This window comes from Nyctibius grandis, chromosome 21 (genome assembly GCF_013368605.1).
Source record: "Nyctibius grandis isolate bNycGra1 chromosome 21, bNycGra1.pri, whole genome shotgun sequence".
NCBI classification, from domain to species: Eukaryota; Metazoa; Chordata; class Aves; order Nyctibiiformes; family Nyctibiidae; genus Nyctibius; species Nyctibius grandis.
In genome coordinates this window covers 2,382,667-2,515,591 of record NC_090678.1, presented here as the reverse complement: position 1 = coordinate 2,515,591, position 132,925 = coordinate 2,382,667, and the positions used below count along the sequence as shown (strand labels likewise).

Sequence of the window (132,925 nt, the reverse complement as noted above, 5' to 3'; positions counted from 1 at the left end):
GTACGCAGCTTCTGGAAACTCTGCCTCTCCAGCGCTCAGCAGTGCGTAGTACATGTCTTGCACACTTCAAAATAAGAAAATATGGGGGATTTAGAGCACAGGAAAGGTGGCCATACCCTCAGCCTTGCCAATCATCACCAGTCAAAGGGAAGAAAGTAACTAGCTTACTAAAAGCAATCAGTCATGCCTTTTGCCATTTCTATGTCTTAAGTCAATTAAGTGAGCTCCTCTGACACATTTTAAAGAGTCCTTTCCTACCAAAAGACGAGTTGATGGTGATCTTCAGACAGTAGTTGATGTGGAAGTCAAAAAGACCTGAATAATGACACCATTGTGGTTTTGCTGCATTTTTCTGGTTGATGTTCCCTCAAATACGCACGATGAGGAAGTCAGTGAAGGGGTTGTCTACTTCAAATAAGTGCTTTCTGAGCTGGCAGTCCTAGGCTTGCTTTCTAAACATAAACTTGCCCTTCTTTGTGACAGCACTTACAGGACAGCACTTTCCTCCCATGCTTTTCCTTACAAGATGAGACAGAAAACTAGGTTAAAAGTAATGGCCAGAGTTGCTCAGCTCCTGCAGTGCATCATAGCAGGAGACCAGTAGTATGATGGAGAAAATGAGGCTTCTGGCTTGCATTGCTTTGCACTGAGGAGTGGCTTGCTGGCCTCTAATTGTGGCTACAAGTTTACTACACATTCAGGAACCTTATTACAGAATGTGAATGCCATTTCTTTACCTCTCGCTTGTGGACGTGTACCCTTTGGTTTTCTGTGCTTTGAGGAGGTCCTAGTTGAGTCATTTAAGCCATTTTTTTTTTCCTTTATCTTTGCTTTTTTTATGGCCACATTTTTCAAAGAATTGAGTTCCTATTTAGATGCTAAGTATGTGCAAAGCCTCATCAAATCCCATCATAAAACTTGAAACAGGGTATTTGGAAAGAGCTTGACATCAAAGTGAAACTCAGTCTCGTCTTTTGGTGCTTCTAAAGAAGAACTGGCTGCTTTGAGATCTGTTATGTTGAGAGTGCTACTTATGGGCGAGCAGCAGCTGAGGCTCAAGCCCGTCAGCTTCTCCCCCTGACTCACTGTGAAGTCTACAAACCCAGGTGGGAAACATTTTTGGGGATGTTAATGATGCAGCAAATAATACAATACTTCAATTTATAAATATACTTCAGTAGATTTCAAAATCCTTCAATTTAAAATCCTTTAAAGCAAGACAGAAAAAATGTGGAGGGGGAGTTTGAGGTCATCTTAAATCTTCACAAAGAGCAAGAGGGATAGAATTAATAAAAATGAATGTGTTGCCATTAAAAACAACCAAAACCAGCCAGCTGCTTCCCTTAATCCCCTCCTTCCCACTTCCCCTTCCTGCAGGAAAGACGGTTGCACACAGCCAGAAGCAAAACTTTTAACTTTGTAGGAGCCAGGGGCATAATCTGAGTAAGGCGTGATGGGGTGTGGTTCAGACTAAAATCTTTTATAATGCTGAAGTGTGAGGGGGAGCAGTAGCCTGACAGTGAGAAGACTTACAGTGACAAGGACTGACTCCCATGTGTGCATAAGCTCAGCTGCTCTGCGTTTGTAAGCTTTAGGCTGATAAAATACTAACTTGAAAGTCAGATTCTCCATTGCAAAGGCTTTCTTCTCACTCGAGCTAAAGGATTTCTTCGTGGACCAAGACACAGAGGTGTCGCAGGCAGCCTGCAAGCCTGTGTGCAGGGCACAGTGCAGAGCTGTGCAGATACGCCAGGCTGGGCCCAGGCAGTGCAGCCCTAAGTGACCCCAAATTAATACCCTGTGTCCCTGGTTCTTCATGCACACTGTTGGTACAGGGCTTCTGGATCCAAACTGCCTGTTTACTGATTTACTGTGCTACCAGTTTAGGTGTCTCTGCGTTGACATGGGCATAATTTCATATTGCTGGTCTCCCGCTTTGGTGCCTTTTTTAGTAATTCAGGCCCATGGAAGGGAGGGGAAGCAGCACCTGACAGTTTCAAAAAGAGTGTGGCCAGCAGGACTAGGGCAGGGATCGTGCCCCTGGACTCGGCACTGGTGAGGCCTCACCTTGAATCCTGGGTGCAGTTTTGGGCCCCGCACTACAGGAAAGACACTGAGGTGCTGGAGGGCAACGAAGCTGGTGAAGGGTCTGGAGCACAAGTGTGATGAGGAGCGGCTGAGGGACCTGGGGGTGTTTAGCCTGGAGAAAAGGAGGCTGAGGGGAGACCTTATCGCTCTCTACAACTGCCTGAAAGGAGGGTGTAGCGAGGGAGGGTCAGTCTCTTCTCCCAGGTAACAAGTGACAGGACGAGAAGAAACAGCCTCAAGTTGTGCCAGGGGAGGTTTAGATTGGAGATCAGGGACAATTTCTTCACTGAAAGGGTTGTCAAGCATTGGCACAGGCTGCCCAGGGCAGTGGTGGAGTCCCCATCCCTGGGGGGATTTAAAAGCCGTGTAGATGTGGTGCTGAGGGACATGGGTTAGTGGTGGGCTTGGCAGTGCTGGGTTGACGGTTGGACTCGATGATCTTAAAGATCCTTCACAACCAAAACGATTCTGTGATTCTGTGACTGTGGTGAATGTTATGTGCAATGGCCAGAATTGCCATTCTGTCCGTAGCATTGAGGATTTCGGATGCTTTTTGAGCCCTGATAAACCCCTGGTGCGAGGCCCGAGGTTTGCTGCAGGGCCACGGACCAGAGCGCTGGTGCTCTGCCACCCACACTGGGAGGGTGTCATGGGCTGAGGCAGCTGCGTCAGGCCGAGACGGTCACACCGGTGACAGGCAGGACCCACACCGCAGCCCACACGTGCTGGGGACCGGCTGTGGAGCAGGGGCCTGGCCACCACGGGCACCTTCTCCCTCGTTCCCACAGCACCCATCGTGGTGCTGCTGCAGGCACCCGGGGAGCAAAGACACGCGGTATTGAACAACACACGTTTATCCCCACACGAATACCCACAGGTTGTCACTGCAGCAACGAAAGACGTAGATTTGAAGCGGGAAAAAAAGTTATTTTAATGCAAACTTCCACTTAGCCGCCTGTTAGAGAATTGATTTGTTTTGCTTTGTCACAGTCAGTACCGGGGTGCCCACCACGGCTTCACCTTAGCGGTGCCGTGACAAGGCCCCGCGCAGAGCCGGCACCCCCGGGGAGGGGCAGCGCCGCCGCCCGGCCCCCGCCACCGCCCCTCGCCTCACGGGAGCGCGGGCCGCGGCCGCCGGGCGGGCAGGTCTACCCTTAAGGCGGACAGGCCTCCCTGAAGGCTGCCCGCCGCTGCTCCAGGCTGCTCTCCCCGGCGCGGAGCCTGCGCGCCGCCCCGCCGTCGCCTCCTTAAGAGGCGGCGGTCAGAGGCCGGCGGGCGCCGCCCCCGCCGCGCCGTGAAAAGCGCCGTGTGCTCGCTATGGGGAGCGGCGCCGTGCGCCAGCCCGGAGCGATGGCCGAGCCCGCGGGACCCCCGGCGACCGTAAGCGCGGTGTCTCCTCCTCCCCCCTACGCGCTCCACAGCGGCTCCTCCGCGGGGTGGGAGGGCGAGGCTGGCAGGGCGGAGGGTGCGCGGCTGCTGGGGCGGGCGGAGGGCCGGGGCTCAGGCTGCGGGAGCGCCCGCAGAGGGCGGGCAGGAGCGGCGCCGGGGAGCCCCCTCACCCGCCCCTCGGTGCCAGCTCCGCGGCGGGGCCGGCAGCTGATCGGGCCCCCGTCTGCGAGGGGCGGCGGGGCCGGCGGAGCGGTGTCTTCCCGCGGGCGCTGCCCCGCTCCGCGCAGGGCGAGCCGTCCGCTCGCCTCCCTGTCAGACGCCCCATCGCTGCGCGGCGTCCGCCCTCCCCAAGCACATACACGCGCAAAACGAGCCTTTCACGGGGTAAAAGAAAGGCAGCGAGGGGAAAAAGGGCGTTTTGAACGCTCGCCGCGTGTGCGGGGAGAGGGACGAGGGCCAGCCCGTGGTGATGGTGCAGCAAACGGGAGTGCGAAGGTTACAGAAACTGCGTTACTGGTGGCCGGTCCCTCAGCCCCGGGGCGGTGGGTCCGGGCTTGCCCTGGTCCCGTGTCACCGGGACTGGTTTTGGCAACCGTTACTGCGAACTCTGCCATGGCAGTCACGTATCCCCGCATCGTACGCGTGATGAAGCAATCCATTTTGAAATTTATAGGGAAGTAAAACAATACATCTGTTAAGGAAAAAAAAATTTCACAAAATGTCTGCGCCAGCAGCTTTTCTTTTGGGTCTGATGTGAAAAAAGCGTGTGAGAGTTCTTGTTTGTGCCTTACAGCAGGTATCTGTTAGCACAAGTACGACCACAGACCATAACCCCTTGTTTTCACGGGGTTGTGTGTTCTAATTTGGGAACAAACTTGCACGGTTACTGGCAGAAGTTCATTTGTTGTCCTGGTTGACGTCTGGTCAGTCCTGCTGCATCATTTGGAGAAGTTGCTGCCTCAGCGGTAGGACCAGCTCCTGTGCTGGTGGTTGTGCTTCCTCCCCAGTAGCTCACTGGTGTGCACTGGTACAAAGCCACCCTCCCTCCAGCAGCTGCTGACAGGGGGTTTGGACTGCTGTGCTGGGCTGTCAGCTGGAGCTGCTGAGGCTCCAGCATCTGTTGGTTCTGTGACCCCTTCAGAGCTGGGCTGTCAGCACCTTGTGTCATACCTTTGGGGCAAATCCCTTCGGCCACCTGAACTGCGGAGTGTGAAGCTTCCAGTTTGGAGGGCTCCTTGCAGATGAAGGTGTGCAGAGTCAGAAACTAGACAGAGATCTGATCCCAAGTGAGGAGCGATGGTGTGGGTAGGACTTCTAATTTCAGTAGATATTGCTGGCAGGAAGATGGTCTTCTGCCCCTCGGTAGGCCCAGATACTGTGTGAAACAGTTGATTCATAGGATCAGCTCCTTTGTGGTTACCAAGAGTTGTTCTTGTTACTAAGACTTTCAGAGAGAAAATGTGAACCTAAACTGATGCGCCTGTTGTGTTTCCTTTCTGTTAGGGTTTGAAGGTCCAGAGTAAAGTGCTCCTCTGCCATTGCTGTCTCCCAAAATCTCTACCTTGTCCCTTTACAACCACCTTTCTGCACTCTTGTGTTCTGCTGTGGCAGGGACACATAGAATCATGGAATCGTTTTGGTTGGAAAGGACCTTTCAGACCATCAGGTCCAGCCATTAACCTAACAAAAGAGAAATGGAAATACTTATTTATGCTTGAATCACATAATTTCATCTCTTCCTGCATGGCCAGTTAGTCTGCACTGGAAAAATACCAGTTTGACTCTTGGCACCAAGTGCTGTTCATGACTTATTTTTCTTAGAAGAATTAGACAAAAATAAAAGAAAAAAAGAAAAAAAATCAACGCTGTTGCTTCACTAAGACTTGATTTCATCTTAACTTGGATGTATTTTATTGAACATAGTTATCATAAGGTGCCCTTCTTGAATTTTCATGATACTTTGAATAGATTTCTTTTGTCAGCTGGCCTAAATTAGCCAGAGTAGGAAATGTTTCAGCCAATCTGTTTTTGCCTGACTGTACTTCAGTTCACAGCTTTTAGTCATACAGAGGGGAAAAATAATGAGTATGGGGTAAGCCCTGACTCTTTCCTTCAGAGGTATTCCTGCAAAGCCACTGAGAAGGCTTCACTGACATTTTGGGTGACCTCTGCTGTCTTCCTTGGCATGTGTTCCTGACAATACCAAGGGACTGAACCAGTGCACATCACATCAGGAGTACTAGCAAATGGCTCTGTTTGAGTCTTATTTTAATTGACATGTAATATTCAGGTATGTGGCAACTTTGGTGACTTGTGTGTAGGTTGGAAGAGGACAGCATTGGCAGTAGAACTGAAGCGGTTCTAGAGACTTAGGAACTGTGAATTCAGATTGAATTAAGTTAATTGACCAGCTTGGGCTGGAAGATACTAGGGATAGACTTGTGTAGCAGCCAGAGAAGGACCCCAGAAGTTCAAGTGTATGAAAACTGACTACAAAAAAAGTACAAGAAAATACTTAGTTTTCCATGAAACTTTCTAGCACAACAGGTAGAAGCTGGGGATGGTGTGGCCCATGGTTAGTGTGTGGAGTTGGGAGATTAAGTTCAAATTTATTCTTTACCTGCTACAAAATACTGATGTGGATCACAGACTCCTCATCCTCCAGGGCAGTATCTGAAGGAGAGTGATCTTGGGGGAGCAAAACCAGATTTTTGACTAATTGTTCACTTGACATTGATGGGGAAGTCCATGTTTCAGTGATTGCTCTAAAAACAAGTCCTTGTCAAAAATATCCGTGACTTATAGTCTGGAGAAGGTTTAAGCAATAAAATGAAGTACTTTCCTACAGCTCTGGTTCAGCTGGTGTTTCAGCTCCCAGCTAAAGCCTGGGGGACCAGTCACGAGACACATTTTTAAACTGAGTTTACAACTGATCTGTTTTTGTTTCATTTGCCTCTTTCTAAACAGAAGCTCCGTGTAATCTGTGGAAGGATTTCTCTTTGATTTCACGGGCAGCGGCAGCAGAGTTGGCTATCATCTTTCTGAGAGGTGATGAACTCTCTCGTGTGTGTTTGCCATGCCTTAGTGATATAACTGCGTCTTTCTCACTAGTCTGAAAAACAAATCCCAGAACCTGTCTTAGTAATGGAAATGATCTCATCACCGCCCTAGGTTATAATAATGTGATGTAGTAACAAAATACTTTCAAAAGAACTCTCCTTTTTTTTTTTTTAAAAAAAAAAAAACACCACTCTGGTATTCAGACTTTCCTGAGGGCTTTCATGTAGTGTTTACCTCAGAGAAATGATACGAATTTCCTGACTGTACCAATTTCCAGTAGCTTGTGTGTCAACGTCTGGAGCAGCATTACTCAGCCCATGGTGCAGGGACGGGAGGTGGTCTCTAGGACCTGTGAAAGTGGTCCACAAAGCACCAAAGCTCCGAAGAAATTTATTTGTTTTAAAAAGAGATCGTGGGAAAGGTAAAAGTAACTAATGAACATTTAAACTTCAGCCTATTTTTTTTTTAAAATGGGAAAATATTGTGGCAGTACTGCAAGAGAGAACTGTTGGACTTCCCTTAGAAAGGTCAATTAGTTCTTCAGCTTGAAAGTATTGTATAGAATGAGATGATTTGTATAAAAAATAAGACCACAGTGTTGGTGAGGGGAAAAATATCAGACATGTATTGATAGATGATGGGGCCATCACTGTACAGATTTTACTCATTTCATAATGAAATCCATGGGCTGTTGCTGGTGGTAACTTTGATGCCTGTGTTGGTCCTGTATCAGTTGGCAGGTGGGCAAGGGGCATGAACACTGCAGTTTTTCTCTCAATACATTTTCCTTTTGCAGAAAGATGGTTGCTGAGATGACACTTTCCATCTCAGCTCATGCTTTTGCAGTGTGCTGGGGCTTCCAAGGCTGTCAGCATGTGTAGTGACGGAAGCTTTTGGGATCTGGACTGACGAATACAGATGTTGTAGAAGTCATGTATGAGTGAGTTGCCCAGACTCTCCAAGTAATCCCTGGAGGGAAAACAGGCACTTCCAGGATAAAATTAATGTCACCCTAAAGCAGATATGCAACAGGCCACATGAATTATGTGCTAGCAGTGGCTCTTTTTCTCCTCTAGCTAAAGACTTTTATATGGTGGGTGTTTGAAATGAAGTGAGGTGAATCCTGCCTCTGCGGTCTGTGTCTCTGAGCACAGTAGTCTCCTGTACAGACTGCACAGCTCTGTTTGCAAGTGCTCTTTTTAAGTTTTGAGATGCAATCTCCTTTCAAGAGGACACAGCCTCAAGCTTTGCCAGGAGAGGTTCAGGTTAGACATTAGGAAGCATTTCTTCTCAGCAAGGGTCATTAGCCATTGGAAGGGGCTGCCCAGGGAGGTGGTGGAGTCACCATCTCTGGAGGGGTTTAAGAAAAGCCTGGACATGGCACTTAGTGCCATGGTCTAGTTGCCATGGTGGTGTGAGGGCAATGGTTGGACTTGATGATCCCAGAGGGCTCTTCCAACCTGGTTGATTCTGTGATTCAGATGAGTGGTAGCGTTGGTAATTGGTGCATCCTAAGGCTGAGCGCAAAGAACATAGTGCTGCTTTTAGTCTGCTGATAACAAAATTACTTTGGCAGACACTTACAGGCTTCAGTACTAAATTAAATGTTGCTCATTGTTAATTTTCACAACCTTAGGATGCTGAAAGCATATTTTTGGAAGCATAAAGTAGGCTGCTTGCAAACAAGAATCCTTGTCTCTCCATCATTCCAGCTTCCATCCCAAAATATGCTTATTTAGGAAGGAAGCGGAAAATGTAGAGTCAAAAGCTTCCACATACACAAGTTCAGAACTATACATGATTTGACTCAGTCACATTTGTGTTTTCTGTGGTTATCTGATAGTAAAGCCATTGAACTGACTCATCTTTGATATTTATCTAATATTTTCCTTAAAATGATCTCAACATAAATCAGCACAACTTTTCTTTCTTTTCCTACTGGTATTATCAGACAGTTATAACAGTGCTTACGTCCTTAGCCAAGATCTGTAGGAATGTGCACTTTAATAAATTACCCTTTAATATTTACAGTGATTATAAAGATACATATTTATTTGCACACACACAGAGATTATAATAAGATTTGTACAAATGTGTATTTACTGTAATAAGTGGCAGTCCACAGCCCCCCAGGGACTGCATTTTGGAAGACATGCATGAGGAACAAGACTGGTGACTGGAATGCTGGGGTAGCTGGAGGTGATGGAGTAAGCAGCACGGTGAACGCATTTGTACGGGCTGTCTCATCCCATTATGAGCCATTGCATTGGCCAGACTATTTAATAGAAAGATCTGGCTTTGGGAAAGGTGTGTAGGAAAGTGTGTGTGTGGGGGGGTTTGGTTTGATATTTTTTTTTGCCCTCTGGGCCCCGCACTTCAAGAAAGATGTTGAGGTGTTGGAGCGAGTCCAGAGGAGGGCGACCAAGCTGGTGAAGGGTCTGGAGGGTCTGACCTCCGAGGAACGGCTGAGGGAGCTGAGCGTGTTTAGCCTGGAGAAGAGGAGGCTCAGAGGTGACCTTATTGCAGTCTACAACTACCTGAAGGGAGGTTGTAGTGAAGTGGGAGTCGGCCTCTTCTCCCGGGCAGCCAGCGATAGGACAAGAGGACACAGCCTCAAGCTTCTCCAGGGGAGGTTCAGGTTGGACATTAGGAAGCATTTCTTCTCAGCAAGGGTCATTAGGCATTGGAAGGGGCTGCCCAGGGAGGTGGTGGGGTCACCATCTCTGGAGGGGTTTAAGAAAAGCCTGGACATGGCACTTAGTGCCGTGGTCTAGTTGCCATGGTGGTGTCAGGGCAATGGTTGGACTCGATGATCCCAGAGGGCTCTTCCAACCTGATTGATTCTGTGCCCCCACCCTGTTACCATGTCTGTGTCTCCAGGATACAAGCTGTAAAAGGGGCTTAACTGCTACAGCTGTATCTCTCGTGTCTGACTTACTGCATTGTCAATTGGACACTGAAAATAAATGCTTCCCAGTAGAGGATTTGTTTTGGCCAGTTCCAAAGCCTGTTAACGGCAGTGGGAAGACAAACACCGCTCGTGGGCAGTTGTACCGAACACAGATGCTCTCGCTGTGGCCTGAACCATTACTTTGCATGTCCTGTCAGACAAATTGTGCCTTTGTACTCAGCATGCAAAAGTGTGACTCTATGCAAAATCAGCAGCTGCTGCCTAACGTCACAGTCCTGGTAGGAAAAAAAAGAAAACAAACAAACAAACAAAACACAGAAGTACAAATAATTTTGGGGAGAAGGGGACTGTGTAGACCCTTGGGGTGTAACTAATTAGAAATTTTCTGGTTGTTACTCTTGTGTACCATCTTTTACAAATAAGCTGTAATGCAGAATTGTAAAAGATAATGAACTTTTGAGGCACTTTTAGAAGTTTCATAGTATAGATATCTGCTTAAAGGAACATCTGGAATAACATTGATAGCTTGACCCAGGCAATTTCGATAAAATATGAAATGAACCATTTTTATAGTGCTGTTTTGTTTGAATCCTTTTTCCTCCTAATCCAAAGAGAATTGCTAATGAGTTTCAAACCGTAGCCCTAAGTGGCAACGCCCCTTTATCTTTTGATAAAGGCACGAATCTGCGAAGTTTTCACAGCTGTGGTGTTTTGGGACTGTTGTCTTACATGGAAAAATACTTTTTCTTTATGTAAGCAAACCCCTGCAACTGGGAATTGGGGACAGCACTAGTGAAAAACCTCAAGACAAACAAGAATAGCAGCTTGTACAACATCTAACAGGAGGATGGTAGGAAGCAAGTCCTGACTTTTCTTATATCCAGTTTATGGGTTTGTGTGTGTTCAGTGATGATACTTGCATACTCTTAAGGTTCCTGTAGGAAGTTGGTGTGATGTCTGTGCTGACAATAATGAAACCTAGTTTTTTTCTAATTGCAAAATCTGCCCACATCTTGCATTTCTCTGGCATTTTCCACTTTGAATAGCACATGCTCGCACAGACCTTCCTGGTAAGTGGCTGATTACATTTAACTATGACATACTTCCAAGTATAATTTGGATTTTTATACTGAAAATCCTTTTTCCAAGAATCCCAAATCTATTAATTTTATGAGCTCTTTAACTCTCCTGTGGCTTAGTGAATATAGGTTTAATTTTTATGAGGGTGGTTTTGGTACAGAGAAATTAAATAGCTTCCTCCTAGTCATTCAGTCAAATCTGAATCAAAATTACATATAAAAACCTCAAACCATAGTCTCACCTGAGACAGTTTCCCCTCCCAAATCCACAGTGCTGTGAAAAAATGGCCATTATAATTATAATGAATTTTATTAGGTATTGTTGTCTGAAAAAAAAATTAAGGTGTGGGTTTTGGTGGTTTGCTTTTTGTTTTTTGCTTATCTTTTATGTGCTGGAACTGAAATAATGCAAGCGTGAAAAAGATGTTTGATATGGCTAAAGCAGAAGGAAAACGGGGCTTGTTGCTTGTAAAACTTTTTTCACCAGTGAATGCAAAGTAAGGGGGATCATATGAACTGAGCCTGGCTTCTCCCTCCAGTCCCTTCTTCTCTTTAAAATTAGTGGTTTACATAGGTCTGTCTGTGTAAATGTTTCTGAAAGAAGCTCAGAAAAAATGAAGGTGCTGAGCTGAGCAGAGCAGGACAGTGCAGGCTAACACGGTGCTGTGTGCAGGGGGAGAGCAGTGTCCAACCTGCTTTCTGCGTGGTTCAGATGAAGAATTTGATCCTGAATTTTTTTGTGTGCTAGAGCAGAATATATGGTTCGTTGTGGAGCAGTCCTGCTTCTTGGTATCACTTGCTGTGCATAAATGAAGGGCCAATAAACCCTGGCATTGGGGATGAGGGAGACCAAAATTCCCATGCTTGCTCTGAAATGAATGGTGTGGGAGGGGGAGCATTAGTCTCCTCCAACCCAGCATGACCTGGCCACGTACAGACTGGCTATTTTGAATTCACTTCAGTTGTGAATATAGATGTGATAAACTCTCCCCAAAAGAGTTTTATTGAAACTGATGTAGTTAGGTGGTGGAGTCACCATCTCTGGAGGTGTTTAAGAGAAGACTGGACATGGCACTTAGTGCCACGGTCTAGTTGACATGGTGGTGTCAGGGCAATGGTTGGACTCGATGATCCCAGAGGGCTCTTCCAACCTGATTGATTCTGTGATTCTGTAGTTCTCTGATGACAGCTTTTTGCTTTGGCAAATTGTCATTTTCTGAATAAAAACTCTTGTTGAAAAAGTGCTTGGACATCTCTGCTGGGTATTCCTCTGTCCTGCAATATGTGGCAGTCATTTCCCTTTCAGCACAGAGTGGGCACATCAGCCGGCGTTTTAATACGCTGAGAGAGAGAGTTTGAGTTGGCAAGGGAGGTAGTTAGCCCTAGGTGTCTTAAGAAATAGTTAAATTAAAAGCTTAGACAGTTTGGTAAGAGAGTAGTCATAGTTCATCGAAGTTTTGCTGAACTTTCCCTGGCTGACCAATCCTCGATGCTTCAGAGAAGAACATGAAAGTCCCCCTTATGTCCCTAATTTTGCAAACCTGTTTTAACAAGGCAATATGCAAATCTGAGGGTTCTTCCTGACTTTGATTGCTGTCTGTTTACTTCTTGAGTAATCATTTGTGGCTCCTGAGTGAATTACATTGTTTGTATCCCATTCCTGAGGGCCACATTTAAGGTCTGGGTAGCCTTCAATGACTCCTTTTTTGTTAGTTTTGTGGGTTTTCTTTGTTTTGTGTAACTGTTGGTGTAGCTGCACCCTTGGTACTGGTAGAATCAGATTAGTAATGTCTGATAGGGAGCTGGGGTTGTTTAGCCTGGAGAAGAGGAGGCTCAGAGGTGACCTTAGTGCAGTCTACAACTACCTGAAGGGAGGTTGTAGTGGAGTGGGACTCGGCCTCTTCTCCCAGGCAACTAGTGATAGGACAAGAGGACACAGCCTCAAGCTTCGCCAGGGGAGGTTCAGGTTGGACATTAGGAAGCATTTCTTCTCAGCAAGGGTCATTAGCCATTGGAAGGGGCTGCCCAGGGAGGTGGTGGAGTCACCATCTCTGGAGGTGTTTAAGAAAAGACTGGACATGGCACTTAGTGCCATGGTCTAGTTGCCATGGTGGTGTCAGGGCAACGGTTGGACTCGATGATCCCAGAGGGCTCTTTCAACCTGGTTGATTCTGTGATTCTTGCTTATGACAAATAGAAAATTTTCCAGTAATTATATTAAAGCAAAATGTTATTTTCAGTTTTAACCCATCTCCAAAGCCTTAGTTGGTAACGTGCTCCCCAGGCTTTGTGGGGAAGCCGGGTGTTAGGCACAAGATGAAGAACACTGGTCTTGGTGAACTTTCTATTGCAAAAGTGTCCAACCACAGACTTCTCCAGAAAGTGGATAGGGCAGCTGGGCTATCTTGCTAGGTCTAGTAATTATTAAATCAGTTGGTTATAAAATTATTTATCTATGAAAAATTCAAAGAAATCTTTTATGTTGTAAGTTCACCACTTAGTCTTTCCCCTCAAGAATATAACATCTGCAGTAGGGATGTCTATACTTGCCTTTGTGTCTCTGTGTTTGTGTGTAAAACATACATTTATATGACTTAGTCGAACTCCAGCTTAGCAATAGCTATAAAATATTTCCGTATAAATTTTACTCACATCGTTTAAGAGGCTGAAAAATCTCAGCGTCAGGAGCTTGTTCATGACTGCTTTTACTAGAAAGCCCTGACAAATTTCCTTGAGTCACTCCAACTACTTTGTCATGCTTGTAATGTTATGACCGTATAGACCAAAGGAAGCGCAGCACAATTGTCCCCTTTATTGCAGACAGTGCCCAGAGCTCATACTTTGAGTAAATAGTCCAAAACCAGAACATGAAAGTTGTAACGTTGAGTCACGTTGTACAGACACTATGAGTGTAAGATGATGAAACACACCTTTTGTGTGCAGCCCTTTCTCCATCCCTGCAGTGCTGGTGTGATAGTAGCCTGTGTGTGCTGGCTGGCGTTACACTTTGAACTGAAATGCCAGGATATTCAGAAAAAAAGAGCAGTTAGGGTGACTTTCTCTGGCTACTAATTGAGTTGAAAAAGAATTAAAAATATATTTAAAGGAAATGTTTGCCTAACTTTCAGCTAAATTTATTTTATTGTTGACATGTGTTACCTGACCAGAAGCCAGCCGTTAATTTCACCAGCATTTTTAGCTATTATTGTGGTTGTTCTTTTGTGTGTAACCACTGCATAACTGTAATGCAGAAGGATCGTCATCTGCAACTGAAGCCTGAGAGCATCGGGCAGATTTGCGTGCTTGTCTCTTCCCTAAAAAGTGAAACAGAAATACTTAAATAAAAATATATTCTAGCATTTTCCCTGAAGTTTTGTATTTTAAACCATCCCTATTTTACAGCAGGGAAACAAAAGAAGGCGTGAAGGCGTGGATAAGTTAAAGATATGTAAGAAATGAACTCATTATTTTAATAAAATCTTTAAAAGGCGTTGGCCCAGAAGTATTTAGAAGTTGGATGATGTCCCTGTTGTCACAGAGGGAGAGTGAAGGATTTGGATTGAGATCTTTGGAGTCTAAATCTAGTGCCCTAAACCATTCAGCAACGGTTCTTTCTGCAGTACCAGTGAGGCTTCTTGAAGGGGGTTCCTGGAGGTTGTGGCAGGCAGCAGCTCTTGACCAGCACAGTAGAGGAAGTGGAAAGTTTTATCAAAGATCCAGGTAAGAATGAAATGCAGGGGAGTTTTTTTTTCTTCCCTTCACCTAAGTTTTAAAGGAATATATTGAACAAACAACTCTGTCCAGGTGTTTGAGGTGTGTGTATTTTAATTTTAGAAGTTAAGTGTTTTCATTTTTGGCGGCACTTTTAAAGCTGCCACTGGTGTTGAGTTTGTCCATTTTGGAGAGCCTGGCTTGACATCCCGAACATGCTGGGTACTTGGGGCACCCAGAATCACAGAATCAGCCAGGTTGGAAGAGCCCTCTGGGATCATCGAGTCCAACCGTTGCCCTGACACCACCCTGTCAACTAGACCATGGCTCTAAGTGCCATGTCCAGTCTTTTCTTAAACCCCTCCAGAGATGGTGACTCCACCACCTCCCTGGGCAGCCCCTTCCAATGCCTAATGACCCTTGCTGAGAAGAAATGCTTCCTAATGTCCAACCTGACCCTCCCCTGGCGAAGCTTGAGGCTGTGTCCTCTTGTCCTATCACTAGTTGCCTGGGAGAAGAGGCCGACTCCCACTCCATTACACCCTCCCTTCAGGTAGTTGTAGACTGCACTAAGGTCACCTCTGAGCCTCCTCTTCTCCAGGCTAAACACCCCCAGCTCCCTCAGCTGTTCCTCGTAGGTCAGACCCTCCAGACCCTTCCCCAGCTTGGTCGCCCTCCTCTGGACTCGCTCCAACACCTCAACATCTTTCTTGAAGTGCGGGGCCCACAACTGGACACAGGATTCAAGGTGCGGCCTCACCGGTGCCGAGTACAGAGGGAAAACCCGTTATCTTGGAAGTTGAAGTGCGGATTTTTGTTCTCTGCTGCCTTAAGTTGGACTTCTAAAAGTGAGAACACCCTTAAACAAATAACTATCATACATAAAAAGTTTACTTGTGGAATAATTAAATTCTGAAATCCTAATGTAGTTTAGGCTGGGCATTTTTTAATCTCCTTTTTTCTTAATTGCACTGTGCATGTGACAAATAGCCTGCGTAGACAATGTTCTTGAAATGATTTAAATAATAGGTGGACTTGACTAGTGTACTGTAATTGTTTTTATGGGGAATGTATCCTAATAATTTTTCTTTTTCATGAAACTTCCATCAGATTTTTCACATTCTTCTTTGGTTTTTAGCCTTCTTGCTGGAAAAACAAGCTAGCTGGTTCCTATATAAGCTACAGGGAGCCTGAGCTACACAGTGGGGATTACTGATCACGTGCTTGAGGTTTTTTTGATGAATTTTGAGACTGCCATCTAAGCTAGCTGTCTTGTGGCTTGGATTTCTGTAGAAAAAGACAGTGATCTTTGCCTTTTTAAAGAATATTCTTCAAATCCCTCAGCTGAGCTTTTTTTTACAGTCAAGGCTGTCTTTTATTTCTAGTGTTTTTTCAATTGAAGTAAAATAGAAGACATTGGAGAAAAGTTATGTGAAGGTTTCAACTCAAGGAACTCTTTCATTCTCAATAAATTAACTTCTTACTTTGAATTTACTCAGTTTCGCTTTCTAATATTTCTGTAAGTTGGACATACAGTAAAATCACGTTTGACATGGCTTGTTCTCGTAACCTCTCACAGACTGTTGCAGTGAGTGTTTCTTTTTAACTCTCCTTTGCGTGAGCATTATAATCATAAGATAAACCATCCTGCCCTGAATCAGTTGCCTCTTCCTTCAGGCCTGTAGTTGGCGTTCGTGGTGAAAATACAGCACTTGGCTGGGTAGGAAACGTACTGGGAACTTCCATGACCAACGTGAAACAGGTGCAGGTATTCAGGCAGGAATGCTTCCAGCCTCTTGAATGTTCCTGTTGATAAGGTCATTCCTTGCAGAATGTGAGATATGGATTTTTCTCTTTTCCTGTTGGACTAAATCCAGCTTAATTAAGTTTATTACGGGAGCACATCTGATTTCCCCAGCTGGGTCTGTTTAGCTTGGAGAAGAGAAGACTGAGAGGGGATCTTATCAACACTTACAAATACCTTAGGGGTGGGTGTCAAGAGAAGGGGACCAGACTCTTCTCAGTGGTGCCCAGTGACAGGACAAGGGGCAACAAACACAAGCTCAAACATGGGAAGTTCCATCTGAAAATGAGGAAAAACTTCTTTGCTGTGAGGGTGCCAGAGCCCTGGCACAGGCTGCCCAGGGAGGGTGGGGAGTCTCCTTCTCTGGAGATATTCAAACCCACCTGGACGCGACCCTGTGCGATGTGCTCTGGGTGACCCTGCTTGGGCAGGGGGTTGGACTAGATGATCTCCAGAGGTCCCTTCCAACCCTTAACCAGTCTGTGATTCCCCTGGCTCACCAAGCCTTGCCTCCTGTTACAGGAGGTTGCTGTAACAAGGAGCTCTGCAGGAGGTGCTGGGCAGCTCTATATAGAGACCCGGCCTGATTATTTTGGCCTCTAAAGTAGCCTCCAGCACTACATAAGGTGTAAATTCACCTTGCTCAAGATTTCTGCGGTGTTTCCAGAGTTTCAGCCCTGCTAACGTATTTTGTAGCACTCTCCTTCCATTGAAAGGAAGTCTTAATTACTCTGTGTCACCTGTAGTTTCAGTAATTACTTACAGACTGACAGGTCATCTTTGAGAAGGAGATTCACAATCTTTTCATCTGTTCTGTCCTCTTCAGCAGGAAGTCAAATGTGGTTTCCCAATCTTAAAATCTCCTGTCTAGCTATTAATGCCGTGTCAACTTCCTTGCCCAACTTCACCCCAGAGCACCCGCCGAAAATGCGTCGCAAAGGTCGAGCTTTTTGCTTTTCCTGCTCAGAATCCTTCATCGCACCCTTGCTCTCCCAGCAAGGCACGGGCAGAACAGTCATTGCGTGTCAGCGAAGCGTATGAAAATGGGGTGATGGGTGCTCTACACAGAGCGAGAGGTAAACCTTGGGTTTTGCGTGGGAAGACCTAAATTAAGAAATAACATGACGGTGATTTTCCAGGATGCTAGGCAAAATCATGTAGAAACAGGTTATTTATTTCTCTTATACAATCACAGGATCAATCTGTAACCAGATGAAATTCTGTGATCTGATTTGATAAAAATGGATGGTGACATTCATACCTAAAGCCTGAGTCAATACTTAGCTTATTCTGTACCCTTACTCTTATCATATTAGATTGAGCATTAATGACTGTACTGGTGAGTCGCACTTATTCACCTATTTTTTTAATTGTCCTTGTCTTTGATTTTTAAGAAGAATTGGCCAGCTTGATATAAACAATCTCCCTTCTATGATTTTTCTTACAGTCTTGAGGACGTATTCTGGTGGTGATATTTACACTGCGTTGTGCTTTACTCATTTTCAGAGCTTTTCCGCTGGGTGAGACTAACTGTGGAGTAAGCTCATACTCAGCATGAAATGGGAAAATCTCATTATTCTTCTTGTCCTTTGTCCTCGACATATCCTGTGAAACTGAATTATCTGTAGGAATTTACTGGATCAACACTGAGAATGAAAATGTTCCAGTAACAGCAGTGTGCCCAGGTGGCCAAGAAGGCCAATGGCATCCTGACCTCTATCAGGAATAGTGTAGCCAGCTGGTCTGGGGCAGGGATCATCCCTCTGTACTCGGCACTGGTGAGGCCGCCCCTTGAATCCTGTGTCCAGTTCTGGGCCCCGCACTTCAAGAAAGATGTTGAGGTGTTGGAGCGAGTCCAGAGGAGGGCGACCAAGCTGGTGAAGGGTCTGGAGGGTCTGACCTCCAAGGAATGGCTGAGGGAGCTGGGGTTGTTTAGCCTGCAGAAGAGGAGGCTCAGAGGTGACCTTAGTGCAGTCTACAACTACTTGAAGGGAGGTTGTAGTGGAGTGGGAGCTGGCCTCTTCTCCCAGGCAACTAGCGATAGGACAAGAGGGCACAGCCTCAAGCTTCGCCAGGGGAGGTTCAGGTTGGACATTAGGAAGCATTTCTTCTCAGCAAGGGTCATTAGGCATTGGAAGGGGCTGCCCAGGGAGGTGGTGGAGTCACCATCTCTGGAGGGGTTTAAGAAAAGCCTGGACATGGCACTTAGTGCCCTGGTCTAGTTGCCATGGTGGTGTCAGGGCAATGGTTGGACTCGATGATCCCAGAGGTCTCTTCCAACCTGATTGATTCTGTGATTCTGTGGTTGATTCTGTGAATAATCTCTTGTCCGTGTGTGTCTAATTTCTTTTTGTGGAATTGCTCTTGGTCTTCAGAGACAAGAGTCCATTACCATTTCAGTCTGTCTCCTCACGTGAAAATGAGCCAAGATCGCGGAAGAGTCCTGGTTTAAACAGCTATCCACTAATAGCTCGTTACTGTTGATGTCTGATACTGTGCCTAATAATTAAATGCTCTTGGGCTGACAGCAGGTGAGTTTGCTTTTGGGTGAGATTTAGGAGCTGAGCAGAAAGCTGTCTGTATTCCATGACCAAGCTAAGCTGTGGCCTGCTCAAGAGGCTATGCTCGCTATGATATTTTGTAAACTTAGACATGTGTCAATAAAACATCAAGAAATATATTGCTAATCAGTCTGGCCAGCTTAGTTAATTTTGGTAATACTGGAAGGATTGACAGAGTTTATGCTGGTGTTGCAGAGGCGCTTTGCTGGTTGTTTGGGAAGGAATGCTACCAGCCCTGGGAACAGCACAGTTCACAGACGACCTGATACCACCAGATACCAGCGAAACAAAACAATATGTGTTAATAATAATAAAGTGTCCTTGAAGATCTGCTTAGAGGCCCTACTTCCCCTGCAGTCTGTCAAGGCTTGGCCTGCCACCAGCTTCAACTCGAGTTCAGTTGTATGCGCTTGTGATAGTCCTTAATTAGTTGATGATTCTTCCATTAGGCTTTGTGGGATGGACAGTGGCAGTGTTAAGTGAGATAATTTTGGGATCACAGCTCTATTTACTGCAGGTGTTTGAAGTAAATATTCTTCAAGACTTTCTTTGTGGCTCTTGATGAGTGTAACAGGTGGCTCTGTTAGTGCTCTATTTTGGCTCCTCTGCCACACGAAGATTTTAGATATAGAAATATATTAGTGTGCTTAACCCTAACTCCATTGATAGTGTAGTGCAAGCTTGCAGGGGGCGTGGTGTAGTTATATTAAGGTCAAGTAACTCTGATTTGAATTAAATCCACTGTAAAGGACATAAGTATTCAGGTCACTTAAACATAGATATCTGCTACCACTTCAGGTGTCTGCTGGCTTCTGGCACAGCATGGATACCAGGCCACCTGCCAGCCCCAGGGTGCCTCAGGTACACTCACAAGTCTGAAATGGCACTGGATGCCTGTCTTTGGATACCTGCCTCTGTTTATCACATCCTGAAAGACTGATGAAGATGGCAAACCAGGAGTTCCAATTTGGAGTAATACCATCATGACTAGGGCTAGGGTCTGTCAGGCTGTTGGTTGGAGCTGTATGGAAAACCAGGATATTAGGCTTTGCCCCTGTCAGGGTCTATTTGTTCCCTGGCCCTTTTCTCCCTATTCAGAGACTCTGCCTGTGTGTCTGTAGCTCGCAGTTTGTGCAGGTGTGTTTGTGATACAGTTAATTATGTGATTGCGCATCTGGCTGTCTGCATGATCCTTGCCTTATTCAACATGGAGGATGGATGGTGCTTGGAGATACATTATGGCTCTGGAGTCGAAGAGACTGTTGTTTGCAGGATCACAAATGTGTTTCCTGCAGATGTTGAAATAAATGAGGCAGGGGGTGTAGGAAAAAGAGAGGATGATCTGATGTCTAAGCCAGTCAACCAGTTGAGTGAAGATCTGGAGAACTGGACCTCGGCCTCTAGGATGCTAGACAAATAACTCAAACCAGGCTTCTTGTCCTAGGTGTAACCCATTCTCTTATTTCCGTGGGTAGAGCAGTATCCTCAGCTTGGTTTCGTGTATCTTCTCAAAATGAGTGTGGTAACTTGTTGGTAGTTGACTGTGCAGTTAGGGGAAACGGTGTGTTTTCTGTTTTATGACTTAGAAATTTTGTCTTCGTTGCAGTGATTGGGTAGTTCACTGTTCCCTCTTGAATGCCTATGAAGTTTGCAACAGTTCCTCAAACTCCTACGGCAGGGCTTGTTTTACCAAGGTTCTCCATTGTCATGCTTGAAGTAGGACCCAAGGTAAAATAAACTGGAATAAAACAAACCAGCTATACAATGTGTCTATAAACACAATGCTGCTTCCCTCCCATCTGCCTTATTACTCCACTGCTGAATGCCAGGGGAGGTTCAGGTTGGACATCAGGAAGAATTTCTGTTCAGCAAGGGTTATTAGACATTGGAAGGGGCTGCCCAGGGAGGTGGTGGAGTCACCATCTCTGGAGGTGTTTAAGAAAAACCTGGACATGGCACTTAGTGCCCTGGTCTAGTTGCCATGGTGGTGTCAGGGCAATGGTTGGACTCGATGATCCCAGAGGTCTCTTCCAACCTCATTGATTCTGTGATTCTGTGAATTTGGCTGATAGAATTTTAATTAAAACGAGCCTTTGCAATTATTATTGCAATAGGGGAAATAATGGTGTGTTTGTGTGTTAGAGATCTTCCTTTAAGTCTGAAAAGCTACTTGCTTTCTATAACGATGGCTTGTTCCTGTTGCCCTGGCATTGAGCTGCCTTGAATGAAAACTATGAACTGGATGTGTGTTAAAGTCTTTCTTATTCAGACTTCCTTAGGTAAAAACAAATTAATAAACCAGGGTAATTTCTAGCTTCAAGCTATTGCTAGGGCTGACAGAATTAAAGAAGGGATATTGTAAGTTCTAGTGATCATAACAAACCAAAATCTTTATGGAAATACCTGCACATAATTGCTCAAGAGCAAGGGGCTGGGGTGTGACATAAATCATCATTCTTTAGGGCTTATTCTGCCATTTCAGAATTGAGGATTAGGAATCATTTCCTTGAGACCAAGCCCCACATGGTCCTTTTTTCTTTTCACTCTGAAGCTTCTGCTGATGGTTCAGGTCTAACCAGGCTCCAGCAGAATCTGAGTACTGATCCTGTCCAGCAGTTCCCTTGTTTTAGAGATGCAGGAAGGAATAAACCTCTGTTAGTATATTTTACTTTGATGGTTGGGAACAGTTTGGGAGTTTAAGGCCACTGGTGGCACCTGATTTCGGTAGAAATCTTCACAAAGTGTTCAGAAACCAGTGGCCTATGAAGAACCTGTTTAAATCCTGCCACGTTGTTTGTGGTTTGCCCATCAAAGCCTCTTGTGAATCTCCAGACAACTGGGCTGTTTACAATTCCCTTCCCAGGTTTCCAGAGGGCACTATTGTGGCTCGTTAATAGTTAAATGAGCAGCTGCCAGATGAACTCTCCTGTGCTGTTGCTGTGGATTAGATGCTGGAATTTGTTTTGTGTTATTTTCTTAGGCACAGTTAGGTGTGGCTCCAGGAATTTGCTGGTTTGGGAAAAAGCTTTCAAAGCGAAGGTGGTGTGAAAAGCTGCCTTAAAATGGCTAAACAGACCCTTACTACGAAGGGTTGCACTTGTCTGGTGCAAGCTGCTGGCTGTTGTGCTTGTGCTCTCCCAACTGGCTTTTCAGGTCTAAAATTCATGTCCTTTGGTGTGAGTGACCTATGAAGAACAGCTGAGGGAGCTGGGGGTGTTTAGCCTGGAGAAGAGGAGGCTCAGAGGTGACCTTATTGCAGTCTACAACTACCTGAAGGGAGGTTGTAGTGAAGTGGGAGTCGACCTCTTCTCCCAGGCAATCAGCGACAGGACAAGAGGACACAGCCTCAAGCTTTGCCAGGGGAGGTTCAGGTTGGACATTAGTAAGCATTTCTTCTCAGAAGGGGTCATTAGGCATTGGAAGGGGCTGCCCAGGGAGGTGGTGGAGTCACCATCTCTGGAGGGGTTTAAGAAAAGCCTGGACATGGCACTTAGTGCCATGGTCTAGTTGCCATGGTGGTGTCAGGGCAATGGTTGGACTCGATGATCCCAGAGGGTTCTTCCAGCCTGGTTGATTCTGTGATTCTGTGAGTGCAGGACATATTCTTGTACCTCGCCTTGTACAGAGAGGAGGATACAAAGAGGAAAGTCATCTCTGTCCTGACCATGTGAGCATCTTAATATAGAAGCAAAACATGGGAACCAGGAATTTGTCACTGCAGTAAAAAGGCTGTTAACAAACACTGATTTTTAACCTAGGATTGTAATACATGGAAGCATATACATTTGAATGTATGTAATGGATAAATATAATTGCTCTATTCTCTTGTTTATCTGTAGAGCTGCTAGAAGCACTTGGATGACTGGAATTCAAGATACGTGGTTTGTGCTCTTCCCCTGAGGTAGAAGAAATAAGCACAAGAAATTTCTCCAGGCAAGTAAATGTCTATACCTCCATACCTTATATGAAATTAAGTTCTTGGTAAACAAATGAATGGTGGGAGCCTTCCTAAAGTAGAGGAACTAATTTGCTCTGTTACAAAATAGAGTTTAAAAGGAACATAAGAATTTTAATTATATTTTTTTTCTTTATTTAATAGTGAAAGGATCTGTCATACTGAACTCTGCTTTGAAAAACTGGGAAGCCTCTTCTGTGTAGAAGTGAAATAGACATTTGACAGTTGTCTTGAATAAAAATTAAGGCAAAAATGTCCGTCATAGATCCTTATCAACACATTGTGGTGAGTAGCTCTGAATCTTCTATGTATACTGTCTTGTATAGAATCGTAGAATCATTTTGGTTGGAAAGGAGCTTTAATACTGTCCCGTATAATGTATCCTGTTAGAAATGACTCTAAGCACACAGCATTCAAGTTATCATTAATTCCTTAAAGAAATGGTAAGTGTGGTTAGAGCAGATTTCTTAAGAACTTTATTTGAATGAAATTTGAAAGATTCAAGTTAGCTTTTTGAAAGCCTGTCATGGCTTTGAGTGTAGTTGCTCATGTGTAAGTAAAAGTGGAATACAGGCTCCTAGTAGCCTCATGGGTACAATGTTGTAAGGTATTCTAAAGGACTTGCTTGCTCAAAGTGTTTCATCAAAGTGCCTGTAGTTGACTATTTCAGACAAGTTTTTCCACACACTTATTGTCAAACTGAACTGTAGTCTACAAAAGTAACATCCCATGTCTAACTTTCTCCCTTACAGTACAGGGGTTTTTGTACAGCTTCAGTTACTGAAAAACTCTTCCCTTTTCATCACTATGGTTAGAGGGATAAGTTGGCAATTTTGGATATGTCTTAAACTGGTGTGTATCAGTGATGTTGATTCAAAGAGAATCTTCAAAATACAGCCTGCAAACTCTAAATATCAGTGAAGTGATCTGTGCCACTAACAACATGCTGCTGCCAAAAGCTCCTGCTCCCTCCTTCCCACTTTATTCCGGTGTTCCTGCTGCATCCATCCAGAGTCACCATCTCTGGAGGTGTTTAAGAAAAGAGTGGACATGGCACTTAATGCCATGGTCTAGTTGACATGGTGGTGTCAGGGCAATGGTTGGACTTGATCCCAGAGGGCTCTTCCAACCTGGTTGATTCTGTGATTCTGTGATCCCTTGTACCAGCTATCAAGTACATGTGATTGGAGTGAGTTAACTGACCTTGCTGAGTTGGCAGAGAACAGTTCAATGCAGAAGGTTAGTTCTCTGCTGTCAGAGCTGGCCCAAGGGATGGGTATAACCATGTGAACACAACCTGTATAAGTAGAGAAGTAGGGGAAAGGGAAGGAGGAGAAAGGAAATGGGAGCAGAACTGCCCCAGTGGAGTGGTTGGACTAGATGATCTCCAGAGGTCCCTTCCAACCCTAACCATTCTGTGATTCTGTGTGAGTGGCTCAGCAGCTTGTTGAACGCTGGCTTTCAGCTGTAGTATTCACACATATCTCTGCTTCAGTGACTTTCCACAGTAAACACTGAAATTGCAATTCCTGCTCAAACTGAAATCTTGAACCAAGCTGGGTGTGTTCATATCAAGCACTTTTCATAACAGTCCCAGAATCTCACGGCAGGAAAAGTGATACGTACTCAAAGATAGTTACTATACACGTGTCATAATGTTGAACTTTTACGTTACTAAAAATACAGCATGTACTTCCTTGAAGTGATCTCTTATCAATTATGTGGTTTCTACCCCACGCAGTCACATCCTTTACACGAGTTTGCAGCCAGACGATGTCAAACTTGTGTTTTACTCACTCCGTAGTTCTGTGAACGCTGCTGTAAAGACAAGTTTCAGGTTGATGTCTGTACTTAAGAGTGTTAAAACAATACACTAACTTCCTCCTTTCTGCGTCAGTGCCCTCTCCTGGATGGAATGCTTGATCTGATCTGTACCTTATGGCAGAGGTCTCTGCAGCACTTGGTATTTCATTGAGTCATTCACATAAAAGATCTTTTTTTATACCAATATATACACACCATAATGAACAAAATGCAGCTTTAGAAGTATGTGTAGTTACAGTCCTCTGACCTGCTGCTGTAGGAATGTTGGTGATGCAGGAAGGAACACTGTTAATGCAGGAGCTGATCCTATAATTGCTTGGAAAGTGAGTGGAAATTTTTGAGGTTTCTTAATTCAAAAATTGAAATTGCATGGAAAGTTTTGCTGCAATTTAGAACAGCCAAGGGCAACAGGCTCATATCAATGCAAAAATCTTGAATTTTTGATGACATTAGCCATTAAAAGACTCAATTCTGCATTTTCCAAAAGGCCTTCTGTTAACTATTATGTGTTTTCCAATCTCTTTAATTTCTTTTTTTTTTCTCATTTTATGAAAGACTCGGAGGAACAAAATAAGGCATTCACCAAGTTACTGCAGGTACAGACAGAACTGACAGTACCAAAAATGCTTTTAAATTCAGGGAATAAGAATTAAGATGTGTAATACATCATCAGTTACATTGATACGGGGGATAAATTTTGTAACAAAGGGAAAAATCGCTTCAAGGTGAAGTTTGTGTGTGTGTATGTGCAAATGTTTGTCTTAATTTGTAATACCCTGTGAAAGAAGATCATTCATTTTATGAAAATCTGTTACTTAGGCTGGACAAATGAAAATGTTTGCCTGTTTTCTTAACCATCAGCTGAAGTGTTCTTAACGTTAAGGAAGTAAAAGTAATAAATACTTATTACACAATCTGTCTCTGCCAGAGTTTCCTGATCGGTATTTTGTGTTCAAATATATCTCCTAATTGAGTTCCATTTTTGTGACTCAGCATTCTGGGATATGAAAAATATTACATTCAGGGCATGCAAATCCCTCGCTTTCTCAGTAAGTGTGGAAAGTTTGTAGGTAAAACCCAATTGTGTTACCGGAGATCTTAGCGTGTTGTTCTGTTTCCCAGTCCCGTAGTGGCAAGGTAATGTTATGTACATACAAAGGCATATGTAGAACAGAGGGAATCAGATAATTAGGGAAATTTTACTGTGAGGAAAAAAAAACCCACACTTAAACGTGGGAGGGGAGCAAAGGAGGCAGGAGGAGGAGTTAGAAGAGGTGGAGAGCTGTGGTGTGTGAACAGGAGATGTTGAACCATGGCTGTGCAGGACACTTGGAAAACCTTGTGGTTGTATCTACAAGGGGTGGATGGAACCAGTAGAGAGTAAATGCTGGCCACAGGAGTCCCCATCATTCAGAAAACCCATGTTCAGAGAGGGCATGCTGAAAAGTGGTTTTGTTTTTTCTCCTTCTCTAAATTTGTGGAGAAAGGGTAAGTGAAGTGCAGCACATATGTAAAACCAGGTCACTTTGGGTGATAGGATTTAGATTTCTGAGTTAAGTGTGAGCTTTTTAACCTGGCTTAGATTTTTTTAAAGGTATGCACATGTTGCTCCACTCAGTGTTGCAATGTTTAAGTGATTTATATATCATCGTCTGTTTTTCAGAAGTAATTGAGGAGCCGGCAATGTACAGATTTTTATCAAGACCTAAGGTGAACATAAATCACTTTAGAAAATGCAGCTTAGTCATCTAAACTAGCAAGGGCTGGATTTATAAAGGTATTTAGAGTCACATTGCTTGTGGTAGTTTCTGGGTGCCTCTAACTTCTGTAGAACTCAGTCTTGCTGAAAACTAACAAAAAAAAAATGCTTCTGAAAGTTGTGCTAGCTGTTAATATGGACATTTAGACCTCTTAATACCCTTAGAAACTGGATGCTAAGTGGAAAATTGCCTTAATTTCCGATTGCACTTAAGTTGCATGAAAAACGTTTATTTTGGGATAAGAAGAGATCTAGACTTTTGAGCTTCCTGTGTGTATCTGTGTATTTTTTTAATACCAAGAGGGAGATCGTTTATTTTAGTACCATTCTGTTGCAAACCTCTCCCAAGCATGTGATTATGGCCAAATATTAATAACTCTATAATTACAAGCCTCAGTGTGTTATTTTGGGTGAGGCGTGGGGAAAGAAGATAATGTTTTTCTGTTTTGCCAGACCTCTGTGTACTTGCATTCGTTTCAGAGGATACCTGATCTTAAACCAGACTTAAGTTTCTTGGCAGAAGAACAGCTGGAATGACAGGGTTTTACTGCTGAAGTCAATCAAAAGCAGTTCACAGAATCACAGAATCAATCAGGTTGGAAGAGCCCTCTGGGATCATCTAGTCCAGCCATTGCCCTGACACCACCCTGTCAACTAGACCATGGCACTAAGTGCCATGTCCAGTCTTTTCTTAAACCCCTCCAGAGATGGTGACTCCACCACCTCCCTGGGCAGCCCCTTCCAATGACTAATGACCCTTTCTGAGAAGAAATGCTTCCTAATGTCCAACCTGAACCTCCCCTGGTGAAGCTTGAGGCTGTGTCCTCTTGTCCTATCACTAGTTGCCTGGGAGAAGAGGCCAATTCTCACAATTGTATTAGCAAAACAATTATCGACTTGTAATAGAAAGTAATGATGATCTCTACACTGCTGTAATAAGAATACACTAGTAAGTGATGGTTTGACCTTCTTTTGATGGTAGGCGTTTTATTTAGGCATATGAGTTTCATGGATAGGACTAGGAGATGTCAGAAAATGACTTTACAGAAGTGCTTTTTTGTCAGTGAGCATCTTGTAGTATCCCCATTTTGCAGCCAGGATTCTGGGGCACCAGAATCACAGAATGGTTAAGGGTTGGAAGGGACCTCTCAAGATCATCCAGCCCAACCCCTGCCAAAGCAGGGTCACCCAGAGCACGTTGCACAGGGTCACATCCAGGCAGGTTTGAACATCTCCAGAGAAGGAGACTCCCCACCCTCCCTGGGCAGCCTGTGCCAGGGCTCTGGCACCCTCAAAGTAAAGAAGTTTTTCCTCATATTCAGATGGAACTTCCCATGTTTCAGCTTGTGCCCATTGCTCCTTGTCCTCTCACTTAGACGCCACTGAGAAGAGTCTGGTCCCCTCCTCTTGGAGGAATTGCACACGAGTTCCAGATAGCAGCTGAGAACTAAATCCAGCACACCCATGTCCCATACTTGTAACTTAATTATAACGCCATCTCCCTCTCTGTTGCTAAACGTTCAGTGATGTCTGATTTGTGGCCTCTAGCGAGGACAGGCTCTTTCTTAACAGCTAAGAATAAAGCAAAGGGTGGTGTGTTTGTACATCGGGCTGTTTCTCTTAATTATATGGTTGTATATGACAAAGGAACTACATCAGTCTGTGTGAACAAACCCTGGGGCCAGTGCCACGTTGTGAAACCAACACACACACCATCTGACATGTGCGTGAAGGTGGCACACGCTGGTAAAACAGTTTCGAGCGCTTTCAAGAAGCAAACTGAAAACGAGACAGTGAGAGTAGTTTTCTGCAGATTCACAGCTTGTAAAAATTCTTGAAGCAAGGTAAATGGCAGAGCTGGGGTAACTGTACGTAGCTGTGCTCACAGTAGTACCAGCTGTTCCCAGATACCTGCTAAAATCCCCATTTTACCCTGCTGTGATGGAAAACTCCGGACTTTTTTTGCCATGTGGCAGAGGCAGAAGTTTGTTCAGAGAGAAGTCCCATCCTCCTTCCCATTCATCCATCCACTCGTGGAAGCTGCGATGCAAAAGGTGATGGAGGTCACGAAATCATTGGTATGTCTTCATGTCAGCACCAGGCAGGCTGTTAAATAGGTGTTGCTTCTTAACAACTTTGAATTCCCACGTCGAGACCCTTTCTGTTGGGTTTGATGCTTTTGAGGTGAGTTAACAGTCCCGGTTGGGAGAATAGATTAGAGTCTGGATTCCATTTTTACTGCGGTCGGTGAACCACTTGCTGGGCAATGACTATTTCAATATACCACTTGTAAGGTAACAGTCCACACTGTCACAGTTTTCCCCATGCCTGCGTACTTGTTCTTTGAACCAGACAACTCCTACAGCTTACAGGGGCAAAATTACAGAGCTGAAATTTACTGCTGGGCAGACTGGCATGAAATGAGCCTCCAGCGGTCGTCACAACGTGTGGGTGATTACAGCCTTGATAAAGACGCAGCAATTCAGTGTCTGGGTCAGCCAGTGTCTGCAGTGAAGTCACACCCTCAGTATCACTGTGGGCATTTTCTCCTAGAGATTTTGCCATGGTGATGGGGCTGTGCCTTTGCAGACCTCTAGACTACAGACTTGTGGAGGAGTTTGTTGGTATCATTCATGTTGTTTTTTAATGTGTCCTGACTCAACTGTTACTTAAGCATTCACAAGGCAATTTTGCTGCCTTTAGAAGATTGGTTTTGGCTTTTTTTTTTTTTGAGAAAATTGTATATCCCAGAATCACAAGATGGTTAAGGGTTGGAAGGGACCTCTGGAGATCATCTAGTCCAACCCTTGCCAAAGCAGGGTCACCCAGAGCACATTGCACAGGGTTGCATCCAGGTGGGTTTGAATATCTCCAGAGAAGGAGACTCCCCACCCTCCCTGGGCAGCCTGTGCCAGGGCTCTGGCACCCTCAAAGTAAAGAAGTTCCTCCTCATATTCAGATGGAACTTCCCATGTTTCAGTTTGTGCCCGTTGCCCCTTGTCCTGTCCCTGGGCACCACTGAGAAGAGTCTGGTCCCCTCTTCTTGACACCCACCCCTGAGGTATTTGTAAGTGTTGATAAGATCCCCAGGATCTGTTGATAAGATATAGCCTATAAGAAACTGTCTTTTTTTTATTTACTTGTATTAGAGGGATCCAATTTGGTTCTAGTCTCTGGGTGTAAGCATGTTGTAGATGTGAAATAATGAGGCTTGGCTGAAGCAACCAGTTCCAAAATAGTTATGAGAACCACCTGAAGGCCCTTATAAAGTCTAGCAGTAGTAGCTTAAATGGAGGCATGTGCCACTGTTGAAAACTAAGCCACGTATGGCTGGAAGGGTTTTGTTGACTTCTCTGTTTGCTCCTTTAAAAAGGGGTTTAAAAAAAAAAAAAGGGAAGTATCCAGATGAAAATATGCCAAGAAAGTACCAGGCACAGCCTGAATAAGCGTGTCCTATGTCCCGTATTGTCTATAATTTTAAATAAACATCAATGAATTTCCTGATTCTGACACTTCCCTTTTCCTTCTGATTGGACTATGTTGTAAGACCTTTAATATTTGGTTAGTTGTTTTGGTCCTAATGGCTGATAGGCAGTGCTTATTTTAATGTGTTTCACAAAGTTAATGAGTGGTTGGGAAAAGAGAGAAAATATCACTGTTTTGGTTTTAGAAATGGAAACCTGAAGTGAGGGTGTATCCCTGGGTATGGTAGGTGAGTGCCTGAGGTCCCATAGGAGGTTGCTCTTGATACAGCAGCTTGGGCCGTAAGAGCCAGGCAGCTTGGTGATTCTCATCAGTAGGTTGGTCAAGCTTATGGCTATGTAAAGTAAAAATAGATGTGAGTTACTGACCTCTTTCCATTTAAAGCTGTTACTTTTGTTTCTTAATTTTATGCCTCTTCCTACTTCCCTGTTTAGTTCAGGACAGACCTGCTGTTAGAAAGGCAGCTCCTGCTGCGTGCTTGGGCTTTGTAGGAGACAGGAAGCTCCAGAAACCGCATGAAGTTTGCTTGTGAATGTTTTAACAGCTTGTTTCCACCTTCCCTCCATTGTCTTAGGGACACTTGCACTTTGAATATTGATGTGTACTGAAAAGGTGTATTCCACGCATTACTCACCATATCCCTTGTGTGTGCAGTATGCACATATCTATTCAAAAACATACTTTGAAATAATTGCACCCATTCTTTTTACTGGGGGAAGGTAATTACAAAGACAGTACACTGTAAAATAGCCCCCTTTTTATTTTTTTTTCTTACCCTATCAAGTTGTCCCTGCCTGACTAAATGCCTTAAAGCAGGTTCTGTAGAGAGGAGGAGTGTTATTCATTGAGATTAGTAGGTGTGGCTGCAGGAAAATCAAGCAACTCTTGTATAAGGTCTGACATTTCAGTAAAGCTCCAGGGTGCAGTTCAGCTTTGAGATGCTCTATCCAGTATGAGTTTCACTTACATTTTGACTGGGTGATTTCTCTCTCTCTCTTTTTTTGGACAAAATGAAACCTATTTTGATAGGTGGTTTTTGGTTCTGGAGCTTAATGACCTCTAACTCTCTGACTTCCAGGTGGAACACCAGTATTCACACATATTCACTGTGACAGTAAGGAAAGCCACAAACGTCACAAAAGGAGCGATCGGTGACATGCGTGAGTATTTCTTTTTCTATTTTACCTCTTTCTTCTAGGAGACTGTTGCCGTAGGCAGGGGGAGATGACACATCAGGCTTGTCATGCGTTAAATGATTGTTAGTGGGTTGGTGTTGGGTTTTTTTTTTTGCCTTGCTTGTTAAAGCTGGGGCAATGTACCCATTTCATTGCTCACTTGCTCTACCTCAGAAAGGAGATTTGCTGCTCCTGCTTCCCATTGATCCAAAAAAGCTGAGTGAGTTGTAAACAATTTGCCTACAAGCAAGCAACACCTACACTTAGCTTCTTGGCTTAGTGCTGTTCCGAGTATAGTGAAACTGGCAATTGCTGTATCTTCAAAAGGCTGTGGTTTGGTGGTGGGAACACTTCAAAAGAAGGAAGCCCAGAGCTCTGCTGAATCAATGAAGTAATAACAACAAAAAAAAAAAAAAAAAAAAGAAAGAAAAAAAAAATCCAAACCAGATAAGCAGATCTCATGGTGGAGAGCTATATAAGCCACCAGCACTTCTTCCCCTTTCTGTTAGGCTTCTGAACCTCTGGACTTAGTAGCTGAACAGGAAACCACTAGGAAGAATGACCCATGAAAGCTCTTGTCCGCTCTGAAGGGGGGAAGAGAGAGAGAATAATATATTGGCTGAATCTGTAAAAAGAATATTCCTGTTTCCTTGATTATGACTTTTGCTGTCAGGTCACCTCTCCTTTTCCCTGGTGCTTCAGGCAGAGCGTTGCATAGCCCGAGGCTGCATGCTGGGGCTGGGGGGTGAGTGTGGTGCCCCGCTCCTGCTCTCTCATCAGGCTCGTTTGACATGCAGTTGTTTCTCTCCCAGCATGTTCCTGGAAACTGCTTTTGGGTCAAAGTAAAGCAGCTGCTATGACACACAGCTTTGCTTTAGCAGGTTAATAAGTTTTTTTTTTTATAATTAGTGTCTATTGTTGATATTAAACTTGGGGGGTAGGTGGGAGGGGAACATTCAAAAGCCCCAGGTCTGAGGGGAGGAACCCTGGCAGAAGGGGAGAAGAAGGAACTGGGAATATATTTAGCATTACTGTGGGGTGAAGGAAAGGAGCACACAGAGAAGATGCAGTGGGCTGTTATCCTGGTGGCCTCTGAGAGGGTCTCTATATAAGAAGACCTTGGGAATAGTGCTGCAAAGAGTAGACCAAAGGGCCCACAGCTTTGCATGTGTGAGAGGATGGGTTAAATGGAAGGACACAGAGGTCTCTGACATGAGACTGTGGGGAACATGGGAAGGGAAGAAATGGGGTTGAAATGGTTACCCCATGATATGATACTAAAGGGAGTATGGAAAGAGTGAAGAAAGCCAGAAGACCCTGGTGTGCTTCCCCGCCCCCACCTCAGGACAGGTATGGTCCTGTAGTATAAATACCAAATATCCATCAATAGAATTGAGTTTTTCCCCAGACAAAACGCTTATCTTACCGAATCATCAAAACCAAAAAGCTACTCAGGAAGAAGTTTTTATTTTGATAAAACCTGACAGAACTATGCTCAAGGGCCTCTGAAACTGGCTTGGTTTCCTGTCGGAGGCAGCTACGAGTGCTCCGTAGCCTGAGGCACCTGCAGTCTGGGGTATCTCTGCCTGAGCTTCCAAGTTCCTGGGGCTTGTTCTTTGAGTCCCGGCAAATCCCCTGAAGTGGAAGAAAAACAGGTGGTTGCTTCTGTTTCATTTCTGGGAAAATGAAAACGTTCTTATTTCCCATGTGTATACAAACCTAGTGTGCTGGAGGCTGGAAGCTATTTGATCAAATCAGTAATCATGTTAAATAGTTAAGAAAGATCATAGAATGGTTTGGGTTGGAAGGGACCTTAAAGATCATCTGGTTCCAAACCCCTGCCACAGGCAGGGCCACCTTCCACTAGACCAGGTTGCTCCAAGCCCCATCCAACCTGACCTTGAACACTGCCACGGAGGGGGCAGCCACAGCATCTCAGGGCAACATGGGCCAGTGTCTCACTGGATGTGTGAAGCTGTGAGCGGCGGAGGGCCTTCCCTGCACTTCAAGAAAGATGTTGAGGTGTTGGAGCGAGTCCTGAGGAGGGCAACCAAGCTGGTGAAGGGTCTGGAGGGTCTGACCTACAAGGAACAGCTGAGGGAGCTGGGGTTGTTTAGCCTGGAGAAAAGGAGGCTCAGTGGTGACCTTATTGCAGTCTACAACTACCTGAAGGGAGGTTGTAGTGAAGTGGGAGTCGGCCTCTTCTCCCAGGCAACTAGTGATAGGACAAGAGGACACAGCCTCAAGCTTCGCCAGGGGAGGTTCAGGTTGGACATTAGGAAGAATTTCTTCTCAGCAAGGGTCATTAGGCATTGGAAGGGGCTGCCCAGGGAGGTGGTGGAGTCACCATCTCTGGAGGTGTTTAAGAAAAGCCTGGACATGGCCCTTAGTGCCATGGTCTAGTTGCCATGGTGGTGTCAGGGCAACGGTTGGACTCGATGATCCCAGAGGTCTCTTCCAACCTGGTTGATTCTGTGATTCTGTTCCAGCCTATATATATATATATTTTTTTTTTCCATTTGATTTGCCAAAACTGTAACTTGTTGAAGGCATTTCTGAACCTTTACATTGAGTTTCTGATCTCAAGGATGGGATTCACTACCAGGGAGGATGGCTGTGATACATAATATGAGATGCCTTGGTTGGGGTGGCTACCTGAGTGTTGCTCTCCCATGACGGCTACTACCAAGCTGTTTACTTGTCTGGTGGGTTTCTCCTAATTTATTCTGTTGTTGTTGCTCCACTTTGTGTAGACACTGACCGCTCTGCAGGCAAGAGAGGTAATTTTACATTGTGGTGGTGATGGAGATCCTGGGAACAAGAGAGATCTTGTGTAATGTTTTGCTTTTCTTTTTTCCATATCAGTCTTTCCAAGACTTGCTGGAATCACTGTGAAAGATCTTGAGTCAATCTAAGTTTATTCAAAATATGGCAGTGCTTATAATTTTGCCGTTTGTGTGATATTTTTCATCTTAAGGATTTGAGGTTTACCTCTGCTCAAGGAGTCTTAGATGAGAGGTCTAGTGTGCCTGGTGCTGCAGCTCTGTGGGTGGGCATGGAGAGCCTGGCTTCTCTGGCATAGTTATCCACACCTCTGTCTCCGCAAGCCTAGGCTGTGGAGCTATGCAGTATTTTAAGCAAATTTTTCAAGATTTCTTGAGCTCTTCATTAATGGAGAGCATGAATGGTTGTGTCAGCCTTAAAATTAGTTCATAGATGCCCACCACACTGTAACTCCCACAGGCAACGTGTTTCCGTGAGTGAACAGTTCACGCACAGAGCACTGCTGATTCAAGACATATTTTTAGCGTCCTGGCAGATCTGGGTGGCTGGAACAACAGAGGAAGCTGGAGCTAGGATAGCTTCCAGTCCTCTATATTTATTTTATTTGGCTGAGATTTCCCATTGTCTCTGTAAGCTTTAAAATTTTTGTAGAGTGATCTGACAAAGACAAGCAATCAAATCTGAATCTGGGTCACACCGGGATCCGAGTAGCTGAGCTGCAGTAGCTGCTTTTGTTTCTCACTGGTAAAGCACATCAAAATAAACCGAAAATGGCAATAAATGCATCATAGAAATTTTCCATGCAAATACTTTTCGTGTATGGAGGCAGTTAGTCTGCTTAACAGGAGTTTGTCATTCTGGGAGTATGTGTGGGGGGATGATAAATGAGAATTACTGTAAGAATATATATTTCTTCTCAGCAAGGGTCATTAGCCATTGGAAGGGTCTGCCCAGGGAGGTGGTGGGGTCACCATCCCTGGAGGTGTTTAAGAAAAGACTGGACATGGCACTTAGTGCCATGGTCTAGTTGCCATGGTGGTGTCAGGGCAATGGTTGGACTCGATGATCCCAGAGGGCTCTTCCAACCTGATTGATTCTGTGATTCTGTAATACGTGACCCAGGATGTTTGGGGGGGGGGGGGAAAGAAAAAGTTTTGAGAGCAGACTCCCTCTTTCCCAGGAGTTCATTCAAGTCCCTTCTTATTTCAGGTTATCTGCCCATTTACTGTTGCCTTTGTATAGGAGCACTTCCTTTACTGATTTTACTTGGTTTAGTTTTATGGTGTCCCTTTCAAGGTGTCTCTCACACTCTAGGTGCTGTCCTGTTAACATCCAATCAGTGCAGCTCTATCTTCACAAAAGGTTTAAATTCTGTTTTAATGACTGCTGTTCTAATAGCTGTACTTGATTCTTCTGGCTAAGTCTTTTTACAGCCTTGGAGGATTTATGAGATGAGCAACTGCAGGAGATGTGTGGTGAGGTGACCTTGGCTGGCTGCCAGGTGCCCACCAAGCTGCACTATTGCTCCTTCTCCATCAACAGAATGGGGGAAGAAAATATGATAAAAAGCTCATGGGTCAAGATGAGGACAGGGAGATCACTTACGTATTACCATCAGAGGCAAAACAGACTCAGTTTAAGGAAATCACTTTAATTATTGCCAATTAATTGTAACAGAGGAGGATAGTTAGAAATAAAACTAAAAACATCTCCCCCCCTACGCCTCCCTTCTTCCCAGGCTCATCTTCACTCCTGACTTCTGCATCCCCCCATGCAAGGCAGGGGGATGGGGATTTGGGGTTGCAGTCAGTTCATAACATGTGGTCTCTACTGCTCCTTCTTCCTCACACTTCTCCCCAGCTCCAGCATGTAGTCCCTCTCACAGCAAGAAGTCCTTCATGACCTCCTCCAATGTGGGTCCTTCCCATGGGCTCTAGTCCTTCAAGAACTGTACCAGCATGGGTCCTTTCCATGGGGTACAGTCCTTCAGGAACAGACTGCTCCAGCATGGATCCCCCATGGGCCACAATTCCTGCCAGAAAATCTGCTACAGCATGGGCTCCTCTCCATGGGCCACAGCTCCTGACAGGAGTCCGCTCCTGTGTGGGCTTTACATGGGCTGTGGCTTCCTTCAGGGCACATCTGCCTGCTCTAGTGTGGGATCCTCCGCAGGCTTCAGTGTGGATCCCTGCTCCACCGTGGTCCTCCATGGGCTGTGGGGGGACAACCTGTGTAACTATGGGGGAATATCTGCTCTGGCACCTGGAGCACCTCCATCCCCTCCTCTTTCAGTGACTTGATATCTGCATAGTTGCTTCTCACATTTTCTTCCTCTCTTGCAGCTGCTGTGACATGTTTTTTGCCCGTTCTTAGATATTTTATGACAGAGGTACCACCAGTGCTGCTGATGGGCTCAGCCTTGGCTAGCAGCTGGTCCATCTTGGAGCCAGCTAAAACTGGCTCTGTCTGATATGGGGGGAAGCTTCTGGTATCTTCTCAGTCCCCCTACCCAACTTGCTGCCCAAAACCTGCCACATAAACCCAATATAAGATGGAATATCTCAAAAATCTATGTGTTTTTGGTGAGGATTTAATTATCTTGATTGCTCAGCTTTCTGCTGGTTGCAGGGGTCAATAGACCTTGTAAAATCACTGACTGGAGCTTTTGGAAAAGACCTTGCCTCCAGTCCAATGAGTCCTTAATGGTGGATGTTTAGTTTTGAATCTATTCCAGTTACCATACCATACTCTAGAGCATTTCCTTACTTCCATGACAGTACAAGAACTTGTAGGAAAGGACCAGAATCCCAAACTGCAGCATTCTGGAAGAGAAATGCTTGCCAACTGTGGTTCTTCTTTCTGGAGGATCTGTCCCCTTCTCGATTTTTCAGGGAGCTTGGTGGAAAACTAGGCCGAAGGAATAATTGTAAAATTTGTCTTACATCTTTAAAGATCTATTTTGCTTTAAGTATATTGGCTTTCAAAACAATTGGTAACATCTACAGAGGAAACCAGTTGTATGACTCTACTCTTAATGATCACTAATCTTGCTTAATCCTGGTTTGGATTTGCAGCTTTTACTTGCTTCATCTACTTTTGATGTTACGATAATAAACAGTGTAATTCCAGACATCTTAAGGAAAAGGTCTTTTCTTAAAAACGTTTAAAATTTGGATAACTTGTGGCACTAGTTCTCAGCTTCTATCCCAGTTTCTGTCCCTCCAGTTGGAATTGAGGATGCATCTCCACTGTAGTTAGGCCTCTCAGATAAACAAAGTATTGGGAGCAGTCCAGTCAACAGAGCTCAACCCTGGTTGCAAAACTTGCTGACATGGAGGTGGAAAGCAGCTTCTGTAAGTGCCTGTAGGCACGGTTCGCCCATGCTGCTGCAACCAGCGATAGACATCCTGCAAGCCAAGGAGATGTTCTTCTGCTGGGGCAGTGTCGCTGATGTGCTTCCTGGTTGCCTCCTGCTTCTCCAAAGGAAAGCAGGAGCTGTGGCATTACATGGGATGAGTGTGCACCTTTCCCTGCCTGCAGCACCAGCCTGGCCCTGCCTGTAGGATCTGCTGCAGCGGTGTGGAGGGCGAGAGGAGGTGATGTCCAGTGCAGTTTCAGTCACCATTTCTCTCTTCAGAGGCCTTTACCCTGGGGTTGTGCTTGCTATGAGCCATGGCTCTTGGTGTTGAAGCTGGCTTGTTTAAAGCCAGTCACAGGAGTCTGGTGCAGTTCAGGCATACGTGTGTGTGGTTTTAACCTGAGCTAACTGAAAGGGAAGGGATTGGAGTTGTGCCTGTTGGTATTAGAGCAGGGACACAACAGTTTGTTACAGCAGCTCATTGCTCTTCTCCTGGGCAACTAGTGATAGGACAAGAGGACACAGCCTCAAGCTTTGCCAGGGGAGGTTCAGGTTGGACATTAGGAAGCATTTCTTCTCAGCAAGGGTCATTAGGCATTGGAAGGGGCTGCCCAGGGAGGTGGTGGAGTCACCATCTCTGGAGGTGTTTAAGAAAAGCCTGGACATGGCACTTAGTGCCATGGTCTAGTTGACATGGTGGTGTCAGGGCAATGGTTGGACTCGATGATCCCAGAGGGCTCTTCCAACCTGGTTTATTCTGTGATTCAGGTCTGTTCTCTGTACCACAACTGGCCGTTCTGACACTCTGACTTAGCTACAGTATACTTGATTTAACTGTTGAAGTGTCATCAGATAATGCTCTTCCTGCAAGGCCCTGAAGCAGGACCTGATTTTTGCAAGGGAGCTCCAAGAGGAAAACAAGCCAAACTCCTTCCCTTTGCCAGCCTAACAGCTTGGAAAAAGTAGGTCAGAGTTGGCCAATCTTCCAGGTCCTACAAGCTGCACATGCAGATCTTCTCGTGGCCAGGAGCCATAAGATGTACTATACTCCTATCAGAGCAAAGCAGAGGAGTGCTGGAAGTATCTCGCAGGGAGGAAATAGAAATATTCCCATTTGGACCCATGCTGCTCCAGTCTGTGCTAGCGGGGCCTGGATGGGCAACTGAGTCCCAGGATGACCAAGCTCTGCAGGCTTTAGCAACCCCTTTTGATTTGACTCTTTGTGACAGCCCTTGTACCGGCCCTGCTGTTGGTCATGTCCTATAGGGGTCTGGGCTCCATCACCAACTATAGCAGCTGACTCTGGCTCTAGAGCCACAGGCTGATACTGAAATATATCTCCTTAAAAGCTGTGTATCTTCAAAAATGAACAATACTAGTAACAACTGCTCCTGAAGTGTCTAGTGCAGATCTCAGTCTAACATTGAGGTAACTGTTTCAAGGTTAGCCAGAAGCAGCGCTGGGAGGTGAGAGTCCTGTTGGAAACAGGCTCATGTGTTCCACAGTGAAACCGGTCCAGAAAATGCTGCTCTTTCCAGTTGCAAAAATCTCTTCAGTGAGAACCAAATTCTGTCTCTGAATACTTGCCATGTAGTTATTGAGGCAGGGACTGTTTCTGTAAAACGTTGGTTGAAACTGGTTGTCATCCTAGAGGAAGGCTCTCCTGTTACTCTGTAATGATATCAAAGCAGTCGTGCTGGCTTAGACCAAGGATCCATCTTGCGTGATATTCTGGGTGGAGGACCTCCTTGTCTCCCTGCCCTTGCCACGCTGTGACAAACTGCAGCTCCAGGAGAAGGCAGCTTGATGGTGACTGGGAACACAGTTCCCATGTTTGTTTCATGTGCTGTCATGTCTCCAGGCAGAACTTTGTGGTGGGGCTCTCCTCCTGGGAGTTGTGGACACCACTGTTTCTCCAGTTTGAGCCTTTCACTCCCTCCATCTAGGAGGGGTCTCCCTCCTTTCATTCCATTTGTACTCTCTAATAATTTGATTTCTTCCTGCTTGCTTTTCTTTTCCCTCTCATCCCCCTTCCCAGGGAGGGCTTTGAAGTTGTGTTAGGCTTGGGCTAATGCCTGCTCCTAAGGGAGAATCAGGAAGAACATCAGTCATAGTCAGATACAAAGTGAAAATATGAGCAGGGTGAGGATGTGATGCTTTCCTCTGATCCTCTCCAAGCACTCAGCTGTCTTCAGCAAGGGAATCCCCGAGCTGGATGTGCTTCTGATGTAATTAGCCCTCACTGAGTTTCTCTTGCATGAGCTTCACTGGTTTTCCTTGAATCCATGTAAGTCTTCTCATCCACAGCTCCTTTGATAAGGAGTTCTGCAGGTTGCTGTCTACTGCGTGAGGAAGACTTTTAATTTGGTTTGAAAATGGTTTTTTAAAAGTGGGATTTGAAGCATCCTCTGGTTACTGTCTTGCATTTTGCAGGATGCTAACTGTCCCACATGTCAGAAAAGTTCTTATAAATGAACACATGTATTTATTTATGTGTTTCTGACTGAACGTGTTCTGAAAGGGAGGAAAAAAAAAAATCACCAGCCTTCCTCATCTTCATCACTACAGAAAGGAACGCTTTTGTAAAGCCTGTCACTAAAAATGTGCTCTGTCAAAGCATCTGGCCATGAGTGTTGCAGGACAGTTGAAATACAGGGAGTGCCTGCATAGTGCTAGGTCGTGCTGGGCTTGGTGGGATGGCTTAACTCACATGCACAATCATCCCTTTCCCTTTGTGGACCTGTTAACAGCAGTGGTCTGACTAAGTGCTTCGCAATCCATGCTTCAGTCCTGGCAGTGAAATGCCTGTAATAACCCGACTGAGCGGTGGGGTTGGGGCAGAAAAAATTCACAGGTGTCACTTTTGAGTTTCCTGTAACCGCTTGCAGTAGCAATGATGATGGTTTTACTAAGATGTGATGTTTACATGGCCAACCTGAACCTATACTTAGCTACGGTTTTGCCCAGCTGGGAGAGCTCCAGGTTTTTAAAATGTTCCTGACAGTTGTCTGAATTAAAAAGTCAAGGGAAGAACCTCTTCTCACTTCAGGCCTGGAGGCTGCACTTCAGCAATATAGTAAATCGAGCTCTAGGGCTGCTGGTAGAGGACCAAAACCTCTAAAGCCTCATGCTACCAAGCGCAGATCCAGTGTAAACTTGTTCTGTGGATTCAGAAAACGTTGCCAGTTTAAATTTGTATTAGCAGACTTCATGCCAGACGAGGAATAATCTATACTCCATCAACTAACATAAATCTGGAAGAAAAGCCATAGTGTGGGTTTTGAGTCATTGACCAGGAATGTGATGATGTGCCTAAACCTACTCGAGACCAAATTATCCCTGCCCAGATCTGGCATTGCCGTGGACCCACAGTCATAGCTGAACCAGGCAACCACGCCGCCTGTTCCTTCTCTCCTGCTTGTGTCTTTGTTGGCAGGGCGAAATATTTCACAAGCTCTTAAGAACTAGGCATTTAAATTAATTAAAAAAACCCCAAACAAACCCCTTAGATTCTGGCACACTACTGGAAAAACAGATTTTTCTCTGGGCTAATGTTTTTGCCAGTTGTCACTGCTGTCTGTCTGCAAAGGGATCTGTACAGATAACCTAGAGAACTGAATATTTTTTGTGGTCTTAGCACTTCTACAAGTTTGGTTTTGAACCCTATGAAGGGTTCAGCTGACTTTTTGGGTTTTCTTTTTTTTTCATTTCAAGTCTGGATCAGTGAAACTGCTAGTGGTGTCCCACCCCAGTAAACTGGGTTGTAGTGCAGTGCCAGTGCTGGGAGTTCAGTTCTTTCCTTCACTTAAGTAACACTGGAGATGAAAAGCACCGTAATAAAAGGCACTAATAATCTCTAATAAACGTCTTACCCAATCACAGAATTTCTCATAGCATAGCTGCTACTTTGGGAGCTGCCTTACTTCACTTGTAGTCACCTTCCCATCATGAAATCTTGCCCTGCATCATCCCATTTGCAAAATCCCTCTTGGAGATGAAGACCAAAAGCTCTGGCGTTCCCTGAAGTAGCTTAAACACAGGCAGCACATAGCCTGTCACCTCCTCCTTGGGACCCCCTCTTGGCAGTCTCTGTGTGTACTTCTGGATATTTTAGGCTCCCTGTGGCCTTCTGGCATGTCTCCATATCAGCCTAGCATCTGAGTTACTGCTAAACTATGAACCTGGCTGTTTGCAGACTCTCAGAAGTATCTGCTCCATACGAATGTGTGGCCTGAAGTCATAGCGGACGTGGCTACAGTCCTCTTTGGGAGTGGAAATTCGGAGCTGAAAAGACAGATCAAAAGTTCAGCCTTGTTGCAGGTAGCTGCTGCAGGGTTCTGTGGTATGGAATGGAGGGCTTGGCTGTGCGGTGCGGTAGTTCTTAACTCAAAGTTACCCAAGAGGGTGACGAGATAGTTTTGCATGCGGCAGCCTGACACAGCCAGTTCTGCCCCTGGCACTCCCGGGCTCCACCTCTTCGGGCAGGAGAAGAACCTCTTGGTTTCCAAAATCACACCGCCAGCCTCCGCAGCAAGGACTCTTGGTGCTTGTTTGCTGCCTGTGAGCTGGCAGGGAGGGGGCACCCGGCTGGTGTGTTACCCTGAGCACCAGCATCCTCATCGCGCCGTTTCCCACCCCCTCCATCCCCTCACACAGTGGGTACCATTGCTGGCTGCTGCACGGTGGACCTGGCGGCTCTGCTTTTCTTCCATTCCTCCGTGCCACTCTGATACCGGATTAATTAATTATCGGTGCCTGTGTTCTCCTGAACACAGCAGACGTCTTTATTTAGGCCCTTGTGTTAGTCTGTCCTTTCACTAGTCTGCAGCAGAGCAAGGGTAAGCCCAATCTAATAATTCATATATCGATTAATAAGTTGTTTGGGAAATATTAGTTATTTGTGAATTACTAATACTTGATAATTACTGATAAGTACAGTTTTTAAGAATCCCCTTTTTTTAAAACTGGAAAATCACATCAAACTGGGAACAAACATTATTAATGTTATTTTAAAATTCATTACATTTTTACCTAACTCTGGCAGAGAGATCAAATCATATTTCTACGCCACTGTGAAGCATGGGGTTGGAACTAGATGATCTTTAAGGTCCCTTCCAACCCAAATCATTCTACGATTCTATGTTGTCCAATGAGCCCCATAAAGTTCACTATTTGAATAAAAATTCACTCATTATTTTTAAACACACATCAAAACTATGTTTCTGGCCTAGGAAGAATTTTCAGGTAGCTCATGCCATGCTGGTTTACTGTGATCGACACAGAATCACAGAATCAATCAGGTTGGAAGAGCCCTCTGGGATCATCGAGTCCAACCGCTGCCCCTGCACCACCTTGTCAACTAGACCATGGCACTAAGTGCCATGTCCAGTCTTGTCTTAAACCCCTCCAGAGATGGTGACTCCACCACCTCCCTGGGCAGCCCATTCCAATGTCTAATAACCCTTTCTGTAAAGAAATGCTTCCTAATGTCCAACCTGAACCTCCCCTGGCGAAGCTTGAGGCTGTGCCCTCTTGTCCTATCGCTAGTTGCCTGGGAGAAGAGGCCAACTCCCACTTCACTACAACCTCCCTTCAGGTAGTTGTAGACTGCAGTAAGGACACAAGTTAACATTCAACCCATTGAAAATGCATTTGTGCCCCCCCTGCTTTGGGGTTTCTCTAGGGAAACGGTAGGTTTGATAACGTCCATAAAATTCAGTGGAGCTCTGCAGCCAGACAGCAGCGAGCTGGGTTTGCACTTCGTGGTGGAGGATGTTAGTTAACCAGAAGGCAAAAAACTCCAGTGAACCAAGGTAACATAGTTCTTTAAGGAAGTTCTGCCACGTACTTGCTGGAAATTTCCTGTAATTGCATAAACACAGTATCTGGAGATCATGGGTCCAAAAATTCTGAATCCAGATTTACTTTCCTTGGTATTTTATATTTGAACAGGCTTTGTATAGTTTCTGTTTGTCTATTCTGCTATTGAAATAATTAAAATTGGAATGACTGAAATATAAATTATATGTCTGAAATATTAATTATATTAATATGGGGGCCTGATGACAGTCATCTGACCAAATTAGTAACATAAGATCAAATGGTTTCCAGTCATTGTAGAAAATTTTACAGGTTTCTTTAGTAGACAGATTGCTTAAAGCATTACTCATTTTTAATGCGAAAATGATTGATCCTAATTAATGTCCATTGTGTGTTTCACTTCATGATTCATAATGTAGTTTAGAGATAGAATTCTATAGCAATTACTTAACCAGGACATAAATCAAACGAGGAAAAGCCACTGAATCCTCACTTCCTACCTCTCGGCCATTTCTTAAGCCAGCGTGTTTAAAAATAACAGTTTAGATGCTGACTCTGCTTTTGTTACTGGATGTCTGTCTTCAGCTCCTGGAGATTTGGCAGATGCTGTAAATCTTACAAAAGGATTATTATGAAATTTTGTTAATTGCCTTTATAATTGATCTAGCTATAAGCTGCTAGTTGCAGGACCCTCTGTTAGTTCCGTTGAAATCAGTGCTGCTGAAACTCTATTTTTCAGTGTAAAGGTGAGGTTTCAAATAAACTTGTACTTAATTGTCAGTTCATATTCTTTTTTTTCCTGAGAAATACGAATGGAGTCTGGTCCCTCTAGGCCAGAGCGTTATCTGTGCTGGGAGAAGTACGACGTTGTAGTTGCATGAAGATGTTGAGGCACTTACTGTAAATCACAGAATCACAGAATCGATCAGGTTGGAAGAGCCCTCTGGGATCATCGATTCCAACCATTGCCCTGACACCACCCTGTCAACTAGACCATGGCACTAAGTGCCATGTCCAGTCTTTTCTTAAACCCCTCCAGGGATGGTGACTCCACCACCTCCCTGGGCAGCCCCTTCCAATGCCTAATGACCCTTGCTGAGAAGAAATGCTTCCTAATGTCCAACCTGAACCTCCCCTGGTGAAGCTTGAGGCTGTGTTCTCTTGTCCTATCGCTAGTTGCCTGGGAGAAGAGGCTGAGGAAGAGAGGAACATGGAATCATCCCATACGGTCACTGTCTTACAGTAGTGCATGTGGTCATCTGCAAACCTGCCAAGTTTTCCATTTACAAACCTTCCAGACTTCACCTACGTTAAGATGCACTGCAGATTGCTAGCCCACAAATTACGGAGGAGTCACGTGGGAATCCTTGCGCAAAGGATAGCCTGGAGCCTAGCTGAGCTGTATAGAAACTCCGCTTTCTTCAGAAGCATCCTGAGGAAGAAGTACAAATTCTTACGTGTTCCTTCTCTTGAAAGCCCTGTGGTTTCAGACACAGTATTTCAAATAGGCTTCTAAAAGAAAAGAGCAATTCCCCAACAGCGTTGTCTCTGCATAGATGAACTTGATCCTCTTGTAGTGATTACACTTGCAAAGCAGCAGCTTTTGACCCATAGACCATTTCGTAAAGATGCTTCTCTTTAAAATCAAAATATAAAGCACAGCAGTAATCAAGCTGCTTTTCACTTACATTTTCAGATTAGCTTCTTGAAAAACATACCTGGCAAATAAACTAGCAAAAAAACGGACAGGAATAAATACATCCGTGTAAAAGGATACACCTATTTATCTACGTGCTTATGGTACTTCAGTGCTTTGAAATACATTAAGTGAATACTTTTCACTTAACAGATTGCTGCTAGTTAGTTTTTGGTCCCCGCAACCAATAATAAAGAGCAAGGTTTTGATTAATATAATATAGCTTATAGCAATATCTTATCAGAGCACGCAGTCTTCCAGTATTTTCCTTCTTCATCTGAAGAAGGAAGTTATAAAAGAATAGCTTTTCATTTTCTTAATTGAAAATAGCATAAAATAAACTTTCAAACATGAAAGGGCGGATGATTAACTCTTTGCCTCAGGTTAAAAAAGATAATAAAGGCAGGGAGTGAGGGGGTGGCTCGGCAATACCGAGTTACAAAGACTGTTTTTTTAAGTTGAGTTGTTCCGTGCCTTGGGTTTAGTTTCTGTTTCAACACTTATTTGGAGATGATAGGAAGTTAGTAATGGCATCTGTGTGCCAGCTGTGCAGTGGCATGCGGTTTCCATGTGCTTCAGGGTTTTGAATACAGATAGGAAGCCATTTACTGCTTGTGTTTAAAAGACAAAATCAGAGTTTTGTAACCTATGGTTAGAGCTGATCACATAAAAAATTGAATGGAAAGGGAAGCCTTGATGTTTTGCCCAGAACACTGTTCAACACCAGTATTTTGGTTAAAAACCAAGCTTTTGTAGGCAAATTCAGTCTCTTGGCAGAGCCAAGTCTGTAGTGTTTATTGCCAAAGTAGTGCTCGATGTCCAGACTTACCAGATGAGATCTTGTAGCTGCTGATTTTGGTAAATATTTTGCTGTTTAGTTTCAAGGGGCCTATGAGGAATGGCTGAGGGAGCTGGGGTTGTTTAGCCTGGAGAAGAGGAGGCTCAGAGGTGACCTTAGTGCAGTCTACAACTACCTGAAGGGAGGTTGTAGTGAAGTGGGAGTCGGCCTCTTCTCCCAGGCAACTAGCGATAGGACAAGAGAACACAGCCTCAAGCTTGGCCAGGGGAGGTTCAGGTTGGCCATTAGGAAGCATTTCTTCTCAGCAAGGGTCATTAGGCATTGGAAGGGGCTGCCCAGGGAGGTGGTGGAGTCACCATCTCTGGAGGGGTTTAAGAAAAGCCTGGACATGGCCCTTAGTGCCATGGTCTAGTTGCCATGGTGGTGTCAGGGCAATGGTTGGACTCGATGATCCCAGAGGGCTCTTCCAACCTGGTTGATTCTGTGATTCCCTTCGTTCTGGCACAACTTTGTGTAGTAATTCAAGGGAGCTAATATATTCAGTAAAAGTTCGCAATTAGTTACATCTGCCAGTGAGAAAACAGATTTAAAAAGCACTTGAGGGTTGATCCCCCTGTTCCCTGACTTTAAATAAGAGACGAGATCAGACATAAATTCTTAGGAGCTAATAAAGTTGCTATATAAAGGCTTTCCACACTGATGCCCAACTTTAAATAACTGCTCATTAATTATACAGGTAGCAGTGTGACCTGCCAAATCGTAGCAGTTAGCTAAGCCCCACAGATAGGGAGCACAGCGTAAAACTCCTGAGAAGTTCTGGGAAGTGTTGTAGCAGTCCAGGGAAATTCTCACACAGTGAAATCGCTGAATCACAAAGTCTATTTACATACAAAATTTTAATTGAGGGAGATCGAGTCTAGGAGAAGGATTGTTTACTGTCCCTAAAATCACAGAATCAACCAGGTTGGAAGAGACCTCTGGGATCATCGAGTCCAACCATTGCCCTGACACCACCATGGCAACTAGACCATGGCACTAAGTGCCATGTCCAGTCTTTTCTTAAACCCCTCCAGGGATGGTGACTCCACCACCTCCCTGGGAAGCACCTTCGAATGTCTGATGACCCTTTCTGAGAAGAAATTCTTCCTAATGTCCAACCTGACCCTCCCCTGGCGAAGCTTGAGGCTATGTCCTCTTGTCCTATCGCTAGTTGCCCGGGAGAAGAGGCCGACTCCCACTTCACTACAACCTCCCTTCAGGTAGTTGTAGAAAGTTTCCCTAGCTAGAGGAATACGCATGACCCTTGCGTGTTATTGTGCGTCTCCATAGGTACGTGAAGTACTTTGTGGGTACGTGCAGTATCTTTATGTTTGGTGATGGCATCAGGAGGCACGTTAGGTCTGGCTGATGTTCCCCACTAGAACTGCTGGGAGGCCAAACGTTTTGAATTTTGGTTCCGTTCTGCCCTGGTGCACATACAGAACCTCCTGAGTGGTTGCAAAAAGCCTTTTTTTAGTTGTTTTGTTGTGTTTTTTTTTCCAAAAGATTATTGCTTCCAAACCTTTTTGGTTTGCTCTTTTCTTCCTTCTCGCAGCTGAAATGACCGTGTGGTTCTGGGCATCAGCAGTCTTACTGATAACATTTTAATGAAATCCAAGAGACTCTAAAATCATTTGGCTTTATTGAAAAAAGTATCTTTAGACTTAAAGTGTGTACAAGGAAGAATGTTCGGACCTGTTTTACGTAGTAATGGGTTTTAATCTCTTTCAAAAAGAGACCTTTAAGAAAAGGGTTCTTGTTTATGGTGGGTATTGTATTTGCTTGAAATGTTTCACTGAGGCAGAGGACACACTTTGAAGAGAGGATGCTGGAAAGATGTGTGGATTTTACCACAGCAGAGCAGGTGGCTTTTCATGATCACCAAAACCACAGAAATAACTTCCTGTGCTCTCCTGTGAAGCATCTGAGCAATGTTTTAGAGAAATCTGTGAAGGACTGCATCAGCCTTGGCCCCATTTGACAGAAAAAAGATCCCATTGGACAGGAAAAACCTCATTGGACTGAAAAAAATTACATGCTTTAACTAGTTGGAGAGGTAGGATTTTTAGGGCTGCTGACAATGCATTCTTTGCTCTCAGGAATGGCAATTATTAGACACATCAGATGAATTTTATCAACGTGTATTTTTCTCCCACCTATAATTCTGATTAGCTACAGCTGGCATATGTTTATGTATTTTCAGTTAGTGTTCTGCACAGTTATTATTCAAATATACTGTGTAAATAAGGTCTCTTGATTCCGTGGTGACCTCCACAAGGCTCTGGTGACTGCAGTGGCTTCAGATCTGAACAGCTCTCCTTACGCTGCGTTTAGCAGTGTGTTAGTGGCTTGATTGGTCTCCTTTATGGTTGCCAAACCAGCAAGGGTGAAAGGGGATCCAAAACTATGTACCAAGCTGCTTGTTTTCATTATTAACTGAAGTCTGTTTTCATGTAATACTTATTCTGTGACACAAGCCAAAGTAATGAAAGGCTAGAAAGAGAGGAAGGGATAAGAGCTTTTAAAAATAATTACCACTGCCTGGTAGAAGGAGACATATTTCCAATAAACTTGAATCAGTCCCGGTGCCATTCTGTTTGTTCAAGGCTTTTCTCCTCCTCTCTTAAAAGCAGCATGTCTGTTTCTTTCTGGGAGATTATTAATATCATTGTATCATTCTTGTCCATATATTCATGTAATTTATGTAGTTGAATATTTTTCAGTGTTAGACCATGAAGTGATCTGTGGTTTCACGTAATTGTATTGATTATTACAACCCAAACTTGAGTTTTATCTAACTTGAACATCGACTTTGCTCTGTAGTTGACACTCCGGATCCCTATGTGGAGCTCTTCATCCCATCTGCCCCTGACTGCAGGAAGAGAACGAAACATTTCAATAATGATGTGAATCCTGTGTGGAACGAGACCTTCGAGTTCATTTTGGACCCCAACCAAGAGAATGTTCTTGAGGTAAATCACGTGGCTGAGCTGCATCTGTGAAAATGGAAGTTGTACAATGTCTGGAAGATGAAAATAACGGTAGCTTGTACGTGTGTGGCATCTGTTGTCTCAAGGTTTCAACTTTTTTTTAAACATTAAAGGCTGGGTTTTGCCTTTAGGAGTGGTGCTAAGCAAGAGGGGTTGTATAAATCGTATTACTCAAGGAGTAGCCTTGAGAGTCATTGTGAGATATGCCTCAGGAGCAGTCACAGAGATGACTCTGAGGGCTAATAGCTTACTGTTCTTCACATCAGCCATAAATTGTTTTCTCCCTGCTTCCTACACTGATTCAACTATTATGGAGTATGAACAGATGAGGGTAAAGTCAAGTCTCTGCCCATTCCCTGCTTCTCCTTGAGGAGACAGAAAGCAGAAGCATGGTTCTGCTTTCTCCCCTATGCCTGGAGCCAAGGGCTGGGTAGCCCACCCAGTGATGTTTTGGGTACTCTTGTTCCATGTGCAGGCTTGTCGACGAAGCCACCGTTAAGTCTCAGTATGTTAAGCCTTTCTGGGTTGTGTACAAAAGGTGAGTGTTAAGTGTAACTATTTTATGAGTGGGGTTTAAGGTTATCTATAGTCCTTTGTTAGCTTGGTTTTTCATGGGGGATGGCCCCAACACGTTAGGTCCTCTGACCCAAGCTTACGGATTTTCAGTCTAAGTTGGCCAGCTGGGACAGAGGTAAAGCCTGTGAAGCTTTTCATTGAGCTAGTAACCGTAATCTCTTGGGACTAAACTGTTCAAGATCTGAAAATTGAATTGTCCTTCTTACAAGGCTCCCTGTGTTCCTGGGGAGAGGGGTAGATTCTACAGTTTGGGGAGGAAGAATCCCATGATGAGCTCAGTGGAGCATGAAGAACTACCGTATGCATCCTGCACAAGAGACAACAATACTAGGAAATTCACAATACCTTCACAGCTTTGCAGAAAGCAGATTACCCAAAATAGCTTCCACCAGCTGGTCAGGTGCAGCAGTCACCTGAGGTGATTCTTACTAAATGTTTTGGTTGTAGACATGCAAAATGGCCACATGAAACTTGAGAAAAGTTTGGAATCTCTGACTTAGTTCTTAATTTCTAATAAGAAGTCAGGCAAATAGATATCCTAGACAAACTGGCTGCCCAGTGTGCCCAGGTGGCCAAGAAGGCCAATGGCATCCTGGCCTCTATTAAAAATAGTGTAGCCAGCCGGTCTAGGGAAGTGATCGTCCCTCTGTACTGGGCACTGGTGAGGCAGCACCTTGAATCCTGTGTCCAGTTGTGGGCCCCGCACTTCAAGAAAGATGTTGAGGTGTTGGAGCGAGTGCAGAGGAGGGCGACCAAGCTGGTGAAGGGTCTGGAGGGTCTGACCTACAAGGAACGGCTGAGGGAGCTGGGGTTGTTTAGCCTGGAGAAGAGGAGGCTCAGAGGTGACCTTATGGCAGTCTACAACTACCTGAAGGGGGGTTGTATTTGAGTGGGAGTCTGCCTCTTCTCCCAGGCAACTAGCGATAGGACAAGAGGACACAGCCTCAAGCTTTGCCAGGGGAGGTTCAGGTTGGACATTAGGAAGCATTTCTTCTCAGCAAGGGTCATTAGCCATTGGAAGGGGCTGCCCAGGGAGGTGGTGGTGTCACCATCTCTGGAGGTGTTTAAGAAAAGACTGGCCATGGCTCTTAGTGCCATGGTGTAGTTGCCATGGTGGTGTGAGGGCAATGGTTGGACTCGATGATCCCAGAGGGCTCTTCCAACCTGGCTGATTCTGTGATATCAGGGCTTAGAAACAGGAATAGTGATTCTGGCTTCTTTGTGAGAAAGCATTTGTGGAAATAGGAAGAAGAAAAGAAGAACTTGGGTTCATCAACCTGCCTTTGTTGTGGTGTGGGAAATAAAAATTGTGTCAGTTTCACCTGATGAAGCCTTTGTGGGTTCTAACAGAAGTCCTGGGACAGAGAGTTTTACCTGTCTCTTTGCAGATCCTGTGCTTTTTTGGAAGATCTGCGGGAGCTACAGCTGGCTAAATAGTTGGTGCAATCTGTAGTAGCTCTCATGATCTTCAAATGATGAGCAGAATGGTAAACTGAGGAATAGGAAGTAATAGTTAAGGTATTGGTTTTACTGGTATTGTATAAAGACTGGGTCAGATTCTGCTTGTAGTTACACTTAGGCAGCTTCCCTAGTAATGTGTTAATTTATTGAGTACAAAATTTTATTCAAGGATTTTTAAAGGATGAATTATTAAAGTCACAAACAGCAGCGGCCAGTGGCTTACCTGCTGCCTTCTTGGGAACAGTACCACCTCTTGTACTCCATATCTTTATGCATTCTGATGTGAAGAGGTTGAAATGCTGGCAAAGCATTAATTTCTTACTGTTAAGTGATCTCAGATATTTTTGACCATGTGGAGGCCTGGGTCACAGAATCACAGAATCAACCAGGTTGGAAGAGACCTCAGGGATCATCGAGTCCAACCGTTGCCCTCACACCACCCTGTCAACTAGACCATGGCACTAAGTGCCATGTCCAGTCTTGTCTTAAACACCTCCAGAGATGGTGACTCCACCACCTCCCTGGGCAGCCCATTCTGATGTCTAATGACCCTTTCTGAAAAGAAATTCTTCCTAATGTCCAACCTGAACCTCCCCTGGTGAAGCTTGAGGCTGTGTCCTCTAGTCCTATCGCTAGCTGCCCGGGAGAAGAGGCCGACTCCCACCCCGCTACAACCTCCCTTCAGGTAGTTGTAGACTGCACTAAGGTCACCTCTGAGCCTCCTCTTCTCCAGGCTAAACAACCCCAGCTCCCTCAGCCGTTCCTTGTAGGTCAGACCCTCCAGACCCTTCACCAGCTTGGTCGCCCTCCTCTGCACTCACTCCAACACCTCAACATCTTTCTTGAAGTGCAGGGTCCAGAACTGGACACAAAGTCCAACCAATTGCTATTGGTTTTAAAAGACAGCCCTCAGAGATTACAGCAGTGGGCCTAAAGTTCTGCAAGGAAACAGAAGTACGTAGATGCCATTAAAATAATGAGTTCTGTCCTAAAATAAGAGGTCATCATTTCAAAGCAGTGCTTGTGGCACAGGATGAAGAAGATTCTTTATAGCTGAGAAGAGACTGGAGCCAGATGTAGCAACTAGTTGATCAATGATTGTATCTTGATTCCATTTGTTTTATGCAAAAGACACGGTCCAAGCCACAAACATACAATATTTTAGAAGATACAGTTACACAAAGTGGAAAAAAATTGTAAGCCAAATGGGTTTGGAGAACTCATTTAATAGAAACCATGTAAATGGTAATTTGAAATTCTTTCTGAACGTCCTACCTGAGAACCTGAAAGGCTGCCACCAAGAAAAGACTGCTAGGGGTAGACCCACATGGATTAGAGTTGAACAGTGTTCTGCGGTATCCACATGCATCTTTGGATAGTATCACATTTTGAAAAGGTGTATGCTCTGACAGGGCGAATATGAGAAGACACTTGAAGATCTGGCTGGATACAGAGAAAAGCTTTGTGTCCTTTGGAATGCTGCACATTTTGCCAAATCATTGCTATAAAAATTTTGGTCTGTAGATACAAGGCTAGGACGTATGGATTCTGTCTTCACTGAAATGTTTTTTTGGCATATATTAGTTTCTCCATAGACAAGTTTTCCTAACTGGAAGTTTGAAGTAGTTGTATATGTATATTTTGAAGTTATTATGTCTGCTTAGAAAGATGGTGAGAGTTACTGACAAAGGTGCTCAGATGAAAAACGCTTCGTAAATGATCCTGCTGTAGTCATGCAATTGAATGCCTTGAAGGTGCCACCTACACTATACGTGAGCTTAGACTGGTTTAAAGAACATGTCTGTTGGCATTGGGCGTTGACTGGGTTGGGTTAGGCCTATTCCTTTTCCATATAATTGTTTTTTACTTTAGGCATAGGCTGTATGGAATCAAAAAGGGATTTATCGAAGTAGAATTGAATACCCGTGTATCTTTTCTAGGTTACTTTGATGGATGCCAACTACGTTATGGATGAGACTCTTGGCACATCCACATTTCCTATATCTTCTCTGAAACTGGGAGAGAAGAAGGAGGTCCAGTTAACTTTCAATGATGTAAGTTGGAACATTCATAGCTTTGCCTGTGTTGGTGCGGCTTTGAACATGATGGAAAGCTCTTAAAAGAGCACCTGAACTGAGAGGCCTAAACTGTTGTGCAGACCAGGATGTACCCCATTTCAGTCCTTTATCAGGTGTCTGAATTTTATCTGTGCCACATTCTGGTTAGATAAAGCTTCTTCACAAACCAATAGAGGACGGTGCTTATAAAGGCCAAGTGATGCGTCCTAAGGACTCTCGCTGAGTCTGATGTTACTCAGAGTATTCCCTCAGTCGCTTTGTTGGAGCAGAAGAAAAACATTTGGCCTGCTCTTGATACTCATCAGAAGTACGTGTTCCTAGATCAGAGGAAATCCAAGACCATTTCAGTCTACCTCAGTACTATGTATGTATGTGTTTTCTTAATGTAGAGCTAAGTTTTGAATTCAAGAAGGGATCAGAATATATCATGGAGGGGGTAAGGGTGGCAGCCTTTCAGTCAGGAAAGAGCTGAATATGCGGGGGCACACGAGGGGGTATCTCAGGTGAGGATTGTTCTCTTCATACCCTGTTCTGAAGCTCGTTTTCTAAGCGTTCACTGTAGTCCATAGTTAAACACAGAGTGCTGGCCTAAGGGCACTGTATTTATCTTCTTACAGCCCTGCTGAGAGGAGAATTAAGCAGTGTCACTGAATGCCTTAGTGTCCCTTCTGGGAGAATCCTCTTTAAAGGTCTAGTTTCAAACTTTCTCTTGCTAAACCAGTTTCTGCACCACTTGGTTCAATTTAGTTTAATGGTCTTCGTCAGCACGCGAGGTCACGCAGGTTTTGCCGGTCAGTATATTACCTCTACTGATGCCTGTGGCTTCCAGAAAGCTACCAGAAATTCTTTTATTATTATATGTTTCACTTTCAATAAATGGCTTGTTGTAACACAGCCCTGGTTAACATGCAATAAGGCGTTAATGTGAACGCTCTTAAAAAAAGGCAAGTCCCAATCGGATTATTCTCTTTAAGCACTTACACAAAACAGATGGAGCCAGTTTAACAGGTCAGTCTGCCTTCACGGTAATTCCTGGAAATTGTTGTTAAATCTGTGTGTAATTGAGCTTGTTCTGCACATATTAAAATATCGTCGTTTATTACAGAGTAACATATCCCAGGCCATTCTGAACGTAATTCAGTACTTGTGGTTATATCCATCACATCTGCTTATTTTTATATATATATATATTACATGCATATACTGTGTGTATAAATGCTGTCTGCATTTCTGTTTTGGACTGTGGTTTATTATATGATCAGAGGTCTTGATTTGTGACTGCTCTGCTGTTTTCCATGTGAGATAACTTTAAAAGTGTGGTTACAGCAAATAACTGGTTAAGGCCTGTTGGAAATCGGAGAGTTTCATATGTAAGATTTAGCATTTAATTAGACGTAGCCTCAGGGCAGTTGGAATTTTGATACCTTCTTTTTTTTTCCTTTTTTTTTTTTAAGGTTACTGCATTTTTTGAAGTTTCTGCATATTTTATTTCACTAAGTGCTTCAGTAACGTGGGTATACAGGGTGTGGGCTGACTGCAGATGCCTAGTTCTATCAGGCACGAGGTGCCGTAGTGAGAAAGAACTGATGAATAAATTTTGAAAACACAGTTTACAAAGCTCATGCCGATAACATAAGGCCTTGCCACGTTACAGATGTGCTTTAACTTCTCATTAGCACTCAGCAAAACTTGGTAGCGTACACAGGGGAAAATAATCAGTGAGAAAAGCCAAATACACGCTGAAAGGTATAAGCAAGTGGTAAGAGAACATGAAGGCAGGTAGACAATTTGTATGCACAACGTCTATTCCTGAAATTTCTCTGTCAGTCTTATAAATACCTGCCATGCTATTTCCCTGTTGGAACGTTTCACTTCAAAGGTTGATCTAATACCATGTGCATACATTTTTTCAACCGTTGGATCACTGCATGGTTTCTGAAGTGCTTTCTAAATTAGTAATACCAGGTGCTGGAATAATGTAATTACCACCCTGTCTTTGAAGTATTTCCGTAAATGACTCTTCACACTGTTTCTTCATGTTCTCCCTTTGTTGTTTCTTCGCCTTTCCTTTCTCCCACCACCCTGGTGATACACCACCTCATTTACAATTCCCGTTGCAGAGAGCAGGAGCGTAGTACCAGGTTCTACCTGGCCTGTCGGCAGGTACACAGGGTGTGGGAGGCCAGAGGCAGCTTTGCACCTCCATGTCTTTAAATACTCTGTGTAAGCATCAAGCAAACTTTCAGTCTGAGGTGTTCTAGCTCCATTCCTGGTGATGGCATACCACAAACGAGGAGGATAATCTGTTTGTAGGTAGAGGCAGAGTGAAATAAGACCCTCTGTGTGAGCCTGTTACACATCTACAAGGCTGTACTGGTATGTCGGTAGCCATTGCATGTGAGAGAGCTTGGGGAGATCACAGAATCAACCAGGTTGGAAGAAACCTCTGGGATCATCAAGTCCAACCGTTGCCCTGACACCACCATGTCAACTAGACCATGGCACTAAGTGCCATGTCCAGTCTTTTCTTAAACCCCTCCAGAGATGGTGACTCCACCACCTCCCTGGGCAGCCCCTTCCAATGGCTAATGACCCTTTCTGAAAAGAAATGCTTCCTAATGTCCAACCTGAACCTCCCCTGGCGAAGCTTGAGGCTGTGTCCTCTTGTCCTATCACTAGTTGCCTGGGAGAAGAGGCCAACTCCCACTTCACTACAACCTCCCTTCAGGTAGTTGTAGACTGCCATAAGGTCACCTCTGAGCCTCCTCTTCTCCAGGCTAAACACCCCCAGCTCCCTCAGCTGTTCCTCATAGGTCAGACCCTCGAGATCCTTCACCAGCTTGGTCGCCCTCCTCTGGACTCGCTCCAACACCTCAACATCTTTCTTGAAGTGTGATGAAGATGCCTGTTCTTTCTGTCTTATTTCTAGCAACCTCATACTCTTTAATTTTCCCTAACAAATGCAAGTGGTGCTTTAACCATCATTTTTTAACCTTTTGCTTGCAGGGAACCCCTTTAAGTGCTCTGTGAAAGGGGTAGAAGAGACAAACCCATAGCCTATGAGTCAGGTAGTTCTGTGTAGTCTGCAAGTGAAATCATTAATTATGTAGTGACATCTATTAATTTATTTGCATCTTTTAGAAACTTATAAGCAGTCACTCATCTTGATTGATAATTTAAGTGTATTTAACTAGGGGAAGACCCTTGGTGGCTCACGTGGAACACAGAACAGTCATTCCCTTACAAGTCTTTATTTCAGACACAAGTTGAGTATGAAGTTTACCCGATGAACTGGGAAGCGAGTGGCAGATAGACTGTGGCTGGCAGTAGAAGCAAAGGATCATAAGTGTGTGAAGACAACGAGATCCCTTCAAGCCAAAGATGAATGGCCCTGTCAGAAAGTGATTGTCAGTGGGAGAAAGCCAAGACGATGGGAGCTGATGAATGAAAGCCAGGACCTAGCAGCACCTAGCAGCATTTTCTACTGTATTCAGTGCTGGTGGTGTATTTTGGAATCACATGGTGTGCTTTTAAAAAAAATGTTCCATAGAAAAGAAACCCGTTCGTCTATTTCAGAAATGTCCTCCTTATTAAAAAAAGTGATTTAAAGAAAAATTCTGACAGTAATAGTTAATGTTCCAGGTGTGTTTGTGGTTTTTTTCCATCTGTAAATGTTGTAACTATATTTAACCATTTCTTGTTTAGGTCACAGAAATGGCTTTGGAATTGTCTCTTGAAGTATGGTGAGTATCTCATATTTAAAAAGAAAAAGGTGGAAAATGTATTAGCAGCAAAGGTATTTTTTTATTTTACTCTTTTCATTAGAATTTTCTTAAAAACATGTCAGGTAGAGTGCAAAAATTTAATGTTTTAACATAGAAATACCAAGTACTGCAAAGTCAGGAGATTAAAAATTGAGGGTTGTTTTCACATTGTAGTTCTATCAGACTTAAACACCATTACTTGTGCTACTAGGTGTGCCCTTTCCAAATGTCTGCAGGAACAAGGCCATCATATATGAGTTTCTCACCCTGGTGTACGTTAAGTGCTTTCCTTTTCAAGGGCTTTTTCTCTAATAAACTCATAGATACCAGGTTCAGCTCTTACCCTCATTATTTTACCTTCTGTGGTAACTCTGCTTCTCACGTTAACTTTCAGCGTATATGGATACTCATTACAAACTGCCCCTGAAATGTATTTGCATGTTAATACCGTGCAGTATCACAGAATCACAGAATCAATCAGGTTGGAAGAGCCCTCTGGGATCATCGAGTCCAACCATTGCCCTGACACCACCATGTCAACTAGACCACAGCACTAAGTGCCGTGTCCAGTCTTTTTTTAAACACATCCAGTACTGAAGTCAAAGGCAAAGATCTCAGTAGGGCCAGGGTTTTACCATGTGTAAAGCTAAGTGGTTGCCTACCTTTTTTTTTTTTGCTTTTTTTTTTTCCCTTCTCTCTAGGTTCTTTCTGCCCCTTTCTTAGCCTATCTAGGTGAAAGATCAAAAATCACCTTGAGGCATAATCAGAAAAATATCTTTTAAGTCTAAAAAGGAATTACTGAGAAGAAGGCATTTAAAGAGTCTTTTTTTTGTCTGTGACTATAAATAGCAGTGCTGAGCACTGTAACTGTAAATGTAAAACTCCTTCACAATGACAAGCATCCCCCAGGGATAATTTGTGCTCATCGTTTTGTGCTAGTAGCGACTCATGTGTGGGTGGTCCTCTAGACCACCTCTAAACCTTCCAGGGCTCGTACATTACAAGTATTACATATCTCTGACGTTAGATGAACAGAAGATGCTTGGCTGTGTCTTGCTGCTCTTAGGCAGTAGGCGTTGAGATATGTTAAACAAAAGGATCTGATCGAGTTCTGCTTTGTTCTTCTCGGATGGCAGCACAGATTTTAGATTCTGCGTGGACCTCTTGTTCACGGTATCGTGTATACCTTCATGGAACATTGCTTCTAGGCAGTCTTTTTCTCCCTTTTTCTTAGTCCCGTTATTTTATTACATAACAGGATTTTAAACAATCTGAAGAATTATTATCTGTGCCTAAAAAGATCCATTTCACAATTGTATGTTCTTCACGAAGGACTCTTAAAAATGCTGCCTTGTAGCTAACGTGTCAAAGTATCCACAAACATTTTTAGCTCATCTTTGTAAATACGAGAATTCAGTGAGGCAGATACCAGGAGAAATTTGTGCACTGCTTCTCGCTGCTGTCTGCTAGAGGCAGTGCTGCTGGGAGGGATTGCAGTTCAAACCCTTGCAAGGGCATACAGGTGCAGTGAGTTAACTAGTGCAAATGAGGTGACAGTTCACAGAATTACAGAATCAATCAGGTTGGAAGAGCCCTCTGGGATCATCGAGTCCAACCATTGCCCTGACACCACCATGGCAACTAGACCAGGGCACTAAGTGCCATGTCCAGTCTTTTCTTAAACCCCTCCAGAGATGGTGACTCCACCACCTCCCTGGGCAGCCCATTCCAATGTCTAATGACCCTTTCTGAGAAGAAATGCTTCCTAATGTCCAACCTGACCCTCCCCTGGCGAAGCTTGAGGCTGTGTCCTCTTGTCCTATTGCTGGTTGCCTGGGAGAAGAGGCCGACTCCCACTTCACTACGACCTCCCTCTGGGTAGTTCAAATTGTTTATCCTGCCTTGATACCTGAAATGAAAAGTGGGAGCTGAAGTTGTAGCTTTTATTTAAGTACAGTATTGAGGTCTTTATGCAGCCCTATATACATTTTTGATCTCACAATATGGGGAAAAAAAACCTGTCCTGGTGGACAGCAGGATGGCCATGAGCTGGCAAGGTGCCCTTGTGGCCAGGAGGGCCGATGGCATCCTGGGGTGTATTGGAAGGGGGGTGGTTGGCAGGGCAGGGGAGGTTCTCCTCCCCCTCTACTCTGCCCTGGTGAGGCCGCATCTGGAGTATTGTGTCCAGTTCTGCGCCCCTCAGTTCAAGAAGGACAGGGAACTGCTAGAGAGAGTCCAGCACAGAGCCACGAAGGTGATTAAGGGGGTGGAACATCTCCCTTGTGAGGAGAGGCTGAGGGAGCTGGGTCTCTTTAGCTTGGAGAAGAGGAGACTGAGGGGTGACCTCATTAATGTTTATAAATATGTAAAGGGCAAGTGTCATGAGGATGGAGCCAGGCTCTTCTCAGTGACATCCCTTGACAGGACAAGGGGCAATGGGTGCAAGCTGGAACACAGGAGGTTCCACATAAATACGAGGAAAAACTTCTTTACGGTGAGGGTGACCGAACACTGTCACAGGCTGCCCAGAGAGGTTGTGGAGTCTCCTTCTCTGGAAACATTCGGGACCCGCCTGGACATGTTCCCGTGTGATATGATCCAGGTAATCCTGCTCCGGCAGGGGATTGGACTGGATGATCTTTTGAGGTCCCTTCCAATCCTTGACATTCTGTGATTCTGTGAAAAAGCTAGCGAAAAAGGCTTTTTCCTCTGGCCAGCCAGTACAATTTATGCGGAGATCCATACAGTTTTTGATTGTGAGACTGAATGGATACAGAGTCAAAATTATCCTCTCCTCTCTCAACATGAACCTCTAACTTAAGAAGAGTATGTGTTAGTAGAAATGTATGAAAATTTTTCGTTGAGTTCTTTGTTCAGTGGATAAGCAGAGAATTCAAATTTCTAGACTCTAAATTTGTAATTGTATGTGAGTGGTGAACTCACTTGCTATATTTTTATTTATTTTTTTTTTAAGACCACCTAATGCACCACTAGGAGCTGCATATTTTGTGTTTGGTTTTCACTAGTATGTGAATCAATGAGGTTTCTATATCAAATGCATGTCTTAAAGACACAGCGTGCCTTTGTTCTTTGTGTCCGTAACTCCATGAAATCAGCTGATGCAATTGTGTTGCATGACTAATAATAATTTTATTCTATTTCATCTTCTGTGAGTTAATGAGGAATTTACTCTTACTTCCATTCATTTCCTGAGGTGATATTTTTAATTCTGTTTTGAATTATGCCTTTCTGTTTCGCAAAATAGCTCTTCAACCGATCTCCGGTTCAGCATGGCTCTGTGTGATGAGGAGAAGAAATTTCGGCAACAGAGAAAAGATAATATCATGCACAGTATGAAATCATTTCTAGGAGAGGAGAACAGCAAGAACCTGACCACTTCTCGTGATGTAAGTTTGGAGAGTTCACATCAAGACTGGTATCACCTTTGGAGTCCTGCGTTTGTCTCTCAAAGGAATGAATGAGACATATGAGGTAGAAGGGTTCAACGTAAAGACAGATGGCAGAAGCAAAAAAATGTCTTTTTTCTCTACATGCATACAATATTTAGAATGAAGAATAATTTTTCTTGTCCTCGAAATGTATAGATTAAAGTTTAACGAGACCAAATCCTGTGCCAAAACGAAGCTTTGCTTACATAAGATACGGTCATTACATGCAAAAGGACAAGACTGTGTAAGTGCCATCGTAGGACAGAAATCCCAGCTTTCCCTTTGCACTGGCACCTTGAACAAGCTGGTGTAACTTTTATCTGGTTCTTTGTTTTAATCCTTAGCAGGCTGTGCCTAGGTTAAAATTGGGTGAAGGAGAGAAATCCATGCTTTTCATTTTGCTCTGATTCTGAATTCCATGCTTTGTTAAGGTGTTCGTTCTGAGCTGAGATCGTCATCTGAAAAGTGCCCAAAGGGCATGTGAAATATCTGCTGCACAAGAAGTGTGCGGTGGCTCTGGGCACGTGCCCAGCCGCAGAACCTGCCCTTGCATGCTGGATATCCAGCCTGTGCTCTTAAAACGGCCTTGGCTCTATGGCCTTCGTGTCTGAAGGATTAGGCAGGAAATGAGCTGTTTTAATGTTAAGAGTCAGCTTAGAAATTAGTTTCATTCCTTCCTTCCTGTCATCTTTTCCTTAAGCCCATTTTATAGGATTAGGATTATGAAGTTTATTTCTTAGAGAATATGAGAAACTGCAGCGTTCATTGACTGGCTGGTGCTCTGTACCAAGCCAACAGAAAGATCTAGATGGACTGGTGGTGGTTTGGGTCGCATCAAAGTGAGGAAGGGTGCTGAACCCTACTGATCTTTTCAGTGATTTCGTAAAACACTGCATTATTTTGAGTTACTTAAGGATACACTTGGTACAGATCCACTTGTTTTGTAGTAGCTTTTCCATCATCCTCTTTCCTTGCTTGTTCCCTGTCCTGTTCTGCTCCCAGAATTGTGACAGGAAGACGGTGTGTATGTGGGGGGGTGTCAAGCAATGAACAGAGTCAATGAATTAATCTGTGTTGATTAATTCATTGATATTGATTCCTTTTGTGGGTTTTTAGTATAAGCAGAATGTGACTGTCTTTTGCAGAAGCTGGAACGAACACTGAAGAATTCCTTTTAAATTTCTACGAAGTTTTGAGCAGGTGGTAAATGTGTTATTGTATATTTTTGAACTCTGTCTTGCATAGTAAAATGTGCTTGTGTGAGCTTTCTGAGGAAGATGAAAGGATTTGACGAGTATCGTGCGTACTTTATTTGTAGAGATATATATTGTGCATATTATGACAGAACATTTTCAAGGTTTTTCAGTTTTCAGTTCAGTTATTTTAACCTTAACACATGCAAATCTTATCAGAATAGATAACTGTGGAGGTGACATTGGTCTGATCTTCTACAGCAGAACAATATCTTTCTCAGAAAGGATGCAGATATTTTGCCAAGATCCAGTTAGGACTGGAGTGATACTCAGTGCCTCAATTATCAGTTCTGTGCAGGTGGTATGTGTGCATGAATTATTGTGAATGCTAGGTAAGATTTCCTATTCTTTTTGTCATCATCTTCCCTTGGTATCCCTCACTTTCTCAAATACTGAAAGTTTATGAGTTAAATTGCATCTTCCAAGACCAGACAGTAATCTCTAATTGGAGGCTTATCAACCCTAGGAAGGACTGAGGTAATGTGATCCTCCCGTTTTTCATACGCCAAGTGTCTCGTTTTAAGCTGACTTGTCAGAATTTTTAGCTGCTTCTAGCGATGAAAAACCCCTTTTTGTTCAAATTAAAATACAGTTTTGTCCTTACAGCCTGTCATTTTTACTTTTATTGCTACAGATGGGAGATAGCAGGAGGATTTATAGGATGTTTGTAGTCTTAACATGGCATCAGAAGTCAGGAGACATAATGAGTATTCTTAGCTGCCTGTGAGTCATTGTTTAATCTTAAACAAGTCACTTACTTACTTAAAGTTCACCTAAGTTTCTTCATCTGTGAATAGCAACACGTGTGCCTTGCAGGGATGCTATAAGACTTTAATACCTGTGAAATAATTACACATCCCTGGATGGGGAAATGAGGACTTCCAAATTTCCTTATTTAATCTTGAGACGTGTTCTGAAAACACAGAGGATGAGATTTCTCGTACCTGTGTTATTGCTCAGTTTATTTTTATAATTTTTATTGCTTTAAACATTTTACTAAAAATACTATAATCAGTTAAAGAAAGCAGGTAGTTCTCTAAAACTATATTTACGGAACAATTTTTTAATAATCATCTATGTACCCTGAGGCAATTTTTTTTCGACCACAGGTATTCTTGTCCAGATTTTGTGCACTGTGTTTCCAGGGCATTTGGATAAAAACATCTGCACCACTCATTCCCAAAACAAGATTTAATATGTTTTAACCTTTTTTGCCAGATTACTGGAAAATATGATGGAGATGCCTTTTTCAGAGCTTGCTTTTCTTAAAGCATCTCTTGTTTCCCAAATACTGTTCCTTTTCATGCCCAGTTTGGTGATGAAGCAGTCGGCACTTGTTGAGATGAGGTCCCCGTTGATTGAAGTGGAACTGTATGGTGCTGAGCTTGTCCACACAGTGCAGTGCCCCATGGATCCTAGAAACAGTACGGATGTACTGTACGATGAAACACTTCATCAGCGTGTTGAAATCCTGTTCAGTGGAGGTTGTTTGGATGATATCTAACCTGGTTTGTTCAAAACTACCTTGGGTCCCTCATCACAGAATCACAGAATCAATCAGGTTGGAAGAGACCTCTGGGATCATCAAGTCCAACCATTGCCCTGACACCACCATGTCAACTAGACCATGGCACTAAGTGCCATGTCCAGTCTTTTCTTAAACACATCCAGAGATGGTGACTCCACCACCTCCCTGGGCAGCCCCTTCCAATGTCTAATGACCCTTTCTGAGAAGAAATGCTTCCTAATGTCCAACCTGAACCTCCCCTGGTGAAGCTTGAGGCTGTGTCCTCTTGTCCTATCGCTAGTTGCCTGGGAGAAGAGGCCGACTCCCACTCCACTACAACCTCCCTTCATGTAGTTGTAGACTGCACTAAGGTCACCTCTGAGCCTCCTCTTCTCCAGGCTAAACACCCCCCAGCTCCCTCAGCCGTTCCTCGTAGGTCAGACCCTCCAGACCCTTCACCAGCTTGGTTGTCCTCCTCTGGACTCGCTCCAACACCTCAGTACCCTCCACTTCATCATCTTCTTGCAACTTGTCATTTCTTTGCCATCATTGTGCCGTGCAGACCAACCATCGGAAAAAGAAAGCCACACTGGCATAGCCTTTTGCTTGTTCAGAAGTGGGCACAACCATATAGAATTGAGCGTGGCAGTGTGGCCAGGGATTAGAACAGTGGGCTTTTGTCTCCAAGACTTTTGAATTCAATTCACATTTTTGCCGTTGACTCACCACATCACTTTCTTTTGAGTCACTCACCTTTGTGGTCTAAGTTTGACACACTGCTTGAATGGATTTAGTACCTCTGCCCCGGTTTTACTGATTATGTACAAAGGACTTTGGGGTTCAGAGTGCCTCAAAGAGTGTGTCAGCCCCAGCCTGTGCACATGGAGAAACATGCACACCTTCGTATCCTGTCTTTTCTCCATTCTTTCTCAATCATGAGATGGCTTCTTGGTTCTTTTCCCTTTGTGCTCTGTCTGAAGCTACTTCCCCCCTGCCTCTACCCTATTTATCCTAGAGAGCAACTTGTAAGATGCGTGAATGTAATTCCAGATTTTACCATTTCTTGCCCTTAAACGTGTTGGAAACTGAATTGCAGCTAAAAGGCTGCTTTAACAAACCTAGCTGCTTGGAAATGTGCTCTACGTTCCTCTGCAGAGCAGAAAAGGACCCTTAACCTTCATCGCCTGACTTGTGCCTACAAGTCAACTTGTATTCAGTTCGCTGAAATAAATGTATGTAAATGTGCAGTAGATGCTTCTCTTCAGTCATTTTTTCATAATTTGAAAGCTTTATTTACTGTGGGAAGCTTAAGGTGCTGCCGCCTACTCTAGAGCTCTTTAGTTGAATTTTATTTCTGGAAATAAAGTAGTAATTGCAACTCTTCATACTTTGCTTTGGTATCAAGTGGAAATTAAGAGATACTATACATCCACCTACTTCTCCGTGTACCCACTCTCCTTCAGTATAGGAATCTATGATTCCCAGAACGCCTGTGGATCAAGTATACAGGAAGCGTTTGCCATCAGGATGCTAGTGACTCTTCTCGACCTTCAGGTTGGACATTAGGAAGAATTTCTTTTCAGAAAGGGTCATTAGACATTGGAATGTGCTGCCCAGGGAGGTGGTGGAGTCACCATCTCTGGAGGTGTTTAAGAAAAGCCTGGACATGGCACTTAGTGCCATGATCTAGTTGCCATGGTGGTGTCAGGGCAACGGTTGGACTTGATGATTCCAGAGGTCTCTTCCAGCCTGGCTGATTCTGTGATTCTGTGATTCTTTGTTGATCCTCCTTACAGATTTCTCTGCATCCTGAAGAAAACTCAGATTTTCCCTTGTGCTCATGCCACTGCACTGATGATTAGATTTGTTGAATAGTGGTGCTTTGGAAGTGTTCTCACATACTTTTTCCAGGCTTGCACCTGCAAACCACCGTCTTCATCCTGTTGGGATTTGTCTGTGTAGGTTAATTAGGTAGTGTTTGTAAAAAGCTTTCAAAGCCCTAACGTACATGATTAAATTTGTGATTAGTAATATGGCTCTTCTGTTCAAAGCAACTGCTCCGTTATTGGGGTGTTGGCTTAACAAAACAGGCACGTCCTAAATCTTTACCTTTGTTTTGTCATTTTTTGATAGATAGCTATCTCTGGAGGTGCATGATGAATGCTGATGCCAGTAAATAGCTGTGGTTTCTATTACTAAAGCTTAACACTTATGAAGATAATCAAATAATCTTACTGTATCGAGAATAAGCAGTTTTTGTGGAATGGAAGCCTCAAGAAATGTCTCAACATACTTCGTCATTGTGCATGATCATTTCCATGTGACTGTGCGTTTTCAGTCCGCAGGGGAGTTTCACAGGTTGGAATGTGGAATCTGCAGAAAGAAACTGAACTCAGTAGTCACATGGTTCCTTTTCTTATAACTAATCCCGTCTATTGGCACCTTAAATTGCGTTTCAGTGAAATTTTTGTCTGATTACCAGTTTGATCAGATAGGGACTTTCTGCACAACTGTCTAATTCTTTTTATGCTTAGTAACAACCAAGAGGTTGTTACCTTGTCACCATGGAACAGTGGAAAATTCTTCTAGGTTTCGGAAACTGAGAACCAGGTGGGACCTTTACTGAACCACTCGATGGTGTTAATTTTTAGACTCACAGAATCATAGAATATCTCAAGTTGGTAAGGACCCATAAGGATCATCAAGTCCAACTCCCTGCTTCTTGCAGGACTACCTAAAACTAAACCATATGACTAAGAGCATCGTCCAGATGCTCCTTGAACTCTGACAGGCTTGGTGCCGTGACCACTTCGGTAGGGAGCCTGTTCTGGTGACTGACCACCCTCTCAGTGAAGAACCTTTTCCTGTTATCCAACCTGAACTGCCCCTGATGCAGCTTCATTCCATTTGCTCATGTCCTGTTGTTGGTCACCAGAGAGAGGAGATCAGCACCTCCCCCTCCACGGCCCCCTTTGAGGAAGTTGTAGACTGCAATGAGGTCATCCCTCAGCCTTCTCTTCTGCAAGCTGAACAAGCCAAGTGACCTCAGACGCTCCTCGTAAATCTTCTCTTGAGGCCTTTCACCATCTTGGTTGCCCTCCTCTGGACACACTCTAATAGTTCAATGCCCTTCTTATATTCAGGTGCCCAAAACTGCACACAGTACTCGAAGTGGGGCCACACCACTGCAGTGTAGAGTGGGACAATCAAGGCCTGTCAAGGGAGGTGCTTGATGCACCCCAGGACATAGTTGGCCCTTTTGGCTGCCAGGGCGCACTGTTGACTCATATTCAACTTTCTGTCAACCCATCCCCCTAGATCTCTTTCTATGGGGCTGCTCTCCAGCCTCTTGTCCCCCAATTTGTACATATAACCAGGATTACCCCACCCCAGGTGGAGAATCTGGCACTTGCTCTTGTTAAATTTGATACGGTTGGTGATTGCCCAGCTCTCTAGTCTACCCAGATCTCTCTGTAAGGCCTCTCTACCCTTAAGGGAGTCCACAGCTCCTCCTGTCATTGCCGTTTAGTATCATTGGCAAACTTAATGTACATTCGATTCCTGTGTCCAGATAATTCATAAAAATATTAAAGAACACTGGCCCTAAAACTGAGCCCTGGGGAACCCCACTGGTGACTGGCCACCAGCCTGATGTAACCCCATTTACTGTAACTCTTTGAGCCTGACCCATCAGCCAATTGCTCACCCAACGTAGTATGGACTTGTCTAGCTGTGTGCTGGATGTTTTGTCCAGAAAGATACTGTGAGAGACAGTATCAAAAGCTTTGCTAAAATCAAAAAAAACCACATCCACTGACTTCCCATGGTCAACTAGATGGGTGACCTTGTCATAAAAGGAAATATTGGTTAAGCAGGACTTTCCCGTTGTGAACCTGTGCTGGCTATGACCAATGAGTGCATTGTCTCTCAAGTGTTTTTCAGTAACTCCCAGAATAACCTTCTCCATAATTTTGCCAGGCACTGAAATGAGACTGACAGGCCTGTAATTACCAGGGTCTTCCTTCTTACCCTTCTTGAAAACTGGGACAACATTTGCCAACTTCCAGTTGACTGGGACTTCTCCAGACTTCCAGGACAGTTGAAAAATAATGGAAAGAGGTCCTGCAGTAACATCGGCCAGCTCTTTCATTGCCCTGGGATGAATCCCATCGGACCCCATAGACAGCTCATCCAGCTGGAGCAGCAAGTCTCGAACAAGTTCAGTGTCGGCTGAGAGTTAGTCATCCCCCCAGTAATGATCTTCCAACGCAGGGCTCTGGCAGTCCCAGGGCCCATCATCTGTGTTACACAAAGACAGAGGCAAAGAAGCATTAAACATCTCTGCTTTATCTACATCCCTATTTGTGAGGTGACCGACCTGATGAAGTAACGGACCAATGTTATCTCTGATCCTCCTTTTGCTGTTAACATATTTTAAAAAGCCTTTTTTATTGTCCTTCACAGTGGTGGCCAGCTTGAACTCTAACAGAGCTTTGGCCACACAAATTTTCTCCCTACAGTGGCGAACAGCATCTCTCTAGCCCTCCCATGTTGCCTGTCCTTGCTTCCAGTGTCTGTACGCCTTCCTTTTCCACCTGAGTTCTAGAAGAAGACCCCTGGTCAGCCAAGGCGGCCTTCTGTCCCACTTGCTTGACTTCCCACACTTTGGAATTGCCTCTCCTGTGCTCTTAAGAGATAGCTCATAAAAAGTGACCAGCATTCATGGACCTCAGTACCTTCAAAAGCAGATTCTCAGGGGACCTTACTAACTAGCTCCTTCGGCAGCCCAAAGTCTGCTCTCCCCACATCCAGGGTCATGGTTTTGCTGGCAGTTTTTCTCCTGTAGCTATTTGATTTTATTTTGTCTTCTTTCTAGATCCTTGGAGATACTATGCAATGGAAGGGAACAGCTTTGAAGTCAGGGCTGAGAAGGCTGGGAAGTAAGAAGGAAAGAAGTATAAAATAAACCCCCTGTAGATGGGTTTTCAGTATGGTGTCACTTGTAACTTGGTAGCTGAGTAGGTGTACAGATACGCATAAATTCTCCTTACCTCTCCTGTAGTTTTTGCAAGGTAGTTGTAAAGTTGAAGCTGTCTTCATGCTGTGTAGTAGTATCAGATGTTTTTATTATAAAATGTTTTTAAACTCCTAGCCAAAATATTATTTGTCTCTGTTCTGTTTCTGCTTAGTAACTTTTACAGCTTTTGGCTCCGTCACAAAGAGATCATTTGGATTGAAGCTGGTGTTTGGATTGCTTTAAAAATATCTGTGGTTTTGTAACTCAATAGTTTATTTAATAACTAAATTTAATATCTTCTCTATTTCGGATTATGGATAAGAAGGACAAACATTCTAAAATTCTGAGTATATTTTTATTTAGAAATCTCGCTACAAGTGGCGACTTCTTCAAACAGATTCTAATTCTTCAGAAAGCAGGCAATTAGAGGTCTAAGTAACAGGGCATCGTGGGGGCAGCAGCTTGCTAATGCTGAGACCTGACATGGTTTATTCACTTAATTTGTAGACTTATTGGCTGTATTTTAAGGTCTGAAGCAGTGCCACAAATCTGTGCGAGTGAATGGAACTTGAAATTCTGTACGTTATTTCAGCAGACAGGGAGTTAAGGAGGGTCATAATGATAGTATTTGACTTTCACTACATATATATATAGTGAATTCCAGAGTCCTGACTCTGATGCTCACTTCCTAACCTTGGTCTGATCCTGAACTCGGTCGCTTTGTGAGAACTGCAACCCGAGCAGCTCCTGGTGGCTCCATTTGCCCCTGGTTCTTTCCTGTTTGTGAGCAGCAGGTGAGGTACAGCATTAGTCAGCCCCTCCAGTATTTGCATTAGGAAATTGTCACCAAGGCCATAGAATCACAGAATCAACCAGGTTGGAAGAGACCTCTGGGATCATCGAGTCCAACCATTGCCCTGACACCACCATGGCAACTAGACCATGGCACTAAGTGCCATGTCCAGTCTTTTCTTAAACACATCCAGAGATGGTGACTCCACCACCTCCCTGGGCAGCCCCTTCCAATGGCTAATGACCCTTGCTGAGAAGAAATGCTTCCTAATGTCCAACCTGACCCTCGCCTGGCGAAGCTTGAGGCTGTGTCCTCTTGTCTTGTCGCTAGTTGCCTGGGAGAAGAGGTCGACTCCCACTTCACTCCAACCTCCCTTTGGGTAGTTGTAGACTGCACTAAGGTCACCTCTGAGCCTCCTCTTCTCCAGGCTAAACACCCCCAGCTCCCTCAGTCGTTCCTCGTAGGTCAGACCCTCCAGACCCTTCACCAGTTTGGTTGCCCTCCTCTGGACTCGCTCCAACACCTCAACATCTTTCTTGAAGTGCGGGGCCCACAACTGGACACAGTATTCAAGGTGCGGCCTCAACAAACCTCTACATACCTCCTGGATGCCTTGCACAATGCTGACCTTTCAGCAGGGGATTAAAATCCCCTGTGAGGACCACAGGCAGATCAGGAGACGTTTCTGGTTTTTAGAGAAGGCCTTACCCACTTCATCCCATTGGTCAGCAGTCTGAATTTGACTGCCACAACATTCCTAGCGTTACTTTCTTCCTGATCATGGCCCAGAAACTCCCAAAATATGTCTCTGGTTGCATCCTGGTGTTCTGTGCAATCAAGGAGCTGCTTTCTTGTAGAGCCCAGCCCCCTTGCACCCTTTTTCCCTGCCTGTCCTCCCAGCCTCCACCCATCCATAGCAGTGTGCCAGGCATGTGTGCTGTCCCACCAAGTCTGTGGCATTCTCATTGTGTCATAGACCCGTGACTGCACTTGAACTTCCAATTTTTCTGTTTGTTGTCCGATCTCTGTGCGTCAATATAGAGACATTTGAGGTAAGCCTCTGAACACTCTTCCTTCTGAGCAGGAATGTGCAGGTCTCACTACTAGCGTTCTCCCACAAATTCCTCCTGCATTTGCAACATTTGCACCCTTTGCTCACTTAGATCTCCGACAATGAAGTTAGTCTGAAGTCTTCCTCATTAAATTAGCAAGTCTATTCATGAAGGTGTTCCTCACTCTGCTGGTCAGGTGGATTCATTTTTTTCCCATGGACCATCTTCATCAGCAAGCAAGGCTTCGTGGTCAAGAAGCCAAGAGTCTCAGTAGTGACACCACCTGAGCCTCATAGTATCTGCTTCAGCCGTTCCCCTTCCAGACTGGAAAGATCAAGTCCACAGGCCACAGCCGCTGGTGCCTGTGCCCCTCATTCCTGCACCAAGAGGGGGCAAAGCATCTGTCATCTGCTCAGTGTCTCCTCTGCTTGTATCACCATTGCTGACATGGATGAGCAGTGAGTAGCAGCATCTGGAAGGCCAGGTGAGACTCAGACATTTCATAGAATCATAGAATCACAGACTGGTTTGGGTTGGAAGGGACCTTAAAGATCATCTAGTTCCAACCCCCCTGCCATGGGCAGGGACACCTTCCACTAGACCAGGTTGCTCCAAGCCCCATCCAGTCTGGCCTTGAACACTGCCAGGGAGGGGGCAGCCACAGCTTCTCTGGGCAACCTGGGCCACGGTCTCACCACCCTCACAGCAAAGAATTTCTTCCTGATATCTCATCTAAATCTCCCCTCTTTCAGTTTGAAACTGTCCATAGAAGAGGGAGTCATCAGCTACCGTCAGTTGTCCCTTTCTTATCCAGTAACCTGTGATGTGGTCCATAATCCTCCCTAACAGCATTTCTTCCTTCTCTGTCACCAGGGCTCTGAACCGAGGTGAAGAGCTGCAGGTGGAAGGGGAGACTTCTCTCACTGCCAGAAGTAGCAAGGTTGCAGCTCCCCCTCTCCTGGGAAGTCATGCTTCCTTCCTGCCCTTGTGTTGCCTCAGTCATACCTTCCTTCTTGCCTGCACGGGAGCTAGGTCCATTTAGCTTCCCTTTATATCCCTGCATGCCAGGTGCTTTGTTACATGTCTTCTGTTTGCACCTCCTAGTTGCTAATAGTCCTTAGGCACAAGACAAATAGGAAGCTGGAAGGAAGTCTGCCCCTGCCCCTCTGTGAGTTTTCCACCTTGGCAGAACCTCTCCTGCTGCTGACTGGTTCCTGGCTTCCCTTGCTTGTGATCAGCAGTGCTCTCCTCCCATGCTGCAGTCCAAAAGTACTTCTGCCATCCAGCTCTTTGTGAAGCAGAAGGGACTGAGTAAGTGACATATAGATATTACACATCACTCTTAGGCCCAGAGAACCTAAGGGGGCCAGATAACTTCATGGGTGGGATTATAGTACTGTTCTGTTCTACATACACTGTTTAAAAGTCATATCACAAAATGTTTTACTAAAGTTTTTTGCTGTCTCTTACGCACGTACCGCTAAGAGACTGCAGAATACCTTCTTTTTGGCTTGTTAGAACTTTTGTGCACACGTTTGGAAAAGCACAGGTTTCTTCTCTGCCGTGAGGATCTCTGGATGGTGACCTATTAATTGCACAAGGCTGGTATGTTTGGCCAGTGATTGATGAATAACGTTTATTTACTACTTTTAAGTCTTTATTGGAATTGATGTGGTGATGTGCTGTTCTTCTCATCTATGCAGGTCCCAGTGATAGCGATATTGGGTTCAGGAGGTGGATTTCGTGCCATGGTAGGGTTTGCTGGAGTCATGAAAGCACTTTATGAATCGGGAATTTTAGACTGTGCGACTTACATTGCTGGTCTCTCAGGATCCACGTGGTAAGGGTTTTTTCTTTTGTTTTTCTTTGGTTTTTCTTCAGGAAGTTCAAGAATTAATTTTCATGAGAGTTGACTTATTTCTGAGGTTATAATTCACAGCAAATTTTGCACATACACTATCAGTACGGAAGAGACGTACGGAGACAGTTGTCTTGCAGCGTAGCAGGTCAGTGGAGCAGTCAGCTGGTGGAGGTGTTTCAGAGTGCCTCGAAGGGTGAGGACAGCTCAGTCGCCAGGTGGTCTTCCCAGGAGCTTTGATAGCAGGAATGGATGAAAAGAGGTGCTACCCATATGCACCCGCGTTTCTGTATCAACAGCCAATACTATATGTACTAGGACTGTGTATCTTGAGTCTTTCATCTTGATAACCAAAAAATTAAGAATTCAAGACATTGGTATAAATCCAAAATATTGTTTGTGGTGTTTTATTTTCCTGATGAAATTGGAAAAAAAAAAAATCCTTGTGATTTGAAGATTTGGGCTCATTCAGCCCAAAATGGATTGTATACTTTTGGGGCGCTTTTCAGAGATTCTTAAAATCACTGAAAGATCTCTTTTGCTCCACTTTAGACTCTGTTGTCCCCTTCTTAGTGGATTTACTGAGGGTGTCTAGGACCTGTTCATGGATTCTTAGCGTAAGGAGATTTGAGCAGATGTATTTCAGCTTGTAGGAAAGAATACCAACTGACTGCCATGCTGCAGGGCATCCTGCTATGGATTGCCTTGTATCACTCCTGTTGTCACTGTTCAATTTAGAAATTCCATTGTTTTTTAAAACAGTTAGTCAGATGTGAGAAAAGGTCTTCAAAGATGTCTCAGTTAGAATGCCCTAATGAGGTAGTTATGATGTCCTTGTGTCTGACTCAATGAATACTTGAGCTCATTAACAGGAACAACATCAACAGGAGAAAACCAAGAGTGAGGTCACCGTGTGAAAGGCACTGTCTGGGTGTCACGAGCTCGGGGTTTGTAGGCAGCAGAATGCTTTGAACCCCAGTATTGTGTCTGCCTCAACCACTCTTCTGAATGAGAGCGTTTCTCTTCTCCCTGCCCAGTGCTATGAAGCTGCAGCCTTTTGTCTTCTTGGCTTTTATAAAAGTTGTCTCAAATTACACTTATTACAAATGTTGAAACTCTTTGTTTTGACATTTCTCAAATGAAGTGATGTAACATAGTTAAAAGCTGTGTAATTTTCATCAGCCAAAGACATCTGACAACTTCAATCTAAGTTTCTTAACTGTTTAGACTCCTTAACACTACATTTTTTTCATTAAGTGAAAAATTGCAGGATTTTTAAAACTTGGTTTTAACGTGAATGGATCAGGTTGCAGTGGAGGATCTTAAGAAAATTTCAGACTTTTCAAGGGAGTATCCCAAATGTCACAAAATACGATTGTATCATAACCAGTTTTTTTTTAATGTACCAGTTTGCATAGTGGAGCTGCATCTGAATCCAGTTGAGGGACACCTAGTACAAGAAAGGTGTTGATAAACTGAATTAATTCCATCAGAGTACCACGGGGGCAATTAGTGGACTGGAGCACATGAGAAAGTGAGGCAACAAGGTTTAGCCTTGAGGAGCAGGCAAAGGTAGCGGTGGGGGGAGATAGAATCATAGAATCATTTTGATCATTTGGAGAAAACAGACTCTTTTTGGAGATGCACAGAGAAAGAACAAGGGGTAATGGCCATAAGTTAAAATTGTATTAGCTGTTAGGAAAAGTATTTTGCAGTGAGAGTGGTCAAGCACTGGAATGTGTTGCCCCATCCTTAGTTGACTGGGCTGGGTGAGGTGTCATCCTCTCTCTGTCTGACTCAGTGAATACTTCATGTGAAAGTAGAACTTGACTGAACAAAGCCCTGAGCAACCTGATCTGACTTTTAAGTTGGCTCTGCATTGAGCAGGAGGTGGGAATAGAGACCTCAAGGTTCCTTCCAGTCTAAATTACAATATTCCATGAATGTCTCATTTCTTCAAGAGTAAGGGCAAAAGGCTTTTGTTGGAATACCTAAATATAAATGAGCAGGAAATCTGCCTCAGATGAGTTTTATCCCCTGGTTTAAGGAAGCACATGAATTTTGGTTCTACACATTCTGAGGAAACACTCTAACCCCAAAGTTGTTAACTCTTTTGAAATAGATACTGATCTATTCTATTCCTTGTGTGTTTTTTTTCCATTATTTTTTGCTTGTGTGAAGCTTGCTCCCCCTCTCCCAGCCTAGACAGAAAGCTTTCAGAATGCCAGGAGGTTTTGAAATGCCAGAAGTATCGATGAACTAGAGCGAGTTTCTCGTTCAGATTGAACTATAAAAGGCTGTCACCACTGGAACCTGGGTTTTCTGTCACTAGTGGCTGGGGAGGCAGATTTATCGCTGTCTGTTGAGAGACCTGGATGTACTTCTGTCAGATTTGCAAAAAGTGGAAGATATCGTTTGGCTGAATGAATTGCAGCTGAATAGTGCAGCGCAGCATGAAAAGTTTTCACTGTGTTTCTAGGGAATGGTGTGCAGTCCACGTTCTGAAAAGACGTCAGTCAGCTGGCCATGAGGTCCTTTTTTGGGGAAACCCAGGCGTGAATACATAGTTGATCTAATGTAAACCTATAAAATCGGTATTAAAATAGCAAGATTATCTGAACTGATTCAGTCAGAAACATATGTTGGAAACAGTTGTATTTAAACAAATTTGCTTTTGCTGTCTTGGTGATGTCACCTGTTCAGGTTTCCCTTGCTTGATGAATAAATAAATTGACACTCTGGCACTCCCTTTCTTTCCTTTTTTTCTGTGCAGTCTGTTACTTGGGAATAATGTTCTGTTCTTTTTTTTTTTCCTGAAGGGTGGAGAATTCCTTTCCTGGAGGGAGAGGCAGGTTTTCACTTGTTCACTCAGATGCATGCCTAACCTTGGAGCGATGCATTTACCTCCCTGATTGTTTCGGTCATCTTGCTTCAACCTTGTCCTGAATTCTTCATCCTGCATTTTCCTTTCTTTGCTCACATGGAAGCTCGCTGCTGTGTTTGTTCCACCCACGAGCTGACGTGCATGCTAAGCTTTAGAGACTGCGCAAGGACTCATGAATCAAGTTCTTACATCACGCGTGTGCCAGGGTTCTTCATGCTGTCAAGTAAATTGCTGGGCAGTGATCTCAGGGCCAAGCTTACACAGTGTGTATCTCACTGCTGGGCAGAATTATGCCTGCAGTAGGGTATGTATACCTGAGCCAGCTACTTGAATAAATAATAGCGAAATGAGCATCTAGTAGTTAGGACAGCCTATCTTGGGTCTTCACCCGTAGTGTTACTTAAGCCAACCAAGTGTGAACCACAGTTGTCTAAACTTTGAATAAACAAAACTTCAGTTTCTAGAGTTACTCAGTGACAAAACCAAGATTTGCCCAATAGGCCTCTTCTGAATCCTCAGACTCCATTAAATCTCTGCACAGGTTGTAAGTATTGTGCTTCATCTTATTATGAACACATCTAGATCTTGGAAAGCATGCCATATACTAATATATGTTAGGGATTTTGGAATAGTAATAATGGAGTGGGGAGTGACAGAGAGGTACATGTTAGAGTGAAAGAACTACGACCTACGAGGAACGGCTGAGGGAGCTGGGGTTGTTTAGCCTGGAGAAGAGGAGGCTCAGAGGTGACCTTAGTGCAGTCTACAACTACCTGAAGGGAGGTTGTAGCAGAGTGGGAGTCGGCCTCTTCTCCCGGGCAACCAGCGATAGGACAAGAGGACACAGCCTCAAGCTTTGCCAGGGGAGGGTCAGGCTGGACATCAGGAAGCATTTCTTTTCAGCAAGGGTCATTAGCCATTGGAAGGGGCTGCCCAGGGAGGTGGTGGAGTCACCATCTCTGGAGGGGTTTAAGAAAAGACTGGACATGGCACTTAGTGCCATGGTCTAGTTGCCATGGTGGTGTGAGGGCAACGGTTGGACTCAATGACCGCAGAGGTCTCTTCCAACCTGATTGATTCTGTGATTCTGTAACTGTATGTGTGTACTTACAGGACCTCCAGTCTGCCCAATTTAGGTGCGCTGTGACAACTTGAGAAGCTGTTTTTTCAGCTTATGGTGGTTCTGTCCGTTGTCCCTTAAACAGATAAATGAGGAACGCTTTAATCTTTTACATCATACACATTATGGAAATGTATGTTGAGTGCTCGATTGTATGCTTGCATTTAGAACAAATTGTTTAGCTTCCTATGCCTTGAGAAAAAAGATATGACAATTTACGTTGTACATGGTGAGTAAATTAATCTGATTTAATTAGTAATTGTATCAAATTATTTCTGAGCTTATCATGCGTTTCAGGCAGCTGCCATTGAACCAGGCTTTGATACTTAGAGAGCCCATTTTCCATTGCAGGTACATGTCGACTTTATATTCGCACCCGGATTTTCCAGAAAAAGGACCAAAGGAGATTAATGAAGAATTGATGAACTCTGTGAGTCACAACCCACTTCTGCTGCTCACTCCTCAGAAAGTCAAACGCTACATTGAAGCACTGTGGAACAAGAAGAGCTCAGGCCAGCCTGTTACCTTCACAGATATCTTTGGAATGCTAATAGGCGAAACCCTTATCCACGATGTGAGTTCATTGTTTTATCATTATTAGAGTTGTGAAACTCTTGTGTAATAACCACTGTTACTATTTTTTTTAAATGATCTTAGTAACATTTAACAAAGCATGTTTGGCAATAGGAATATTTAAAGTTATAGCTGAACAGATACTGGATAAGAAACTTATAAAATGCTTTCCTTGCTCTAGGACATGTTCTGAGTGAATTACAGAATGGTGTAACCTCTTTATGCATGTTTTGCTATAAGAAAAGCAGCATTTGCTTAACAAAATACTGATTTCAGGGTGAAAGATCCGCATCTCTCCTTGTTATTAGTTGTTTTTCTGAAAAAAAAAGACAATAAGAGGGCTTCGTAGTGTTGTATTTTATTATTGACAAATCCTAATTGACTGAATCAGGCACAGACTTCAAATGAGTCAGGTGAGCAGAATTCGGATTTGATCTTATCGAAAGACTGAAATGTGTTAATAGATTCGCAGGCTTGTTTCATACACCTGTATCTTTCATCAGTATACGCTGACATTAGGTTTTAAATATTCAAATACTGAAAAACAGGCAACACAGCTTTTAGTGACTGTGATATATAGGGTGGGTTTCTGACGATGAAGGGACGTTAATGATCCTGTGAGGCTGGTCAGAAGTCCCTGTTTCCTGAGGAGTTGCACAAATGCACAGATGCTCAGCTTAAATCTGACACAATCAGCGAAAAATGGAAATAAGGCCCTTGGTTATTCCGAGATAACACATCTTCGTCCTGTTATGTCACAATGACTTTCAGTCTGTTTTGGTTGCAGACTCCAGAATATTTTCTGGGGGAGGTGCAGATCCTTGGTTAGCAAATGTGAGCCTCTTAATAGTCCATGTGCTTTTCTGAGTTATCTTTGCTGACTTTTCAGAAACAGCCCAGATTGAAAAACATTACGTGATCGTTAACGGCGGTTCTGCCGAAGAGTTTTTTCCTTGTTTTCGTCTGTTAGAGCAGCAGAGGGAAAGAACTTGCTTTGTCTCTGTTTTCTTTTTGGCCGTATTATTTTGGATTCTATAACACATGCTTATTTCATCTTCCTTCTCCCGCTCCTTCCTTCCTGAATTGTGCAGTTAAAAAACATTCAAGCAGATTAATTCCTTTTACAAATTCTTCTGTTCTGTTTTTCTTGGAAGTAACTGAATTTGTCCGTTATCCTTCTCTTTGAGGATTTCAGAGAAATGAGTAGTGTCCCAAATATCAATCAAAAATAGGATCCGTTTGGATATAATATCTTTCTTTTATGCAGAGGATGGACACCACTTTGAGCAACATGAAAGAGAAAATCAATAATGCACAGTGTGCTCTCCCCCTCTTTACATGTCTCCACGTCAAACCAGATGTCTCAGAGCTTATGTTCGCAGGTATGTTTTCAATCCGTGTATTGAGTCACTTGTGAAAAGAAGAGAGAAGTGCATGGCTGAAAAAAAGCCTATTTTTTAATACTTCTGAGAATAATTGTAACCTGCAACGTGGTACACTGAAATTATTAGTCTTATGGCAAGGATTAGGAAGGAATTTGCCGTGATAGGAAACATTCTTTGGGGCTTACCAAAATTTGCATTGTTATGAACTGAGTACAGGGAGATTTTAATTTATAAAAAGAATAGGAAATTGCCATGTTGAAGGATATACCAAACAGGCACATCATAAGGACAGATCCGATGGGTTTTAAAAGGTAATCAGGAAATGGACACATTTGTGTTCAGTGGCTTCTGGGAATCTGATAGTAGAGTCTGAGAACAAGAAGTTACTCAGGGGTAAGTGTTCACATACTTAGGTAGGTGGATACTTATTTGATTGGTGCAACAGGGCGGTGGAGAACAGGCATTAAATGGACCTATTCCTCATGGCATACCGTGGGACTGAGCCTTTTCTTGGCTTTTGAGGCGCATCTTTTCCTGCCCATGGAAAGACAAACAAACTGTATTTTAGCTCAATGGCCTTTTATTTCTTTATCATTCTTGGGTTTGGAGACTTATTCTTAGACCATTTTGTAACCATTAATTTTTTTTTTTCCTGAAAATAAGTCTAACACAGTAACACCCTCTTCAGGTTTCTGTGAAATGTTAAGTGGTGGCCAAGTTTTGTTCTCTATATTTACAAAAAAATTATTTCCTACCAATTGAAAGAAGTATTGCTTATCCATGAAGTAGCTAAGTACATTGCAGGAGTCAAGAGGAAAAAAAAAGCCGGTGTTTCTCCAACAGCAGAAAGCTGCTTAACATTAGTATATCAAACAGGTAAAGGGAAATGTCTTCATTCATACAGGATTATTCCTCTTTCTAAGACTGAAATTAGAATTGAACAAACAAATTAGATATTCTACCTCTTTTTTACTTCTTGCACAGTGTAAAGTACTGTTGGTAACACAAAAGGGGCTTTTGCTTTTATTTATTTATTCGGTAGGTTTTAATCCCATCTAGTAGCCTCAGTTGAGAGTGGGTCCCATTGTGCTAGATGTTGTACAAGGGAAAGGTTATATATATCTATATAGTTATATATAAGACTGAGAAGGGAAACACCAAGTGGCTTGCCCAAGTTTTGTAAGTCAGGCATTGTATCCACATTTCCTAAAAATATTACTTGGATAGTTGCCGTCAAATTTTTGTTCGTAATTGAAGATGAGGATATAAATTAGGTTAAATTTTTCATGAGAGAATGTCTGCTTTCCTCCTTAGGAAACTGAAACCTTTTTGTTTGAAAATGAAAGTATTTTTGGTTTTTGATGACCTTCTGTTTTCTGATAAATTTCATTTGGATTACTTATTTACCATTTTAAAACCAAAATTATCTTTAGCTAATAATGGCCGCCTCTAAGCAGGACCAGAAGCTGATCTCATTTCTCTAGACTTACCAATTGGTCTAAAAAAGGTATCGCCTCTGCCAGTGGGTCTTGTTTTTACTTTTTTGAGACTATCTTCTATATCATTATATAGGATGCTAGATCTTGATCGTTTCTGTTGTAAGCTTTTTTCCTCCTTTTAGAACTGAACAGTTGTTCGTGATGTTAAACATCCAGTTAGTTTTGAACAAAGTATTGTATTTACACTTTCTTATTTACTAGCTTTATAGATGTAGGTGAGATCTTTCATGTTGTTTCAAGTTGAAATGCATTAATTAGATCAGATAACATTCCTTCCGGGAGCGATGGTGCAAGATTTCATGCAGCTGCTGGTAGCTTTCATGCCCCGGGCTCTGCATGTTTTCCCTACCACTAGCATTTCTGACCCAGGTGGTGCTGGCAGTACCCAAAACTGCAGTAATCATTTTAACTGAACATAATTACAGTGATTTAGTTAAAGATAGTTTTGTGGGGCTTTATTTTTTTTTTTATTAAGATAGCTTCTTTAATGATAAGAAATTACTTGAAGATACTGATATCCAGTGTTAAAGAGGGGAGTGGAATTCAATGTTTGGCTTTGGTATTGCGTGGTTCCATCCCCTAACAGCTCGTTCACCAGCTTTCTCTTGCTGCAGTGCCAGACCAGTCAAAATTTGGATTTTGGGGTTTTTTGCTCTTCAAAGTCATTATAGTAAACTTATGTCTATGAGAGTGTGCATTGCTCCATACCAGTAAGCGCTACAGAATTCATGTGGGAAGCAGGGGTGCCTTGAGGTATGGATTCATAGCACTTGGATCCTAAGCTCCAGGTTTCAGAGGGATCCTTCAGTCGGTGCTTGGTGAGCCCCATTCATCACGTGTACTGAATCACAGAATCAGCCAGGTTGGAAGAGACCTCAGGGATCATCGAGTCCAACCATTGCCCTGACACCACCCTGTCAACTAGATCATGGCACTAAGTGCCATGTCCAGTCTTTTCTTAAACCCCTCCAGAGATGGTGACTCCACCACCTCCCTGGGCAGCCCATTCCAATGTCTAATAATCCTTTCTGAAAAGAAATTCTTCCTAATGTCCAACCTGAACCTCCCCTGGCGAAGCTTGAGGCTGTGTCCTCTTGTCCTATCGCTGGTTGCCTGGGAGAAGAGGCTGACTCCCACTTCACTACAACCTCCCTTCAGGTAGTTGTAGACTGGGTATGTGGCCTTGATCTGCCCGCAGGCAGCAAGGCTGGACTGCAAAGTGAGTCTGGTCTCAGCGTGTGAGTGCTCTCCATGTAGATATGTGCCCAATCCGGAATCTGCCAAACGCTGAGTGTTGGCAAAATATTAATTCTCTGTCTTCCCTCCTGAGAACAGGCAAAATCTGTTGCATCTTCACCTGTTATGAAGAGTTAGAGTTATGATCTGACTTACATCAGGGCCACATCCAAAATGCAGTGAACATGCTGAGAGGTTTGACTTTAGTACATTTTGGATTAAGGCATAGCCAAGGAACTAGCTGGGTTTACTGGGATGTGAACACTAAGTATTTCTCTTGGTAAAGAGTTCTTGTCTCTTGGGACGTTCAAGTCCTACTCATTTAAACAGCCACTGTCTCAAGGAGCTTCTGGAATGGCAAAAGCTAATGCTGAAGCCCTTTAATCTGAAGGCAGAAATCTTATTTCCCTAAGCAGGATATGTGATTTGAGAAATTATCTTCTTCAGTGCAAATACAAAAATGAAAGTGCATTGTCACAGGTGAAATTATTTCGAATTCTAAATTTAGTTTTGATGTCAGCATGGTTCTGAAATACATATCTGCCAATTCCTGTTTATATATCTAGAGGGAAATACCATTAAATTCCTGGATTGGGTCTTCAAAGGAATTTCCCTCTGTTCCAATAAATGCGAAGATTTGTGGGTGGTTTATTTGGAAAATAGGATGTTTTATTTGCCTTAGCATAGATAAGCGTTGCCCCATGAAACAAAGCGCTCAGCAGTCGTGATTAAATCTTTCCTTTTCAGGATGAGTGGTTAACCTTATGCGTAACATTTCAACAGAAACACTGAATATCTTGAGGAGTGGATGTCACACTGTGACTTGTGGGGGTTTTTCAAGGCTGTTTCTTTTGCCTTTCTATTTCAGAATTCTTTCTGATTTGTTTACAGAAGCAGTCAAATCGATCACTACTAAAAATATGGAAGATAAAATAGATGAATAGGTGAAATACTAAAAATGCAGGGTGTTTTTTGTTCGTTATTACTTCCTTTTGGAAATTAATTTTGTGATGTAAGCAACTCCACTGGTATCAAAGAAAATATTTCAAAATCAGCTAAAATCCATTTTCAAGAAAGGCATATATCATAGAATGTAAATCACTTCTGAAATTTTCTGTTAAGATCAGAGAGTGCATTTGAACATTTTATTCCATATTTTTATTGAGCTCTCTATTCAATGAAATGGCAGGTACTTTTAAAAGTATGTTTTGCATTGTTTCATATTAATAAGTCTCTCAGCTGCCTCTCAGCTTAGCCTTTTCCAGTTGGATTTCACTAGAAACTTTAGGTTTTGGTGGAGTCCAAATGCCTCTCCTAGAATCTTTCACAACTTTTTGTGATATTAAATAATTTTCCTGCTGCCTTTGTCACCGCCCTCCACATTTTTGGTAGGATCACAGTGAAAGAAAAGAAACTTGGAACTTAGATCCACGTTGCATTTAACGTGACAGGGAATCATATTCAAGCATGAGATGAAAACCAGATGTAATTTGTTTTTTTTTTTTCTTTCGTGATCGCTACTTTCATACTTCTGTTTTTACAGCCTCATATTTTTTCACCAAAGTTTGTTGTGATAAGAGAGAATGAGAATTCCTTCTTTGCTGTGGCATTAGACTGTCCTTCATTTGAAATCAAAATATTGACTCCTGCACAACCTAAGAGATATTCCTGTTGGTTATTTAGCTTCCCATTGAACTAAAATGTCTTTACTTGGACAGGAGTTTTATTCGTTTATGTATATTCATCCTCTGCTTCTGTTCAGGTTGAGATTGCTAACTACACTCAATTTGTTTCCTTATTTTGCAGACTGGGTGGAATTCAGTCCATATGAGATTGGTATGGCAAAGTATGGCACTTTTATGTCTCCTGATTTGTTTGGAAGCAAATTTTTTATGGGGACGGTGGTGAAGAAGTATAATGAAAATCCCTTGCATTTCTTGATGGGTGAGTATGTGACAGAAAGAGACTTTAAAATAAAACTCATTTCAGTAGTTCATGGACAAGGGCTTTTAAATGCAATCACACAAAATGTGAGATGAGAAGTAGACTTCTCAGTTTGTTGGGAGACATCCATTTGAAAGATTTCATAGGCATGGATTGGCATTCCCTGTTTTTATTGTTTCTGCTATGTATATCTGAGCTTATGACTTAGCATGTTGCAAAATCAGAGGCGTGATCAGAGAGCAAGCATCTGCTTAAATAGTGAAATATATGTTTTTTCTCTTCCACCAGCCTCCATTCATTATTTACTTCTTCCCTTTCAGGTGTCTGGGGCAGTGCATTTTCTATATTATTTAACAGAGTGCTTGGCGTCTCCAATTCTCAAAATAAAGGTCCCACCATGGAAGAAGAATTAGGTAATATTAGTAAATAATTCTTCTACTATGTGAAACAATTACTAGCAAGATTCAGTGCACTCTCACTCTGTGAAAGGATGGCGCTCTGCTGGTAGTCACTTTAAGAATGTGGAGTTCAAGTAACTTTAATTGTTGACACTGGTAGATGGTGATGAGGTCAGAGAAAGAGGGTTAGTGATTGTCTTTCACTTTTGTTTCTGATTGGTATCAGAGGTACTGAAAGTCACATGCGTATATCCAGCTATTTTCATGAAGTGAAAAGAATCCAGCTCCCTGTTATGCTGGTTTTTGGAGACTGGAAGCTGACAAATACTTGATAGTTACTTGTGTAGTATGTACAATCACACTAAGCTGTATTGTTCAGGGGACCGGTAAAGTAAAACCAAATTTTATCATCTCTGAATTGTTAGATTGTTCCATCCTAACCACAAGTCACCCGTTGGTATCTGATCCTTTGCTTACTAATTTAGTGATTTCGGTTTCATTCCTAATGCACAAGTGGCAAAATGACTTTAAGGAAAGAGTTGTAGCTTGGTTGGGATAGACTTTACTGTGTTTTATTTGAGAATGCAGTTGATAATGAAAGGTTTTTTACACATTTTCCTATTCAGAAGACAGCATTATGGGGAAGTATATAACCAATCAATAAATTGTACTAGACAGTCAGATTTTACTGAAGAGCATGGAGAGAAAATGCAGATTGAGTTGATTTAAAAAAAAAAACAACAAAAAAACCCCCAAGGCCCTTAGCTGTCTCTGTCTCCTAATAGATGGTGTTCAGCTGTTTGATAATGTACTTATTTGTAGATGAAAATAAGACCTGTGCCTCCAGGTTCGTATTTCTGATACACCTCATGAGTGTTAATACCTACTAATGGAGGATCTCTGTCACTAAATTTGATAGTGGAAAAGTCTGTGTTAGTGCTTTTTAAGATATTGAGAGACAGAATGTTATCTCTCATCCATGGCTCATTTCACATATAATTTAAAAAATATGGTTTGAAGTGGGATCAGATGTGAAAATACTGATGTGACTTGAACCACAATCTACTACCAGAGCTGTAGATGTCCCAAGGAAACCTTGGTACCACCAAAGGGAATGGCAAAATGCTAGTGGACATCAGAAGAGCCAGTCTGCACACAGCATGTATAAATCACGCCTAGAAGCAGTAAATAATAAATTTTGCAAAGAGATTGCTTTAATGAGATGATTTGATGTCCAAAAATTGCATTTGTTGTTTTTTTTAGCTTCCTCTTCTGGTCGCTAATTTTTATTTTGATCTGTCTCCTATGTCATCACTCAAGAATTTGTACATGTTTGTCTTTGGTGCATGTTTGTCCACTGACGGTATTTGAGTAGTGGTTGAGGACCCACTGAGTATTAAAAAAAGTCTTTGAGGAAAAATACGTGATGACTAAGCTCTTCTGTTTCTGTGGGGATTTTTACAGTGTTCTATGTAAGTCTAAGAGGGCATAAACCTCTTCAGAAAAAAGGCAACAGTGTGGTCATCTGTTTCCAGTATTCATTACCAAGAGTAGTAAAGCCGTGGTTTTTTACACTTGATATTACAGTGACTCTCTCTTCAGTCTTTTCTTTCAGCCAGGTGTGCTTATAGGAATTAGATTTAGACTGAAGCAAAAGTGCAAAGTCTAATTGCCATTGTTTTGATGCTGCCTTTGGTAGAAATTACAGCATTTGTTGGAAATTACAGCCCAAAGCAGGGATATGCCACCAGAGACCATCATCTACATTATCCTTCTGTGAGAAAAAGTAGATGTTATTTTATTTTCATTTTTTACTGGAAAAAGCAATTAGTTGATAATATGTTACAGAATCACAGAATAGAATGTTGGGGATTGGAAGGGACCTCGAAAGATCATCTAGTCCAATCCCCCCGCCAAAGCAGAGTCGCCCAGAGCACCTTGCACAGGGTCGTGTCCAGGCGGGTTTTGAATGTCTCCAGAGAAGGAGACTCCACAACCTCTCTGGGCAGCCTGTGCCAGTGTTCAGTCACCCTCACCGTAAAGAAGTTTTTCCTCATATTTATGTGGAACCTCCTGTGTTCCAGCTTGCATCCATTGCCCCTTGTCCTGTCAATGGATGTCACTGAGAAGAGCCTGGCTCCATCCTCATGACACTTGCCCTTTACATATTTATAAACATTAATGAGGTCAGCCCTCAGTCTCCTCTTCTCCAAGCTAAAGAGACCCAGCTCCCTCAGCCTCACCTCATAAGGGAGATGTTCCACCCCCTTAATCATCTTCGTGGCTCTGCGCTGGACTCTCTCTAGCAGTTCCCTGTCCTTCTTGAACTGAGGGGCCCAGAACTGGACACAATACTCCAGATGCGGCCTCACCAGGGCAGAGTAAAGGGGGAGGAGAACCTCTCTTGACCTACTAACCATACTCCTTCAACTTCATTAGGAAACAACCCGCATTCAGTTTATTTTAACTGGCTTCAAATTTCATTTAGAGGTTGTTCCGAGCATACAGTATAGTAGGGAATAAAGGGGTTTAGTTTTCAAAAGTCTTCTCTTGGATACAGTTGCATCGCTGGACTTCAGTCTCTGTCTCCAGTCTCTCCAAGATGAGGCTGCTCATAAAACATTGCAAATCTACTGTATTTCAAGAAGGACTTCCCTCCATAATTAGCAAAAATAATGTGGTCAGCCTATAATACATTCACCTCCACTACAAACCTTACCTGAGGAGTGGCATGTGTTGCTTTTTCAGTACTCATTTTGACTTTGAAATAATTCCTTGAGATAGTAATGAACAGCTAACAATGACTTTGTGGTTGTTTTGGAAACAAAGCTGTTAACCCTAACAAAATGTAGATTTTTGCCAGGGAAGTTCACTCATTTCTGTTTTTATTTCTCTCACTTAATGTTACGAGATGAAACCATTGTCTTTTCTACCTCTGTAAAGGCATTGGCCTTTATTTTTCACACATACTCCAGTAGAGCTTTCATAACCATCTTGGCTTTTGTTTTTCCCCCACTATTTTTAAGGGTACCCATTCATATATGTATGAATGAGGTTAAGCATTCCTCTTTTTTTTGTTAATTAGCAGGTAGTTAACAGAATTTAATGTTGTCTTCCTAATTCACTAGAAGTTATTGAGAGGACAGAAGCTATACATGTAAATTTTAATCAATGTAAATGAAATGTGTCAGGTATGTGGTGCAGAGGTGAGTGGTAGGTGCTGCTTTAGGATTATATTTTGTTTTCTCAGCCCTTTGGCTACTCTGCTTAGTGCAGGAGCTTTGCAAAAATTGCCAGCTAAAGCCAATATATTCTGATATGATTCTGAACATAGAGATGTCCACAGCAGATCGAATCTCTTCAGCTGTATTTTCTTTTGTGAAGACTGTGGTAGTTTTAGGACTCAAATCGTTTTGAAATTCGTAGCTGTTCTGACAATTAAACCCTAGCAGTTTGAAGTAATTTGATATTTCTTTCAACAGAAAATATTAGGCTAAAGCACCTTGTAAGCAATGACAGTTCGGACAGTGAAGATGAATCACAGCATCCAAAAGGTAAGGAAATCCTCACGTTTCATTTCATAGTTTACTTTTTTCATCAGCTTTCGTGTAACGTGATCAAGTTTGTGGATGTTAGTAATTAGCCATGGCTGGTTTTCCTGTCTTACCAATAGTCTCTTACAACTGAGAGCTTTGCTCTCATTTATACCAATGGTAAAACTTAATTACCTAGCCCAAGGATCTTAGAAGGAGCCAGTGGCTCAGCGAAATAGAGAAATGTTGAACAAGAGACCCCAGGAGGGCCTTTGGCTTGACTTCATGCCTCCTGCTCAAGCTGATGATCAAATGATTCTGTCACACATCTTCAGTCTTGGTGTCAGCCCAACAGGGCTTCACAGAGCTCTGCAATTTCACAAACACCCAAAAGTTAGGCTTGCTGAGCCAGTGATCTCCCAAAGTCTGTTGCCAGCAAGCTACTGAGCTCAGAGGCATGTTCGAATTGTTACCAGCCCAGCAAACTAACATTATCGATTGTTTTCAAGGGTTCCTTGATCAAATATTTACTTGAGAATGGTTTAGTTTGTGTTCCCAGCTTTACAGATGACATTTGATACTGGAAGTTCCTACTGCTTGGCACAGGGTTCTAAACAATGCCCAAATCGAGTTTCCCAGAAGAGGCTCTACCCCAAGGGCAGTGGGAAGAAAAGATCCTATTGAAAATTATCTTTAGGCACCTAAAGCACCCGGGGATTTCTGTGATTTTAGTCAGGGTTTCTGTCTCGTCCTGGTAATGCTTTCTGTATTTGATGATTCTTTTAGGGACAACAGTGAGCTGAAGAAATAAATTATGTTTTTAACAACTAAAGCAAAGATGGGAATGCAGCTCTTTGTAATTTTAGGATCTACAGGAAGAAGAGGAAATCTTGTGTGATGAGACAGTGCATTATGTCATTAGCTCAGTTAAATGATTACTTCTTCAATTCCCCTTCTGTGTAAAATAATAGGGAGAGGGTGATGCCACATCTTATGTTTATTTGCGGATTTCCTGTTTAAGCACTACAGCCAGCACGGAACACTACATTTCTCTCATAGTTTGTAGCCATAGTGGGCAACCTACAAATCTGTGATCTGTAAAAACCTGATAATCCCTCCCACTTCTATAGAATATTATTGTGCAGATGTTGGACCTCTAAACTTCATGGTGTTTGATGCTTGTTTTTTCTCTACTTATATAAAAATCAGCTCCTTTAAAGCCTGGGTTATAGGGGCACATTTCAGTGCTGAATTTAAAGTATCAAGCCTCAGCCTGAATTATCTCTTTATACAAACACCCCAAAAAAATCAAGTTTTGACAGTTTGTGAATGCAAGGTAACGCCAATCCAAGTAATTTGTACTGCAGCGTCTAGCAAAGTCTAGATGTTTCATTGTACTCTTTAGTTAATTAAATCTAGATATTGATTGTTGCCTACAGTTTGTTGAAAGGATATTTTCAGATATTTTACAATTCCCATGCTATAGCATTCTCTTCTAGGCAGACTGACTTTGCCTTCTAGAGGAAAACTGGGTTTCTAGCAATCAGCAAAGGATGGAGCAGGGTGTCTACGCATCCAGATGAATTTAGGTCTACATAGAGTATGGATCGTGGCGACTCAAGTCTGACCTCTGAGCACAGGAGAGTTTGCATTTTGTGTGCTAGCACAGATAAAGCCATATCCTTGTTGCCATCCAGACTAATTAAGTCTGGCTTAGGTCATCTAACACATTCCCAGTCTGTTTTCCTGATGGACACATCCACACTACTGTACTGCAGATGAAAAGTTTCACTGGCCTGTGAAGTTAAGAGGATGGTTTCTCTCCATTCCTCTGAAATTCTTGTGGCAAAGCTCCTTCATTCAGTCCATGACGCCTTGAAAGAGGGCTATGACCCAGTTCCTTTTGTTTTAATAGGTCCTTTATTTTAGTAGATCCAGAAATCTTTGTTTTAATATGTTAAATGTCTCACCATTGGTTATTTTCATTTTCCTCTACAGGCACTGAAAATGCTGAGGTGAATCAAGAATATCAGAACAGCAGCCAAGAAAGCTGGGTGCAGCGAATGCTGATGGCTTTGGTGGGTGATAGTGCCCTTTTCAACACCAGGGAGGGGCGCGCTGGAAAAGTGCACAACTTCATGCTGGGATTGAACCTCAACACCTGTTACCCACTCTCTCCTCTGGCAGACCTTCTTACTCAGGAGTCCGTGGAGGAAGATGAACTCGATGCAGCTGTTGCTGGTTAGTTCGCAGAAAGCCTGTGGTGCTGCTTATTCATTAGTAAAACCAGAAATAGTGAGTTCTCAGTGTGGTGACATCGAGCTATGAGGCTTTCAACAGCACGTACCTGAAGGCAGGAGAACATTTCTGTAGTGGTAGTTGTGAGTATTGATCAGCAGCAGAGGTTATGAGGTGACTGGGTGTCACAGAGAGCACCACGCAGTGACTTCTGTCTGCTGCCACCTCCCGTGTCCCCTGGCAGAGTGTGAACAGTCCCCTCCTTTTGGAGGGGAAGAGGCTCTTTGTTTTGAAGGAATTGCTGGCAGAGGTGACCAAGCTGCTTTGGTGTATGGTGCCCTTCATTAAGGCCACTTTCTCACTCTCTTGGACTTCTCCAAATGGTATTCTGTAGTGTTCCTTTTCTCTTACTGGTGCTAAACCTTCTGGTGGAAATAAAACTTTTCCTTGTCCTCCTACAGGGCTTCCCTTTTCCAAAAATTTTGTAGCTTTTCTGCTGTCTTTGTCTTCCTCTGAAAAACCTGTGGGGGCAACACACTTCTTTACTTGTAGATTCTTACTCTGCTAACACCATGTAATTCCTGGTGTGAGTGATCTGTTGGGTGCATTCACATTTCACGTGTGACAGATGTGTAGATAACATCCACCCTTCATGTTGGCAAAAGCAGGAAGCAGGAATGCAGGTAGAAGATTAGAATTTCAGAAAAATGATAATTTGCAAAAGAAGTTCAATGTCTTCCCCCACTCCATGAAGTACATGGTGTCTGGGACAGTAGCTGCAAAGAATCAGGAATCGCGTTTGATTAATATTTTGAAGATGTGCTATAGACTGTTCATTACAATCTTCTCAATGAGAGCTGATGAATTTCTTCTGGCACTGGTGCTTTTATTTTTTCTCCCTCAGTAGGCAACAGAGCACTGAGTTAAGGATATGAGTTTCCCCCCTATAGAAAAGTTAGGTCACAGTGAAGATGCATACTTGATGTGTTGGGGTGCTGATTGACAGCCAGCTAAACATGAGCCAGCAGTGTGCCCAGGTGGCCAAGAAGGCCAATGGCATCCTGGCCTCTATTAGGAATAGTGTAGCCAGCCGGTCTAGGGAAGTGATCGTCCCTCTGTACTCGGCACTGGTGAGGCCACACCTTGAATCCTGTGTCCAGTTCTGGGCCCCGCACTTCAAGAAAGATGTTGAGGTGTTGGAGTGAGTCCGGAGGAGGGCGACCAAGCTGGTGAAGGTTCTGGAGGGTCTGACCTACGAGTGAACAGCTGAGGGAGCTGGGGTTGTTTAGCCTGGAGAAGAGGAGGCTCAGAGGTGACCTTAGTGCAGTCTACAACTACCTGAAGGGAGGTTGTAGTGAAGTGGGAGTCGGCCTCTTCTCCCAGGCAACTAGCGATAGGACAAGAGGACACAGCCTCAAGCTTTGCCAGGGGAGGTTCAGGTTGGACATTAGGAAGCATTTCTTCTCAGCAAGGGTCATTAGGCATTGGAAGGAGCTGCCCAGGGAGGTGGTGGAGTCCCCATCTCTGGAGGGGTTTAAGAAAAGCCTGCACATGGCACTTAGTGCCATGGTCTAGTTGCCATGGTGGTGTGAGGGCAATGGTTGGACTCGATGATCCCAGAGGTCTCTTCCAACCTGATTGATTCTGTGATTCTGTGATTTGATGGAGCCTCCACATCAGTTTCTGTCATACAAACTGTAATGCTTCTGGGTTATTACGGATTATTACTGACATCCATCAAGCCGAGGAACTACAAATCTCTGAAAGTGGCGTTCCTCCCGTGTTCTCGTGTAGCGGCTCAGCACTGCCAACCATCCCTCGTAATAGCAGTAGTCACTTCAGCCCTTATTTTCTAACTAGAGGAAAGAGATTGTCCTAGCTGGTCATTATGCAATAGTAAATACCAGATGTCGTTTAAAAGCTTAAGTAGCAGACGCTCTCTAATGTGTATTTGTTAATGTAACAAATCCCGTTGAGTGGTTGTATAGTAATTTCCATCTGTACTCCACTTTCTAAATATTTTTATCATCTCAGAGGTGTTTACAGCTGGGTAATCTTAATATTTATAGTAGTTGTAAAAGAGGCAGGAAAGCGGGTAGTAAATTTAGCGTTGGAAAAAATGACAGTTGATGAGAATTTTGCATAATTAAGACGTGGATAATCTTCAGAATCAACTATCAGCTTCCTGGGTTTTAATTTCAATTGAAATAAAATGCTGGTTTGACAGAATGAGCCTGCACCTCTGAGACAATTACTTTTGAGTGCCTGAAATTTCTCTGGGTAAAATGTCTGGCAAAAGTTTGACATGACTACAATTTTTTTTAGTGTTAGCTGAAGCCCACACTCATAAACCTGAACTAACAGCTCAAATCTAACAGCTGTGAGTAGTTGCAATATTACAGTCAAGAATAGTTAAAAAACTCTTGAAATTTCAGTAGTTAATATAAAATTTAATCATTCAGTAGCGTGTTAAGTATATCCACATTTTAATGCGGTGAATTTTGCTAATGTATGTAAGAGCCTAGGAGCCCAGAGGAGTAAATAGAGAGGAAACTTTGGTGTAGATTTAAAATATTGTATATTACCAAGGCCCTGGGTGCATTTAAGCTTTGCATATTTATTCCTACCGCTAGCAGTTTATCTATCAGCTTAAGCACAGAGAGAAGTCTGAATTGCTTTAGGACTTACTTTCACTTTATTACCGTACACTCCAAAGGAGAAATAAATGAATCCAAAAAGTTATACATAATACTTTACATCTCCAGTTGTCTCAAACCTTTTTGTAGACCCACTGAGGCACGTGGCAGAGAGTAAGCTGTGGCAGACCTAAGCCGATGTTACAGTCATTACTAAGGGTTGAATTTAGGGTCTGCAGTGCATCCAGCAGAGATCCCAGCTGCTTGATCTCAAAGTAAAATGCTCGGCTTGGCTTTGCTACGGATTCTATTTTTGCCGAGCGTTTTCTTAATTGATCTCAAATAGGCTTTAAAACTTTACACCACTTGAATGATTTCATTGGTGAACTCAGAGTTGTTCTCTTCCTGTGCCTTGCTATTACAACACACCAAAATCGCTTGAGAAAATGCCAAGTGAATAACAATAGGGAAAAAATAACTCATAATCTCTGCTTCCTTATTTCATTATTTATGGAGACTCTGCTATGGTAGATGCACATCAGTAGCAAATGCTCTTTGCATCTCCCGTACTTCCATTGAAGCTGACAAAGTTTGATCTCTAGAGCGTGCTGTCTTTTTTATTTCCAAACAATTCTTAATATCTGTTTGTGTCTATGATCACTGTAGGTCAGGTAGGCATGCTGTGCTGGTTTCACACAGAGCTGTACTCATAAACATCTTGTGCTTCTCCCAGTTTCCTGTTTGATGGACTGAAAGCTTCTCATGATATGAATCACAGAATCACAGAATCACAGAATCAACCAGGTTGGAAGAGACCTCAGGGATCATCGAGTCCAACCGTTGCCCTGACACCACCATGTCAACTAGACCATGGCACTAAGTGCCATGTCCCATCTTTTCTTAAACACCTCCAGAGATGGTGACGTATGGATGCATCTTTCATAAAAGCCATCCACATGGGCTGAAAATTAATGTCCTGGGCTCTCAGAGCATAAATACTCCATTCAGTCTTCATAGTGGTTGATGAATAATGATGGATTGACTTACCAGGGCTGCTAGAGTATATAGAATGATCCTCCTGGGTTCATGTGGTGTAAAGTATAAAAAGAACAAAGGTTTCTTATCCAGCCCTTCAGAATAACTGCAGCACAGGTTATAGAGCAGGTGACGCTTCTTTTAGTATCAGGGATAATGATTGTACATTACAGCTCTCCCAGGAGCAATCGCGGGCTCCCCTGCAGTGTTCTGACCCACGGTTCAGTCTGCCTGCTTGCCTTCTTTCACCAGGGTATTGTGTGCTGCTTCTGGCCTCTGGCTCCAGATCCTGGGTAAATCAAATCAAATTATACGCTGAGACTGCCTTTAAAGTCATGTTGTTAAAATGACACTGGGTTATCTTCATTGCTTTTTGAATTCTGACCCCGTAACGAGGACACAAGTTACATTTTGGAAATTTTCTTCTCAGTTCAAAGATTAGAAATGTCCTTCTAAAATGAATTAAAATAAGAAGAAAAACCTTTAAGCTGAATTTCTTCTGTAGTCACAGAAGACCACAAGTAATAAAAACAGTCTATATGGTCATTATAAATTTCCTGACAGGAGTATGATGTTTTATGATTTAAAATTAAACAGGTTCACAGACCTGTTGGAGACCAGCGTAGGGGAAAGGGACCTGGGGGTCCTAGTGGACAGCAGGATGACCATGAGGCAGCAGTGTGCCCTTGTGGCCAAGAAGGCCAATGGCATCCTGGGGTGTATTAGAAGGGGTGTGGTCAGCAGGTCGAGAGAGGTTCTCCTCCCCCTCTACTCTGCCCTGGTGAGGCCGCATCTGGAATATTGTGTCCAGTTCTGGGCCCCTCAGTTCAAGAAGGACAGGGAACTGCTAGAGAGAGTCCAGCGTAGAGCCACGAAGGTGATTAAGGGGGTGGAACATCTCCCTTATGAGGAGAGGCTGAGGGAGCTGGGTCTCTTTAGCTTAGAGGAGACTGAGGGGTGACCTCATTAATGTTTATCAATATGTAAAGGGCAAGTGTCAAGAGGATGGAGCCAGGCTCTTCTCAGTGACATCCCTTGACAGGACAAGGGGCAATGGGTGCAAGCTGGAACACAGGAGGTTCCACATAAATATGAGGAAAAACTTCTTTACGGTGAGGGTGACTGAACACCGGCACAGGCTGCCCAGAGAGGTTGTGGAGTCTCCTTCTCTGGAGACATTCAAAACCCGCCTGGACGTGTTCCTGTGTGATATGGTCTAGGCAATCCTGCTCCGGCAGGGGGATTGGACTAGATGATCTTTCGAGGTCCCTTCCAATCCCGAACATTCTGTGATTCTGTGATTCTGTGAAAATATCATAAAATTATTATGATAAATTTGATGATAGAGTCACGAAGGATATAAGCAATAACAACAGTCCTGTTCTTCAAAGCCTTTTTGGTAGGAGGTTTGTCTATGCAGTAACACTCCTATCACAAACATTATTATAGGTGGTACAAGTCCTGTTTAAAGGATCGTTGTTGACTTTGAAATTCAAATTTTGTAAAATAAGATAATACAAAACTTGAACAAAAATGTTTCTGCAATTTCTAGAAATTCTGTTGAGAACAAGGGTTAGATTATGTTTAAAATGTTGTCTTTAAAAAAGGAGGAGGAACCCAAAACTGGTTTACCTGTGCTAAAAGGATCTGTAGTAAGTGTATTTTTTTTACCAGTGTTTTTTTAATTACAGTGACTTTGATAAAAGCTAATATATTTTCATTGATATATGCTAATTCATGCTTATGAAATATATCTGGTTCTAAAATAGGTCTATAAACACACTTAGCCCTTTAGCGATAGTTAATGGTTAGAAAGTATTTTCTCCCTTAGAAATCAAGACAAATATTAGGAAACTGGTGCCTCATTTCTTAGCAAAGTGCCCTCTGATAAATAATAATAAAATAATATTAACAACAGAAATAAAAAGTCAAAGTATCTGTTCTGAGATTATTTTGCTGCTCATAACAATAAGTTTTCCTCACGGATCCTGAAATGATAGGAACTAGAATTTGAATTTTTTTTGATGGATTTTCTTCACATTAAAATATCTTTTTTTTCAGATTACTTCCATCACCAATAAGTAGGTGCTAGGAAATCTAATTATACAAGAAATAATTCTTATTCTATTCAGCATTCCTTAGATTATGCTGCCCTCTACAGATACCAGCATTAGTTTTTAGTTAAAAGACAAAAACATGCAGTGGAGATATTTTTAAGATCTAGAGCAAGAAAAAACTGTGAGGATAAAAGTTTTAAGTACGGATCATTTAGTAGTATCCAGAGACTTGGATAATTGCAAAGACACTTCGGAAAAATTGCTTGTTCTTTCCTGAGCTGCAGCCAGGGAATATTTGGGTTAAAGGAGAAACATAGAATCACAGAATCACAGAATCAACCAGGTTGGAAGAGACCTCTGGGATCATCGAGTCCAACCGTTGCCCTGACACCACCATGTCAACTGGACCATGGCACTACGTGCCATGTCCAGTCTTTTCTTAAACCCCTCCAGAGATGGGGACTCCACCACCTCCCTGGGCAGCCCCTTCCAATGGCTAATGACCCTTGCTGAGAAGAAATGCTTCCTAATGTCCAACCTGAACCTCCCCTGGCCAAGCTTGAGGCTGTGTCCTCTTGTCCTATCGCTAGTTGCCTGGGAGAAGAGGCCGACTCCCACTTCACTACAACCTCCCTTCAGGTAGTTGTAGACTGCACTAAGGTCACCTGTGAGCCTCCTCTTCTCCAGGCTAAACACCCCCAGCTCCCTCAGCCGCTCCTCATAGGTCAGACCCTCCAGACCCTTCATCAGCTTGGTCGCCCTCCTCTGGACTCGCTCCAACATCTCATCATCTCCTTCAGCCCTCAGTTTGGGCAGTAGAGACTGGAGACTATTTTATACTGTACCGTGATGGTAACAGCAGTAAGTGGCTTCCATGTAATTCTTCCCAGTGCTTAAATTCCAGGTATGGAGATGGGATACCGTTTCTTTTTGTTCCTAGTATAGTAGTGAGGATGAGGTCGAGATATTTGGTGTAGGTTGTAAAGCCAAGTGATTTGACTTGGTAGCCCTAATTCTAATGGACAGAAACACAGACAAGCATCATGCAAGAGCAGAGCCACGTTAAGGCAAATTTCAGTTATTTGGGGAAGAGGAGCTGCAAAGGTCAGGGGGTTTGGGAGGGAACCTGGGGGAAGAGGTTTGGGCAGGGGTTGTAGGCCTCTGAGGGGATGCACGTTAGGAATCTGTCTCTTAACATCCCATAAACACTTTCCTTTGTGGATGGGTTGTTAGGGATGAAGGGGTGAAGCTGGGAAGGCTAGGCTCAAAGCTGGCCATTTGTCCCCTTCGGTTAGGTCTCGAGCCACCTCTGCTTCTGCCTTGGGACAGGGCGTTTGTGTACTTGACCTACTGAGGTCCCTTCCAGCTGTTTTTTTTCCCTGCATTCTCCCATTATTAAGATGAGAGTTAAGGTTACACATGAGTTCATGGTATGTTTAGCTGGGATACTGTATATTTTGAATTCTGTGGAATCTTCAGTAGTTGGGGGAACACTTCAAAGCCCATCAGAATTTCTGTTCTTAACTGGTGTGTTCACGTTTGGTTTTGTTTTCATTTGTTCTGTGCAGATCCTGACGAGTTTGAGAGGATATATGAGCCACTAGATGTGAAGAGCAAAAAGATTCATATAGTGGACAGTGGGCTTACATTTAACCTGCCCTACCCACTTATCTTAAGACCTCAAAGAGGCGTTGATCTCATCATCTCTTTCGATTTTTCAGCGAGACCAAGTGATTCCAGTCCTCCTTTCAAAGTAAGTAAGATAGGCCATTCCTTTCTTTGTGCTCATGAATTTAACTTGACCCAGTTGTGTTCTTCTGGTCGGGTTGGTTGTGCGTTTCATGGTTCCAGAAGACCTTAGCGCTGTTGTATCGACAGCATTGGAGCAATTTGTTTCCACATCAAGGCAGAATATTGCACTCTGCCTCAGTTCCTGTTTACGTGACTCACATGAGCCAACTGACACAAAGAAGGCTAATATAATTTGTTTGAAGTAGTAGCTCTGTTGTTTTTATGGAAGTCTTGCCTTCACACTGAATTGCAGAATTTTATTTTATGTCAGTATTAAACAATTTACCATTGTGCTGGTGCTCTAGCTCTGTACGGTTGTTCTCCTCTGATGTAAATGAATGGTTTTCTGTCATCATCTTACAGAAGTGTCTCTCAGTCACTCTGGTATTGCTAAATATATAACATTTTGGAAGTGGGGCTGGCTGTTCATTTAAATCTCGCTGGGATAATCCCAGTACTGGTTTAAGTAGGATTCCTAAATCCGTTCAGGCCAGAGCAAAGCAACCACAGAAAAATACAGATTAAATGACGTGACTTTTCTGTAGCAGGTGTGGAAAGCAGAGCTGTCAGTCTGTATGACCTGTACAACCTACGCATCCAGACAGCTCCAGCTGATCAGAAAGGCTTAATATTGGATCATTTTGGTAGCTGACACAGAAAAAGCAGCGCTTAGGAGACTATTGTGAGGGACTCAACAAAAAAAGACAATATTTATTTGAAAACCAAGTGGATTTTTAAAAATTGTTTGTAAGGAAACCAAGAAAACATGCCTGTTTGAGATATAACTGGCATTCTTTGTTGCTTTACAGATAAATTTCAATTAGAACAAACATCATTTTTTTTTCCTTCCTCTTGCTATCAGGGGACAAAACCCTCAAGCAACGCTAAAAAAATAACTGCAGTAGCAAGATGAACTCTAGATCAGTGTTGTCAAATGGAAAGAAAACCAAGATTCAGTAGAATAACAAGGAGTAACTTCTATAATCTCTAGTTCTCTTGGGGACTACTTGGAAGAGTAGAGCACTGAGAAGACTTAATAGTGCTGAGATCCTTCATTTTTCCTTAATTGACTGAATGCCACAGTCTGTTTCTTCCTTTAATTTTCTGTTTATTGAAGAATTCACCTCCTTTTTTGTCATGACTGAGTATTTTCCCCATCAACTAAATTTACTGACGCAGCACTGCCACCTCCTCTGAAACACCTTTTTCCTCCCTTCCTTAATGTTCTGCATGTGGACTGTGTACAAAAGGCCGTGTACAGTCGTCTATGTTACTCTTAGCCTATGCATTGAACTTTCTGTCTTAGTTAGCTGCAATTTTCCGTGTCCTTTTGGGGAACATAACGTAGCATGGAGAGATTGATTGGAAGTCAAGTGGTGTCCTGAAGGTTTTTCTGTAAACTGTAATTTAAAAAAGGCAAAATCCTTTTGCGCAAGAAAAAACGGTGGGAAAATTAAATGGTGCCTTAGGTTTTCGTGAGGCTACTGTTGAAGGGAATGGTTCATTATTTCTGAAGCATAAATATATGCATAATAAAGAGAGTGACGTACCTCCAGCTAATACACAGCTATAGTCCAGAGCAGAGACTAGATGCTAATGGCCTGAAGGACAGAAACCAGTTTTGTTTACTGCTTGGATTACAAAGAGTAAATGCCAGTTCAGGAGTTGGCCTGTGTCTATGGTAGCACTCTGATATACTCTTTACTCCAACACACAGGGAAATCAGCCAGCTGAAGTCAATGACTCTACTCTTGTTTTATCATTTTACACCCACTATCTTTTAATCTTTTGCGTATCCAAAACAGTTGCCCAAAGAAGGGTCCTATTTCATTCAAAACCAAGATTAAAGATGTTGACCTTCCCTCTCCTCCCTCTCACACACCCTCATTACACGCTTTTGAGTCATTATTTACAAATTATTTTGTTTACTGAGTTGTCACGAGGAAAAAAAGCCTGTTTTCCAGACTTACTTCTTCACTTAGCATGCCTTCAAATGCTGTTCTGTGCCATGATGTGACTCCGAACATTAACAACGCGTGGACTGGTGTTTATTAACTCTCACTGGTTTCCATAGCACTGATACTCGGTTTGCAAGTAAAATTACAGATGGTTTTTTCTAGCTGTCAGCTCTCTAAATTCACCCAAAGATCTATGTGACAGACCAGCTCTTTCCTTCCTGTGAATCACCGCAGGTGGTGAGGACTGGGCAGGCTGAATTAGGTGCTCAGTTTGCCATACTGGGTCATCGATACAAAGATTGACTTGGTCAGTCCTTCTGCCATAAAGAAGTGTGAGTTAATAAAACTGCTTCTAGAAACCAATTTGACCCGTGCCTCTACATAAAATCTCACTTTGCAGTGGATGCTTCTATGCACCTGAGTCTTTGTTATCTTTCCAGGAAATTTTGCTTGCTGAAAAATGGGCCAAAATGAACAAGCTTCCTTTCCCGAAAATAGACCCAAATGTATTTGATCGAGAGGGCCTGAAGGAGTGCTATGTTTTCAAACCAAAGGATACCTCTTCGGAGAAAGACTGTCCAACTATAATCCATTTTGTTTTGGCCAACATCAACTTCCGGAAGTACAAAGCTCCAGGTGAGCACACAGTTTCTCATACTAAATATAGCTGTTCTTTTGAAGCTTTATAATGACGTAGTGATAATTATTTGCATTAGTGAGGCTGCACCTCGAATCCTGGGTGCAGTTTTGGGCCCCTCACTACAAGAAAGATATTGAGGTGCTGGAGAGAGTCCAGAGAAGGGCAACGGAGCTGGTGAAGAGTCTGGAGCACAAGTGTGATGGGGAGCAGCTGAGGGAACTGGGAGTGTTTAGCCTGGAGAAAAGGAGGCTGAGGGGAGACCTTCTCGCTCTCTACAACTGCCTGAAAGGAGGGTGTAGTGAGGTGGGGGTCGATCTCTTCTCCCAACTAACAACTGATAGGATGAGAGGAAACGGCCTCAAGTTGTGCCAGGGGAGGTTTAGATTGGATATCAGGAACAATTTCTTCTCCAAACGAGCTGTCAAGCATTGGCACAGGCTGCCCAGGGCAGTGGTGGAGTCCCCATCCCTGGAGGGATTTAAAAGCCGTGTAGATGTGGTGCTGAGGGACATGGGTTAGTGGTGGGCTTGGCAGTGCTGGGTTAACGGTTGAACTCGATGATCTTAAAGGTCCTTTCCAACCAAAACGATTCTGTGTTTCTATGATTATATACTAGAAATACTTTGTCTCTGAAATAACTCTTATCTGTAGTAGTTAGGGATTTCAAAAGAGCCGTTAAAATATAAGATGTAAGCCCTCAGACCTAACGCTGAGATTGTATTTTTGCATTTGTTCTGTGTGCAGGCGTTCCAAGAGAAACACAGGAAGAGAAGGATTTTGCAGACTTTGACATTTTTGACGATCCGAATACACCGTTCTCTACCTTCAACTTCCAGTATCCCAATGAGGCTTTCAAGAGGCTTCATGATCTAATGGAGTTCAACACCCTCAATAACATAGATGTATGTATGCCGGTGTGGAAGGGGCTTAAAGGGTCTGGATTGTTAAATGGGAAAGGAGGTGATGTGAGTGAAGCCCTAAATCTGTCATACAGAAGGTACAGGGGTTTACTTCAGTGTTTTCCTGATTGTTATGACATATAAAGTGCTTCCTGCATTTAGTTGTGCCCCTGCACAAAAGTCCTGCAAGGTAACTGAGCAAAGGTGTTTGCACAGGGTGTAGACATTATGTTCAGGATTTTATACTCAGGTCTTTATGTATGCTGATTTTCTAACTGGAAAAAAGGAAAATGGAAATAATTGTTAAAGATCTTTGGAAATTTCTTTATCAACTAACTCAGTAATAATTATTATTATAACCTTGAATACTGTGTCCAGTTCTGGGCCCCGCACTTCAAGAAAGATGTTGAGGTGTTGGAGCAAGTCCAGAGGAGGGTGACCAAGCTGGTGAAGGGTCTGGAGGGTCTGACCTACGAGGAACGGCTGAGGGAGCTGGGGTTGTTTAGCCTGGAGAAGAGGAGGCTCAGAGGTGACCTTATTGCAGTCTACAACTACCTGAAGGGAGGATGTAGCGCAGTGGGAGTCGGCCTCTTCTCCCAGGCAACTAGCGATAGGACAAGAGGACACAGCCTCAAGCTTCACCAGGGGAGGTTCAGGTTGGACATTAGGAAGCATTTCTTCTCAGCAAGGGTCATTAGCCATTGGAAGGGGCTGCCCAGGGAGGTGGTGGAGTCCCCATCTCTGGAGGTGTTTAAGAAAAGACTGGCCATGGCCCTTAGTGCCCTGGTCTAGTTGCCATGGTGGTGTCAGGGCAATGGTTGGACTCAATGATCCCAGAGGTCTCTTCCAACCTGTGATTCTGTGATTTTTAATTGACACGAGCTGTAACACAAGACCATGATCCCAGCATTTGTATAGTGACTTGCCATATTCACAAGTGTAAATGATCATCCCAGTTAAATAAATGAGGTTTCTTTTTTCAGTGTAGTGAACAAATCTTGTTACTTCAGGACAAAGGAAGGAAAAGTGAAGATTTATTCTTTCTCAAGATAATTATTTTTTATATCCTTTAAGTATGGATTTTCTTGGTGTGTTGTTTTACCCTTCAGAATTTCATTGGGACTCAGTTTAAATGATGTATATTCGTGTGTGACTTCTTTGATGTTGGTGGTATCCTGTCATATCTTTATTAACTGCATTAAAATCGTTGTTTTATACAATCAAGAGAATAATATTCATAATAATACTCAGCAATCGCTTTGTGCAACGATGGAGCAGTGATAAAAGCAGGAGCAACAGTTGTTAACATCTGAAGGGGTATTTTCTGTCAGTTAATCAGTCATTAAAATGTTAGTTATTTCCCTGAATGACACATTGTTCACTGTTTTCCAGGTGATCAAGCAAGCTATGATGGAAAGCATTGAATACAGAAAAGAGAACCCATCTCGCTGCTCCGTGTCCCTTAGCAGTGTTGAAGCGAGGAGGTTCTTTAATAAAAACAATCTTAACAACAACCACACGTAGAAGATGTGTCATAGGTCCCACTCCTTCAAGAAGCTGTTTCTGTCTTTATAACTGGAGTCAAAAAGACATTATCAGAGCATCACTGCTCCTGAACAGGGCTGTGCAAAACATTTTCTTGTGAATTTTCAAGTTTCAATATAATTTTGTACTTCTTTTTTTTTAAAAACTAAAAACAATGAAAACATTTCAGTATGCTGATATCCTTATTTTAAAAACGATGGAATTAGTTTATTTGGACTATGGTCAATAGGGTTCAGTGTCTTTCTTTTTTTCCTTACAGAATTGTAAACACTGGTTTCTTGTAGTGGGGCAATTGTCTGATTTTTAGTTGATGTAAACCGGGCATATCTTGAAATGTGCGATGGAATCAGAAACACAACAGAATGGAACTTAGTAACAGAGACTGGGCCCCGCACTTCAAGAAAGATGTTGAGGTGTTGGAGCGAGTGCAGAGGAGGGCGACCAAGCTGGGGAAGGGTCTGGAGGGTCTGACCTACGAGGAACGGCTGAGGGAGCTGGGGTTGTTTAGCCTGGAGAAGAGGAGGCTCAGAGGTGACCTTAGTGCAGTCTACAACTACCTGAAGGGAGGTTGTAGCGGAGTGGGAGTCGGCCTCTTCTCCCAGGCAACCAGCGATAGGACAAGAGGACACAGCCTCAAGCTTCTCCAGGGGAGGTTCAGGTTGGCCATTAGGAAGCATTTCTTCTCAGCAAGGGTCATTAGGCATTGGAAGGGGCTGCCCAGGGAGGTGGTAGAGTCACCATCTCTGGAGGGGTTTAAGAAAAGACTGGACATGGCACTTAGTGCCATGGTCTAGTTGCCATGGTGGTGTCAGGGCAATGGTTGGACTCGATGATCCCAGAGGGCTCTTCCAACCTGATTGATTCTGTGATTCTGTGATTCTGAGACAATACTTATCCCTGGGCTTGGGCCCAGATTCCACTCTGCTTTATATCATGAGAAGATTTCCTCTGAGTTTGGTTTGGAAAGTCAGTCATTGCTAACTACTGCTGGGCAGCAGCGGCTCCCTGGGATGTTAAGTCGCTTGGCTGCTTACTAGCTCTATTAAGGTTGATCTTTTATACTGGAAGGGGTTTTACTCACTAATAACCGTGGGCTACATTGGCCTTACCAAAACTCCATCATCAAGCTGTGTTTCAAATGCCACTTTTCTTGCATGAGTAGTGTCTCTTAGAAAAAGCCCACCAATAAACTTCTGATAACAAATAGGTATCAAAGAAATGAGGTTTGTACATCTTTGATATTATAAGTAGGATCCTCAGCTGGTTATTAATGCTTGTAGAGCTTTTGTAACTGATGCTAAGAAGGATCTGCTCTTGAATCTTTTAATCACAACTATTTTCACAAAAATTGAAGTCCGCTTTACTACTGCTTAAGAATGTGTGTCTCCACTCTGCAAAAAATCCAGCCTCTCATATTTTCTTTTCCTCGTTTGTTCCACAAAATTACATCGCTCGAATTCTTGAGCTAATAGCGCCTGTGTGTTAAATTATTGTTAGTTTGTGTATTTCTGACCATAATGTTCAAAGATAAAGTGATTTTGAGTTTGATCACGATGAAAAGCATCACATTTCTGCAAAGGGACAGTGGCAATGTTTACTAGGGATAAATAAAACGTCCCTAGGTGACAATGTGAAGTAGTTATGGGTTATTTTTAAATATTTTTAAATAAACCCATATGTTAAACGTTATTTTAAAAAATATATTTTTAGTACCTTGAATAATGAAAGACCACGCACAGACATAGATTATTTCAGTACCAGCTCAACGAGTGTTGAGATAACTCTGCAAACACATAGAAAAGTGCAGTCACGCCTCTTACCTTCCTGATGGGGCTGTCGGGATCCTCGCGAAGACCACGGTCGCCATGAATGCTTTGTGCAAAGACTGTTTGAAGCGTGGCTGGTCTTTTGTTTGAGAGCTTTCTGACAAACAATTTCTACAATAACTGCTCGTTCATCAGAGTTTATTGCTGATTCAGTGGCTGTTCCTTTTATTGTGAATTATTGAGCTATTTTTAATTGCTAAAATCTGTAAGCCCATGGGAAGGCAAGTAATTATAATGCGTTTCTTTTAACAGCCACTGCATCATCCCTCCTTAAATCTGCATGCTATGTTACGTGATTAATAACATTTTCTGTATTGATTAATAGGTTTTATTTCTGTTTGAGTTAGTGCATGTTTAAAATCAAAAGAGAAAATAAAAGTAACTTATCTTAGTGCTGCATAATTTAAACATTTTCAATAAATTTTGGAATACAGGAGGAAACTGGTACCGTTATTTTATTGTAATATTTTCTTTTTAATGTTTTCTTTTGGTAACATATTTGTATTTTTTATTTTATATGTACCTACTCTGTTTTATGGAAGTGTTTTATCATGCTTTATACAGTTATATTATCGCACTGTTACCAGACAATAAAAAAATAAAACTTAACTATATTTGGCACCTGCTGTTTTCAGACAGTTTATTTTGATATTTTACGTGACATTTTCATTTTATTGTGAAGAGATGTGGGACAGCTCACACGCAGGGAATTCCAGGCTTTGCTTGTTAGTCTTTCTTTTTAGTTAAGTGTTGAAACTACAACTGTCTTGAGCAGTTCCGTGTGTGAGGACAGCACATTTTTATTCCTCCTGATACATTTTGGTATCAGCACTCTGCCAGATACTTTGTGCTGGTCTGTTAAGAGCTACTACAGCAAATTACGGTTCGGGTTTGGGTCTTGGGCCTTTCCTGCCTTTAATCTCGGATTTCTTTAAAAGCAGGTTTGGATTTTCTCATCTTGGCGCAGTGTCTGTCTGCCAGGGCAGGAGTCCCTCTTCCTCTGATAAAATCAAATTTATCATTAAAAAAAACCCCTTGTTCTAACTTTTTCAAACGTTTGAAGTGTCTTGGGCTCCCCAGAAGCTCATTGGTATGTTCATAACTGGAATTTTGAGACTACAGTCTCGAACAAAAAAACCTCTCTTTAATTCTGTGTCCATAAGCTCCTAATGGAAAAATCCATCTTGGTGTGATCAGAAACTTAGAAAATAAAACCTTATTTCAGCTCAGCTGCAGAGCAGAAGACTGAGACTTTTATAGCCTTAGTCACATGCTGTATTATAGATTATGCCAAAGGAGAGTAATAATGCAGAAAAACCTCTTCCACTTCTGACAGCTGATGCGAAACCAAGACCATACGCATTTTTTTTCCTTAGCCTAAAAGTTAGCCTTTTGTTTCTCATTTTCCCTTCTTTCAATCCGTGGTTCATCTATTTTGTGTCTGCAATATTTTTTTCCAGCTGACCATGTTATACCTAGGAGGCAGTAGAAGGTGGGTTTAGAGACTGAATTACAGAGTCACAGAATCACAGACTCTGTGATTCTTCCCTTTGGGTTGGAAGGGACCTTAAAGATCATCTAGTTCCAACCCCCTGCCATGGGCAGGGACGCTTTCCACGAGACCAGGTTGCTCCAAGCCCCATCCAACCTGGCCTTGAACACTGCCAGGGAGGGGGCAGCCACAGTTTCTCTGGGCAACCTGGGCCAGTGTCTCACCACCCTCACAGCAAAGAATTTCTTCCTAATACCTAATCTCAATCTCCCCTCTTTCAGTTTAAAACCGTTCCCCCTCATCCTATCACTCCATGCCCTTATAAAAAGCCCCTCTCCCACTTTTCTGTAGCCCCTTCAGGTATGGAAGGTGCTAGAAGGTCTCCCTGGAGCCTTCTCTTCTCCAGGCTGAACAGCCCCAGCTCTCTCAGCCTGTCTCCAGAGCAGAGGGGCTCCAGCCCTGTGATCATCTTTGTGGCCTCCTCTGGACTCGCTCCAACAGGTCCATGTCCTTCTGATGTTGGTGCCCCCAGAGCTGGACGCAGCACTGCAGGGGGGGTCTCACGAGAGCGGAGCAGAGGGGCAGAATCCCCTCCCTCAACCTGCTGGCCACGCTTATTATTTCAGATGTCAGAAATTATTTCAGGTGGTACCTGCGGGATCTGGAAGTGCCATCGTGCTAGCCCAGAGCGACTGCAGAGAGCTCAGTCTTGCAGGTCAGGCAACCCTGGCACCAAACCTGGCCCTGAGACGGCGTTTCTTTTCTGTAGGACCTTCGGGCAGCCTCCAGCTGCTGGGATAGGCATCTGAAATCTCTTCTTGCTTTTTTTTTTCTTCAGCAGCAGAAGCGAACGCTCAGAATAAAATCCTATTGACCCAGAAAGAGTGAGAGCGTTCGTTGACCTCCAGAGTGTTTGCATCAGCGAGAACAAAATTCGTTTTGGCAGGGAAACGGGGCCGCGAGGAACGCGCTTTCTGGTTTGACCTGGTGTAATTTGTCTGTGGGATGAAACTCGAGAAGTCGGTGTAAATGGGCTGCGGTGCTCTCCAGCACAGCCCAGGTCACCCGCAGATCTCCGCTGTCGGAGCACTGACGGGCTCGTGTTGGAGCAGAGCCCTTCGGCTGCTCCGCGCACACAGATGGATGTCGGACCAGGAATGCCGAGGAGAGGGTTGTGCAACTGCCTGCATTTACATAACACGTGTTTGCTCCGGTGCTCACTCAAAGCCAAAGCATGTGGACGTTTCCTGAAGCTGTAAATTCACCCATCACTCTTACTGCTTCCGCACTTCACATGCGGGCGAGATTTGTGTATCAGCGTGACTCACCCGGTGAGGTTGTGTACACCGGCCCTTCTCACGCGAGGTAAGGAGTGAGGACTGTCGGAGTTCACAGGCAAGGAATTCCCCGTGACAGCAGAAACAGGAGACTATTGCATGTGGTAATGAAGTTGACAGAAGAATTTGTTAGCTTTTGACTAACCAAAAAATACAATATTGGGTACAATGGGAACAGGAATTCCTTATGTGACCATATAACCCGTGAGTGCCAAGCCACGCAAACTTGGCTCAGGCAGAAATTAGGGATCAAAGGCCCAGCCAAGAGACTTCTGTTCTCTTCAGGTTTTCACAGAACCACAGAATCCCAGCCTGGTTGGGGTGGGAAGGCACCTCTGGAGATCATCCAGTCCCACCCACTGCCAAAGCAGGGTCACCCAGAGCACGTCGCACAGGGTCGTGTCCCGGTGAGTTTTGAATATCTCCAGAGAAGGAGACTCCCCACCCTCCCTGGGCAGCCTGTGCCAGGGCTCTGGCACCCTCAAAGTAAAGAAGTTTTTCCTCATTTTCAGATGGAACTTCCCATGTTTCAGTTTGTGCTTGTTGCCCCTTGTCCTGTCACTGGGCACCACTGAGAAGAATCTGGCCCCCTCCTCTTGACACCCACCCCTAAGCTATGAGAACAGAAGTCCCAAAGCAGGCAGCCGTGAGCTAGGGGAGCCCCAGCATGGGAGGGGGGACCTGCACCCCAGGGGTGCCACAAATACAGCCGGGCACAAGAAATCGTTGGGGGCAAATGGGGCGCTGAAAGGAAAACCCGAACAGTGACAGGACCACCGGGCAAGGGCTGGGGCAGGAGGGATGCCTGATGTCTGCAGAGGGAGAGAGAGACCATCCTGCCGACGCTCTGGGCTTCCCCACAGCTCTGTCTGGGCCAGGAGTCATCAGCCCCGTTGGTGAGGTCTTCCCAGGGCTGCCAGAGACACCTTGGGGAACTGAACATGACCCAACTTTATGCTCAAAAAATATTTTGCCTTTACTCAGAGCAATGCTCTTCCAGTGCTTCCTCCTTGCAGCCTGTGGCCAAGCTAGAAGCAGAAACCCGAGCGCTTTGGGATGGGTTTGGCCTTTGTGTTCCCCTCTGGTTCTCAGCCAGATGTGTGTTTTTAGGCAAGCCAAAAGCGAGCAGGGAAAAATAGGCACCTCTGTTCTTACTCAGGTGTGAAATGATAACTTCTGCCATTGCAGAACAAGATACATAGGTAAAGTTATGCAATTTATATTTTATTATTTTTATTTGCTCTCGTGAGACCCCCACCTGGAGTACTGTGTTCAGCTCTGGGGCCCCCAACAGAAGAAGGACATGGAGCTGTTGGAGCGAGTCCAGAGGAGGCCACGAAGATGCTCAGAGGGCTGGAGCCCTTCTGCTCTGGAGACAGGCTGAGAGAGCTGGGGCTGTTCAGCCTGGAGAAGAGAAGGCTCCAGGGTGACCTTCTAGCACCTTCCAGTACCTGAAGGGGCTACAGGAAAGTGGGAGAGGGGCTTTTTACAAGGGCATGGAGTGACAGGACGAGGGGGAATGGTTTTAAACTGAAAAAGGGGAGATTTGGATGAGATATGAGGAAGAAATTCTTTGCTGTGAGGGTGGTGAGACCCTGGCCCAGGTTGCCCAGAGAAGCTGTGGCTGCCCCCTCCCTGGCAGTGTTCAGGGCCAGGCTGGATGGGGCTTGGAGCAACCTGGTCTAGTGGAAGGTATCCCTGCCTGTGGCAGAGGGGTTGGAACTAGATGGTGTTTAAGGTCCCTTCCAACCCAAACCAGTCTGTGATTCTATGATTGTTTGTTAACATTTTCTAATTCATCTTCATATCTGCTCCTCACCCAACTTTCTGGACAGGGTCACGGGGACAGATGGCTGGGGCCAGCGCTTGCTCTGCACAGGCGATGGAAACTCCCCTTTTCTGTAAGGCAGGTCATTAGGTGCTTAAGACGAGGAGGTTAATGTCGGAGGCATGTTCTGCATCCAGCTTGTGCTAAACATGCATTACAGACATCTTGTTGCCAACACATTGTTTAGGGTGTGTTCTGGAAAATATGAAACGGAATCAACGTGATGACATTAAAAGAAATTGAGGCAAGTATTTTGCCAGCGTGTTTGGGAACTAGGAACTCTGATACTTTGCAGCTGTGGATTTAACACAAATCCTTCCTTCTGGTCCCGTTTTGCTAAACCCCGGAGATTTGCTACGGGACATTTTTGTGTTATGGTCAAACAGTGTTTGTGACACTAATCCGTGCTGGCTGCCAGCAGGAATAGACGCAGCCTGAGCGGCTGAGACAGTATCTGCACGCTGGCAGGCGTGGATGTGGCAGTCCATCCGTCTGTCTGTCTGTCCATAGCCCCAGGGCTCTTGCTTTCGGGGAGGACGCTGGACAATGACTACGGAGGAGCCACAACCTCGTTTGTCGGGGTGGGATGTGCGAACGCAGCGGGAGCAGAGGCTGAAACGAGGTCTGAATCAGTGGCCGAGACGCCCCGCCGGTGCTGAGGTGGGACACGTGCCATGGGCCATCTCCGAAGCTCGTTTTTGCCGTCCCAATGCAGCACTTGCAGATGACGGTTGCGGTTGGGAGGAACCAATGGCCTGACAGCCTGCGCTTTCCCATTTGCCTAATAAAGCTGATGAAAAACACCAATTAAGTAGTTTTGCCTCCAGTAACCTCTTCCCATTTCAAACTGGTAATTGTTTGACCTTGCAGAGCCCCAAAATTTAGTAATGCTGATTAACTCCCTCAGCTTCAAATCTCTCTTAACATCTTGTTTAAAGCCACATTCCCCCCCCCATTTTTAGGTGGAGGAGTTTCTTTCAAGCCAGTTTAGAGCAGGTTTCAGTAACCCACTAGACCGTATTCTGTTGTTGCGTGCCTGTGAGCCTTTTCTTTCTATTTTTGCAGGCAGTGTGGCACAATGGCTTGCCAGAAAATAAATGAGAGAATCATTTGGCGTCTGAAATCCTCACTGTGTCTTTATCAGTCGCTTCCTTTTCTTAATTTATTTTCATTTTCTGAGCCCTGGCTGTTTGTTCCCTGGTCCAATGTGCCACGCCGAGCAGTTGGTGTTTGCCAGCCAGCGGACGGTGACACTCGGCGCGGCGGCAGCACTTGTGTCGCGGGAGGCTTCGGCAGCGTTGTGTGTTCGTCATTCCCCAAGAGGAACGTCCGTGCTCTCTTTTCCTCGCCACTCTTCCATGGCACTTCTGAAACAAGACACGGAAACGATGCCTAGGTTAGTGAGGTGCCTGTAATTAGTAGGCTTCATTAACTCGCTAATGGATAATGGTTGCATCCAGCAGTAAAGGAGATTGTGGAAACTGTGGGTCACATTATCAAATATGATTAATAGAAATAGCAAAAGGTCACGGCTATTTTTCCTTTATTCCACAGAAGAACAGCTCAAAGTTCAGCTCGCTTCCCTGCCGACCCCAGCACGCTCGTGTCCCCACCGCAGCCGTGTGCTCGGACGTACTGCATGAGAGCAGGTAGGTGGTTAGTGTCCTCCGAGGCGCTGTCCTCCGGGCCAGCGCGGGTGCCAGGGGTGTTTCGCCTTTTCCTGGTGTAGTGACATGAAGATTTGTAATGCAGCTGTGAGCTGGGGTAGCCAGAAGATCCAGCATCGGGGTGCGGGGTGCTGTGATGGAGCATCAGGCAGCCGCCCAGTAGCGAAGCGACTCCACATGTGGCCGTGGCAAAAAAGAAAACCACTACCAACAACAAAAAAAAGATTTCTGCTTCACTGGAAGTTTTGATGTTTTGCAACTCGCTTCCAGTATGGAAAATACCACAGAAAAGGAAAAGCATCTGGCCGGCACACTGGCCCTGTGGCCACCCTGGCAGCAGCCATTCCCGTAGCTCCGTTGCTGTTTCCAGCTCTCCTTTGAGCTGCTGGAGCCGTGGCATTCCCTGCCCTGACCCAGACCCTTTGGGTGCTGCTCCCGCACCACAGCCTTGGCCCAGCTGCGGCCTGGACGTGGCCCTTCTCTGCACTAAATCATCAAACCCAAGGTGTTTCAGTGGAAAGCATGTAAATAGCTGTGTCTCAAAGGTCTCCAGGCTGCGAGGAGCTAAGGACTCGTTGCAGATAAAAGCTGCCATTTGCAGGGCGCTTTGCATGATTTCTTTTCACCCACCTTCCCCAAAAATGTAGGAGACTATGACATAACATTACTCACCTTAGACTTCGTATTTGCCAAGTGGAAGTATACAGGGGAAATAAGACAACTGTTTTTTTTTGCAAATCCTACCTCTTCCTCATCTGCTTCTGGCTCTCCAGCCACCTCAGAAAAATAGACATCTTCCCTTTACATCCAGCTGCGATGAAGCAAGAAGATGTTTGGGGGTGATGGGTGACGAGAAGCTCACCATGAGCCGGCAATGTGCGCTTGCAGCCCAGAAAGCCAACCGTGTCCTGGGCTGCATCCCCAGCAGCGTGGCCAGCAGGGCAAGGGAGGGGATTCTGCCCCTCTGCTCAGCTCTCGTGAGACCCCCCCTGCAGTGCTGCGTCCAGCTCTGGGGGCACCAACATAAGGAGGACACGGAGCTGTTGGAGCGAGTCCAGAGGAGGCCACGGAGATGCTCAGAGGGCTGGAGCGCCTCTGCTATGGAGACAGGCTGAGAGAGTTGGGGCTGTTCAGCCTGGAGAAGAGAAGGCTCCAGGGAGACTTTCTAGCACCTTCCAGTACCTGAAGGGGCTACAGGAAAGCTGGAGAGGGGCTTTTTACAAGGGCAAGGAGTGACAGGATGAGGGGTAATGGTTTTAAACTGAAAGAGGGGAGATTGAGATGAGATATGAGGAAGAAATTCTTTGCTGTGAGGGTGGTGAGACACTGGCCCAGGTTGCCCAGAGAAGCTGTGGCTGCCCCCTCCCTGGCAGTGTTCAAGGCCAGACTGGATGGGGCTTGGAGCAACCTGGTCTAGTGGAAGGTGTCCCTGCCTGTGGCAGGGGGGTTGGAACTAGATGGGCTTTAAGGTCCCTTCCAACCCAAACCAATCTGTGATTCTATGATTCTATGAGTGAAACTAGTTTAAAAGGTCTCCACCAACTGGTTGAAATACAAGAAATGCAGTCTTCTAGGTGAAGAACACATACATATTTATACAGGTAAATATATGTATTTATTTAAAATTTCTGCTCAATTTATGAACTGTCGTCGCTCAGGAGCAAACCCAACCCACTGTTCTCATCCCTGTGGGCCAGCACATGTTCCCAGCTAAAGGAAATATTACAAGTAGAAAGGATGATTGCCCTGATGTTTAGTTCATGTGTCAGTTAAGGCAGCAGAGTGACGGGGTCGGGGTTTGTCTTCGTGCTTGTAAATTATTTGGTACCAGTAGCAAGAAGAGCAGAGGTGAGTTGTGCGTGCAGCAAAATGTGATGATATTTACCTTCTAGGTTTAATAAAATGACTAAAACTGGGAGGACATGAAAAACAGGTGAACTCTGAGGGATACCAAAGCCTTGTATGGGCTTTGCACACTAACAGAGGCAGAAAACCTCTGTCTCGAAAGCTGTAGCTTTCAATCATACACTTTAACATAGATGTTTTCCTTATGAACCACAATAACTAGCTGCCCACAATATTGGCAAAATTTCAATCAATTAGAATGAAAATTCAAAGGCCAGACTTTAGTCTACAATTATGTTTTACACTAAAACCAGACGTTATTTCTTCTGCCATGAGTTCCCCTTCTGTTGAACCAGTGCAGTTCTGACCCGTCCCTGACACAATGAAACCTGGGTGGTGAATGGTCTTTAATTGGTGTCCTTTTTTTTTTTCCTTTTTATTTAATAATTTGTTTTTAAAGCATGTTTTGGTGCACTGACTTCAAAGGATTTAGCAGGAGAGATTTGGACCGGACCAATGACATGGCTGATGATACACAGAGGAGAAAACAGGTCAGCTAATGTCAGTGGAGCTGATTGAAATAAGATAAGCCCAGGAGCACGGTGCTTCGTTCTGCAGCCTGAATTTTAGCATGTGGATGGGGATATGTGAAGGCTGCCGGAGAGCTTAAGTGGCAGATGGTGGGTTCCCTTCATTGGCTGTCCACTGTGATCTGGTCAACGGGGAACGTATGTGTCATCTAAACAGCATCCACCAGACATCGGTTTATTTCTTAAACAGAAGTCAACAGGAAGGAGGGAACGCAACAAAAAAGGCAAGCTTTAAACCCAGCGGCTCCTTCCGTGCGTGTGACTGGGAGGGGGAGGCCAAAGCTCTTGCAAAAAAACATAGTGGCAGCTAAGCTGGAAAATAGGAGAACTATGCACAGAGAAGTTGCTAACTTGAACCTTGAGTATAGACCTGAAGAGGATTTGCTGTTTTAAATTTGGTTTCCTTTCAAATCAGAACGAGCAGTTGGAGTCCTGTAGCTGAACTACTTCCTAAACAGCTCACTTTGGTAAAGTTGTAGCACTTTACTCGAATGTAAAATTTCAACATTTATGTTCTACAGTGTGACGAAAGCCAACTTTTCTGCTATGTTGTGTAATGTAATAAATGTCAGATTGAAAAATTCAACTTAATTGAAATGTTTTTTTATAATTGCCCGTGATGTTGTAAGATGCACTTAGCAAAAATGTGTTGACTTAATGGATGCAAATGAATCACGGTTTTCTGATGGCAAACCATTACAGTGGAAAATGGCCTTTGTTAATATTTTCCGAGTTCCCTGTGTGCCAGGACACTAAGGAAAGTTCTTGCAAAACACAAAACTTTGTCTTATGAATGTACAGGTAATACCCAAGTGATGGTCTTTTGCCTTCTAAGTAAACACAGGTGATTTAGGAAAAATAAAAATAATTTTAAAATACAGTGTTTATCTCCCAGCAGAAGGAGGAAACGGTGCTCAAGTGCCTCCAGCTTTGACTCCGTCGGTGTTTGCACCACCACCCCTCCCTCCTCACTGCTGTAAGCTGATGGTGTTTAGCAGAGCGATGTAATCCTGTGCGGTAAGGACAGTCCTGGGGAGGGATGTGCTGCTCCCCAGAAATCCTGGGCAACTTCAGCGCTCCCTTAGCCCACAGAGGTGATAAAGCCCTTCCCCAAATGCGGACACACAGACAGAACGAGGTGCTAAATGCTGTGATTTATTAGCTCAGTAAATGGAGATTTAATGATTCATGAGATTTCTCCTGGATGCACAAACACACTTTTTGCAGGACATCATTAACACTAAGTGCCTCTGAGCAATCTGGTTGCCCATCAGGTGAGGAGGACCTAACCTGCTGGACCCGAATGAGTCCTTCCCTTGACTTGAGGACAGACCACCACAGAATCAGTCCATCAAGCTGCAAAAAAGCTAATTAACCTTGGGACAGAAATGATTTCAGTGTAAAACTGAACAGGTTTTAGTCTTCCTTTACGGTAAGGCATGTCTGCCAATTTGTCATAAGACCTTTTTCAGCAATCTTATCCCAAAATATTTTCTACTACTCAGTGATATCGCAATAAAAATAATTATAAGTCTATTTATTTGTGCAATAGAATTATGTACATAGATATGAGACATCAATGAATGAAGTGTTGAATAGCTTTGTGGTTTGTGGAGTCTGTAGTTATGTTTAAGGAAAACACGGAGCAGACACTTGTCAGTGCCTCCGTGTGCTGAGCCTCTGAGCTTACCCTGGTTCGCTCCATCCATAGATGCTGTTCAAGACTGTTAGTTTAGGTAGTTATTTAAAGTATGGTTATTTGCCAGGTAACTTGGATATAAGTTACATATCAGTGACTATAAAAAAACCCTTGCCAGCCTGCAACTCGTGTTATGAACAAGGAAAACTGCATATAAAAATATAAATTAAATAAACCTCTGCTTCTAAAACTATGAAAATTCAGATTTCCAATGGTTTTGTGGTGGTGACAAATCAAAGAAAAGCTGCTGGCCCTTTCTCTTATCTCATAGGAATTGCAGTGAGTCAGTCCGCACTGGAAAGCGACCTTGGCCGTGTTGTTGATAGCCGCAGCGCATGATCCTTGTGCAACTCCTCTGCCGATGCCATCGGTGTACACGTGTCTTAGGTTCCTGCCATATCTGCGTGTGGGCTGCTGAAGGACAGTTGTGTCCTCTGGGGTTTGTGCTTGTGTTTTACACCTCATAAACTCCTATGCCACTGTTGTGTTACAAATGGATTGAAAGTTCAGGGTGAATTTCAGCCATAGACAAAAAAAAAAAAAAAGAAAACTTAGGCCATCTATGCACCAAGTGAGTCTGCTCCTGTGATCAATCCTTGCTGAGGACTTGGTCTTAGGAATGAAGGGAAATCCACAAGGAACAGGGTTTCCTTCACAGGCTCGCTGCCTTATTGTTTTTCTTGCCTTTAGGTATTTTCAGCTGTAGCAGACCTAACAGGTAGATTGCTAATATATTATTATGGATCACCCTGGGCTGAGTAGGCAAGAAAGAAACTGAGACTCTGTAGTTGGACTTGATTTTTACACATAAGAATTTTATATGTAGATAGATACATAGATACATACATATATTTGTAGCAGATAAATAGCTTCTTTAGAAGCGACAGATCCAAAGTAACATTCAAAAATGTGTTGTATTTAATCTCACATGTGAGGAATCCCCGACTGTTTGTGGGCTTTGGGTTGTGTCTTAGGCAACACCCTCTGGATGTGCTCTACTGCAGGTTGCCACAGCTTCAGCTGCTGTCATTGACATACCGTACTTTCATACATAAAATCTGTTGGTTAGCTGCTTAAAAAAAAAAAGATGTTGATTCAGACGTAGTGTAGTTTGTTTGTATGTGCTGATAATATGATGGGAGGTTTGATCTCAAACCCTTTTTTCCTACCAGTAGCAAAAATTCCTGCCACTGTTTCCTAAACTTGCTTGCTCTTTTCTCCCAGCTTTATTTTCCTCTGCTTCTGAGCCTGTGAAGACTATGAGTGTTGAATATATCACCTATTGGCCTCTGGGACTTTTGGCATTTTGTAAGCAGTAGGTGAAAAATCTCTGATTAAATATATACTTTATTAGAATTTCATAGTAAGCAGACTCACAGAGACGCAGGGATGGAGGAAGAACAAGAGGGATGGAGGTCAACCAAGCAAAAGAGAATAAATTTCAGCATGTCTTCCCCACACATAGCCATAGGCATCTCTAACAGCTGGACATCCATCAAAAGACTAATTAAAGTCATCCTACTCTTTTTGTTTCTGGTTGGTAGCTAGTAATGCTTTCAAAGTCCCCGATTCTTCAGCCAAACAGGAATACTAAATAGCCGTCATGTTTTTCCCAGGTGTGTACAGCATTGTTTTAAGTCTCCAACCCAGAACTGAACAAACTTTTAGTTCCTTCTTAGTTAATATTTACCAGTGCAAATAAGGCTGTGATTATTTCACAGGTTGTTTTGTAGTAGTTACCTGTTTTATTTTCTCTTCCTGACAACGAGTTACAAAATCCTGAGGCTGGAAGACGATTACAATATTATATCAAACTGTAGCTTGTATTCATCTGGATTTCTTCTTAAGGACAGATGCACCAGCATCTGTATTTTTATCCCAAAACAATCTCTCTCCAGTTAATAGCTAAATTTGTTTTGGAATTCACCAAATAAGTCCATAATGAGAGTTGGTTCAGAATCTAAGGAAACTTGTGTAAATGCTAGTAGAAATATCTCCAAAGGTCATGAATTTTTGTAAGGGTAGAAATTTTCACAATGTCTTTAACTGTTCCTCATTTAGAATTAATACAGGATATTTTTATTTGATATAAGAAGAAAAAAGAGTCCAGAGAAAGGTTTGTCAGTGCAAATAGGTTAATTTTAAATTCTATTTCTGGAAAGTCTTAATTCCATATAATGTTGCTTGGTAAGATTTGAACTGATTAAGCAGTTGAGGCTAAGGCTTGGTGCTGAAATCTCACATGGGTAACGTTCTGAAAACACTTAACTGCAATGATGACCACGGAAGGAATAACAACATATTAAACTTTTTCCTGAGTTACTTTTACAGATCTTTGACTCAAAGATGAAGCTAGTTCACCTGTATGGATTACTGTCTGGGTATGTGGCTCTCCGGAGAAGACCACTTCCCAGCTGAGAGCAGGGCCTCCCATTACTAAGCCAACATTGGTTGTCGGCTGTTTGGCATCTGGCTGCAGAAATGGGGTCATTTCAGGGGGGAGCTGGAAATGATCCCAGTTGGCAAAGAAGTCACTGCGCTCCTCTGTGTGGTGGTGTGTCATTTGTCATCACTGTTGAGGATGGAGCAAGAGAGCAGCAGGGCCAGACCCGCGTTGGAGTTGGAGCTGTGCCCTGTGTCTCACGAGCTGAGAGCTGCTGCTTTAGTGCAGTGCTGAGCCCCAAAACCTTCTGTCTTTTGGGCTGTTTGGGGTGACTGATGCTAATGCAATTGCTATCCGTGCCATATATAAAACCCTACTTGGTTTCATCCATCAGTGTGGACACAAAAAATCTAGTGGCCCAGAAGTCCAAATTTTTTCACTGTTTCTCCTTTATAAGTTCTGCCAGACCTTGTGTTTGCAGCAATGCTCAAATTCTGCTTCTTTTCCTCTTAAACAAAATGATCTGGCCATACTACATTAGTTGCTTGAAGGTTCGTCCAGTTGACCCTTCCAAAAGTGTTCAACTGTCCTCTGTACTTTGTCATCTAAATCAGAATGATAGGAAAAATAAGGCAGACCCAGTAATACAGGATGGGAAAAAATACGTCACTGCAAAGATTTTTCATTCTGGTAGGTGAAGTGTTTAAATTCAAATGTCATTTTTGTGAGTACTTTGAAGAAATTTGTTTATCTCTTACACTGCTTGGCACTCACAATAAATGGTGTAAATAAATACAGAGCACACACTATGTTGGATAAAAGGTTAATTTTCCCGTGCTTGAAAAATCTCAGAGTGAAGACGGAGAGCGCTCTTCTAAAGTAATTTATGCTTAGGAGGAAAATGTAGAAGGCACGAAAAGCGGTAGAGTTTTCCACTGATTGCTTGCTAGTAAGAAGATCAAGCAAATTACAAAGGCAGCTGGAGATGACTTTAGACATAAGTCAAAAAAGGTATGCTATAAGGAATGGAAGAATATAATAGGCTTTTGCCACATTAATATATACATGAAAGAGTCTCTTTTTAAGTGAAATAATTCAACCGTATTGTTAAGCTTCATGGGGAGAATAAATACATTCTCCTGTTTGCAGAATTTCCAGTTAAATCAGCACCTTGCTGGCAAACTAGCTACTTGTGTCTGTGTTGGTTTTTACCGTCATTGCATGAAGATTGCCTGTTGTGCTAATGGCTTTTGAGTCTATCCCGCTATTAGGTGGAGAGCAATCGAAGGGTAAAAGGAAGAAAAAAAATTGTATGTATGCAGGCAGAGAAAAAGCCTAAGCTGCGGGATGAAAAGCAACCCATAGACTTAGCAGGAATTATGTGTAAAGGGAAGAAGACCATGTGACTGTATTTGACTTAACTGCTCCGCTCTCTTGCTATTATGCCACGAAAATGGTTTAATTAAAACACTTACAGCACTCCAGATGGAACATGGCTTTAAAGCAGGTGTGTACAGCATGAAGCCTACAGCGTGAAACCTCCAGAGCTCTTTTTCCCTCATCAAGAGACAGAAGAAAGTCCATTGGGTTCAGTGTGAAATGAAATCTCTGCGCGTCCTCAAAATCACGTTTAAATATTGTCAGCCCCCCCACGTTGTTTTCTCTTTTTGGCAAGCGACAGCTACAAGGAAGACTGCTATGAATCTAGACAAATACCGTTTAATAAAGTTGTTAAAAGATTGCTTCAGCTTCAGCTCCTTTCCCTTGATAAAATCATGGGGTGGATTTAAGGGATGTTTTCCTTGCTGCTAATTGGGGTTAAGCTCGGTGTGTCCTTCATTCGTGTGCAGAAAAGCTTTAATACAAGCAGCGATAGAAGATCAGCCCATATTAGTTGCAGCTCTCACTCAGTGGCTGGGTACTCAGAAGTACTGGCTTATTAATCTCTCAAAATCCTGCAAATATTTTCTTTATTTGTATAAAAATCTATTTTTAAACTGCTTATAATATCTTGGCCTCAGTGAAATCTCTTGACAGTGAATTTCATCGACAAATTTTAACCAGACCCTCCCCTCATTCTCTTCTTTTTTCTCTTTCAATGTATTGTTGATCATCAGCTTACATTCATAGCATCAAAGAGCAAGAAGTCATGGACTTGCACTTTGTTTTGTTTAGATTCATTAATTTCTACAATAAAAAGTTTATTTTTCTCCGACTGGGAATATGCAGAAGATGCAAGTCAGGCCAGTTGCCTGTCCCTTCACCTTCCCTATTCAGGAAAACTGAGGCACATAGTGATGGAAATTTCTCCATGGCTGGCTGGCAGCAGAGCCCACAAGGTTATACGATACTATGTTTAGTGTTTGCCACCCTGTTGCTAATGAATTCTACATGTTGAACTCTATTTTCTGACGTTACCTTGAAAGGACTTTCTTTTTCCCACTGTATTTTGTGCATCTGCTTTTATTTCATCCTCGAGTGCTCCTTTTGTCTGTTCGTCTCCGAATTGAACTATATGTAAATAAATTTTACCCAACCACATCCATATCACAAGGCCATGGTATAGTAATGCAAGACTGGTGATCAAGACAGTAAGAGGAATCCAAAACTTCAAGATAGTCCAGTCAAAATCTTTGAATCTTCAGCAGTTTGTGCTTAAAATGTGAATATTGGATATTCACCTCTAACTTTAAACCCAAGAAATTTCAGCTTTATGAAACTGGAAGAGGGACTGGAAAAGCCTATAGGAGTTTATATTATGGAATTTTGCATATACTGCGTTCAAATGTTCTTCTAAGAGGTGTATACAGCTGAAACTGGGGCCAGTAGAAGAAGCCAAGAGCCTGCCTTGAATAATCAATCAGCAAAGATGTGGGAAAGGAGCAAATTGCTTATTTGGGGTATGCAAGGCTACAGTAACCTGAGATGTAGGTGCTTGGAGGCCAAGGAGTCGGGAAAGCTGCCAAATCGAGGCTGGAAAGGGCTGTTTGTCTTTTTATACAGTTTACCAAAAATCTGCCAGGTTCTGGTATTTGTTTTTCACCTGCCTTGATAACCCTGATCCAAGCAACATTGAGCTGGGCTGTTCCCCCGCCTCAAACCAGTCTCGCAGGCAGCATGTACTGGTTTCTGGGCGCCACCTCTTGGTCGCTGGGAATGGATCATCGCTTCTGCTGGGGCTCTTCTCAACACACACTATTAATCTCACACTGGGCTTTAAAAAAAATAATATTAAACCAAATGTAATGCAAATGAGAACATTACATTATTCACGATTTGGTTGAAAGCAGAGCAATATTACAACAATGCTCTACAACGTGGTCTTTGAGGAGGTCTTCTCCTGTGAAGACTGGCAGCAAAACTTGCCAGTGTTAGTGAGAGCTGGATCATGGTTGTATGATTTGAATGCATTTTCCATATCCTGCTCTTGAGCGTCTCTACACGATGCTGAGGTCTGGGGCATGTGGTCAGGTCTCCTCCATTTGGTATTGAACGTGGGACCGATGGATGGGCTCTGTCCTGGCGCTCTGCTTGTTGGTGAGAGAGCCATGAACATGGTGGCAGCAGCTCATTTGAAGCATCCCTCCAGCATCATACCAAGGAAATGAGAAAAATCTGCATCTCTGAATTCAATTCCAAAACCGCCTCCGTAAATCACACATTTGTGAGCAGAAACAGAATCTAATGTTTTGGATCAGACCAGGTTTGTCTAGCTGTTTTTTTTGTTTATTTTTGCTGTTTTTGTGGGTGTTTTCAGTCCCTAAAACTAGTTTGTGCCAGATCTTGCAAAGAAACCCACTGTACCCTCTAGGGAGAAAGTAGTCTGATGTGAAAACATCAAAGGATGAGATTCAGCATCCACAGGTGCAGTTCTCTGTTGCCTTTTTTTTCATCCAAACTCTTACACAACTGATTAAAGTTTCAATAATCGATTAAGACAACGCATTTCAGTTCCTTTGTTGCTGTTCTTGGGAAGGCAGACTTTCCCAGCGTGGTATGTGTTGAAGGGTTTTACACGACGGGGAGAGAAGACTGAGCAGATGGTGATGGCTTTCCCTTGGGATCCCACGTTAACATTTGGATGCAAATCTCATTCGTTAGTTCCTTAATGTTGAGCGCTCGAGTGACTCTCGGGGTGTTATCTGAGGAACTGCAAATCTGCATAACCACAGGTGGGATGGAAGGTGCGCTGTGAAATCAACTTAACTTAAAAATGAACCTGCAGTATCTAAGCCATCTCAATATCTGAGCCCTCCAATGTCATCATCCTTTGAGCCTTCTCATCAAACAGGTTCACCTCCCTGCTCTAAAACTAAATGTACTTTACTGACTAATTAAGGTACTTGTGCCTTCAGGCTGCTTTCTACCTTTAAAGGGCAGGAGTTGCAGCGCTATTAGTGGTGATAATTAGATAAATAACAGTTTTGTACCTTGCCTTAGGTCCTTGAAAGAGGAGCAGAAATGGAAGGAGTTAACCGCTGCTGCTTTTTACAACAGGGATTTGTGCTGCAAAGCTCCAGAAATGACTTGCTGACTTACGGTCTGCCTCTGTTTGCAAGTTTTATGGTGCCACCCAGGATTAACTGATTTTGCCATTAGAGGAAGATAAAATGATAAAACTAAAAAGCAGTCTGTAAATTCCAGCAACAAGGGGTGCCAACCTCTGTGCTTTGTAGTGGATGGGACTTTGACATTTTTATGTTCCTCTTTATTTGCAGTTTGGCTCTAGCTGCGGGAAACAACATTAATTGCCAGGAGGCAGAGGGAGAACAGTGCCACTAATAACAACGTGAGTTCATAGGACTGTGGGATGGTTTGGAAAAGCACGAGGATATTCCTTCCTATTAGTCTATCTTAATCAGGTATTAAGGAATCATTAAAAGAAGCAATAGAAAGCTTTAAAGGACCAGGGGAAGGCCTACAAATATTAAAATATTGTACTTACAAATACCTTAGGGGCAGGTGTCAAGAGGAGGGGGCAAGATTCTCAGTGGTGCCCAGTGACAGGACAAGGGGCAACGGGCACAAACTGAAACATGGGAAGTTCCATCTGAAAATGAGGAAAAACTTCTTTACTGTGAGGTGCCAGAGCCCTGGCACAGGCTGCCCAGGGAGGGTGGGGAGTCTCCTTCTCTGGAGATATTCAAACCCACCTGGACACGACCCTGCTTTGGTAGGAGGTTGGGCTGGATGATCTCCAGAGGTCCCTTCCAACCCCAGCCAGGCTGGGATTCTGGAAAGTACAGTTAGTGAAGGCAAAGCAAAAAGTAATGGGTTTAAGCTGCCCCTGTGAAAATCTAGTTTAAATGTTCCCCCCGTTTGCCCTCCAGGCAGTCTTCATTCCTCTCGCAGGTATGGCTTGAGCACATTGTGCCTGAAATCAGCCCCAGATTTTACAACCAGAACTGGAACTGCTTTCAGCCCTACCAAACGCACAGCTGTCTTTCATCGCAGGGTACCTACACCCCGCGATCGGAGAGGTGAGGCACCGCGCCCTGCACACTCTGAAGGTAGGCAGCAAACCGCAGCGCTTTGTTTGCTGAGAGGCTCAGATGAGCTTAGTGCCATGGTCTAGTTGACATGGTGGTGTCAGGGCAACGGCTGGACCCAATGATCCCAGAGGTCTCTTCCAACCTGGTTGATTCTGTGATTCTGAGCTGTGTTCATCGTGACGGCGTCACTCAGGAGCAGCAGACCACTGTTTGCATGCTCTGAAGAAGACCCAGTAAGCTGATGCTTTCCTCTTGGGGTACCTTGCAGCGACAGCAATGATTTTTGTGGGTTTTTTTTCCCTTTCAGAAGACATTTAGCAGAACTCTGCTCAGTTATGCCCTGAGTCAGTACGGTCATCAAGAAGGAAAGGAATTGGAAATCGGTACCTCTCTGACTGGTTGACCATTTACTCTCATTGCAGCTTGATTTAACTGGGACAGCAATACCAGCATGGCAGGAACAAAACACACAGGAATAAAGTGCCAGGGTTTGATTATTTTTTAAATTATTTTTTTCTCCTAAGATGGAAGTGGGATGTTCTGTGTCCCGCCATCCCCTCCCCAACCAAATAAAGGGCTTTATTTCAAGTGTGTAATGATGACTGTCAGCTCTACAAAATACTCCCTTCCTCAATATTTTCCGCTGCCCCAGCCATAATTCAAGGGACCAGATTTGTTCAGTAAAATAAAATTGTTGTGAATTATGCTTGGGGTTGAATTTTAAGGCATGAATTGCAGACTAGTTTTCATCATCAGAAAGGAGCTTGCAGAGATTGTTACTCACCTTGGGTGATGTAATTTCTTTATTGTTGCTAAAAATAAAAAAACCTTTGTGTTTTCTATTTTATCTCCTTTTTGGTAGGAGCATGGAAACAAGCTGAAATAAAATCACTAATTTTAATTGTTCAAACTGGAGATTAAAAAGCTATGTGAATGCAAAAATTTAATTTGAAAAGAAATTCTAGGTAAATTTAGTGAATATGTAATGTCCATGTTGAGCAAAAGAGAGTCAAGGCACAGGCTGTGGAAATTGGTTAGCTAATATGGGATTTTGAAAGTCTGAGTGTATATCCTGGGCCTAATACAGACTGAAATTTTATTCCACTCACTTATTCCCAGAAGGGATAAATCAGGAAAACTGAAAGTGGCTCAAAGGATGGTTTAACTGATTAGTGCTTTGATCTGATCTTGCAAAGCAAGAATTCTTGAATTTTGAAGGAACGCTATTACAAATGTCCCAAGAAGTCAATATGGATGTATTTGTATGTACAAAATTCTCTGAAAATGCTATGAATGTCCCTTTCTAATTTTAACTTCAGTATTGACCATAGGTCATTATTTTATTATAAACACTAAATGAGGAAATACAGACTAGCATTGAAACAGGAAATCTATAGTCCAAGTGAGCGCTAAGTAACAAACTGAATTATTCTTTAGAAATTTTCTTTTATTGAGAACATCGGCTCATAACATCTTGTTCAAAATTACATTTTTGTTTCTTTGATGGGAGGGAGTCAGAGAAATGGAGATGGGAATGATGCTAATGTGTCACTTTGGGGTCTAGCAAGCCTGCGCTGAATATTAGGATATAGATACCGTCGCCTAAATTCTCATTTGCACATTTATGTTGCTAAATTGGTCTTATAGTAAAAGAGAATTTAGCCTCTTCTAGATATCATATCTATCTTTAAAGTTAGAGGAGTAAAATGTGACACATTGTTGTCCCTCAGGGCTGCAAAGCACTTCAACTGAAGAATGCTGAATATTAAGTCGGATGTTCCTAAAACAGAGTGTTTGGAAATTTTGTTTTCAAGGCTGTATTATTAGTCAGGCCCAGGTTTGCATGAAGTACCTGCAGCTGCCTCCAAGGTGATATAAAGCTTTATTGCTTTCCCAGTGGATGGAGCGGTGGAGAAACTCTCTGCAGGAATATATTTACTTGCAGTTTGCTTGGTTAGCATACTCTAGTGTGCAATTTTTTTTTCTTGGTGGAAACTAAAAGAGCATGCAGACTCTTCTCGGTGTCTCTCACTCCAGGTGGTCTTTACCTCCAGTGCTGTTATTGACCTCTTTCTTTCCGTAGCTCGGTCCTCAGGAGTTCCACAGACCCAGCACGTTTGTCCCTGGGCACCCCTGCTTGAGCAGGTATATTATATCGAGTTAAGAGCTAGTCTGTCTCATAGGGCCCCTCTGGCTGGCGTAGCTGATCTCTATTTCTGACTGCCACTTCCAGTTTATTCCTGAGGGTAAAATTTTTGTGGCAAACTTAATGAGGTTTCTCTTACCTTTGCGAAATTTAAAAAAAATAGTAATCAGTTATTCAGAGCTATTCTAATATATTTTCAGGGGTGACAGGAAGAGAGTAGAGGGAAGGGGAAAACACCTGATGTGTTATGAGCCAGTGAGGGAAACCAAACTGTGGTGGTCTGACTTCTGCAACGACAGGAATCATAGAATCACAGACTGGTTTGGGTTGGAAAGGACCTTAAAGATCATCTAGTTCCAACCCTCCTGCCACGGGCAGGGACACCTTCCACTAGACCAGGTTGCTCCAAGCCCCATCCAACCTGGCCTTGAACACTGCCAGGGAGGGGGCAGCCACAGCTTCTCTGGGCAACCTGGGCCAGGGTCTCACCACCCTCACAGCAAAGAATTTCTGCCTAATTTCTAATATAAATCTCCCCTCTTTCAGTTTAAAACCGTTCCCCCTCATCCTATCACTCCATGCCCTTGTAAAAAGCCCCTCTCCAGCTTTCCTGTAGCCCCTTCAGGTACTGGAAGGTGCTAGAAGGTCTCCCTGGAGCCTTCTCTTCTCCAGGCTGAACAGCCCCAACTCCCTCAGCCTGTCTCCATAGCAGAGGGGCTCCAGCCCTGTGATCATCTTCGTGGCCTCCTCTGGACTCGCTCCAACAGCTCCATGTCCTTCTTCTGTTGGGGGCCCCAGAGCTGAACACAGCACTGCAGGGGGGGTCTCACGAGAGCGGAGTAAAGGGAAACTACCCAAGAAACTACCCAGAAACAACAAATCCTACCTTTGATTTGACTCCTGAGAAAATCAGCTGACAATTCGTGATGTATTTAAGAGTTAGCATAAGACCACCATAGGTGCGATACAGTTTCCAGGAGAAGCTGCTAGAAGCTGTTAATCATGTTAAAACACATATGGCACAGATACAAGTCCTTCTGGACACTTCCTTTATCACAGCTGGAAACTCTGCAGAAGGAGCTAGAGTAAACCCTGGGGTGAGCAATAACGAACATTTAAGAAGATGAATAAATGAACCCAAATCTGATGGTCCTGCAAAATTTGCCCCAGAGAGGGTGAACTGAGTTATTCAGAATTAGTTCTTCAGATCTTTAAATAAAATACCAAGTAACTGTTAATTACAGTTGGTTGGGATGTTCAGAGAAGGGTCTGGAGTGAGTAGAAAGAAAGTCTTAAAGTGACACAGATTGAAGGAAACTAAATATCAAGATGTGCTGGTAGCAGAGTAATTTAGAGATGCTTGGTTTCATGCGTAAATAAATGTAGTACAGCTTGAGGCTTTCCTTCTAGTTCTTCACTGGGAGGTACCAACAGGAAGGAAGCTTCCTGCTATGAGCTAAGTAATGTGGGAGTCCCATATGTTGTAGAGCAGTCTTGATGGTATACCAGTGAAATTGCTGTAAATATTACTATATTATTAGTAAATGGTTACCAGACCAGTGTGTCTGCACGTGTCTATGTGTATTTATACCTTTTAATGGATCCCTATTTCTGCAGAGTGCACCACTCAGTGACCCTGGAACAAGGATGCATGTGCAAGTAGCTTGTGCTGATAACTTATTAGCATACAAAAAATAGAAGGTTATAACAGAGGGCCCCAAAAATACAAGCATGAGATGCTTCAGAGGCCTTGAGAGTGTGAGGCGCAGAATGGTAACCACTTGTCAGAGGATTCTTGCCAAAGAATGAGACCACCTCTATACAAAATACAGTTTCCCTTGCTTTGAGAGTATTTCCAGATGGGTTTGTCTGCACTAGCGTATTGCCTATGTAAAATAATGTACTGGGGCTCTGTAAATTAAGGGAACTACTCTTTTTCGTACCTGGGTGCAGAAGCTGGGTGTGTGCGGACTGATTTTAGCATCTCCTCCAAGCTCTCCCTTCCTGCAGCCCATCATCTTCTCCCCACCTGCTGTGGGGTTTGCTTTTTTTTTTCTGGTGTGTGGACAGCTAATTTACCTCTCTTGCCAGCAGAGCTGGCAAAGCATCCCTTCTAAATTTGGCAAAGTGGCAGTGAGATTTGACTAGGGCTGTTTAAATAGCTGTATGCATAAATTCAAAAAAAAAGGGGGGAGAGGGGTAAGGACATATCCTTATTTTTCCCTTAAATCTCTTTCCATTCCTAATGGTGAATGTGGAGCCGCAATGTCCCGCTGTGGAAGTTTTCCCCACATCCACTAGATGTTACTGTTGCTCTCTAGAAGTGCATTATAGCAGCTGTATGAAATTCCTGACCAAACCTCTGTAACTGAGCGTGTGGAGCTCTTTCTGTGTCAAACTCTTCCCCATCACCAACCACCTCCCCCCCACACCATAATTTACTTTTCGATTGTTACTGTCACATTCAGAATTTACAAAATTGTCACTTAAGAGTAGAAAGTGACAATTTCCTTCTAAATCTCCTAGTTGTGGAGACCTCTTTTGCCCTTTTTCTAAGCACATTAAATGCATCCAGTACATGGCAACACTTTAAAGAGCAAAACAGCTAAAGGTAAGGCTATCCTTTTTAACTCTTCTGTGAGTTTGACTTCAATCCTGCAAAGAATTACTAATGAGCTTTACATTCTCTATGATTAGTGTGGGGTTTAAACGAATATGTTAAGTTTGTAATTAATTTTAACTTTTGGTTCTCATGTTTTCATCCTTTTGTTGTTGTTTTGTTACATTAGCATTTAGGAAAATTTATTTTTAAAGAGAACTGTTGCGTCTTTGCATCTCTTCTGTCGTGTTTCTTCTCCCTCTTTCCCCTCATTTAAGCCAAATGAGGAGGGCTAGTGCAAACCTATCTGCTTAATTCAGTCCTGTCACAGATGGTTGTGGCTTCCACTGCACCAGCTTCAGTGCTTTACTGATGCCGTCATTAATCCAACAGAAAACCCACCCCAAAAAAAACTCCTGCAAATCTAGAAAAAAAGTTGCAAATGCTGAAGAAGTGAGCTTTGTGGTGGACAGACACAAGGAGGTGGGGGACAGGATCCCATCCTCCATCTCCTTGGGGGTTTTGTTCTCCACTGGCATTTAAGGAGCTCCAGCAGTTGGCTGTCCTCTGAGAAGCAGCTCCTGGAGTGAGGTGGGAAGAAGTGACCCTATTGCTTTTGGCACCGTTGATCTGCTAGATACGCTCTAATTCATTGTAAAGCTCCTGAGTTTTATCTCACAAGCTTGACTTCTACACTGTTTCCTTCCATCTGATAAGGAGATCTTTAATAAAACGTGCTGGTGCAGAAAGTCATGGGTAGGCTTTCAATCTACTGTCACACTGGGACATTTAGGGAGGGTAAATCGACCACATGTCCTGCTGAATGGCCCAAAGATGGCTTCAGGCTATCTACAGACTCAGGAAGAAGATGTTGCATTGTTTATACTTAAATCATAAATCAATGGCTGTCTCTGCATCCAAAGCACTAGGGAACAGCAGCAGCCTCTCAGGTTGTTCAGGGACTCAACGTGCAGAAAGATACTGGCCGTAGCAGGGTTAAGCTGTTTAAAACCCAGATTGCATTCCTGTATCAGTGACTCGCTGGGTGGCCTCAGCCTTGCCTTACCTCTCCAGTCTTACTTTTTCACCATCGCACCAGTCTACCCTTCGTTATCAGTGCATGCAGTGACCAGGGAAAAGCACTTGTAGGCTCAGCTGAGTGGCACAAATGTTAATTAATAATAGACAACTTATGCTGTGGAAGAGCTGGTTGTGTGCAATTTTGAATGTTCTTTTCGAAGGCCAGAAAAGGTATGTACACTAAACCCTTCATCCAGCTCCTGAGAGGATGGTGATTGTTTCAGAGCTGTTAAGCAACTTTGGACAAAAGCCACTAAACATCTCCCTCAGTAGCCATGACAACATATGTGTGGTGTAAAGCCTGTGGTCACACGTACATGCTTTCAAAGGAAAATTGCAGATTTCTCAAAGCAAATCCTGGCAGGTTTAGTTCCTAGTTATTTCTGTAGGCACTATTTTAAAATATTTACATACAATCTAATTATTATGATGTTGTTCATAAATTTTAACTGTCTGTAGTAACAACTCAACACATTGGCTTGATCAAGCCGACCATATCTCTCACAGATACTCTATGGTAGCATACTATAATGGTAGTATTAGGAGAGAAGTCACAGGCACATGTGATTTGGCTGATTGTTCCCTGGCTGTGGAGGCTGCAACAGAGGTGGACAAGCAGAACAGCCTGGGACCACTTGTCCTGCCTCAGCCCAGGCTGTGTCGCCTCTGACTTTGACTTTCTGTGGCTAGCAGAGAAGAGTCAGAGCAGGATCATGACGTTGAACTGTCTTTTGAAATTAGATGCCCGTGGGATCTCTTTCCCATAAAACTCATCCAGGGGAAAAGCAGTAGGGCTCAGAGTCATCCATGGTGCAGGAGACCTTGGTACAGCTTTCTCTTCTATTTGAAAAGCTTTCAATTCATGACTCCAAGAAGGGCGCCTTCAAGTAGGTTTGTTCTCTCTTCTGCTGCCTGGAAGCTTAACTTCCCTTGGGGGTAACCTTAATATGAATATTAGTTGATGGTCACCACCACAGTGGTATCAAAGGCATTCAATTTCTTAAATTCTTTTCAAAAGGACAGAAAAAATGCATATGCTAAACAGTTCTGCTGGGTTAGCAGCCCAAAATAATAAATATTTACTGGAGTGAGAGAAGTGCTGAGCACGACCCTACTGGTTAGAGCTCTTCCTGGTTCCACCCTGTAGTAGCGAGTTGCACAATGGCTCTGGCATGAGCTCAGGAGCGTGTTGCAACACATTCCCATCCTCACTACCACAACTCAGCAAGCATGAACCAAGAATGTGAACAAGTTTCTCTGCTTACATGTTATATTTAGGCAACGCTTTGTAGTGGGCCTTGTTGCAGTTTAAAATATGAAGAGTGTTGAAAACCCTTCAGTTTCTGCCCTTGTAAGATAGCCATTCCTATTTTCTCAACTGGTTGAGAATCCAGTTCTCTTCTGAATGCTCCTGGGAAAAATCTATGCAAAAACTTCTGGATCTCTTCCCATCACCAGTTTCTTTCTTCCTTCAGAAGATTGCGAAATATAAGAAAGAAACTAAACCAGAGCAATTCAGAGATGCTCTTTTGTGCCAGAAACACTTCCCTTTTCTCCTTCTAACTGCTTGTCTCACCTGTGTCTGATTGCACAGTGCATGTGGTTGTCTCTATGCACTGGGATGAGCACACCTGTGGTTGCTGAACTGACCCATACAGTCCCAATTGCCCCCAAAAGAACAAACTGAGTGATTTTGGAGACAGTGCCTTGGGGATGCAGACTAGTGAGCCTTTTGCAGATTGTTGTTCTTTTGTTTTTACTGAGGCTTTTACTGCATGTGACCATTCCAAATCATCCCAGAGGGCATTTTATACAAGGTGTAAATATGATATGATAAATAAGGAGTTTGATATTTTGAAGTTGTATACGTTCATGTAGCTGTTCTGCAGATATAGTTTTCATTTGGTTTGGTTTGGTTTGTGTCAGGAATTTGAATTGGATGGGAATTTCATTGCTACAGATGGTGCCTTGACAGAAAACTTTGGTCTAGTACAAATGGAACTGAAACTTCAAATTATGCCCACAGGCTTAAAAGAAGAGAATCCAAATCAGTAATGCAGCAGGTGGTGGCCATTTGTAATTTCTGTTCCCTCATTCAGGCGATATCAAGCATCCTATCTGTTCTGGGACTTGTGCAGCTTTGGTTCTGATGTATCAATGTCAGCAATACCTTTTATTTTCTCTAAAAGGTAATATCTGGGCATATAATTTAACTAGGGTTCAACCTGAATGTCAGTCAAGGCTTTATCAACCTTTTTTTTTGTCCATCCTTTTGTAACAACTTGCTTTCCACCTGAAATGAACATATTGGGCTTTACTGGCACCTCTACTTAGGATCATCCTTATTTAAAACCCTTGACTGCAAAGTTCAGCAACTCTTGGCTCTGTTATTTAAAAGCCATGAAGTATCTTGACGGTCTTGGCTAGCTTGTTGTTCCCTCCTCATGAATTAAAGGGAAAGTTTGAGAATAATTAAATTCCCTTGAATTTGCACAGGAAGCATATCTGCATATTGTCAGGGTAAGGGAGAATAATCCAAAGCTTCCAGGAAATCATCATGCTATTGACTTATGACTAAACCAGTTCAAGTAATTTTGTAATCCCTTTTTTTTTTTTTTCAATTTTCTAGGTAAAGGAGCTGTGATTGGTCTTATGTTTTTCTAGCATTGTACCATAGTAAAATATGTAGTGCTTTCCAAAGCAAGGGCAACATCAGTCTTTGTGCCTCACTGGAGTTTGTTTTAGACGGTGATGGTAGTAGATTTGCAAACTTCAGGTCAGCTATGCTACATTTTTGGCATGGAAGAACAGAATTTCATACAACAAGGTTCACCCCAAGGCAGATAATATTTGCTCAGGGTTGACCTCAGTGATAATAATAGAAAGTTTCTGAACCCTTTTTTTCTTTAGAAGTCCCCCTATGCTGACAATTCTTCCTAACTTTGGTGTAAAATAACATGTTTCATTTAATAAACGAAGAGACAAGTCTATGAGGAAATATTCTGACCATTTAGTTTGACTTTTATTAAAAAGAAGGGATAGAACATATGTATTTAAAAAAAAACAAACACTTTTTTGAAAATATTTAGGTATAAAAATTTCTGGGATCCTTTGAAAGTGCCACCACCAGAACTGTTAAAATACATTAATCTAATCTTCTGCCTTAATGTGTTTGATGGCTGTTCTTGTATCTTTGGGCCTCGTCATAGATTTATTGGCTGAAATTGAAGTGTCCAATGCCACAGATAAAATCCTCATATTGATGCTTCTAGATCATGATTAAATCTTTTGACTTCTCTTTTGGTCAAACTAAGAAGACTGAAGTCTAGGACTCTTTCCATGTGAAATAAACTTCCAAAATCTCTTATTTATCTGTAGACTTTTTGAATCACAGGCATCAAGACAAGATGGGGTTTGCTGTTTGTTAGCTCTGCCATATGTTTACAGATGTACAATTTTATGTTTCTTCATATTTAGAGGAGCGTTGCTTGCTTTACCTGGTCTCCTGAAGATTAATGTAAGTCTTTATCAGTTACCACTTCTCTTTCATGTTTTGCCCTGCCCCATTCTTTATTTCCCCTGCAAATTTTAGCGAGGGTATGATCAAAAGTTTTCCTTCCTCATATCACTAATAAAAACATGAAAACCACAAATTAATCCTTGTGGGATCCTGCTGAAAACATTCCTGCTCAATTCTATGTCCTTTCCATTTGCAGCAGTATTTTCAAGAGCTGCGAGGTAGCTAAGTAGCAGCTGCCATGATGATTTTTTGTAGTACCAGTTACTTTATCAAACCACCTACGATACGTAATCAAAACTTTCTGATAAGGGAAACGCATGTATACTTCAGTTACAGATACTTACATTTCCCAGCACTCCTATGGTATGCCTGGATATTCCTAGGTCAGTCACAGAGCAGAGGAAGCTGAGCTTAAGCTGTCTGAAGTGCATGGGAAGTCTGTGCCTGGGAGAGAACAGAAACTCCCTTCTCTTGTTTTCAGTTTCATTTCCCAGTCAAAACCAAGACCTTCCTATTCAATAACTGAACCTGTGTCCAGTACAAAAGAGGCATGGATATACTGCAGAGAGTCCAGGTAAGGGATACAAAGATGATGAAGGGACTGGAACATCTTTCTTATGAGGAAAGGCTGAGAGAGCTGGGACTGTTCATCCTGGAGAAGAGAAGGCTCAGAGGGGAACTCATCAGTGTATATAAATACCTGAAGGGAGGGTGCGAAGAAGATGGAGCCAGACTCTTTTCGGTGGCAAAGGGCACAAACTGAAACACAAGAGCTTTCCTCTGAACATCAGGAAACACTTTTTTACTGTGAGGTTGATCAAGCACTGGCATAGGTTGCCCAGAGAGGTTGTGGAGTCTCCCTACTTGGATGTATTGAAAAGCCATCTGGACATGGTCCTGGGCAACTGGCTCATGGTGGCCTTGCTTGAGTAGGGGGGTTAGACCAGATGACCTCCAGAGGCCCCTACCAACCTCAACCATTCTATGATTCTGAGATTCTGTGAATATCCCTGAAGTTTAGTGTATTCATTCTTTAATTCCCTACTTTTTTTTTGTTTAAGTATGTTCAGCTCTTACTTGTGCTCTCTCATACTGTATGATAAGTAATTAGAGGAACGAAAGCTGATGACCCTGGGTTAGAGGTCACATGTTGCTCTGACCTGGCTGACACACATATGAGCTGTGTTTAGAAAATAAACAACCCCCACCACACAAAACCTCCAGAGCAGCAACGCTTCCTACAGTATTGAGGCATAACACAGATATTTTGTCTGCAACAATTTTTTTGATGTGACTACTCAAAGGTTCAGGACAATGTCCTGGCTTGCTCACATCTACGAAATGTGTGCTGTTAACTTTAAGACCAGGTTTCAGCCTTTTCGCAACGATTTATGGAGGGAGTGTGTGTATGTGTGTAACAATTGTGTAAGAGGTTTTAATCTGCACTGCTTCATTAGCTGAAATTAGTACAATTGAATTGATTCTGGGTTATGCCGTGTGGTTGTAGCTGTGAGGTCCTTCTTGTTCAGACCCAAATCTGTGTGTTGTCAAGGTATAATACTCTAACAGTTACATGAAATGTGTTCATAAAATCTAGTTCTCCACAACAGAAGTTCCATCTTGCAAAACAACGTGTCCTTCAACCATGTCCTACAAGGAACCACCTCTGCCATGCCCATGCAGTAGCCAGGCTACTGCATGCAAGGCTAAATATAGGTATATAGTACAGATCTGGAGTCTGGGTCCCAGAAGAAACATCAGGTAAAATCAAATGGTTTGCAAACTGCTTTGCTTGTGTGCTTGTTTTGTATTGGCTCATAGGCAGTTACTTTGAAAGAAATAGAGAACTATAGCTTTTTGATCATCCTAGAGATGATTCTTTTACCCTCGGACTCCCCAAAAATGAAGTTAGCTTTACTGTCTGATATAGTAGCCATCCTTTCATAGACAAAAGGACCCAAAAGCCAGCTGAAAAAGACGAGGGTTGGTTAAATGGCTATTGTGCTCTAATGATGTTTGGTTTGCCCAAATGCTCCCCTTTGTCACCTATGCATGGATGCATTCCTGTGAGATGGAGAGATTTTCTTTCCAGTGCCTTCCAGTGATCACTTGCTACTACAGACAGAATTTCTTCTTTGGACAGTTAATGCTACTTGGAATCCGGGATTTTATTGCAGATATGGGAAAGAACTGTCAAAAACAATGTGAAAACCAAACCATGGAGGGTAGAGACAGGTTTTCCAAGGAGTAGAGAAGAACACAGTGGGGATCAGTGCAATGAAGGATGAATCACAGTGAATATAAACACTAAAATGAAAGCAAAATATCACTTGAGGTTTCCCAAAAAGTGAAACAAGAACATGTCCTGAAACAGGTAAAGAAGACCATAAAGTCAGTGATGTGTCTGTGCAGACATGGAATTCACTCTGTGATTCTTATTCAGAGAGTGTCTGCTATTTCTTATTCGGAGGAGACTATGCAAATGGTTGGCATTAGCATTTTAACACATAGCCATGTTGAACTACTTTAAAAGAATACACTGAAGCCTATGAATGCAAAACAGAGTTTTTCTCATCATTCACCCCTATCCCGTTGTTCCTGATATTTGCAAATTATTTTGCACAAACAGGGACAGGAGAGAATGTCTAATATTGGAAGTTGTCACAATGGAGTTATATTTCCCAAGCTGTGCTACCAAATGTATTTGTTTACCAGGAGGATGTTTATCCTTAAATGCTTGATATGAAGTTGAAAGATGAATCAAAAGTCCCAGTGGATAGATCCTCACCTCATAGACATGAAAAAAGTCCTACAAGTGATGACATGAATTGGCGATCTTGTCAACAGTCTTGTCTGAGAATATCAAAGTTTCACCTGCAAACAAAAATATCTTCCTATCACTATAAATTATTTCTATAAATTTTGTTAGTCCATACAAATTCCAATCCTGGAGAGAA

At 43.3% G+C, this 132,925-nt stretch overlaps 1 protein-coding gene across 1 annotated transcript; it reads left to right on the top strand.

Annotated features, from left to right (window-relative positions):
• The first annotated feature begins 22,762 nt into the window (after positions 1-22,762).
• PLA2G4A (phospholipase A2 group IVA) lies at positions 22,763-100,937 on the top strand. Its single transcript, XM_068416968.1, has 17 exons — positions 22,763-22,843; positions 30,703-30,784; positions 48,119-48,267; positions 52,263-52,376; positions 56,106-56,143; positions 59,430-59,571; positions 70,939-71,075; positions 75,449-75,671; positions 76,938-77,052; positions 81,597-81,734; positions 82,055-82,147; positions 85,615-85,686; positions 87,664-87,906; positions 95,200-95,384; positions 97,821-98,016; positions 98,765-98,922; positions 100,312-100,937. The coding sequence occupies exons 1-17, from the start codon at positions 22,811-22,813 to the stop codon at positions 100,441-100,443; spliced, it is 2,250 nt and encodes a 749-aa protein (XP_068273069.1). The 5' UTR covers positions 22,763-22,810; the 3' UTR covers positions 100,444-100,937.
• The last annotated feature ends 31,988 nt before the right edge of the window (positions 100,938-132,925 follow it).

Excerpts from the sequence above, each read along its gene's own strand:
- PLA2G4A (XM_068416968.1), top strand. The coding sequence starts at position 22,811 with ATGTCCGTCATAGATCCTTATCAACACATTGTG. Across the intron at positions 75,672-76,937 it reads GCGAAACCCTTATCCACGAT|AGGATGGACACCACTTTGAG; the intron begins GTGAGTTCATTG and ends TCTTTTATGCAG. Across the intron at positions 82,148-85,614 it reads CACCATGGAAGAAGAATTAG|AAAATATTAGGCTAAAGCAC; the intron begins GTAATATTAGTA and ends TTCTTTCAACAG.